This window comes from Cupressus sempervirens, chromosome 10 (assembly GCF_028749045.1).
Source record: "Cupressus sempervirens isolate cs-2001-9-10 chromosome 10, ASM2874904v1, whole genome shotgun sequence".
Taxonomy (NCBI): domain Eukaryota; kingdom Viridiplantae; phylum Streptophyta; class Pinopsida; order Cupressales; family Cupressaceae; genus Cupressus; species Cupressus sempervirens.
Genome location: NC_143127.1, coordinates 458,935,367 through 459,079,545, shown reverse-complemented (window position 1 = coordinate 459,079,545; position 144,179 = coordinate 458,935,367). Strand labels below are relative to the sequence as shown.

Below are 144,179 nucleotides of genomic sequence, written 5' to 3'. Positions count from 1 at the left end.
TAATAATTGTATCAGTCTAGGGTAAATCCTTTGGATTACGGTTGACCTAAAAGTCATTAGTAAATCCTTTAACTGGGTGACTTCCATTTGAATGGTCTAAAGTCCTCTAACAAGGTTCACTCCTAATAGGTTGATTGAAATCCTTTAACAAGGTCACATTTAACAATGTGTATTGTAACCTTTAACAGGGTTGGCCTTTCATAGGGCATCACTTTAGAAGAGTGAAAAAGAGTAGCATTGTACTGGTGATTTTTTTAAAATTGGGTTTCTACATAAATAATTATGTCAAGTGTGTTGATGAATCTGTTATGTTTCATGTTTACATTTCTGCAAAGTTTATTTAATAGTAACCTACAAGATTTAAGTGATTGCATAATCTTATGGATGCATGAATGAAGATTAATTTTTTATGGGTTCACTAAGCTATGAAAAGTTTTATTTATATATCTAGATCATGGATAACTAATTCAACCCCCCCCCCCCCCCTCGCCTGCCCCCCCAACCCCCGCTCAATTATTCTAAAGTATTTCAACACTAGGTCAATGATGTTTATTAGAAAAAGGATGAGAAGTTCATACCTTACAAATGAATGGTGGATGATTTGAAATACCTTTCTCATGTCACTTTTTAACAAATTCCTTGGGTAAACAACAAAGTGGTTGATGCAATGGCTACTCTCACTTCCATGCTACAGATTCCTGAGAATAATTTTTGACACTAACTCTTGGTGGAGATGTTACTCTACCTTGTTTATAAATCACCTAAATCCTAGATGATTTTTTATATTGTAGGAAATGATTCATCCCACTATCATCATATCTATTCTTACCTACATGACCAAGTAATTTTGGACAATCTAACCTAAAACAAAAAAATCCCCTTATCCACGGTGCATCATGGTATGTTATTATTGTTGATGATTTCTTTAGGAGAGTTCTTGACAGAACACTCCTTAAGTGTCTAGAACTTGATGAGTCCAAAAACTTATTAATTAATACACATGAGGAAATTTTTGGATCTCACTCTAATGGCTTGACACTAGCTCATAAACTTATTAGAGTTGGTTACTATTGAACAAGCATAAGAAATTCAATAGGAACAACACTTTTTTGTGCTTCCTATTGAGGTTCAGATTCCTACTTTGAGAATCTCTATGAAAGGTGTCATTACAAATAATGATTACAGAATGTCTCAGCTTCAAGATCAAGAATTTATAGATGAATGCTAACAAGTGTTGTGTGATCATCTTCGAGCTTAAAAATAGTATATGTCTAAAAGATACAACAAGAAATTCAAGCCATGTGACTTCCAGGTGTTGAAATATGATTGAAAAGATAATTGTTGAGAGAGATTATTGAAAGAAGGAGATTGGTGAAGAAGATTATGTGTTTCAATCATTGTTTTTTTAGTAATGTCAAACTTGCTATTTTTTAGTAAGACAACTGCTTATAAGATTCAAGTACTATCACTTAGTTGATTGATGAAAAGAATTTGATCAATTAGAAGTAACAATAGCACCTAGAGGAAAGGTTGAGTTATGATTATGTAATGAATTACAAGGATCAATTAAGATAGTGATGATATGATGAATTGATAATCTACTTAAGGTTACAAATACTGGCTACACTTAGAAAGTTTAGAAGAATAAGTTACACAAAGTTTTTTTGCCAAGCTTGACTAAATGAACATTAGGTATCGAGAAAATTTAGTGCAAGCCGAGCAAAAAGTCACTTGGAGTCAAGTAAGAGAAAATTTGAGTGGATGTTGAGCAAGATAGTTGATGCTGAGTAAAGTGTAGTTAATGCTGAGCATTAGTAAACTTTAGTTGATACCAAGTGATTTTACATTTGATGTTGAGCAACTCAGTATGTGTTGAGCATCAAAAGATTGATAATGTTGAGCCGTTGCATTATGTCAAAGATCAAAGATTTACTAAATCTAAGCCATCAAGTTTGTTTTCTTGAAACTTTTGAACTAGGAGGAAGATAACATTGATGAGTTGGTGGCATAGAAATTGATGTAAACCATTTTTAGCCAAATTCAAATGGATTCTAGGATGTGTCTAGAAGAGATACAAGATATGGGGTAGATACATTATATCCCACCTAATCCATTTGAACCCTCAATTGGACGATGAAAAATGAGCAGGAAAATATCCTAATTTCCTATTTATAGGAATATTTGGTCATGAAGAAAAAGTTATCATGTGTGAGAACCTAAGGAGGAGAAGGAGTTAAGGGTTTTGCTTCATCAATTGACCCAAGAGAAGAGTCTACAATAGCATGTTAATCAAGAAGGCTTAAGAACATGAATGTTTGAAGGGTGAACAAGCTATCAGAGCTGCAACATATGAAGGCAAAGTAGAATTAAGGACTAAACATAGATCTATAATCTACAAGAGAAGTTGTAAGTTTTATTAGATCAAAGCTCTATTGTTACTCTCTAACAATTGTATTCGTCTAGGGTAAATCCTTTGGATTAAGGTTGACCTGATAGTCATTTGTAAATCCTTTAACTAGGTGGCATTCTAAGTGAATGGCCTAGAGTCCTCTAAAAAGGCTCACTTATAATAGGGTGAGTGAAATCCCTTAACTAGGTCACATTTAATAATGTGTATTGTAACCTTTAACAGGGTTGGCCTTTCACATGGCATCACTTCAAAAAGAGTGAAAAGGAGTAGCATGTTACTAGTGGTTTTTCCCAAATTGGGTTTCCACATAAATTAGTGTGTCAAGTGTGCTGATGAATCTATTATGTTTCATGTTTTATGTTTTTGCAAGTTGATTTGACAGTAACATGCAAGTTTTAGTGATTTCATAATGGATGCATGCATGGGTATGAATGTTTTATGGGTTCACTAAGAAATAAAAGTTTTATTTATACATCTAGACCTTAGATAACTAATTCACCTCCCCTTCTTAGTTATTCTAATGTATTCCAACAATTGGTATCAGAGCCAAGTTACTTAAGAGGACTAGTTTCAAGGTACTAGAAGCATAAAGATCAAGATTTCTAAACGGGAAGTGCCCAAGCTCAATAGAGATAACTTTCCTGTATGGAAATTTTTTATGAAGCTACATCTTGGAGGACTTGGAGATCATGCACAATCTACCATTTCAATGGAATATGTTGATCCAGTTGGAGCCCTAACTACTGAAGATATGAAGAAGAAGAAAGAACACAATCATACAATGTTAAATATTGCCTCTTCCCTAAACTATGTCAAATTTGATGATATCAAAGGATTTGACACTGCAAAGTAAATGTGGGATGCCCTACACACCATCTATGGAGGAGACAAAAATGTTCAAAGAGCCAAATTTGAAAGCCTTAGAGGTAAGTTTGATGATATGAGAATGGAAGAAGGTGAGAATATTGCTAAATATGATGCTAGAATAAAATAAGTTTTTAGTGCAATAAGAGGAGCTATTGGTCATATAGATGATGATACTATGCTAAGTAAATTCTTGAGAACATTACTGCCTATTTATGCTGTTAGAGTTTCTGCAATTCAAGAATTGAGATGTATTCGAGGAAATGATTTTACCCTTAAAGATCTAGTAGGTAGACTCACTACTTTTGAGCTATCTAACTTTGATAATGACAAACCTGAAAGTCTTGAATCTGCTTTCAAAGCTAAGCTATTATTGAAGGACTCTGATGAAGTGAAGTAAAAGAAGAAGAGGAAGATAAAATATGTATCCAGTGATATCGATATAGATGAGGAAGATGTTGAACAATTGGAAGCACTATTAGCAAGAAGATTCCATAGAGGTAAAGGCAAGTTCAAAGTTAAGTTACTCATCATTTGTTTCAATTGCAATGAGGTTGGTCATATTGCTACAAGATGTACATAGAAGAAGAACTACATAGATGATTACAAGTACAAGAACATAAGAGAAGATGACAACAAAGATTACAAAGACAAAGGGAAGAAGTCATGCTATATTGGTGAAGAAGAAACTAGGGATGATTTTGATAAACATGATGATGAAGTGGTGTATGTTGTAATGAATGATGAATCCAATGAAGATGAGACAACTACACTTGTGACTTTTGTGAACAAAAATGATACATGGATCATTGACAGTGGATTCTCACATCACATGACTAGAGACAAAAGTAAGTTTATTACCTTGAATTGTTATGATGAAAATAGTGTAAGATTTGGTAATGATGCACCATGTTTGATAAAAGGAAAAGGTTCTATCAAATTCATACACAAGATTTCATGTGATAATGCTTATATGTTGAAGGACTAAACTATAACTTGTTGAGTGTGTTACAATTGAAAAATTTGGGATGCAAAGTTGAATTTGGAAACAAGATTGCTAAGATATATGATACAAATGGGAAATTGATTGGAGAAGGTGATCAAACTAGAAGTAATATATTCTATCTTGATCTAGAGGATGCTACTTATCTTGTTACAAAATTTGATAATGTATGGCTTTGGCACAAGAGGTTATGTCATGTTAACTTTGATAACTTTGGTTAGTATCAATAACATGAAGAAAGTTAGAGGTTTTTCTAAGTTGAAGAAACCTGATAATTTAGTGTGCAAACAATGCTAGCTTGGAAAAATGACAAAGTCAAGCTTTAAGAATAAATTTTATACCTCTAGAGAAATATTAGAGATTGTTCATACTGACTTGTGTGGACCAATTGAGGCGCAAAGCTAGAGAGGAGATAAGTACATAATGTTATTTGTTGATAATTATTCTAGGATGATGACAGTTGTATTTTTGAAATAGAAATCTAAAGCTTTTCAAATATTTAAGTGGTACTTGGCAAGAGTTGAGAAAGAAACAAGTAAAAGTTTGAAATGCTTGAGATTTGATAGAGGAGGAGAATTCACATCAGATGAGTTTGAGATGTTCTATAACAATAGAGGAATCAAAAGATAGACATCTTCTCCTAGGACCCCTCCACAAAATGGAATTTCTGAAAGAAGAAAAAAGTCTATAATGAACTGTGCCAAAACACTTATCATGGACAAGAATGTTTCTCTAAAATACTGGAGAGAAGTTGTTAGTAATGTTTTATATACCCTAAACTGTGTGTAAATCAAGAAAGGTACTCATTCAATGCCTTTTGAACTATGGTATCAATATCCAGCCAATGTAAAATACTTTAAAGTATTTGGAAGTAAGTGTTACATTCTTAAGGATGTTAGGAATGAAAAGCTTGATGCAAACAGTGAAGAAGGTATATTCCTTGGATACTCCACAAGAAACAAAGCTTATAAGTGTTTGGATACTAACACTAACAAAATTGTGGAAAGTACAAATGTGAATTTTGATGAATTTACAGAAGTACATGAGGTTGAACCCATGAAAGAACTAGAAGAATACAAATCATTTGTATACTTCTATGAAGGAATCCCTATTGAAGAAGATGATGTAGATCAAGTTACAAACCAACAACAAGTTTTAGTGATTGCTAAGTCACATCCTATGAATGCCAAGTTATATTCAGGAGCTGAGTTGCATTTTGAGGCTAAGTTATAGAATGAAGAAGATGCACATTTTGATTCTAAGATTAGTACAAATGAAAGAGATATTGAGATACCTAATAGATATGTACACAGTGATTCTTAAGCTAAAAGAAAAAATGAAGAACCAAGAGTTTAGCCAAGATTGTTTAAATATGTCAAAAGAGATCATCCTATTGATCAAATCATTAGAGATAAAAATACTAGGCCAGTGATGAGAAATAGATTAAGAAGTGAATTATGTTTGCTAAGCATAAAGGGGCCCAAAATAGTGAAAGATGCATTAGAAGATATGGACTAGTAGAAAGCCATGAAAGAAGAGATTGAACAAATAGAGAAGAAAAAAAACATGGAGTTTAGTTCCTAGACTAGAAGACAAAAATGTGATTGGCACCAAGTGGTTATTCAGAAACAAGCTAGATAAAAATGGTGAAGTCACAAGAACTAAAGCAAGATTAATTTGCAAAGGATATGCACAAGAAGAAGGAATTGACTATAGGGAGACATATGCTCCTATTGCTAGAATGGAAGGAGTAAGAACTCTACTTGCTTATGCTACATACAAAGGCTTCAAAGTTTATCAGATGGATGTTAAATCTACATTTATGAATGGCATACTAGAGGAAGAAATTTACATAGAATAACCAAAAGGTTTTGTTGATGATAACAATAAGAACATGGTATATAGATTGCACAAAGCTCTATATGGTTTGAAACAAGCACCAAGAGCATGGTATGGGAGACTTCATCCTTATCTTGTGAAGATTGGATTTGAAAGGATTGATGATAACAACAATCTGTACATAAAGATAGATAAAGGAAAAGGTATTTTGCTATCTAAAATATTTGTTGATGATATCATATTTTGAGGACAAGATGCTTTATGTAAGGATTTTACAAATTAGATGAAGCAAGAATTTGAAATGTCATGTTTGGAGAAATCAAAATTTTTGTGGGTTTGCAAGTTTATTAGATGAATTATGTTATATACATAACTTAGTCAAATTATGTCAAAGAAATATTGAAGACTTTTGGATTAGAAGATTATAAACCAATAAGTACACCTATGGTGATAGGACACAAGTTGTAAAGGAATGATGATTCTACTGAGGTGAATCAAACATTATACAAGTTTATGATTGGAAAATTGCAATATGTAGTACATAATAGACTAGATATTACATTATCTATAGGGATACTTGCAAGATTCTATGCTAATCACAGGGAGAATCATTTAATTGCTATGAAGAGAATAATGAGATATCTGAAAGGAACATAAGAGTTTGGTCTATACTATAAGAAGACTAAAAATCTTGAGTTGAGAGCTTGCACTAATGCTGATTGGGTTCAAAACATTGGTGACAGAAAGAGCACTAGTGGAGGAGCATTTTTCTTAGGCAAGAGATTAGTTACATCGACTAGCAAGAAACAAAGTTGTACTTCACAATCTACTACTAAAGCTGAATATGTTGTTGTTGTTGTAAACTACACAAATATTGAATGGATTAAATAACTACTCAAAGGAATGAAGGAAGAAATCACAGCACCAGTGATACTTTATTGTGATAATACAAGCACTATCAATATATTGAAGAATCCAATGATGCACACAAAGAGAAAGCACATTACAATCAAGTATCATTACTTGAGAGAGTTAGTTCAAGATAAAGAGGTGAAGATGGAGTATGTTAACTCAAAGCAAAAAATTGTTGATATCTTCACAAAACCATTACCTAAGGACGCTCATGAGTATCTAAGAGGTAAACTAGGGGTGATACCACTATCAAAGGCTATCAAAGTAACAAGGGGAGTGCCCTGCATCAAACAAGCTGATGTTCATATAATACAACTAATGTAGTGGATCTTACTTTTGGAGTTGCGTAAAGTAATCACAAAGCTAAAACTTCAAAATAGTCACAAGCAAGATGAAATAGGGAGAAAATAAAGAAACTGCAAAATCTTATATCTGCATGTTTTAATATGATAAGTTTTTTGGTATGTCTTTGGCATTGTTGTCAAAGAGGGAGAAAGTACATTAAACTAATCATCATCAAAAAGGGAGATCTACTAATCAAAAAGAGAGAAAGTACATCAAACAAAGAATGTATAATCATAGAGGGAGATATTCTTTATAAATGTTGAGGGAGAAAATGCAAGAGATTATTGTCAAATAAGCTAGAGAAGCTACTGATCTTGGAGGGAGATCAAATAATTGCTGATAATTACTGATGTTTTTTATTAGAAGAAGAAACATGTATGTAAGAAAGAGGGAGAAATCTTAATCCACCTAGTAAGAGGGAGATACAAGAACAAACTTAGAGGGAGTTATTAGAAAGAGTTTTGTAACCTAATTAGAAGATGAAAGTTGCTGATAGAAGGAGAAATTTTGATACAAATTTTCTTTTTGGTATTGTCCTACTATTTTAACCTAGTCATTTTGCTTGAACAAGATGTTCATCATTTGATTGACTTGGTTGATCAGTTTGGTTTGCCATCAATTCCAAAGAGGGATTATTTTGAAATATGATTGAAAAGATCATTGTTGAGAGAGATTATTGAAAGAAGGAGATTGTTCAAGAAGACTATGTATTTCAATCATTGTTTTGTCACTGATATCAAACCTACTATTTTCTAGTAAGAAAAATGCTTATAAGATTCAAGTACTATCACTTAGTTGATTGATGAAGAGGATTTGATTAATAAGAGGTAACAATAGCACCTAGAGGAAAGGTTGAGTTATGATTATGTAATGAAGTACAAGCATTAGTTAAGACAATGATGATATGATGAATTGATAATCTACTTAAGGTTACAAATGTTGGCTACACTTAGAAAGTTTAGAAGAAAAAGTTACACAAATTTTGTCTACCAAGCTTGACCAAGTGAATAGTAGGTGCCGAGCAATGTCAATGCAAGCCAAGCATAAAGTTATTTGGAGTTGAGTAAGAGAAAATTCTAGTGGATGTCAAGTAAAGTGTAGTTGATGCTGAGCATCAATAAACTTTAGTTATGTTGAGTGATTTTATAGTTGATGCCAAGCAATGCAATATGTGTCGAGCATCAAAAGATTGATAATGTTGAGCTGTTGCATTATGTTAAAGATCAAAGATTCACCAAATGTAAGTTGACAAGTCTTTTTTCTTGAATTGTGAACGAGGAGGAAGATAAGGTTGATGAGCTGGTGGCATAGAAATTAATGTAAACCATTTTGAGGTGAATTCAAATGGATTATAGGAGAAGTTTCTAGAAGAGATACATTGTTTCCTACCTAATCCATTTGAACCCTAAATTGGATGATGAAAAATGAGTGGGAAAATATCCTAATTTCCTATTTATTGGAATATCTAGTCATGAAGCAAAAGTTATCATGTTTGAGAACCTAAGGAGGAGAAGGAGTTAAGGGTTTTGCTTCATCAATTAACCAAGAGAAGAGTCTTCAATGGCATGTTAAGCAAGAAGGTTTAAGAAGATGAATGCTTGAAGGGTGAACAAGTTGTCAGAGATACAATGTATGAAGGCCAAGAAGAATTGAGGACTGAACATAGATCTATAATCCACAAGAGAAGTTGTAAGTTGTAATAGATAAAAGCTCTACTATTACTCTCTAAAAATTGTATTAGTCTAGGGAAAATCCTTTTAATTAAGGTTGACCTAACAATCATTTGTAAATCCTTTAACTAGGTGGCATTCCAAGTGGCATTCCAAGTGAATGGCCTAAAGTCCTCTAACAAGGCTCACTTCTAATAGGATGATTGAAATCCCTTACCTGGTTCACATTTAACAGTGTGTATTGTAACCTTTAATAGGGTTGGCCTTTCACAGGGCATCACTTCAGAAGAGTGAAAAGGAGTAGCATGTTACTGATGGTTTTTCCCAAATTGGGTTTCCACATAAATTAGTGTGTCAAGTGTGCTAATGAATCTATTATGTTTCATGTTTTACATTTATGCAAGTTGATTTGATAGTAGCATACAAGTTTTAGTGTTTGCATAATGGATGCATGCATGGGTATGAATATTTTATGGGTTCACTAAGATGTGAAAAGTTTTATTTATACATTTGGACCTTGGATAACTGATTCACACCCCCGCCCCCCTCCCTGAGTAATTCTAAAGTATTCCAACACAAAGTGGGTGACCTCATTCTTAGGAAAAACCCTAAGAATCAATAACAACAGATATACAAATAGAAGTTTGAACCCAACTAGCTTGGTCCATACATAGTTACTAAAGTATTTTGATATGATTCTTATCAACTTTCAACAGCTAAGGGAGAATCACTCAAAGAGCCAATCAACACTCTTCATCTGAAGTGGTTCTAGAATTGAAATGGTTTCAAAAGATCTTTTGTACATACTTAAAAGTCTGAAAAAATTATTATCTTGGTGAAAATCTAGCAATAGACACTTTGGTAATACCAAAAAAATTCAAAAATAAAAAAAAATCCAAAAAAAGTGAAAAATCAAAAAATACAAAAAAAATAAAAAGAACAAAAAAATTGAAAAAAAAAGTACCATGGATGAAAACCTAGCAAACAAGCATCATGGTGGCAAAAAAGAGTCTTTTCCAAGAAGGTGAAAACCTAGTAAACAAGTGCCTCTTGTTTCAAATGCTACATCTTGCAACACATCTTCTAGCTCTTGTATAGTTGCTTTCCTTCTTTAGTTTGGCACTTTCACTCATGCATCAATGGATTGAATCTTGTCATAGTCTCAAGGGAAACACCCTGTAGTGTCATATAAGATCTTCAAAGTGTTAGTCACTAGTTGTTCTAACTGCATCTACCTACTCTCACTTGCTTCATTACAGAGATTCTTCTTGAATAAGATCTCTTTTGCATTAGTCACTAGTTGTTCAAATTGTATCTGCCTACTATCACTTGTTTCACTATTGAGATTTCTCTCGAAGATCTCTTTCACATTAGTCACCAGTTGTCCTAACTAAGTCTATGTACTATCATCCTCCTATTGAAGAGATTTCTTTCACATATGCTCTGAACATCGACACTTGACATCAACCCTGTAAAGCTGACACTAAAATGGAAACATTGACATGATTTGTGTTATGTTGAGCTTTTCTTTTCTTATTATTATTATTATTATTTTTGATTTATCATTTCACTTTAAGCAACTTGAGGATGTCTCTTTTGACTAGAGATGTGAGGACTAGGGGCATCATCTTTTCTTTTCCTTCTATTTGATGGTTTAGTTCTTATGATCTAGAGCATTCATATAAAAGGGTTGTCCACTATAGGAGTGTCTATCTTATATTAGAAGGTTGTGTGTACCTTGACTCATTTTATATGGATATGGTAAAGAGGTTGGTTCTTTTCCTTGCTTGTTTGAGTGAATTCTCAATGCTACAGTAAATACTGATACTTGTCACTACTAAGTGAACATACGATCACTACGAGTATACTTAATACAGTTATGTCTCAGGTTATAAACACAAGGATCATTGAAGACATAATCTTTACTAAATACTTAGCATAAGAAGGATTTCTCATGTGTCTAGTGTGTTTTCATGCAAGAAACATTCTAGTCATCCTAGTATTTATGCTCTAATGCTTATGTTAGCTTGCTACATTAAAAGGGACAATGTCCTGGTCATTCTAGCTTCTTGTGCCTTAATGCTTACACTTAATCTCAAAAAAACTAAGAAACATGTCATATTCATATTCTCATGACTGCAATGTTAGTGTGAATTGTATGACATTTATGGGTCTAGCTAAACACTCAGCGATGATAATTTTATGAGTTCAGTAACCAAACCTAAGGTTGTATCTATCATAGGGTTGCATTGTATACTCCACTTGTATAAGAGAACAATTTGATCACTTCTTTACTTACATATTTAGACATGAGAGTTTGTAAGTTTATTCAAAGTACCATGTTTCTTCATGACTGCACAAGCATTCAACTCCTTGGTTTGTACTGTTGACTTACACGAGATACTGTCATTGATAACAAAATTAAAATCTGCATGAGATGTTAGTTCATTCACATTTTACATTTCATAAACACATTTTCATATTCATCACACATACACTACATTCATACATCATATCAATTTGCATTTCATCACAATCATATCATTAACATCTCATGTATGACAAACTATAAGAGAAAAAAGTGACACATGCAGAGATGCTCGAATCAAAAGATCTCATAAATAAATCTCTCCAATGGAGTCAATTCTACATTGATACAAAAAATAAGTGCTACCCAAGCATTATCAATCTCAAAATGATACAAAATGGTGCTGGCACACCAATTGATACATAACTAGAGAAAAATCAAAAGAGAACAACTAACTTTGTGCCTCTTCTCCATCCTTGGGTGGAGGAGGAGAAGGAGGAACATTTTCTCTAGTTAGAGGATATGGACCTCCTACTCTCTCACATACTCTAAGAATCACAGTACCTACTCTGATGGATCAAGAACTACTCCAGTATAAGATATATAATAGTATGCTACTACCACTTATTGTAGCTAAGCCTCATCCTAATGTCACTCCATCTACTATCACAACTCGTGGTTCTCCCCCTCCTACTCTAGTAAATGAGTATCTCTCACTGCAATCTAGATTTGAAGGTCTCCCATTTTTTGGTATTCTAATTAGACTCAATCTCTCGCTCTCCTCAGGGCATCCTAGGCCTATGCCAAAATGTCTCTACCCTATGGCTCAGGAGAAGGCTAATCCTACATCTCCTCATCAACCCACTCTGAGCTTGACCTACTGAGCTATCTGCTCCTCTACACATTGTCTCTACATGTCACCACCAATGGCACTCAAGGTACCCATCTTGCCTCAAGCACATCTATGCCCAGTCCTAGTCCCACCAACATTTGGACTTGTATCATTTATAGCCTCAGACCCTACTACTATGGTGCCTAAATAGGCTATATGGGCACTACCATCCCCATTACATCGATGAATTAAGGGAAGGGATGACTCACAAAATTCTCCTTGTATGTCAGAGTCATCCCCCCATCTACAATTATTGGCATATAATCCCAACATGTCAGGGTGAGGGAGCACACATCAATCATAAACCTCCTAGGGTCTAATTGGAAAGACCATCCCTTCTCCACCTCCATGGTGAAGTGGGCATAGGTGCAATACTCCTAAGATATGTCATGTGGTCTACCATACTATTGCCACATGCATGTCAGTGGGAATCTCTCAATCACCTAGATCGAGTGACCAATTAGTGGTTGAGAGGCAAACATATGTCCAAGATCCACTCGTGCATCATCCCATGCCTCCATCTCTCTCCATGGCCACCATACTACTGTTATCAAATCATCTAGCTAACCTTACCACTGCTCAGTCTTACCCAGATCTATCTAGGTCATCTCTCCTCAGTATTTGTAGATGTATGGCTCATGATGCTACCTCATGTCAGCACAAATTGACCTCATCATGGGTAAGTGCCCCTATGCCCATACCTGAAGAACATAAACTCTTGCTACCATGCTTTTCTTCTCCCAATATACCACCTCATGCATCTCATGATACATGTGAGCCATAATATATTGACCCCATCTAAAACATATTGGCTCCTCTAGCATCCTTTGCAACATCTACCATCAACCACACTCTAATCTATGTTGGCCTCTATCTAGCACTAGAAAGTAGTTGAGGAATATACCAAGTACCACTACCAATTTGTGGGTGGGATCATATGTCTGCACCAATGCCTCCCATGTGATGGCTCTACTCATAATGAGGACCTCCTGAAAGATGGCCCTTGTTGCCAATGTACCCAACCGTGGATGTATGTCATACTCAACCCATGGCTGTGGAAAGGTATCCATAAAATCTGATAGATGTCCTCTAGTGTGATGGTCATCTTTCCCAATGGTAAGTGAATTTTTTTTGTCTCCAAATGGAAACACTCAAAAAGTGTTGTCAGTAACCCATGATTGACCTTTAGATTAGGGATATCACAAAGGTGTGAGAGGCCAAGGGAATCAATATGTGCCATCTCTATGGCATCTAACTATCGAATCAACACCCTGATGGGGGGATAGTGAGATTTGAATGCAAAATCTGGAAAGATAATCTACAAACATGAAAACTACATGAACATGACTAGTATCTACCATCTAAAACATTGTACTATCTCTACATATGCTACAAACTACTGAATGCATGCAACACCAACTAACGAATATACGAAAGAATGACTAAAAAAAAGTTTTTGACAAATTCAACATTAAAACAACACCATATTTTTGCACAAGATTTCACATTCTCACACAAGTTTTCACTTTTTCATGTGAGATTTCACTTCCTCGTGTGAGAAACCCCACTGAAGCAAGCAAGAAATATGTGGGATTTAGGGTGTCACACATGAGAGATGGTTACCTCCTGCATGAGGAAACCCAACACCCTACATGGAAAACCCCACTAAATCAAGTAAAAAATCCATTGGATTTAGGTCCTCACACATGAGAGATGGGTACCTCCTACATGAGGAAACCCAACACTCTATGCGAGAAAGTACCCTAGTGGTACTTCCTTGCACAAGCTTTCCTATAGGCTCATGCAAAAAATTGGGTTTCCGTATGAGACCCAATGGCATCAAATTCAAAACATTCAAAAAACATGCAAAAATCAATGAAAAAGAGTAAAATCTTTAAGGACAAGGTGGATAATCGACTACTCACTGGAGGTTTGTAATCTGTTGGCCAACTATGTCACCTTGAATGCTCAAATCAATGAGTATGCATTGGGACCACCATTTTTGCGTCAAAGCTCTTTCTTCACAAAAGAAAAAATGCATAAATGAATTTAAAATGACCCTTTGAGCCCTTATATAGGTTTCTGCCTAATTTTTCAAAGTGCTCTGATTGATGTGAAAATTACCCCGTTAGCTAACTTGGCTGCTCTGAACTCATTTTTGAGATTGAATTTGAAATCTGACACACTTAAACAACTCAAAAATACACTTTAAATTTTTGGGACTAATGCGATTGAATGCTTGTGTAGTCCATTTTACTACTATTTTGTGAATCTTTGAATATTTTCAAATCACATATTGCTTCAAAATTTCTAATTTTTTGGAAAAGTCAACTTAGGTCAACCCCAATCAACCTTGGTCTTTTGGACCTCAAATTCACTCTGAATCAACTTGAAATTTTCTTCATGATCTTTTGATCTATTCTACATTCTTCTAAATCTATGATCACACACATGTCTTCCAATATATGGCTCCACATCATTGTTCTAGTGTGTCATCTTTTGATTTCACTCCTAAGGGGGTAGAATGATTACATCATTGAATATTTCAAAATTGGCTTCAACTCAATTTGAACATTATGTCCTAATCGCTAGGGGCATCTCATCACTTGGGGCATCTTTGTTCCCTCAATCTAGCATCATATGTCATCTATCTCATCTTTTGATTAGCTGATCACACTTATAATAGTCCATATCATAGTTCGATGGACAGGTATCAAGGCATTCTAACCCTAACTCCTAAGGATTAAGCCTCATTTTAGGGATCATTCTACAACTCATTATTAGGTATTGTTAGCTTTTTATGGACCAATATTTAGGTGTTCTATCTAGACTCTAGAGGATTAAGCTCTATTCTAGAGATAATCCTAATTTTTGCTAAGAATTAAGCTCCATTCTAGAAATAACTATAAACTCTTGCTTTCAATCACTATTTAATGGATAGCTATTGGGGCAATCTAACCTTGAATCCTAAGGATTAAGTCCCATTTTGGGGATAATTCTATAAATCATGATTAACCTTGTCATCTTCTAATTAATAGGTATTGAGGCAATCTATATCGAGGCAATCTAACCTTTCCTCCTGAGAATTGAGTCTCATTCTAGGAACAATTCTATGAAGTTTGATAACCTTTCTTCTATCATATCAGTATCTAGGTGCTCTATCTAGATTTCTTAAGGCTAAGCTTCATTCTGGAGATAACCTTAAAAATCTCATAAATCGATCTTTGTGTCTTCAATCTTGGAACCAATCTCACTTCTTGGTCTATATTCTCAGACTTTTGATTTCTTTGAATCAACATATTGCTCACACATTTATTCAAAGAGGGGCAAATGTAATACCCCTAAATTGGCACATTGGCATGTTGAACCAATTTCGGTCTATCAATCTTACTTAAAGTCCTATTGTACTAGGCAATTCTAATTTTGATAATCTCTATTCGAACTAAGTGTCAAATAGAAAAAAACATTGATTTACATTAATTAAATAATTTATTTAATTCCTAAATACTAATTGAATTAGCTAAATTACACCTATCAATTGAGTTTAATTTAATTATAAGTCTTAGTACTTTCATTAAATTAAAATCACCCCTTTAGCTAATATTCATGAGGAATTAAATATTTTTGATTTAATTAATAGACCCTCATTCTAATTATTCAGTTAATTAGATTATTAAATTATGAGGTCATATTTAACATTTTAAATCAAATATCTTCTATTATATTCTCTCTTTAGTTCAGAATTGGAAACACTAAGTGGACTGAAATCAGAAAATGACTCCTTATTACACTCAGAAGTGATTAGTTAACTTCCTTTTCATAAGGGAATTTTCTATTCCAATTGAATCTCATCTTCAATGTCAACTATTTGTTTAGTTTGATTTAAACTATTGATCAAATTCTAAGATTTTATATAAGAAACCTTCAACCTCTCATTTCAAAGGATGCACATTAAAAGTATCAAATTAATACCAATTTATTTACTCAAGTATTTGCATTCACAATTCCATGCTTTTACATTGCTTTCTCATATAGATTACAATGCATCCATTTAGATTAATTTGTTTTATCTTATTGTTAGATTGATATGTTCATGATTTAGCTTAATCTTGCATTCATCTAGATTAAATCCTTCATACTAGTGGTCTAGTTGTTGATCTCTCAATTCTAAGAGTGAATAGAAAAATCCATCTAGTTAGAAGGCAACATATCACTTTGTTGGATCATACCACATGCACAATCCCATGTTCATTTTAGGATGTTTCTAGCATGTAAAGATCATGTTGAAGTGTGTGTGGATTTAGAAGCCCATAATTAGCACATACAGATACTAGATCTGCAACCCTTGTGAAATGATGAATTGGGAAAATGATTCTTGCATCTCAAAATATTTACACTTCCATATGAATTAAAGACTCAATGACCAAGTTAACTAACCTTTTCTACTAATGGAATGGTTTTGCATCCAATTTTAGACATATTTTATGGGTGGTAACTTTTGGATGTAAGTTTGTAAATCCTCATAGATCCATGCTATACCATCTTTGTATTTAGTTAACAATCGAGTCATATCCTTTCTCTACTACTCAATGCAAACCTTACCAATTTTCACCATCTTTGGGTCTTCTTAGGTATCTAGATTATACATTTCACAATCATCAGTACCTTCCTCATGAGGTGGCCTTTTCTCTTATACAAATTCATCTTTATCTAAAATCCTTTCTAGTTATACCATACCCTTCAGAATAATATTTATTTTCATGTTGACTACTGCATCCTCAACCTCCAATTTTGACTTAACATATCTTTTTGGTTCATCATCTACTAGTTGTTTTTGAAACATTCCACTACACATTATTAATTATAGAATATATTTATCATCTTTAAAAATACTTAAAAGCTCATGATATTATCAAGGATAGATAGAGAAAAAAAAACTCCGTGCAAAAAATATTTTATTTTTTGTTCTTTCCATAGGTTGTAACACACTATCCAATATTGCCAACACATTAGTTACAAAATTACTTCTTCTGGGAATTGACCCTATATTTAAACCTTAAAAGTCATCAATCAAATCCAAAACTCTCTTTTGGTAATAAAGAAATATTTTATCATTGCATCAGTACAACTCCATCATTTGTTTGTTTACCAACTGTAAGTATCCCTTGATAACCAAAAATTTGACATTTTCTTGAAGCTTCATATTTTGCATCTTTGTTTGTGCATATGAATTGTTATCTACAAGCAACTTAAAAGACTTACCTTTTGGGTTAATCAATTTGATACTAGGTTTAGCTCCTTCCTTGAACTTGGAACTATCAAACCTCAATGCCCATGCTCCAAAATTCTTAGTAGGCTAATATTTAAAATTTAATTTATGCTTAGTCATGGATTTGGCTCTAGGGGGTTCCCTTTTGATAACTAGTGGAGAAACATCATCTAAAGAAATATTTACTTTACATGAAGAAACTTTTTCCTTCTCCTTTTTAAAATCATCCTCAAGGTTTCTAGAAAATATTTTTGCATGTTCTTCTTGTTTTGACTATATTTCTTCAACCAATTTGTCAAGCTAAGATATATCTTGTTCTTTATAAACTACCATAGAAACCCAATCTTTAACTTCAATGTAATGTCTCCATCTATACCTAGATACAAAATCATCAATTTGATTATAACATGGAAATCCTCTTCTATGAGTAGATATATCATTGTAGTAAGCATCAAGATCTTCGATTAGAGTCATTGAGTCAAAAATTTCAATAGTCAAGTTTTTTTCTCAATTTTGGATGTCCAATTTTTTGGAGGGCTAAAAATGACTATTACTTGATAATTTTATGTAGTTTCTACCATTTTTACATAACTTGATACTTTATTTTCTGGACATCTAAAAATGTCATGGACTTGAACAAAAATTTCTCCAGCAGAATTTACAAATGTGCCAATATTTTCAACAAACTAGTGAATTTAAGTTGGCTATCTCATTTTTGCTAAAACCCTTGATGTGACATCTTTGCAACTAGTACATTCACACTCATAATGTCCTTCATGATGGAAAAGAAAAATTTGGAAGTAGTTAGATATTTGTGTTTGCAACTTCTCCAAGATATTTTAGTTTTTAAACCAAATTATCTATAAAATCTTGGAAGATTTCACTTTCAATAGGGAACTCTTGTAGACCAACAATTGGACTATCATTTTATATCTCTATCTCTTTTTCATTGAATGTCATTACATTATAGGAACCTAAATCTAATTGTGAGAATAAGACCTTGTTTGGAGTGTTATATTCGATAATCATTTTCTTAAGTTTTGGCTCTGCATCAATCTTGTTCTGATTATTTAATCCCTTCCAAGGTAACCATAGATGTGTAAAATTAGGTGAGAACCAACCCTTTAATATTTTTCTCATTCTCTACTTAGTAGCATACCACGAGTCTTGAGATTCCCACCACATGGATATCTATAATGTCTTGTATGTGTGGATCAATGGCTAGCTGAATACACATCCTAGAGCACACTAATCACTTATACTTAAGTTTTATATAATTAAATCACAACTCTACTAGTGGAATGTGATGTAAAACCTAATCTTTAACAAATAGATAGTGGCGTGATGTTGCAAGAGAATCCCAAATCTATCAAAAAGTTTTATATATTTTTACTAAAGATTATGAGACTCATCAAGAAGTTATTACCTCCACTTTGTCTTTAAATATTGTGTGCATTGCTTCTATTGCATTGAAATTTGACATGGATACCTAAGAAAGTCTTATAGACACAAATGGCCTAAAGTGATCTAGAGATTTCAGATTAGCTTCCCTTTGGTTGGGACAACTTTGTAACATATAAAACATTGAGATGTTTTCCTTAGTATTCTTCAACTCTTCAACTACGCTTTTTTTCTTTGGAAGACCATATTGGATTTCTCAATATCATTGACGCATTCAAGAATATTGGGGCTTCACTAATTTGGGCCTTAGGAGGAATTGGATTATTGGTTTCCCTAGGATCCAAAGGAGTGGGTTGTGCTCCATGAGATATACCTTGAGTCAAAGGTTCTCTCTTGCTTTGTAAATTGTAAGTGTTCTTTTTATCACTATGAAATGCATATTTTTTAGAATATTCAGGCTCAACATCCTTATTAAATGAGAACCCAAACTCCTCTTAAGTATTTATTACACCATCTCTCCCCATAGGTTCATCATATGATTTGAAGCATTAAAATGTTCAAGAGATTAATCTACATCTTGGGGATGCTGATTTGATTATTATTATTTTGGTACTCATTATCATCCATCTTTCCTATACCTTCCATACCTACATGATTTGCATTACAAAACTCAAAATCATTAGCGTTTTCAATAGGTGTACTGCTATATCAGGCCTTATGTTCCATATTTAGGTCTTCTTGGGCACTCCAGATGTCCTCTCTTGTGAGATGTTATTGTTATTATTCCTACTTCTAATTTTATTTTTATTGTTGTTATAAGAATTGTAGTTGCAATTTTTGTTCCATAAGTGGGTATTTGGGGCAATAGACTATCATTGATAGCTTTGGTTCACAAATGGATTTTACTTTATTCAACTGAGTTTTTTTTACAATTGCAATAAAGTTTTCATCATGACTTCAAAACCACTAGCCAATTGACTTTTTGTTTCAACTAGGGAAACCAATTTTTCCTCAAAAAAGAAACTTTATGAGGCCCATAACTAGGGGAAGTGATAGTTGATGGAGGAAAAATAGTTTGTGTGATATGTACATGGTTTAACACATGAATTTTATTGCTCATTGGTTGATTCTTTAATGATTACTATTTCAAAAGTGCAACATTACCTAAGGCATATGGGGTTTTAAAGTTACCTCCACCATGGGGATCCATTTATTGTGTAAACATAAAAACCTCATTTCAGACCTTTTATAATATATCAATGTCTCTCAAGGGTTATCTACTCAAACATATGGATTTGAGAGGATCAAGAGTCTTTTGGTAAACATGAATACTGGCTTCCTTTGATAAGGTGTAAGAGGTCTGAATCTTTTGGTGTAGCTTGTAAAACTAGTGTTTGAACATCATGATGGACTCATAAAACTCCTTATTAGCACTATTGGTGTAAATAAGTATTTACTATTTACACTTTACTCAAGTTTACTTAGGTTAATGCATATTCATATTATTTATCATGTAGACACCTAGGAGTTTTGATATTCATATAAGTTGTCATGTTGACAACACAATAGTTTACACTCCAATTGAACACATGTTTTCTACTACATCTCTTTATGAAATAAACCTTTACATTATTATCCTCTCATTGTTGCACATACATTTGTGAACATTATAAGATAATCCACTCTTGGTGGAAATGTACTTGGTTATTATGCTTATCTCTTTGCATGACTCCTAGTCATCCTAATTGCCTTTATATACAAGGAAATTCTATGTTGTATTCATCCAATTATTTGATTGATCCATTCTCATTTGATCATATCTTGTCTCTCTTGTGCTATCTCTTGAGCTTATAGATCTTGGAATTTTATTCTTGCCTTAGGAAAATTCTTACATTGTATGAAAGCTTTAGGTAGATTATTACATGGTATCATAGCTATACCAAATTCTTACATGATATTAGAACAATACCAAATTATTAAAAGCACCAATAAAATAGTGGTGCAATATGGAGAGATCTACATAAAGCTTGAGTTGGCTCATAATTATTTTTTAAGTCTTTCCAAGTGGAGATAGACCATTGTAATAAGTTTGTGTGGTAGATGTATGTGAATTCTCCCTATGTGTATAGAAACAACCAACATACCACATCTTGATGTGCATTATCCTTATGATAGTAGATTTCTTTAAAAGTATAGATGTTCTTTTTCTCTATTCTTAATTCTATGCACATGGAGTGATGACATACTTTCTTAAAAAATTTGGACATTTCATGGACTTGTCCAATGAGGGTCAATGGTGAACTTTGGTCATTTATAAAGAAGGTCATTGGAAATGGTAGGGGTGGTGGATAGATTTGGTTAGCCAAGATGTTGGTAGTAGAAGATGATGGGTGGTCCCCTTGTGTTGCAAATTCAACAAAATTGAGTAAGCTTGAGAAACTTGCCCTTATTTTATGAATATTTCAGTACTCAATTAGAAGCATGTAGAGGGTATAACTTAGATTTTTCCAACAATAAAAATTTCAAAATTTATGAATTTGGACCCTCCTTCTAGTGCAACTCCTATTGAGTGTCACTTTTATGCAATGATAATGACAAAAATATGACAAAATATTTTTCTCTTGAAAAGATGATGAAATCAAGTCCAAGTTTTCTTTAGGCTATTTTTCAACTGTTTGGGTAGCTCAATAGGAGATACATATGCTTCTAGTTCAAGGAAAATGAAATTGTGAAATTTTTTAAATTATAAGAAGATAGTAATTTCCAAATTTTTTTTATTTTCTATTTTTTATGAATGTAGATTTTAATTAATGCAACTACAATTAATTTCCTAATTAGTTAGATTGTGTAAATAAAAGACACAGAGAGTAGAGTAATGAGAGATCAAGCAAATTGATAGAAAATCAAAACTTATATAACCACTACAAAACTCTACAAATTAAATCTTCAAGGAAATGAAAGGAAACCTACATATCCTAAGAGAAACAAACCATGACCTCACTGATATAATCATTGAAGGTTTTTTTTAAGATGATTGATATTTCATAACTCATCAAATTATGTAACCACTCAAACGTCTGCAGATAGGAGATAAATTACTATAAACACACCAGTAGAAATTATTTTTCTAATTTAGCACAATAGAGGAATTCATAGAAAATATGACAAACTCTAGAAATCTAAAAATTGATAAACATCAAATGCAATAACCAACTAGTTTAATCATCATTTATAAATATGAAACACACATTCATGAAGATGTAGTACTCTAGCATGAATAACCACGCCTAGAATAAGAGAACTAATTGCATATCTTTATTTCATTAGGCATTGACCTTTAATATTACAATGTGTAATTATGGTTATATAGAGATCCAAGATCTAATTTGGGATTTTTGAAGCTAGGGATTCTCCCATGCATAAACTATTAAAAATAATGCACTTTAATATATTTATATATAAAAGTACATCTTAAGTTGTTGCTAAAAATATTGCACTTATTTTTATACATTTATTATCTGTATGGGGTCATTATACGAGAAAAAGACATGAGAAGAGAAGAAAGAAAGAAAGAAATAAGAAGGAACTTTGGCTAGAATTGGTCCTCAAAGTGTTGTTTGAACTTTTTTTCCTAAAATATAGTTGCTTTCTATATTAAAAAACATTATCTCCTAATGAGGATCTCATAGTTAACTCCAATGCACCTTATCTCCTCCTAAAACTCATAAGGAAACCTTCTAAAATAAGCAATAGTGGTAAAAAATGTGTAAATGAACTACTAGCTAAAATTGTTGGAACCCAAGCCCGAGTCTAAAATCTAAGATGCAAAAATTCTCCAAATGTTAAATATAGATGTCCAAAATTTTAGAGGTTCAAAAATCTACAAAACAACAAAAAATGCAAAATTCCAAATCTATAAAACTATTTATGTTCTTTCTTCTTCATTGTTCTTGGAGCACCCCTAGATGTTCTTTTTGAATATTTTGATGATATCAATGACTTCGAAGGGATCCAACATGGCCAAAACACTAAGAATATTGAACTATTTCTTGAAAAAAATTCTTTCTTTCTTCTCTACATCTTCTATTGCTTCAATGCTCAAGGTCATCTTTCTAAATATTCATTTACTCTTAAAGAGGCATTGTCGATCATCTTCTTGCAATATGGCTTTAGATAAAAATTTGAATTTTTTAACCACCATACTCATAGGGAATAAGTGGTTCATCTAATTATCTTCAAATGTTTCAAGACTTATTTTATTTAAGAGGTGTTATATCTGAGCTACCCTTTTTAAACCCTCATACACATTTTGTATCTCTATGATCATCTCTTTGAGATCTTTGGCTCCACTTCTGATGGTATTTATCTATCCATCAAAATTATCCAATTTTTCACTACTATATACCTTTAGAATCCATTGGAAACTTTAATTTTTTATGATCTTAATATTGTACCTCATAGCATCCCAATCATGTGTGAGATCGATGTTGATATTCTTATCTTCCACCAAAGATCAAAGCTCAGCCTTATTCTTAAAAATGTAATGAATAAGACTAAAAATATCTTCTATACACTCAAATATATAAATTTTTGTCACCATTGTACACATATTTTCAAGAAAGAATCAAAATGAATATGGCTTTCAACATACTTTTTGAGCACAACCTTGAGTGATGCCTTTGGATTTGTCAAATCAATGGGACCTATGATCTTTCATACAAAATATTTGAGAGCCTAATTTTTATCTAGAAGGGCCTTGATCTCCATTTAATCTAGATCCATATACTTGAACTCATTTTTAACTCCTATGGCTTCCAAGGCCTTGTATCCTTCTCAATTTGGTTGACTCGGGTCAGTTTATTCTACTCTAATGTCCTCTAGTGTAAAATTATTGGTACTACCCTACAATATGTTTCATCTAGCTACTAGATTGATCTAATGTGATGTAGGATATCCATTGAGACTTTATGCTAGAATTTGGTAACTATAAGGATTGTCCCACCATTTTCATATTAGTATCCTCCATGGTCATTTATGTGTCTCTCCTTAAATTAATAGCCTTAGAAATCCATGTAGGCTTATCTAACTAGGATGACTCCTCTAGTTGGGATATGTATTTCCCTCTTATAGAGTTAGACTCTTCATGCTTATTTTTCCTTTGTTCCTCTAATTTTACCTCTATATAATATACTTCCAAGGGTTTATTTATTTTTTATGCTTCCATTGTTGGCATGGAATAAATTTGAGGCATCCTAGGAACTTGTTTCTCTTTTATTGCAACTTCATTTTCTATATCTTCCTCTCTCTTAGGATGTGATGGGATTTATTCTTCTTCTTGGGATGGAGGAGGTGGAGGAGTGTAAACTTCTTAGGAAGGTTGATATTCTACCATAGTTTGTGAATCATCACCCTTAGGCTCCTCCATTGTAACATCTTTATCCTTTATTATTTCCCCTTACTCTGAAATATCCTCCTTCTACCACTCTTTGGGAACCTCTTCCATATCCACCTTCTATGCCCATACATATATCTTCTCTAAAATTCTTAGAGGGGTAATTTCAAGAATCATCACCTCAGGAACCCATTCAGTAGGTATATATTTGGTGGTCTCAATAGTAGGTATTTGAGTTTCATAAGCCTCTTGCTCTTATGGCTTCTCCAAGGTAAAATTTAAAAAAATAGATATCAAATTCATCCAAACTCCACTCTTCTCCAGTGCTCTCTTTCTCCTTATTTATGAACTCTTCCACTTGAATTGGTTCCATATAGGATTGGGGAGGTGTTTGTGTTTTAATATTCATCATTTTCTCCTCTATGATAGTTTTACTCTACCAAGTTCTCCACATTACGAGATTATGGTCTTTAGGATCATTTCCTCCCTCACTAATAAGTCTCATTAGAGGTGAGGGTTTTCCATTAGAATTATTCCTTCCATATACCTAACTTCCTCCTGAAGGTACTAAAAGAGAATTCAAGGTAAGGGTTATCTTCTATTTAGAAGGCGGTTATTCAGGGACCTCTTCCTCTAGCTCAATTTCTTCTTCCTGTACTTAGGCCTTCCTCTTCTTACGCTTTATCTTCTCATGAATGAACAAATATACATCCTCCCTTGCATGTCTATAAAAAATCTATGGCCACTCTATAGGTACATGTGCCCATGTTAGGATAGTCATCTTCTTTCCCTTTCCTTTATTGAGATTATACATAGCAGCCAATTGGGGTGTTGAAGACACTAGATCAAGATTGAAGGGGTTTATGATCCACCTTAGTATGAGGTCTATAACATGTCTTTCCTTATGGATGATGTATTCATTCTCCATCTTATCCACTTTATCATTGAGAATCAAGTTCTCATAAATATTGTTCCTATTGTACAATGGGTCAAATACATCCTCTAAATCTTTCTCCAATTCCCTCAGTAGGATAACCAAATTTAGTGAAAACTTAGGGGATTATATGTTCAACTATTAATAGTCCCTGATAAAAACTTCATAATCATCAACATAGTTGATCCAATGATATTTGAGGTAAATCTTATGCACATATTATCTTCCTTTAACCTTGTTGAAATACCTAATAGGATTAAACATCAAATGGATCAAAGGGTACTCTTCTAGTAGAGGTTAATCCCATTCCACAAAGAACATTCTAAGAGTCTTCATCTCAATCATGGTGCATACACCAATGAGATGGGGAAGTCTAATTATTTTTTATGCTTGGTCTTCAAACACTCATAAGAGCTCTCCAACTATCTTCCAATCTCCAACAAAATAAGCTTATTAGATGGATATCTAGGAAGCATCTCCATGCATATGGTACTCACCAAGACCTTGATATATGTAAAGGTATTATATTGTATTCGATATGCTCCCAATTGATTCACTTGGTAAAATAATTCAATTAAAAACCTCTTGTCAAAAATTCCCTCAATATGATGAATTATAGAAAACACAAATACATCATTGACAATTTGGAACTTCAGGCTCTCATCTAATAATGTAAAACCATACTACTACATCATTTCTAAACACCCTCTTTGACAACCCAGGGTAATTTTCCCTTACAATAAGTAGGTAAATTATGTATGAATTCATATATAATTTTGGGTTTTTCTTGACCACTACTAGTCGATCATGTATGTTATCGCTTATCAATGTTGTCTAGTCAATCTTATTTCTTTTTATTTTGATCTTCTTAATGAAATGAGCACATCATGGTTTAAGTAGTTTAGTGGGGGAAATCAAGTACTCTACTTAGAAGGATAATTTTATATTTGAAGTCACTTATCATGTTTTCCCTAGACATATCCACTTTCTCAATTCTTCATGTAGGAAGTGGCCTAATAGAATTCTTCTCTATAATCAACTTGTTGGCAACAACAACATTGTTTTTATAATATCAACCTATTCTTCATAGGGTGATCCTATAGAAGGTATATTCCTATGGTATATAGAATAATTTCTCGATGGTGTCATACCTTAGGTCCAAGACAAGCCTTCACATGTATTCTTCACTACCTTCTCATCTGAGGCATAATAATGTGCAAGTGTCATTATCAACATAAAAGATAAGATTTCTAGAGGGTGGGTTTTTGTAGGAACTAATATGACCTAAACCATTACTATACACATTTTAGAAATCCTTAGAGGCATCTTTCACTATTCTAGGAATTCATTAAACTAGATGAATACAATACTAATATAACTAAAGAATCTATGTCAAGGGTGAATTTATGACTCTATGATGCCATGACACAATTGATTGATTGATGATAGCACTAAAACATACTAGGAAGAAGGAAATTTAGAGATTCAAAGATGTTAAGTTCACCAGTATGTAACATGTGAGAAAATTAAAATAGTTCCACTTTTAAATTTCCCTTTAAAAGAATATTTTAAACCCTTTAGGGTTGTCAGAGGTTTTATAGAGAAAAACTTTAACATAGCTGGTAGTTTAGTGGAGTTGGTGCATTTCAGAGAATGGAATCTTAGGTTGTGGAGGTCTTAGAATTCTCAGGGTTATCATACTTGCAAATGTCTAACATCTTTGAAGGAACTTGGGACTCAAACCCAAAATTCTATGAAAATTTAGTGATTAGAGGTATCATAGGTGTCAAAGGTGTGAATCTCCAACATGTTCTAAGCTCTAAAGATTCTTAGGAATTTTCAATTTAAATCTTGAGGTGCATTGGATGTGAGGATATCATGATTTCAAAGGTGGGAACATCTAATGTCCTCAAGCTTTGATGGTGAACCTTCCTTGGATGAAAAATATAAGTAGACAACTTGGAGATCATGGTTATCAATTTTGTCAAACTTGCAAAGGTTTGACAACTCTGATTCTCTAATTGAACATGGGACTTAGATGGTAAAGAAAAATTCTAAAAATGAAGACAAATTCCCTAAATCAAAAATAAATATTTTGAGGTCATAATAGAAGAAAAACAAACTAGAATACATCAATAAAAAAATAATGAACTAGATTTAATGATGAAGACTAAGAAACCCTAGGATGACTAAGTAAACATGGAAAACACAAGACACAAAAAAAAAATTAATGGTGTCAAAAAAGAGAGAGCTATGGAACAAAGCTTCATCCAAAAGGCCATGACAATAGTGCAAGATAAACATACTAAATATAAACACACAACATGAAGCTTAAAATAGTTGTGCCAAAGCCCCTCCTACAAACAAGACTCATAAATGAAGAATCCTAGATATCCTAATTTCTCAAAGACATGAACTCTTGATAAATTTGAAATCAATGTGCACAAAATGAGAAAAATGGCAAAGAAAAAACCCCTTTATATCCTCAAATAATACTAAATTCATCTTAAAAAATAGTCCCCTAGAGCTCAGACTTGCCAAATTTGTTAGACCAGTTACCATATGACAAGTATGAAGATTAAAATAAACTTGACTTGAACAAGACCACCAAGGAAAAAATCTAGGACCTATTACAAGTGTTTGAGATTGGACCTTTGACATCTTTGACTTGCCCAAGAGTGCAAAATGAAAAATAAATATTAGAACTTTAAAAGATTTAATTTTTTTTGCAGTACTAGAGGTGTGACACCTCTAATAAATTTTATTCTTAGACTAACACTTAAAAAAATAAAGGGGAAAGACTCTAGAGTTTTTAAGGGTGTCAATTTGTGAAACTCAAACATATTTGGAGGAACACAAGATAAAACAAAAGGGAAAAGGCTAAGGAAATCAAATCTTTGAAGGTATTAGAGGTGCAAACCTATGACATCTTTGACATCTCTGAAGAATCAAAGGACTTAGGGGGGGGAAAAAGGCTAAATTAGGAAACCAAAAAAAGGGGAAAAGGGTAAGGTTAAAAACACCTTGTTGGGTAACTTGAGACTTCACTCAACTATAGAGATCACTCAAAAGTAAACACCATATGACATACTAAGAAAGAAAAAATCACAAAACAAGAAAACTACAGAAATATAAAAAAATAAAAAGGGGGTCCGCATTCCCACAAGTGTGTGAAATAGGATGTGTGTTGTCAAACCATAACACATAGTAATATGTTGCTCCCATTTTGACAAAGTAGTCATATAATGAAAGAAATTTTGATGCAACAATAATAATGATGAGAATAATGAAAATTGTGGTTGTCAAAAATAAGACATGAGACTCCAATTTTAAGAAAAATTGGGATAGACTGGATGAGCAAGATTGATTAAGGACTAAAAAAAAGAAACAAACTAAATTAAGTGAGAGCACAAGCTAAGTGATGAAAATTTGGAAATGACATTTTTAGGTGGAGGTAAAACAATTATAAGATAAAGTATTCTAATAAAAAAATCAGCACAAATTGACAAGAGACAAGTTGAGTTCAATTTTGGAGTGGAGTTTAATAATAATAAATGATTAATTCTCCCACATCTAGAAAATTAGGCAAGTAAATATATTTGATCTATTTAATTGTGGGAAAAGGGGACATGGGGTAAATATAAAATATATTTATTTACCAAAGGGATAACATTATTGAAAGAGGGTTAAATATATAGTTATTTTCTCTAAGAAAAATATTTACGTAACAATCAACATTATTTAATTAGATTAGTGATTAGAGACAAATTGATACAATGTGATCAAATTAGAGAAGAAAAAATAATAATTTATTAAATAAGTATCATCATTTAATTAATAAAAGAATGACACTATATCGACGAATGATGAAGATCAAATACAAAATATAGATGACACAAGTTTTGAGCATTTTTTTAGTGTCTGCGGTCATCACCAATTATAAAAAAGGGCTCACCTTAAGAGATGTGGAAGGAAGACCTCACAAGGTAATAATACTATCAAAAATATTGATTTAGGATTAGATGAGGAAAACCATTTTGGTTTAGTTGAGGAAGAAGACAATTACAGAGAAGAGGACTAGTTTCCAAAATGAATACACCAATGCCAAATTGAAAGTTGGGGAAAACTAGTCAAGAAGAAGAAAATCCAAGAAATTACATATGGAATATATAGGTAGTGCTAGCAATGAGAGGAAGCTAAGATATGATAAGGATAGTTCCCTTACAAGGAAAACATTAAAACATTAATATATTATGTCAAGAGCTAAAATTCCATTAACAAAAGGAAATTGATTAAAAAGGATTTGAATTAGAATTACCCAAAGAATGTGATGCTACAAGAGACCAAGCTTGGAAAAAGATAAAATATAACACTTACTTAACTTGAGACATGACTGGGGTGGATTTATTATGAATTTTGAGGGTATTTTAGTTGGTTGGGTTTCTTATGAAAACAAAAAGTGCCAATGAAGAGGATATTTCTCACAAAAAATATTGGTTTTTGGTAAAGGTATGGCCAACATCATGAAAGAGGCATAATAATTTTCCTAATTAAATAAATGTAATGCCAAGATATAGAACCTCAAGGGATGGTACAAGAGAGACAAAATAATGATCAAATGAGACTCTCACTAATGATCAAATTTTAATGGATGAATACATTATACATGTGCCTGAATAGGCAATGCATGATAACTAGGGGTGATGATAGAGTTAAACTATCAACTACGAAAGGTGTAAGCACATATTCACCAAAGGTGGATCATCCTCCATTGTGAAACACAATATTTTTGATAATGAGAGGATGATAATTTAATAAGAATAAAATGGTGGAGCTCACAAACAATGAGGTGTGAGAAAACAACCATGTGTAAGTATATTTATCCCACACCATGTGCTTAAAGAGAAAGAAAACTCCTAGGAGTCTTTATAAAAACTAATATGAAAATGGATTAGTCTAAGTAAGCTTAAGTAAAGTGTAATTAGTAAATACTTAATAACAACAACAAACCCCCTTAAGTGCAATTTATGGGAATGTACTTAAGCTTACACAAGCTAGATGATGATCCAAGATGGGTTTTGGATGCTAGGTTATGTTAGATACCCATGTACAAATTTAAAGTGCAAAAGGTGTACAATAAAATCTCTCATAAAGTGGGGAAAAAGATCATATTGTTAGATAACTAAGGGGGGGCAGGGGGAGGGGGGTGAATCAAATATAGCTAGTTATCCTACAATCATTAATTTTTTTTTCACCAACTCAAACACTTCAATATTTTAGATTATAATATCAATAACCACATCTAACATCATAATATAAACTGATATAAACTTTGTAATAAATTATCAACTTATTATATACCAAGTATCAGAGTTATCTTCTAGTTTACATCACGTTCTAGCAAGAAAAAATATACATGAAATAAACTTACAACATCATAATCATTCATACAATTTGACATAAATATTTAACATGGAAACCCTATAAAGGGGGGGAAAATTTTTTGGAACCAACAACCCAAAATTTTTACTCTTCTGAAGTGAGTTCTATTAAGAGCCAACTTGTTAAAGATTACATACACATTGCAAATGTGACCTTGTTAGAGAATTTTCACCAAAGATAATCTAAGCCTTGTTTATTCTTTGAAACTTCTAAAGAACAATCTTTTCTAAAGGACTTGAAAAACACTCAAAATATTTTTACAATATAGGATTTCAAAAGACTATTAAGCCCACTCAGTTATAAGATTTGTTTGCTACAATGATTAGAAAATAACAATGAAATGATCTATTTGGTTTAGCACTACCTTACTTGTTTAGGTCTTTGTGTCACTCTATCTCTTTATGATCCCTTTATATCTAACTTACACAACATCAACTTAGAACTTTCCTTGCTTGATCTTCATAATGCAGCCTTCCTTATTTCACCTTGTGTTTTTCACTTGTTCTTTAATAACATCAGCATAATCACCAACTTGGTCAACAAAAATACACATTTTTTCATCCTTTAAATAGAAAAATTGTATCATCCCTTTAGAATCTTCCAAGTTTTTCTACTTAATCACAACCATAAAATATTCATTAGGTTCATGTTCACTAAATCTAGACACTCAAGAAATATACATCCACCTTGAACTTTATGCTATATTTCCAATTGTTAAATCTCCTTCATTAGATCTTCTTTGCATTTCTTCAATCATTAATCTCATAAATAACTAAATTCTTATCTTTGAAAATTCTCAAACAATATTTATTTTCATCAAGCATTGACCTTAGATAAAATCTTTTCTAATTTTTTCTTCCTTTTTGTGAGGCCTCATCCTGATCCATCATATCAAATCTCATACATTATATTTTGAAACATTATGATTGGATATGTCAAGACATTATTTGATGGACTTGACATTATCTATATTATTTATGTCATGTGATATTTTACTTTAAAAATGTGTAATCATGTTATTTGATGTTTAATGTGTAGATATGCATTATGAATATTTCAATAAATGATTTAAAATTATGAATATGTTAAATACTTTAATGATGCAATTAGTGATGATTAAATATGTGTGCAAAAATGAGAAAGGTTATGAAGTTTTTAATGTTTTGATCAATATGATTATGAAAATTTGGTTTAAATATATGAATGTGATTTTATCAAACTAGCAATATTCGAATTGAGTGTGCAAGATAATTAACCATGGAATTAATCAGAGAATAAAAAATTGACCCTATGTAACTATAAGACTAAGGTTGAATCTAATAAAGTGATTTGAACCTCATTGTCAAGTGTTTAATTTGTATCATAATCTGAATGTGTGTATCATTTTGTATTTTGTGACATGTCAAATGTTATGTAAAATTAAATCTTATGGTGTCACTTGACACTCTTTATATGCATATGTGTGCCAACATGTAAATTTAGGGCTAGCAAAGTTACCCATTAATCTAAGACTGATTAGTTAGTAACCTAAATTAATTTCCCTTAATTAGGGTTTAGTGGAAATGTTACATTGTTAGGGTTTTTGAAGATCAAATATTTCAAGCCACTTTTATAGGTCCTCAAATTATCCTAGAGGCCAAATTTAATGTAATTCAAGTGCCCAAGTGGTATGTGTATGGATTAGGAACCTTTTCCACCCTTCTATAACTTCCTAGCAACATTTATGACCCCTGAAATATCCCAATTTTCCTTTTGTGCGAAAATGAATCATCACCATGAGGTTACCCAAGTTCTCACTCCTTCTAAAAGGTTTTCTTCATGATAGGGGCAAGTGGAAAGACCATAAGAGGCTTATTTAAGTCAAGTTTGGAGTTATAGATATTTTGGGTGTGTGAGCTTAGAGGCTACTTAGACTCCCTTTGAAGAGTTGAAGGTTGTTCACCCATTCTCTACATTTAGAGTAGTCCTAGTTTGGAGTTTCCAGAAGAAGAGGATTTATCTCATCTCAAATTTGATATCCATAACCTTTGTGAAGGTTGGTTCTCCATTGCCATGGTCATGTTCCTTGTTTCATTGCTTGTATGTGTTAAATTCTTGCATATTGTAGTATATGTGTGTTTGTATCATGCAAGGGATGGGTATTGTGTATTTTAATTGCTTACTTTTCATGTTTATTTTCCTTGTTTTATTGGGGAAACTATGAAGCGAGTGTTGGCATTACTAAACCTTAGGGAAAAAGTGGCCATTTAGAGGGGAAGGGTTTTAGTTGGACTCTAGGTCAATGCAGAGTCTCTTCTCATGTTGAGGAGAGGGAGAAAGTAAGGTTTTATGGGCCCTTGCTTGTCAATACAAAATTGATTTTTTTTTTGGGGAAATAAGGAGAGAAAGAAATGAAAGTTTATGTGATTTAGTAGCCTTGGAAGAGGCATATGATTTGTGTTCATGATTGACATCTCCTACCTAGAAAAATCCACCTTCTCCCTAGTCATACATTCATTATGAAACCTATTGTACATACCTTGGATGGGAATTATATGCTGAGTTGTATCATTGTGTTTCTTTCTGAATGTCACCCGGTCAGTTACTAGTTCTCCTAACTTGGAGTGTGGCCTCACATTGAGTCCTAGGTTGGGAGGTGAGCTCTCCATGGTTGTTCTTTGTGATTTACAGATTGTCTAGATATGATCTCATGATGGAGTAAACTTGGTTATCTTGAGGTACTTATAGTGTTCTTGGTGTCATGTTATTGAAGATTTCTCTATTGTAATACCACTTATTATATTGTATATTCGTGTTGAAAATGAATATGAAAGGAATTGATTAAATGTTGGAATTTGAATATTAATAAATAAAATATTCAGTTATTGTATGGAATTAGCAAGTTATGTGATCAAGTGTTCTTAAGTTGTAAATCATACCTTACTTTTAATTAGATTTCTTTACAAAAGTTTGAGTTGATAACTCTCTACATTTCTCCATGAAATCTTTGTTTTAATGCACTGTATTCGAAAGGTCTTATTATTGAACATGGATAAATGAGTTATTTAATTGATAGATGCAATATCACATCTTTAAAATCATGTGGATAAAATCAGTGTTTGATTTAGATACATATATCTTACTTTCATTTTGAAACCTTGGTTCGTATAAATTTTATTAATTCAATGAGTGTTACCTTATATCACATTATTTATAAACTATCTAAAATTACTCCCAATTTGAATATAAAATTTAACATGAAAATTTTACCTATAATCCACTCTATAAAATGACCAAACAATAATACACTATGTCGCTATAAAATATTCTAATGGGAAAACCTAGTACTTGAAGGAGAAAATAGAACTTATAAATTTCATCTATTTAAGAGAGCCAAAATGCTCTCTAGAAAATGTATGGGGGAGATTTTAATTCTATATAAGTAATAGAAATATTCTCTATAAGATTCTCCTTAAAATCCTTTTTGACATGACCTTATTAAATAATAAATATATATTTATCAAATAAAAATCAAAGGAAAAAAATCTATTTCTATACCACCCTTACCTTATCCTAATTTCACCTATAAAACTTTAACTCTTAACTTCCTTCCTTTCTCCCTGCATTCAAAGTGTTGATATCACCCCACTTGACTCCTAATTCCAACACAAGTCTTCCATATTCATTACCTTGGGAGTAGCGCACTACTCCCCATGTAAATCTTCTTGGGCTGGTATGATTGACTTGGACGTTGGGTGTAAAAAGGGGAAATGATTGTATAGTCTATTTAAAAACTACCTTTTTCCTTACCCTTCCCATGTGTACCCTTCTTGGGGGTGGGGGAGGGACAAGACTTGTCTTGGGAAACACACGTAAGGCATGGGGTAGCGCATAGGGAAGGTGGAAGGTGGGAATGGGTGAGGCCACTTGACATGTGGATGCAAATTATGTTAGGGATAGGCTAGTAGTTAAGCATAAGGGTTAGGTGTTAGGTTATTTAGTTAGTTTAGTAATTAGTTATTATATTTATGATTTAGTTCAATTTCTTATTTATTATTTGGCTTAATAGGATTGTTGGCAATTATACAAGTAAATTGTCCATTGATTTATAGGTTGATGGGTTTATGGTTAGTAGGTAAGTGGGCTTAGGAGATAGTTAGGAATGGTTGGTTTAGGTGTAAGTATGGTTGTGTTTAAATATGTTTTTTTTTTTTTTTTTAATAGAATTTTATGGATTTAATTAGAGTTTGAAAATGGTTAGGGGATATTAATCTTAAGTGTAATGTTAGAGATAAATCAGGATAGTAACACAGTGAGGCAAACTAAGGTTACTTTTGATGTATAGGTATAAATAGATTTAACTCAATGAATGAATCCAAATGTTCACTATTTTATTAAATATCTAATTATTTTTAATTTTAATGTTTATTAATGGTTGGGTTAGGAAGAGTTATCGACTCTATAACATTCCTGCAATGTTCAAAAGTGTTGTAAGTCAAGTTGACTAGACATTTTGATTTAGTAAATTGGATTGTGTTTTAAAATGAAATGAATGTAGAAGGTAATTAAATAATGAATAATAATGACTTAATAAATTAAATTAAAGTATGATTTTAAACAAGATCAAGTATTAAGGTATTAGATAAACCATTGAAGTTGCAAAACTTATTCACCTAGGGGATTGAGTTGGCACACTAAACGAATAATAGATGACATAATAATCAATGTCAAAAAATGAAATTATATGAGTCTAACTTACTCAACTAAACATATTTAATTCAACAATAACCCAAGAACTATGTAACCCTAATTTTTTTCTCAAATATATGATGTCACACTTGAACTGAGATGTCAACACTGCATCATTTTGAATCACAATTGAAACTCGCTTCTATCCCATTTAAACCAAGGTTTTTTTTAGTGGCTAATATTAGTCAATTGGCTAATTTTAGATCTTTTTGGCTAGTAATTTGGCTAATAATTTAAGATTTAATGCAATCTAAATCGCCATATTTTTTATAAATTTTAGCTCTAAAATATTTAAAATCACTCAATAATTTATTTTATTAAAAAATTTATATTCAAGTAGTTGCCATAATATTTGATACATGATTAGCTTTGATTCACCTAAATATTATATTATTGAAGAAATTAAAATTAATTCACCAATAATTATTAGTTACTTTAGAGATATATCACCAATATTTAGTTTTCACTATTGATTTAAAATATAACGTAATGATCTTCATAATATTCCATAAGTTAAAAAATATTTAATTTTTATTTGTAATATTCTATGGCGATTAATGAAATTTCTATTATTATTGAGATTCACCAATATTTTTTATAAAAAAATATGATTCTAAAATAATTGCCAATATAAATAATACTTAAAATAAAAAAATTGAAAGATTCTATTGGAATTCTTTAGAATAACTGAAAGTGGGTGGGGGGGGCTGAGGGGGGGCGAGGGGTGTGATTCATTTATCCAAGGTCCAGATGTACAATTAAAACTTTTCACAACTTAGTGAATCCATATCCATAAAACATTTTCATCATGCATGCATCCATTAGAATATGCAATCACTTAAGCTTGTAGGTTACTATCAAATCAATTTGCAGAAATGTAAACATGAAAAATAATAGATTCAATAACACATTTGACACAATGATTTAACATGGAAACCCAATTTGGAAAAAACTACCAGTGACATGCTACTCATTCTCACTCTTCTGAAGTGATGCCTTGTTAAAGGCCAATCCTATTAAAGGTTACAATATACATTGTTAAATGTGACCTAGTTAAAGGATTTCAATCACTCTATTAAGAGTGAGCCTTGTTAGAGAACTTTAGATCATTCATTTGGAATGTCACCCAGTTAAAGGATTTACAAATGGCTGTTAGGTCAACCTTAATCCAAAGAATTTGTCCTAGACTAATACAATGATTAGAGAGTAATAGTAAGGCTTGATCTGATAACAACTTACAACTTCATTTGCGGATTAAAAATATTTGTTTTAGTCCTCCATTCTGCTTAGCTTTCAGACTCTTTAGCTTTGATAGCTTGTTAACCCTTCACGCATCCATACCCTTAAGCCCTTTTGCTTTGTTTACTAATGCAGTCTCTTCTCTTAGGTCACTGAATGAAGCAAATACCCTAGACTCCCTATCTTGATTAAGTTCTCACACATCCACTCTTGCTTCTGACCAACCATCTCTATAAATAGAGAATTAAGATATTGTATCATTCATCCTCCATCATCCATTTTAGGGTTAGGTTGGATTAGGTAGGATTCAATGAATCTGCCACTCATTTCATTTCATTCTCTTCTAGAAACTTATCCCCTAATCCTCTTTGAATTCACCTCAAAATGGTTTATCTTGAATTTTTTGCTACTAGGTCATTAATCTTATCTTCCACATAGTTCACACAATCTAAGAAATCATACTTGTCAGCTTACATCCATCGAATTCTTGATTTTTCTCATAATGCTAACACTCAACATTAACTAGCTTCTGATGCTCGACACACATATTGCATTGCTCGACATCCACTATCAAAACACTTAATACGAACTAAATTTAATTGGTGCTCAAAATCAAATGAAATTTACTCAACTTACGCTATTTCACTTACCTTACACTAAAATTGACTTTTCTCAGCTCCAACTGATTTTTTGCCCGACTTCCACTAACTTTTCTCGGTACCTACTATCCAATCAGTCAAGCTTGGTAGACAAACTTTGTTTAACTTATTCTTCTAAACTTACTCAATATAACCAACCTTTACAACCTTAAGTAGATTATCAATGCATTATAATATCATTATCTTAACTAATCCTTGTACTCTTTTTCATATCATAACTCAGTCTTTCCTCTAGGTACTATTTTTACCTCATTTTCTCAAATCCTCTTCGTCAATCATACAAATGATAGTACTTAAATCATATAAGCAATTTTCTTACCAACAAGTAGTAGGTTTGAAATCGGTGACAAAACAATGATTGAAACATATTTATCATACTTGTATCAACCTATTTTCAACAATCTCCCTTTTTGGCATTGATGGAAAACTAAACTAACCAAACTTAATCGGTATGACCAATCAAAATACCAAAAAGGAAATAATTCCTTGTATTGAAATCTTGCCCTCTATCAACAACTTTCATTTTCTCAATAGGTCACAAAAATTATGTTATGATCAATAAACAATCAACTCATCCTTATGACTCCCTCTTGATCACTTCTTATATCTTCCTTAACATTATCTTCCTCTTACTAGGTAGATGTAATTAGTAGGTACACTATCTCCCTTAGGAAAATTACTCCCTTAGTAGTATCTTAGTACTTCTTAATATACTTTCTCCCTCTTTGACAATAATGCCAAAGATTTGTCATCTTAATATGCAGATATATATTTTCAATTTCTCCCTCTATCACCTTTCTTGTGAATGATTTGTAGTTCCATATCTTTGATTACTTTAGGTAGCTCCTAAAGTAAGATCCATGACATCAATGTGTAACATGTGTCTTTCAACTTGTTTCATGCAAGGTACTCCTCATGCTTCTTATATAGTGTTTGATAGGTGTATCACCCCTAGTTTACCTCTTTGGTATTCATGAGCATCCTTAGGTAATACTTTTGTGAAGATATTAGCAATTTGTTCTATGGTGTTGACATATTCCATCTTCACCTCTTTATCTTGAATTAATTCTCTCAAGTAATGATACTTGATTGCAATGTTCTTAGTCTTTGTATGCATCATTGGTTCAATGATTTCCTCCTTCATACCTTTGAGTATTTATTTGATCCATACAATTTTTGTACAATTTACCATGGTACCAACATATTTACCTTCAACAATAGATTGAGAAATGTAGTTTTATTTCTTACTAGTCCATGTAACTAGCCTTTTGCTTAAGAAAAATGCTCCTCCATTGGTGCTCTTTCTACCATCAACATTTCTAGCCCAATCAGCACCAGTATAGGCTCTCAATTCAAATTTCTCATTCTTTTTGTAGTATAGACCATAATCCTCCATTTCTTTCAGATATCTCATTGTTCTCTTTATTGCCATCAAGTGATTCTCCCTGGGATTAGCAAAGAATCTTGTAACTATCCCTACAGATAATGTAATATTAGGTCTACTATGTACTACATATTTTAATTAACCAATCATAGACCTATATGATGTTTGATTTACCCTCAGCTGAATCATCATTCTTTGACAATTTATGTCCTATCACCATAGGTGTGCTTACTAGCTTTGAATCTTCCAATCCAAAAGTTTTTAGTATCTCCTTAACATATTTTGACTAAGTGATGTATATATCATATTTCATCTAATGTACTTGCAAACCCACAAAGAACTTGATCTCTCCAAACATAGACATCTCAAATTCTTATTTCATTTCATTTGCAAAAGCATTAAATAAAGTATCTTGATCTCCAAATATGATAGCACCAACAAATTTTTTAGAGTAACAAAATACCTTTTCCTTTCTCTATCTTTAAGTATAGATTATTGTTATCATTAGTCCTCTGAAATCTAATCTTTACAAGATAATGATGAAGTCTCTCATACCATGCTCTTGGTGCTTACTTCAAACCATAAAGAGCTTTGTGTAGTCTACATACCATATTTTTGTTGTTAGCATCAGAAAATCATTCTGGTTGTTCTATGTAAACCTCTTCCTCTAATATACCATTCAAAAATGTAGACTTAACATCCAATTGATAAAATTTGAAACCTTTGTAAATAGAGTTCTTACTCCTTCCATTCTTGCAATAGGAGTGAATTTTTCTCTATAATTTATCCCTTCTTCTTGTGAATATCCTTTACAGACTAATCTTTCCTTGTTCCCTGTGACTTCACCATTTTTATCTAACTTGTTTTTGTATATCTACTTGGTACCAATCACATTTTTGTCTTCTGGTCTAGGAACTAGAGTCCATGTCTTATTTTCTCAATTTTTTCAATCTCTTCTTCCATGGCTTTACTCTAGTCCACATCTTCTAAGAAATCTTTCATTGACTTGGGTTCTTGCATGCTCAACAAACATGTATCATTTCTCAACTTGTTCCTTGTCATTGGTCTACATCTTTATCACCAATGATTTGTGCAACAGGATGATGTCTCTTGACATACTTAGACAAACTTGGTTCAAATATGGTTTCTACATTTGGTCTCTCAACTTCTAAATCACTATGTACCTCTTTGTTAGGTAGTTCAACATCTCTTTCATGTACACTAATTTCAGAATCAGAATGTTCCTCAACTTTATTCTGTAACTCAACACCTGAATGTAGCTTAGTTCTTGAATGCAACTCGGTATTCATAGAATGTGATTTGGTAGTCACTAAAACTTCTTGTTGGTTTGGAACATGATTTACAACATCTTCTTCAATAGGCATTCCCTCGTTAAAGTATACAAATTATTTGTAGTCTTCTAGTTCCTTCATAGGTTCAACCTTATATACTTTTGTATATTCATCAAATTTCACATTTTTCAATTTCCACAACTTTGTTACTGTTAGTATTTAAACACTTATAACTAGCTTACCATTCCTAAAATATTTGAGAATATAACACTTGCTTCCAAATACCTTAAAGTATTTTGCATTTGGTGAGTATCCATACCATAATTTAAAAGGTGTTGAATGAGTACCTTTCTTGACTTGTACATAGTTCAAGGTATAGATAGCTATACTTACAACTTCTCTCTAGTATTTTAAAGCAACATTTTTCTCCATCATGAGTGTCCTAGCATAGTTCATTATAGATCTATTCCTCCTTTTAGCAATTCCATTTTGTGGAGGAGTTCTAGGAGAAGATGTCTACCTTTTGATTCCTCTATCATTACAAAACATTTTAGACTCATTTGATGTAAATTCTCCTCCTCTATTAGATCTCAAACATTTCATACTTTTACCTATTTCTTTCTCAACTCTTGCTAAGTACCACTTAAACATTTGGAAAGCATCATATTTTTGTTTCAAAAACATAACTGTCATCATTCTAGAATAATCATCAAGCAGCATAATGTAATTATTTCTTTTTTATCTTTTCACTTCAATTGGTCCACACAAGTTAGTATGAACAATCTCTAATATCCCTTTAGATTTATGAGTCTTACTCTTAAAACTTGACTTTATCATTTTGCCTAACTGACATTGTTTGCAAATTATATCATTGAGCTTTTTCAACTTAGGAAAATCTCTAACTCTTCTCGTGTTACTGATACTAATCAAGTTATCAAAATTAACATGACATAACATCTTGTACCATAGCCACACATCATAAAATTGTTCAACTAAACAAGTAGCATCCTCTATATCATGATAGAATAGATTACCTCTAGTTTGATCACCTTTTCCAATTAGTTTTCCATCAGTATCATATATCTTAGCAATTTTATTCTCAAACTCAACCTTACAACCCAAATTATTTAGTTGTGACATACTCAACAAATTATAGTTAAGTCCTTCGACATAGTAATCATTGTCACATAAAATCTTTTATGTGAGCTTGATAGAACATTTTCCTTTTATTTGACATGGTGCATCATTACCAAACCTAATGTAGGAGCATCTTGGATTTACTTGGTGACTACTTTGGAGTTCATGGGGGGAGGCTCAGTAGTTTCTTTGGAGGGTGTTTGGACTGGTACTCAGTCAAAGAAGGATTGGAGCTTGGCATGGTCTAGAGAGCTCCACATGGTCTAGGGAGAGCGACATGGTCTATGGAGCTCGGCATGGTCTAGGGAGCTCAGCATGGTCTATGTAGCTTGGTATGGTCTTGGGATCTTGGCATTTTCCTTGGTTTCTTAGCATGGTCTATGCAACTAGGCATGGTCTTGGGAGCTTGGCATGGTCTTTGGTTGCTCGGCATGGTCTAAGAATTTGGTATCTATTTTAGGCTATATAACTAATTTTCCACAATGATTTAAAGGATGAGACTTTCAAATATTAAAAAGGGCCTAGACTTATACCTATGGTTCAAAGCTTGAGTTCTAATTCATTTGGAGCTTAGAGATATCACAATTTTTCTAAGACATCAATTTTGGGAATTTAATTGTTGTAGGAGGCTAACTTTGGCATTTAATTTATGTATTTGCATTTAATTTGTGTTTTGGGCTGACTTGTGGCTTAGATTGGTATAAGTAGGGTTTGTGGGGAAGTCTTTAGTCATTTTTCATTCACTCAAAAGAGGAGTGAGTGTGGGAAGTTGTTGAAGAGCGAGTTTTCCTAAGTTTGTGAATAGAGCACTGAATGTGAGGCAGTTTACAGTAGGATTGTGATAGAGTTGTGAATGTGTGGATAGAGTGCCAAATGTGAGGCAATTTACACTTGGATGAATTTGGAGCAAAGCTAGTAGCTATGGCTTGGAAAATAAGGAGATAGCTTGGTGGGCTTGCGAGCACAAGTTGAGATCTTCCTTGTGGGTTTCTACTAGAGTGTGGATCTGGACTAGCTAGGGTTTTGGATTAGATCTTGAGGGATCTTTCAGAACTATTACTTGCTTTGTATTTGGCCATAACTAGGAAGGCCTTACAGCCTGGCACATTGCATGTAATTAGTTATATTTTATGAACATATTATTATGATTTGGTATTAGATTTTTCATTATTTTGCCTTATTCTTGTGTTTCTATTGTGTGGTTGTATTGCACTACGTCAGGTGGTATCAGAGTGAAGGTTATTCCTAAGTGTGTAGATAGATTTCTGAAGTTGAGATAGTTTACACTAGGACCTTGGGAGGACATGCAAATTGATCGATGGATATGAAGATGGAAGTTTGATCTTGTTGAGGCATGATCATAGAGAGTTTGTGGATTACAGATCTATGGTCCTAGACTTGTGATGTGGTTCCTAATTGTTCATGCAAGGTGGTAGGTTGTGATCTAACTTTCAAACAATTCAAGGTTTTCACAAGGAGTGTGGGAAGGATTTGTTGCAAAGGGTTTTTGAAGACCTTGGGAGATGGCTTTGAGAGGATTCGACCCTGAGATGCTTGCAAATCTCCGTGATGTGGTGGAGAGGAAGTTTTCTGAGATGACTACTTGATTTGAAACTAGCTTGGCTGATCATGTTAAGGATGAGGTAAGGAAGGAATTCTATAGCTTTTTGTAGAGCTAGAGTCTACTGATCTGAAAGAGAGTCATTTGGCCAGTTAAGAGACTTGTTTGTGAGAGAAGATGGCATAACAAGGTCAAGGTGGAAGAGTTTGGTTTTGTTGATCAGTTTGTAGAGTCTGATATAGGACCTATAGAATAGCTGGAAGTTGTTGCTAAAGATATTTCTAACCTTGTTGATGTTGGGATAGAGGTTGGTTTTCATGATTAGTTGGTTGAGTTTGACATGGAAATTGCAGAGTGCATGGTTGTGGATGAGCTGGTTGCTATTGGTGGTGAGTTGTGTGTTGCAGAGCATCTTGTTGTGAGCAATGAGATGGTTGGTGTTGAGAGTTTGGTCATGTGTTGATGGAGATCTTCATATTGTCACTGATGTGGAGTTGGTTGCTGTTGGTATGGATTCACTAGTTGTTGATATGGATGGGGGTTTATTGATGAAGCATTAAGTTCAATTTGTTCCTAGGAGTGAGCATGATGATTGGTTGGATGAGATTCTAGTGTTTGACAAAATGATGTGGATGTGGAGGATGTGCAGATTGGTTTTCTTATCCCTATTGGAGTGGAAGCCTTTGGTGAAGATGAATTTGTTTGTTGCTCTTTCTTTGGGCATCAAAGTGTGGGACACACTTTTTTATTTACCTATGGAGTCTGATGCAGGAGCATCTTGGATTTACTTGGTGACTACTTGGAGTTCATGGGAGGAGGCTCAGTAGTTGCTTTGGAGGGTGTTTGGACTAGTACTCAGTCAAAGAAGGATTGGAGCTCGACATGGTCTAGGGAGCTCGGCATGGTCTATGGAGCTTGGCATGGTCTAAGGAGCTCGGCATGGTCTATGGAGGTCGACATAGTCTAGGGAGCTTGGCATGGTCTATGTAGCTTAGCATGGTCTTGGGAGCTCAGCATGGTCCTTGGTTGCTTGGCATGGTTATGCAGCTCGACATGGTCTTGGGAGCTCAGCATGGTCTTTGGTTGCTTGACATGGTTTGAGAATTTGGTGTCTATTTTAGGCCATATAACTAATTTTTCATAATTAGTTAAAGGATGAAACTTTTAGAGATTGAAGAGGGTCTAGACTTCTACCAATGGTTTGAAGCTTGCATTCTAATTCATTCAGATCTTGGAGATATCACAATTTTACTAAGACATCAATTTTGGGAATTTAATTGTTGTAGGAGGCCAACTTTGGCATTTAATTTATGTATTTGCATTTAATTTGTGTTTTGGGCCAACTTATGGCTTAGATTGCTATAAGTAGGGGTTGTGGGGAAGTGTTTAGTCATTTTTTATTCACTCAAAAGAGGAGTGGGTGTGGGAAGTTGTTGAAGAGCGAGTTTTCTTGAGTTTTTGAATATAGAGTGCCAAATGTGAGGTAGTTTACAGTAGGATTGTGATGGATTTTTGAATGTGTGGATAGAGTGCCGAATGTGAGGTAGTTTACACTTGGATGAAGTTGGAGTAGAGCTAGTAGTTGTGGCTTGGAAAATAAGGAGATAGCTTGGTGGGCTTGCGAGCACAAGTTGAGATCTTCCTTGTGGGTTTCTACCAAAGTGTGGATTTGGACTAGCTAGGGTTTGGGATTGGATCTTGAGGGATCTTGCAAAACTATTACTTTCTTTTTATTTTTTCGTAACCGGGAAGGCCTTACAGCTTGGCACATTGCATGTAATCAGTTATATTTTATGAATATATTATTGTGATTTGGTATCAAATTTTACATTATTTCTCTTTGTTCTTGTGTTTTTGCTCTATGGATGTATTGCACTATGTCAAAACCTTACACTATTTCCATCATAATAATTCAAGATAATGAACTTACTTTTATCTCCAATCATATGATGTGAAAACCCACTATCAATGATCCATCTATCATTTTTGTTCACACAAGAAACTAGTGGAGTTTCCCCATCTTCATTAGATTCATCCTTCATTGCATAAACCACTTCATCGTCATGATCTTTAGATCCATCTTTTATTTCCTCTTCAACAATGTAGCAAGACTTCTTACTTTTGTCTTTGTATTCTTTTCTGTCTTCATCTCTTCTACTTTTGTACTTGTCACCACCTCTATAATTTTTCTTCTCTAGACATCTTGTAGCATTATGACCAACCTCATTACAATTGAAACACATGATAGGTAACTTACTTTTAAACTTGCCTTTATGTCTGTGAAATCTCCTTGCCAATAGTGCTTCAAGTTGATCTACATCTTCCTCATCTGTATCACTATCACTAGACACATATTTTAACTTTTTCTTCTTCTTTTCATTGGGTTCCTTCAATGAAAACTTAGCTTTGAAAGTAGATTCAATATATTTAGGTTTGTAATTATCAAAATTAGATAGCTCAAAAGTAGTGAGCCTACCTACTAGACCTTTAAGAGTTAGATCATTCCCTAGTATACATCTTCATTCTTGTATTGTAGAAACTCTAATAGCATAGATAGGTAACAATGTTCTCAAAACTTTTCTTAGTACAATATCATCATCTATTTTACCAATAGCTCCTATTATTGCATTAACAAAATCTTTTATCCTAGAACAATATTGAAAAACATTCTCACTTTCTTGCATTCTCATATCATCAAATTTACTTCTAAGACTTTTAGCTTTGGCTCTTAGCAAATTTTTGTCACCTTCATAGATAGTGTGTAGAGCATCCCAAATTTTCTTTACACTATCACAACCCTTGATATCATCAAACTTGACATAGCTTAGGGAAGAGACAATCTCCAACATTGCCTAGTTGTTTTCTTTCCTCTTTTTCAGATCTTCAGTAGTTAGGGCTTTAGCAAAATCAATATGCTCAACAAAAATGGTAGATAGTGCATGATCTCCAAGAACTCCTAGGTATAGCTTCATCATACTTTTTCATGTAGGAAAGTTATTTCTATTAAACTTGGGTACTTCTCTTTTTGACATCTTGATCTTTGTGCTTCTAGTACCTTCAAACTAGTCCTCTTAAGCAGACGGCTCTGATACCAATTGTTTGAATTCTTTAGAATAACTTGATGGGGTGAATTAGTTATCCAAGGTCTAGATGTACAATTGAAACTTTTCACAACTTAGTGAACCCATATCCATAAAATATTTTCATCATGCATGCATCCATTAGATTATGCAATCACTTAAACTTGTAGTTTACTATCAAATATTTTTTGCAAAAATTTAAACATGAAACATAAGAGATTCAATAACACATTTGACACAATGATTTAATGTGGAAACCCAATTTGGGGAAAACCACTAGTAACATGCTACTCATTCTCACTCTTCTGAAGTGATGCCCTGTGAAAGGCCAACCCTATTGAAGGTTACAATACACACTATTAAATGTGACCCAATTAAAAGATTTCAATCACCCTATTAGTAGTGAGCCTTGTTAGAGGACTTTAGATCATTCACTTGGAATGTCACTCGGTTAAAGGATTTACAAATGATTGTTAGTTCAACCTTAATCCAAAGGATTTACCCTAGATTGATACAATGATTAGAGAGTAATAGTAAGGCTTGATCTGATAACAATTTACAACTTCATTTGTAGATTATAGATCTCTATTTTATTCCTCCATTCTACTTGGCTTTCATGCTCTTCAACTTTGATAGCTTATTCACCCTTCAAGAATCCATACCCTTAAGCCTTCTTTCTTTGTTTGCCAATGCAATATCTTCTCTTAAGTTACTGAATGAAGCATATACCCTACACTCCTTGTCTTCCTTAGGTTCTCGCATATCAACTTTTGCTTCTAACCAACAACCTTTATAAATTAAGAATTAACATATTTTTTTGTTTATCCTCCATCATCCATTTTAGGTTTAGGTTGGATTAGGCAAGATTCAATGAATCTACCGCTCATTTCATTTCATTCTCTTCTAGAAACTTCTCCTACAATCCTCTTTGGATTCACCTCAAAATAGTTCATCTTAAATTTTGTGCTACCAACTCATCAATCTTATCTTCCACATGGTTCACACAATCCAAGAAATCAAACTTTTTGGATTAGATTCATCAAATTCTTGATCTTTCTCATAATTTTGACACTCGACATTAATTGACTTCTGATGCTTGGCAAATATTCTATTGCTTAGCATCCACTGTCAAAATACTCAGCAAGAAGTAAAGTTTACTGGTCCTTGACATCAACTAAACTATATTCAGCTTACACTAAAATTGACTTTTCTTGGCTCGAAATAATTTTCTACTTAGGTTGCACTAAATTTTTTCCGCACCTACTATCCACTCAATCAAGCTTGGCAGACAAACTTCATTTAACTTGTTCTTCTAAACATACTCAGTATAACCAACCTTTGCAACCTTAAGTAGATTATCAATGCACTATAATATCATTGTCTTAATTGATCCTTGTACTCTTTTTCATATCATAACTCATCCTTTCCTCTAGGTGCTATTGTTACCTCATTTGATCAAATCCTCTTCATCAATCAAACAAATAATAGTACTTAAATCATATAAGAAATTTTCTTACTAGCAAGTAGCAGGTTTGACATTAGTGACAAAACAATGATTGAAGCATAATTATCATAACTTGTATCAATCTGTTTTCAATAGATTTTTGAATAGAAATATTTTTTAAAAAAATAATAATGAAATATTTGCTAATATTTTATATCTTTTTTGGAGGGAGGTTTCTTAAAGATTACCCTGGGATTCTAAACTTTTCATAACTTATTTAAATTAGTATGTGTTAAACATGGCATTATTAAATTTTGTGTAATATAAAAAACCATGTGTTTTTGACCCGATATTTTGGGTGTTGGTGTAAATAAGTATTTACTTATTACACTTACTTAAGTTTACTTAGGTTAATGCATTAGTTAATTATTTTGCATTATTTTATTATTTTTATTTGTGAGACACTTTGGAGTTTGCACACCTTTTGAGTTGTCATGTTGACAACACAGGAGTACGCAACTCTATTTAAGCACATGGTGTCTACAACACTATTTTGCATGTCACACCCTTGTAGGCTTATCCTCTCATCACCGCACTTACTTCCATGCTTAATGGAGGATAACCCATATCTAGTGGACATGTGCTTGGTTGTATGACACATCATGATGCTAACTTCTATGCATTCTAGAAGCTCTCCTGAGGCCTTTATATTCAAGCACTCCTAATGTACTCTAAAATGAACTAGTTATTGAATACATTGTTATTTTGATCATATTCTGTCTACTTTGGTCTACTGTGTGCTTGTGTTTGAGTTCTTAGTTCTAGGAAAGCCATCAAAGTACTTAGAGTGGACAATGAGAACAAATATGTTGACAAAAGACTTAATAAATTTTGCAAAATTGAGGGAATTGATCTTTAGAACTCACTAGCATTCAGTCTGTACAAGACAGATGTTGCAACTATTAGGATTAGGACTCTCAAGACCATGGCAAGTTGCATGATAAAGGCCAAGTCTCTTGATCCTACACTTGAATTTGAAGCCATTAGTAGTGCTACTCACATACTTAATAGATCTCCTCATCCAGCCTTAGATGGCAAGACTCCTTTTGAGGCATGGTGCGGCAGAAAACTAGTTGTGAGTCACCTCAGAGTCTTCGGTTGTCTAGCATGGGAAAACCTATCTTCTAGGAGTTGCAATGCACTAGCATCTAGGCCTTGTACCTTTATTGCCTATGAAGACAATGTGAAGGCTTACAGACTTATGGATCCAAAGACTCATGAGATTTTTGTGGAGAAGGATGTTCATTTTGAGGAAAGTTCATCGAGCTTATCCTCTACTCCTCTTCGCACATCATACATAGTGTAAAATGATAGTGACACTAGCGATAGTGCTTCAACAGGTTTAGACACGTGGGGTTCTATCGACAGTTTTAGTGAGAGGTCACATCAGTCCATTCCACATGCTTATAGTGCCACACTAAAAGTTCCATCACATCATGGTACATCTCGTCTTCCAGCTCCAGCTTCACTTGACTTGGGAGACAGACTTGAGGACTTATATCTTCTCATTGATGATGATTCTTCTATAGTTGTTGTGAGGGCTCACTCTGACCCTCATGTCCATTCTCTACATGATCAATCTAAATAGGTTGGTGTGATTGTGGATCCTTATGAATAGCAATGAGTGGAGGTCTCTTTGTCAGTTGAGGAGACAGATGGTTCAGCAGACATCCTTGCCAGATCTGCATTCATTCTTTTCAGCATATTTGGAAGGGGTGAACTTCAGCATCAGTACAGGAATACTTGAGCAGGTTTTAGGGCCACCATACATCTTTAGGACTGTACCTTTAGAATTGTTTCTTCCTAAGGGGAGGAACACTATTCTGCATTCTTGGACCAGCTTCTTCATCAGAGTGGCTTTCACTTGTTGGCATTCTTCTTTTTTTTTGGGGGGGGGAGCCTATTTTGTCTCTCTTCCTTCTCTTATTCTCTTTTGTATATATTGGATGTATGTCATAATGGGGGGGTCCTGATTACTCCATCCATCCATGCATCCTTACTTATTTCTCTTTTTGGGGGAGGGTTTTTCCCATGAGGTTTTCCCTACTTCCCCACTTTATGGGAGATTGCATTATGTACTTGGGTACCTAATATGGCCTAGTAGTCGGGACCCATTATGCATCTTCATCCTAGTTCGTAAGCTTAAGGGCATTCCCCTAGTTGCACTTAAGGGGGGGTGTTGGTGTAAATAAGTATTTACTTATTACACTTACTTAAGTTTACTTAGGTTAATGCATTAGTTAATTATTTTGCATTATTTTATTATTTTTATTTGTGAGACACTTAGGAGTTTGCACACCTTTTGAGTTGTCATGTTGACAACACAGGAGTATGCAACTCTATTTAAGCACATGGTGTCTACAACATTATTTTGCATGTCACACCCTTGTAGGCTTATCCTCTCATCACTGCACTTGCTTCTGTGCTTAATGGAGGATAACGCATATCTGGTGGACATGTGCTTGGTTGTATGACACATCATGATGCTAACTTCTATGCATTCTAGAAGCTCTCCTGAGGCCTTTATATTCAGGCACTCCTAGTGTACTCTGAAATGAACCAGTTATTGAATACATTGTTATTCTAATCATCCTCTATCTACTTTGGTCTACTATGTGCTTGTGTTTGAGTTCTTAGTTCCTAGGTGAATTTTTCCCTTAGGAAAATTCTTACATTGGGCATGACACTTTTCATACTTAGTTAACATTACATCTATCTCAATCAACACTAGACCCAGTTAACACTATAGTTACTCAGTTGACGCTACACTTGCTTCATTGCTTTATCGAGTGCTTAGTGACAATTGTAGTAGCTCAATTAATATTTTAGTTCTTTATTCACTAACCAAACCATCTTACTTATACATGATCTCAACACTTAATCAAATTATGTAAAATAGTCAAACCAACATTACACTATTAGAGTCTAACTTATTCAATCACCCACTTAATACTATAATTATCAATTTTTACATATCATACTTTCTTCAAATCTTCTTCATCAATCAAATCCTTTTCATCAATCAAATGATATGAAAATCTACTGAATTATCATAATATATAACCATATAAGGCTTGAAATCAATGACAACATAACAATTGATATGACTCTTTCACATGCATTAACAACATTATCAGTTGGGGCTGACAATCTCCCCCTTTATCATTGATGACAACACATAAATATAAAATATATTTATATTACATTATGAAATATCAAATTTCAACACATCTTCAGTTCTTTGACTTCATTCAGGTTCTTTTCAATAGGTTCAACATCAGGTTCTTCAGCTCATTCCACTTTGACACTTCCACCCCTTTTGGCATACTCTATTGTTCAGAATCATCTTCAATATTTTTGGTTTAATATGCAATGAACTCCCCCTTTGACAATACAACACTTCATTGTATCATACATATTTTCTCCCATTCTAGTTCTCTTTCTTTTTTTGATGTTCTTTCATTCTAATTCTCTCCCCCTTCCACAAAAATGTCAAAGGTGACTATAAGTTTCAATGAGAAATCGATAAAAGCTTCTAGTAATACTTTGTACCTTGCTATGTACTAATTTCATTAGCTTCATAAATTCAAGAAACAATCCCTAAAGAGTGAACTCTTGCATCAACCCCACAAAGATATTCAAATAATCCATGAATTGATGCATCATGCATCTTCTCCTAGTAAATATTGGATATGAGAAGGAACCCTAATTTAACTGTTAGATACTCAAGAGCATCCTTAGGTAATGGCTTTGTGAATATGTAGATGCAATTTTCTCCTTAGACTTCACATACTCCATTATTATTTGTTTCTTTTGAATTTACTCCCTTAATTAATGATACATGGTAGATATGTTCTTAGTTTTTTTATGTATCATAGGATTATTTGATATGTTAATAGCACTTGTGTTCACTAGTACATTTGAGACCATTTTTTAACCATTATTGGTTGAAAATTTGATCCAATTTTTGACCAAACTTCGACCAACTTCGACCAACCCATTGGTCGGAATTTTTTTGGTCAAAATTTTGACCAACCTTCTGGTTGGTCAAAATTTTGACCAATACATTGGTCGAAAAACCTCCATAGCCATGGTGCAAGTTCTGCCAGGAATTGGTCAAAATTTTGACCAATAAAGGTAGAAATTTTGACCAATGAAGGTCAAAAATTTTGACCAATGAAGGTAGAAATTTTGACCAATGAAGGTCAAAAATTTTGACCAATGAAGGTAGAAATTTCTACCAATAGGTAGGTGTAAATTTTTTTTCAGGCATTCTATAAAATAGTCACATGCCTTGCATATGATATGACATTTTGCATGCATCCTGCACTCTCTCATCCGGCTGATGATGGATTACGGAGAGTGATCTGAAACCATGATGCTAAAAAACACACACAATCAAATCCAAAACAAACTTGCATTACAAATGGATTGTGGAAATCTGATATTGTTAATTTTGCATGCATGTCTACTAGGACAAATATATGTTTAAGTTGTGATTGTCCTGGTAGACATACATGCAATTTTACCAATATCAGATTTCCACAATCCATTTGTAGTGCAAGTTCATTTTGGATTTGATTGTGTGTTTTTTAGCATCATGGTTTCAGATCACTCTACGTAATCCATCATTAGCCAGATGAGAGAGAGTGCAAGATGCATGCAAAATGTCATATCATACGCAAGGCATGTGAACTATTTTATAGAATGCCTGAAAAACATTGACAGTAACTAATATGAAAAATATATAATTAGTTATATGATATAGACAAATCATGTACCAGTGAGTTGGTCAAAATTTTGACTAGATAAATTTTGACCAATGGGTTGGTCAAATTTGGTCAAAATTTGGGTCAAAAATTTGATCAATGAAGGTCAAAAAATGAACCCAAATGCACTAGTGCAAGTATGCTCACCAAGTTGACTCTTTGAGTTTGGTCATCAAGTCACCCCACCAAAGTGCCTCATCAAGGTCAGTCTTTAGGTCTGCTCATCGAGCTTACTCACCAAGTCAGCTCGCCATGTCATGTCTCTAAGTAGCCTCGCTAAGTCGACTCGCCAACTTGCCCCACCAAGTTGCCACTTTAAGCCCACTCACCATGTTAGATCGCCAGGCCGACTCCCCAAGATAGCTCGCCAAGCTAACAATTGAAGTATGCTCACCAAGTCGACTCTCTAAGTTCGCTCACCAAGTCTGCCCCCTAGGCCAACTCTCCAGGTTAGCTCACCAAGTCACCCCCACCCAGTCACCTCAACGAGTTGACTCATTAAGTCAACTCACGAAGTCAACTCACCCAGTGGTTTTACCACCTTGCCCCAGCAAGTGGGCTCAATCAGTGTGCTTATGAAGTTGCTCCATAGAGTTTCTTCTCTAAGCTCGCTCACCATGTAAACTCACTTGGTTGGCACACCAAGTTGACACTTTAAGTTTTCTCATCAAGTCACCCAACCAAAGCGCCTCATCAAGGTCTAGTCTTTAAGTACACTTAGTAGGTTAGTTCACCAAGTGGCCTCGATAAGTTAGCTCACTAAATTGCACCACCAAGTCGCCACTTTAAGTCGACTCACCATATCAGCTTTCCAGGCCGACTCCCATAGTCAGCTCGCCAAGCTGACAATTCAAGTACGCTCACCAAGTCAACTCTTTAAGTTTGCTCACCAAGTCTACCCCCTAGGTCAACTCTCCAGGTTAGCCCACCAAGTCAACCCCACTGAGTCACCTCAATGAGTTGACTCTTTAAGTCAGCTCACCAAGTCTACTGTTCAAGTATGCACGCCAGGTCGGCTCGCCAAGCCCACCAAGTCATGTCACCAAGTTGATTGTTCGAGTACACTCACAAAGTTGACTCTTTAAGGTCGACTCACCAAGCTAGCCCACCAATTCATGTCACCAAGTCACCTCACCAAGTCGGCTTGCCCACATGTCCCACCAAGTCCCCAAGTCTGCTCGCCAAGCTGACAATTCAAGTGCACTCACCAAGTCGACTCTTTAATTTTTCTCACCAAGCCCATCCCCTAGGTCAACTCTCTAGGTCAGCTCACCAAGTCACTCTCACCCAGTCACCTCAATGAGTTGACTCTTTCAGTCAGCTCACCAAGTCTACTGTTCAAGTATGCATGCCAAGTCGGCTCGCCAAGCCAGCCCACCAAGTCATGTCACTAAGTCAATTGTTTGAGTACGCTCACAAAGTTGACTCTTTAAGTTCACTCATCAAGTCACCCCACCAAAGCACCTCATCAAGGTCAGTCTTTAAGTCCTCTCACCAAGTCAACTCACCAAGTCGCCGCACCAAGTTGACTCACCTCTCACCTCACCAAGTGGACTCACTAAGTCGGCTCACCAACTTGCCCACCAAGTCGACTATTCAAGTATGCTTGCTAAGTTGACTCTTTAAGTTTGGTCATCAAGTCACCCCACCAAAGTGCCTCATCAAGGTCAGTCTTTAGGTCCACTCATCGAGCTTGCTCACCAAGTCAGCTCGCCATGTCGCATCTCTAAGTGGCCTTGCTAAGTCGGCTCGCCAACTTGCCCCACAAAGTTGCCACTTTAAGCTCACTTACCATGTTAGATCACCAGGCCAGATCCCCAAGTCAGCTCGCCAAGCTGACAATTGAAGTACGCTCACCAAGTCTATTTTTGATTTGTTTTCTATAGCTTAAAATAGGAATACATCTACTAAACAAAATACAAATCACTCAACAAATTTGAATTTGGTAGAAGAGTGATCAACAACACAGTGAATCGAGTCTATAGGTTTGTGGCATTGACGACACTTGCTGGTTTGAGAAGAGATTCAAAAGGAGGCTTGGTTGAGGATGCATTTCAACAGCAAGCAAGAGCGAAGACATGATGCATGCATCACTCTGATGAAAAGACTGGCAATGAATAACATGCAAACATATGCTTATTTTATAAACTTCAATGAAATCTATTTTCTCCTGATCAGATCAAAAGACTGCAAGACATCACTCAAGGCATTCACATCATGATCTTAGCCAAATTATAGGAAGTCATTGTAATCAAATTACTTTCTTTCAATATAATGGGAGGAATCTCCTTTCACAGCAATTCACCAAAAACAAAAAACTCAAAACATGTAGAAAACAAAAAGTAGAGAATGCCATTTAAAGAACTTTTTTAGTGTGCTGAAGAAAGCTGGTAGGCAATACGGTACAGAACTAGATTAAACATATACCCACCATTTTAATCTGAAACAAGACATCCACTGAATTTTTATCCTATTTTAAAACAAAATCAAGATTCATGAAACTACCAATTTAAAAGGTTTATAGTGCATTCTATCCATTAAGCAAAGTGCAACTTGAGATAAAATTGTTTGAAAAGTAACCTTCCAAAACACGTGTAAAATGAAACATACACTTTCTGCCAAGTTTGGATTAGGGATGTTCTACTTCTAGATGAAGAGTTTTTGCAAGTCTAAAATAAAACTACAACTCCAAAATCAATGACAATTTTTCTATTTATAGTGTTACTGCTGCCACAAACATAGGAAAGATACATAAGAATATGCCCACTATTAAGAAACATCAGATAGTAAGACACGAGATCTTGAAGGGAAAAGAAGAGGAGGTTCGTAGAATTAAAATTACAATTAACTAAAAAAAATCATTTTGGCATATATGTGAAAAAGGAAAACTCGCACAATCTAAGCCAAGGATAAATTCCATTTTAATTTCAGGCTGGGCATAAAATGCATTCACCAAGCACAAATGATTAAATAATATCTGGAGCAAGTCTTGATCTATTTCTCTAAATTTAATAAAATTTGATAAAATTTGAACCCATCATCCAAAGAAGAGTCTTGCTTATCAACATGATGTACTTGGAGATTACCATTATCTCTACTTGTCTGATAAAAATATCTGGCAAGCTTCAGACCCAATAAGAAATAATCATCCCAGGCCTCAGCAATTCTACCAAAAAGATCTCTGTGCGCACACAACAAAGCTGACAAGATAGAAAAGTTCTTTCCAAACACTTTATGGCATAATGTAACAAGGGAAGGAAAGTTTTCCACTATTTCCTTTGGCATTGCAAATACTATGGAGGATGCAAATGCAGTTGTTGCACCAGATTTCCTCTCACAATCTATATTCTCTACAAGTGACAGCACTTGGGAAAGAGATCATTGAACAGTAGGATTGCCTTTTCCCAAAAAGTGAGTATCTATTGATTCCAAACTGGATCTCACTTGCTCTTTGGATAATATGCCTTGGGAAAAATGAAGCAAACTTCTCAATGGACTCCATTCACAAAGAAAATCTTCTGAACCATGATTGGATTGATATACTTGATTGATTTTTGGAAGCAAAGTAGTCACAATTGTGAAAGATAATGACCTTGAATTAGCTTGTGAGAGGAAATATCCACTTGTCAACATAAGGATCTGACTTCAAACTCAGAATGAACTATATGAGGAAGAACAGATACACACCTGAGCCTGCAAAAGAAAGTTCGTCACACTGGCCACATAGAATGAAATCATTGTCCGGTGAGCAAGCTTCTAACTTTTGGAACTTGACTCGACAACTCGAAGGCACTTTTGCAAGACACAGATCACAAGAGGGCTAAAATGTGGAGGTGAAAGATCTGCATAATTTTTAATGAGTAAGTTATTAATCAAAAATAAAAGAGTAAATGAACAGACAAGAAACTTTATTATACAGGCCCAACTAATAATTTTCACTTTTCAGAATGAAATTGTGGTTGGTGTCAGACATCTGTTTTCCATAATTCATTGTGCATTAGCAACTACTCATCAAAGGCTAAGAAAACCATGTAGTTTTTGGAACTAGGTTGTTATTTTCTTCAAGTCAAAGGGATGAAATCATTTGAAAGAAAAAAAAAAAATTTAATAAAAATATAATTAGTGCTATAGTTAAACCCAAGACAGACAAGTCATTCTATGATTCTAGATATTTTCCAATAAAAGAAACGGATAGACATGAAATGGACTGTCCACTCTAATTTGTGGAAGCTCCCCTGATAGTGCATTTGAAATATCTGTAGGTAACTCCAAAATTAAGTTGTGGGATCATATCAATGGTTATTAGTCAAAATTTTCTCTTGAATAGGGTTGTGAGGATATTTTGTCAACATTTGGTTCCTAATTTACTCAAGAATTGGGGTATGATAATATTGTCTTACAAATTGTTCATTTTACAATGGAGTTGTATCTTCTATTTTATTCCTGACTAATAGAAGTTTATCTGACCGTGAGATGATCAAATCCACTTGATAAATGTTAATCTCTCTTTAAGTTTTCCACTATTTTCTATATTAGGAATAAGTCAATTCTTGAACTATCTACAACTATTGATTGCCTTGTGTTTCTTTTTATTCTTGTTAGAGCCTTCATTCAACTCTATCTACCCTGCTTGTCATTCCAAAACATAAGGATTTATAATTTTTTCTCTATAAACATTATCTGCCATCAAACTAGTATGTTTAATGTCCATTTTCCCATTCTCAATTTCCGTAATCTCCCTTTTTATTGATATTGGTAGAATCATGGTTGAGCCCCATGGTGCTATTGATATCATATCAAGTGGTTGTGGATTCCCTTCAGGAGTAGTAATTCCATTTATTGGTACCAGAGGTTGTGATGGTAAAAATGGTGCCAAATGCTTCTTTACTCCTATAGGCCCCATACCAGAATGTAGAATGTAGAATGTCTTCTAAAGATTGAGATGGCATACATCCACTCCAATTCAACTTGAGCTAGTTAGTCCAACCTGCACATTCATGTTTGCACCATCCATGTACACTTGACTATCATTGTCATGAATGATTTAACATATCTTATTTAATACCCTCCTTATACATACCATGCATTGAAGGATAGGTAATCATAAGTGCCACAAGGTTTCCTTATTTTCCTCTACATCCTTCATTTTCTTTAGCAACAGTTCAAACAACAACAATTTTCATTCCACACATTGTAGCACTTGCAGGATTCATTCCATGAGTTGAGACAATAATGATAGAAGTTTTGATGCCCATCTCCCCTTGCTTAACGATAAGAATATAACCTTTACAATATCAAGGAATGGAGCATCCTCAACATTAATAGTGCCTAATTTCTTTAATCCATTAATAAATGCTCCCGCCAAACCATGTACACATTCTACATTTTTTTTCAATCCTGCCAGACCATGATAGATTGCATACATAGAAGATATATTGTAATTAATGCCTATATCATGTAGATATTTCTAGTGGCATTATCTTGCCTGATGTGTTGCTCCCTTGTCTACATTTCCATCCTTAGCACAGGATTCCTATGGGAATCCACATTAACTCCAATAATCCTACCAGGCATCATTCTTTTTTACTCTTAAGATGTAACCAAGCAATATAAATGAGGGGCCCCCATAGTCCAGGGGGACACCAAATCTTTGAGAAGACCCAAAGATGATATCCACCCCAAATTCCTCAGGAGGCTTCAGTATTGTTAGTGTAGAAAAATCAGAGGCCATGACAACCTTCACACCATTAGCATGAACATTCTTAACAAAATAAGAGTAATCAATAACTTCCCTCTCTATCCTAGGGTGTTGAACAAGCACCCCAGAAACATCCTTGGAACTATAATCAAAGTACTTTAGATCAGATTTCATGACATTCAACCCCAACCAAGCTACCCTTATATGGCACACATCAAATGTCTAAGGATGAGAGTTACTAAAAATGATAGAAGTCTTCTTATTATCTTTGGTTATATCATTACATATCACAATAGCCTCAAAACTAGTAGTGGCCTCGTCCAAAAGAAAATCATTTGACACGGGAGCCCAGTAAGATCTAATATCATGTTCTAGTGATTCAAAAAAGATTCTAGTATATCATGGAAACCATGTTAGGAGGGGACAAGGGATGATGATGGGGCTGAAACCTACGATAAATTATACTCTATTAAAAGTATTAACTTATTACAAATAGGGATGCACTTGCATTTAGGCACAATGCCTAGAGCTCACTGCTCAATTAAAAAAATGTCTTACTGCCTTACATATATGGACAACAATGCATAGTTCACAAAGTGCTTGATATCATCCTCTTCATGCATGTTCAATTTCATTGAAGCTCATTGGATTCCACTCATTCCTATTTACAAGATCATCGATGTATGGCTTGCATCCACACACACACCACACACACTTCAGTCATAAAAGATTATATTCATTCATATAATTCATCAACCATGTAGAAGAAATCAAGGAAATGATTAGAAATATGAAAACATCAGGCAAATAAATAAATTACAACCTTTATCTAATGGCTTCAGTAGAGACTTGAAGCAGGTCATCTCCAAACCAATCTAAGTTCTCTTTATAGAATTCAATTGGGAGACTATCTACTGCTGGGGTCTTTTCATCATTCAGCTTTTGAATTGCATTTACTGTTTCTTATTCTGATATAGTTTAAATATTAATTATTTTGGCAATATCATCTGTAATCTTACTGTGAATTATATTTTTTCTTAGATCTCTTGCACTATGTCCTTGAAATGAGAAAAATATCTTATAGAACAGCAAAAGTTATTCTCTATCTCTTTAAGATCACTTAGCAATTTATTATCAGCTCATATATAGTCAACTTGTTCTTAGACATTCTTAACTTTCATACATCTGAAGAAGAGTTTTGAACTCTTATCGCCATTGTTAAGTCAATTATTGTTAACTTCCTATATATTTGTCCTCCCTACTCTTAGCCATGTTAAAGTTAGCTCCTACAATCCAAGGGATGTACTGAAGCCCATATATCCATTTTCACAACTCATTTCTCTCGTAATGTGCAATGGGAGCATAAATTGAGCACCACACAAACTTTTTATTGTATTCTTCAATAACAATCTAGACAACCCTATTGTATGGAGAGATTTAATGTCCAATTGCAAATGGTACCCATTTGTTTGATGTTTTCATATTGCAAAGGTGTGAGTGGTGGTGTAGGTAAGATTTGAACCTCATAATTATAATTTACACATTTAAAATCAGCACACTAAAAGAATATTAAATTAACTACTACCAAAGTAATATACGGATTTTTCAAGATAAGGTGAAACAAAATGTACCTGATAGGAAGGTCCCTCAGCTTCAGTAAGTGAACCATGTGTGAGTGCTTCTACTAAAAGACATCGATTAACAAAGTGGTAATTTAGGTACGATTCCAATTCATCCAAATTTGTGTCCAAGACACTCGGATAGTTGAAAGAGCGTTGGGATGCAATGTCTACTGATTTGACTTCAATGCCAACTTCCATATTCATCCATTGCATTAACTCAATAGCTGCATTTACACCACCTCCCACCAGATGTGCTCCAATCAGAGCCTCCAAATAGAGCCTCTTAAAAACAAAAGAGAAAGAAACTATGTCAATTTCCATACATAAGAAAAACATGGACACTTGTAGAAACCAAATCAGTATTTACTTGAAAGATTGAAGGTTGTTCTTCATTAACATGTTCCCCATTTTCTTCAACTGGATCTTTTAAAAAAAGTGGTCCTCTTAGATTATACAAGTAAGCAAACAAGAAACAAACCAATTTTGGAGGAAAGCCAACTCAAGCAAAGTTCAACTAGAATGTGGATTAGTTGCACAAATTTGTGTCTACAATATTAATCATATCCACATTTTTTACCACAGTGGAAAAATAAATAAAAGGATTAGGAAGAGGTTGAATACAATTAAATGCTAAAATCCATTGAATCAAATATAATGGCACATTTAATGAAATGGCTGAAGGGTGTATAAGAGAAGTTGAAAGAAGTGCTAAGTATGCACTTTTATCCTCTACAACACTACAGTAACCTAGGACAATGCCTCCAACCGGATAGAAAATAAATCAATGTTTGATAATGGCTGCATGGACCATAGTGGACAACAATCACAAGTGCATGAGCTCAGATAGGAAGTTCAAATGGGTCAATCATTGAGTTGGATTGTATCAGGTAGAATGAGTACTCTAGTATGCAGATCAGTTATCAAAGGAGAAATTTTTAGACTTTTCCTTAGCTTCCATGGCTAATCGTACCTCGTCCAGGGTGGCATCACTCCATTCTAGGGTTTGCATTAGGTTTGGAGGACACATTCAGAATGTATTAGAACTACAGGGTGGACTAGAATATTTATAATCATTTAGCAATATCAGCTTAGGCACATAGAAGTTAATTTGTATGCAGCTTAAATTAAAACTTTGTGAACATGGACAGTCAATGATGCAGATTCTTTTTGCTGTCTCTTTATCCCCTGGGCCTTTTGTGGTGATCCCTATGGTGGATTCTTTCTAGCATAAGCTCTTCTCTTTGTATTGAACTTTTGGCAAATTAGTCTTTTAACTGTTGAATTGGCCTAGTGGGTCATCATATATTGTAACCTGGTCTTTTAATAATGTATTTCCATTTTTCCTTGTCTTTTTTTCTACAAAAAAAGCATCAAAGCTTAGTTACAAGACTCGGGCTTGGCACTCAAACTCAAAATATTGATAAAACAATGAAATAAAAATATTTTATAAGAAATTGAATCTTTTACTATGCAACCCTCATTTAACCAACTTTAAAGACATAATAAAATAATCAAATAGAAGCTACATTGAATCAGTACCAAAGAAGATATGAGTTTCGGGAAGCAACATTTTCCTATATATACTCTCGCGAGTGTTCAGGTATAAAAGCTTGTGGAGTATAAAATCCATGGCATTAAAACAAAAAGCATAAGTATCCTTAAATGGCAGATTAGAGTTATAAAGGTGCCTTTTAGTGTCTTAGCCTTTTGGCTTTAGTTTTTAAATTTTTTTCCTGTCTCCTGCTCATTTTTCCTAGCTGAATCTTACTATCAAGACTCAGAAAGTCTGCTCATAACCCAAACTCCAATATAATTGCATCAGAGTTATGATTACCATAATACCTACTTGGTGTGCCACCAGCAATATTTGCTCTTCCCTTCAACATGGAAACTTGGATATATTTTTCTGTATGACCTGAGAATGTCACGTACTGCATTAGTTGAGTACTTATAGGCTTTGAAATGCCCATTGCTGACTTTGTTAGAGTCCACATGATTATTACAAGGGCTACTGGTGGCCATGTGTATTTAGCTTTTCCCCACTCCTTTAACTTGTCACTTTTGAACACCACCCATGAAATCCAAGTAAAGGAACCTCCCAAAATTAGTGTGAGGAGAGAGGGAAAGAAAATTTCAATCCACAAAGCATTTTTATTCTTAGAGAAATCATTGGCCCAAGCACTGACTGAGGATTCAAGTGTTACGCAAAAGAAAACAATCCAGAAGAAAACCCTTACACAGCTCTAGCTCCTTCGCACACTCAAACATCAATGAAATCAAAAATGTTTTTTCATATTGAAGTTAAGCCTATGTTGGTCAAAATTTTGACCAACACGGGCTTAGATTTTTAAAAAGAGGATTTTTTCCTTCTCCAATCCGACCAATGTAAACCTTTTTAATTGATGGTCAAAAAATAAGGTCAAATGTAGTAGTGAGCCAAACAAGGAGGGGTTGTCAAACTATTCATGCAGCTCATCTACTTTGCATTGTGTGGGCTATAGCTCCAATTCCACCTCACATGGCCAAGGATGCATGGTAGCATATGCCATATACACATTTCAAGGAAGATGGCTCAACATCAAAGTTTATTTTTGAAGCACAATGGCCAAGGATTAAAGATGAATGAATAATGCTGATGAAACCTAATGTTGAGTACTGGGAAAAAGTCCTTGAGATGAGAACAGAAGTAAACAAAGTCTTGGAGATGGCTAGAGGTGCAAGGCTAATAGGTGCAAGTTTAGATGCTAAGGTTTATTTATGTAGCTCTAATGTAAACCTGCTTCAAAGATTCCATGAGATGTCTATGCGAGGTGATGACACAGACAAGTTACATAGGATTTTTATAACTTCTCAGGTTGAAGTTCTAGCTTCAATTGAACACGCATCTAGTACTGGTGTAGCTTACACTAGAATCTATTCTTCACCAAGAGTTGGTGAATTGTGGACTGAGGTATCTCATGCAGATGGTGCCAAATGCAAAAGATGTTGGATCTACTCTCAGGTAGTTGGCTCATTTGTGGATCATCCCACACTTTGTGAGCGATGTTACAAAGTGATCTCAAATATTGATTCAGCAAGTCCTAAAGTAGCTATGGTAGCCTAACAGTAATTTTATTATCTCAATCATTCATCTTCTGAAAATCTAAATCTTGCAACCGTCAATTTTAATAGCTCTATTTTCATTTTCAGATGTGCTAGCTTTTTATAACGTTCATTTTTTCTATACAATTTGCAACACCTTGCAACCTTCATGTGCTAATCTTGTAGTCTTTTGGTCTTTCTTCTTCTTCAAAAAGGTCTAAAAGACTCCATTCTATTGTTGACTAGGTGGATTCAGATTGATTGGGTTTCTTGATATAGAGAATCCAGAGGGAGGAGCTCAAATTCACCACTTTTGGCTGATACCCACATGCTGATCTGATCTATTCAAAGTGTACAGAGTTGAGAAAACTAAAACTTTGTAGGTAGTCATCAAGATTTATAAGTAGATTTCATGTTTTGTGGAGTTGAGATGTTTGTATTTGTAGGGGTTGGGTTTGGGTTTAAGTGTTGATTAGATATGAGCCTAAATTTGGGGTTAGTGGAATTGGTTTTGATATTAATTTGTAGGATCAGAAACATGGGCATGGAATTATGTAGAAGAAAGATTCAAACTTGTATAATTCTGTGTTTGGGAATTGATTTTAGTTTTTCATCTTCAAGCCACATGGTTGTGTTTCTTTGAGTAGCCAATTTTTGTATAACACATGCTCCAGGGTCTTCATGTTGGCTTGGAAGAGGCTTGTCCTTCTGGGGACTGCTTTAGAACTATAAGCTTATCATGCAATCAAGCTCTGTTTGCTTGATGTATCATTATTTTGTCTTTCTAAAAAGATTGTAGTAGTTTCTTTCCTCTTCCAAGAAGAAAACATATAACAGAGTGTAGAGTTTGCTATTGCTATATATATGTATTATGTTACAACATCCTAGTGTGTCTGGTGGTCTACTAGTATGTGAGCTACCTAACTCTTGTAGTAGAGCTGGGTGTAGGCACCACCAAACATAGTAGACCCTAATATGACATTTTTACTATCCATGATAACTTCAATTGGTCTATATATTTAGATAATTCCTCAGAATATTGAGGATTTTGGATCATATTTCATGATATTTAGAATATATTTCAATATCTTTTGGATTATATTTCATGATACTTTTGATATCTTGAATTATATTTCAAGATATTTTGTATCATACTCCATCAGACCAAGATAAGCAAGATGAATTTATATTTTTCATTTCAAAATAGTTCTGAGAAAAAAAAAAATTCATTGTAGGACTTTTGAAAAAAGAACACTAAGTAGTTTGAGAAGATGATATATATGTTCTTCTGCCGTTTGAATGGACTTATTGATTCTTCTCTTTTCCTTCTTGGTATTGCTAATTGTTATGACTCTTGGAGGCGAAATAAAGTGTATGATTGATGCACATATGTATGTTTTCTTGTACTACAAGGATGGGTTTATCAACAATGGGCAATCCTCATGCATACCACTAGGGTTCAGGTTTCATCCAATGAATGAAGAACTTTTACACTATTATTTGAAGAAAAATGTGTCCTATGAGATCATTGACCTTGATGTTGATCTTAACGAGCTTGAACCTTGGGACCTCCATGGTATGGATTGATTTCTTCTTAATAGAATTTTCTTTAAGACTTGTTATCTTTGTGACTTTTTCCCCTAATTGTTATTTTAAAATGAACCAGAGAGATGCAAGATAGGTTCTTCTCCACAAAATGAGTGGTACTTTTTCAGTCATAAAGACAAGAAGTACCCAATAGGCACTTGCACAAATAGAGAAACAACTATAGGGTTTTGGAAGGCAACTGGCCATGATAAGGCCATTTATATGAACTTCAAGAGGATTGGAATGAGAAAGACCTTAGTCTTCTACACTGGGAGAGCCCCTCATGGCCAGAAAGTAGAATGGATTATGCATGAATATTGCCTTGAAGATTATGAGAATACCCAAATAAATGTACGTTGTATGATCTACACTCGGTTATCACTTCAATCAACACTTTTCTTATGATTATTGATTCACATTGACTCAAAATTTATGAGGAAGAATTTACACTATGTCTTCTTGATAAGCACGTCACTATTCATATTTGCACATAATGTATTGAAACTAAGCAACACTATGATCCAGCTATTGTGACACCTCTCTCAGGCAGCCGACAGAAATTAATCTATTAAGTTATAACTATTTTTTTCCTTAAAAGTTTATACAATGCTATGGTACACAATGCGGAAGCAATATGAAACATACACATTAAGCAATGCAAATATAGTTTTGATTACTGAAAGCTTCCTTACTGTTCCAATGGAGGTTGCACTGAAGTTGTCAAATGTTGTTGGCACTGGCAGTAAAACACTGTTGGCACGTAATCTTCAAACCCTTCCTCTACTGGCACCACAAAATGCAATAAACGATAAATATTAACCGCACATCCACAACCTTTCTTCCGATCGTGCGGCAATATTGAAATTAGGGCGCGGCAAAGAGCTTTTTTTGGATTTTGACATAGTGTAAGTTTGTGTTGGTCAAAATTTCGACCAGCACGAGCTTCTAGTTAAAAAAATTATATACGTTGCCTTGCATAAAACGACCAATTTGACCCCATTCTATTAGATGGTCAAAAATTTTGGTCTAAAAATGGGATCAAACGTACTAGTGGTTATTACAAGAGATAGTAATAAGTTCAGCGACATCTTCTTGCATACCTACCAATAGTTTCTTGATCCATATAATATTTGAATAGTTAATAGCAATAATAACATACTCAGCTTCAGTGATAGACTATGATATGGGTAAAAGCACAAACCTATGTCACCTTTTATAAAAGAAAGTGATATCAGAATTTAAACTCTTCAACTTTAACGACATAAAAGTGGCATTTTTGTTTAGAATTTGAAGATAATTTTAACTAATGAAATGTGTAAAATTGGATAAAGTTTATGTCTATAATTATTTTTTAAAAATTTGAGTGAAAATTTTATTTATTTTTGAATTTTTAAAGTCTATTTTTGAATTTGTTAAAAATACTGAAAATATAGAGTTTTTTTCCCATCAAACAAATATATGCAAATGATCATATTTTGGTCTGATTATGGAATATGTTAGATTTGACATGTATACCTAGTGCACCAAAAAATTTAAATTTAAATTCGGCTAATATTTTTCAAATTATAATTGGTCAAAGTCAAAGTTATAGAAATTGATAATTTTTTCTCCTGTCAAACTTTTTCCATCAAATCTACATTTTTTTTTTTTAAATTACATATTCTTGAAGAAAACTCTCTTCTCTAGTACATCATTAAAAATAATAAACTTTTAACATGATTTACTATTTTTTTCCTATTTTTGAATAGACATCTTCCTGAATCTTAAAATACCTACTTGTAATATTTTCAAATTATAACATATTATCCATAATTAAAAATAAATAAAAAATTATATGATCATAATCTTGACTCCGAGACCTATAGAAGCATATTTTTAGTTTTTTTTTAAAACTTCATTTTAGTAAGTCAAATTGGCCTTCAAAGTGAGATGTTTACAAAAGTTCTTATTTTTCCTTGTGTAGCTACCAGTTAGGATGTCACATAGACAGTTACAACCAGAACACTTTCGGTCAAAAGGGTTTCAGTCATAACCCCTATCGGCCTATCAAACTACCAATGGTTAATTTGGGGGTTTCATATAAAATAAAATTTTATTTTCCTTTTTTTTAATAAATATAGAAAATAATGAAAAATAAAAGAGCATTTTCAGAAGACAATGATTTTGAAGCCATTTTCAGCAACTATTTTGTGGATTTAATCAAAACTGCAAAGGATCAAATATTTTAAAGGTGTGTTTTCCCATCTACTTATTTTTATGCATTCTATATTGAAGCATTAACTGGTATTCAGTGAAATCTAAATTAAATTTTTTGTTTCTATAGATTAAAGTATTCAATGGGTGGTAAAAGGAAAAGATCAAGAAAATATGATAGAATAAGAGACGAGAAAATGAAAGGTCGTACAAAATGTAACTAAAACCAATCTACTAAAATTCTTGAAGAGGATGAGATTCATGAAGAGAATGAAAGTAATGAAGAGGAAGAAATTGGCACTTCTAATGATAGAGACAAATTAGAAGGCATAGCAAATTTGATGGATTTGGATGAGGAACTAATTTTTAACCAAATTCCATTCTAAAGATATATGATAAATGATAACACTATTAGAAACAATTGTCAAAACATACAGGATGAATATTTCAAAGATAAAAGTATACTTGGGCAGGCACAATTATTTGTCAAGTTATTTAGGACAAAAGATATGAGACCTGTTTTGGAGTTGTTGGGTGTTGATATAGGAAAAACCATGTGCATAATATTAATAAAATAATAGTTGAAAACTTGAAAAATGCTTATAAAAAAATTGAAAACACAACTCGAGGAGGTGATTTGAGTAATGCATGTAGAGCATTGATGACTACTATATCTAGTAGAAAATTGACACAAAAAACTAGTACGTGCAATTTTTGATGTACTACATATATCTAGAAGAATTGTTTAGAGATACATCAAGAGGAAAACTATGTTAGATGATAACATTGAGAATAATTGGGTGAATATTTGTAGAGTTCCTTGAAAAGATAGAATATCTAAAGATGTAAAAAGATAAATTATTGAATTTTGGACCACACATTCTTGTGTTTCTTCCAACAGACATGATACTATACAAATTAAAGATCAAGAGAGAAGGGCCAAAATTGAACATCCAAATCATTTCATAGATATAACTCAAAGTGAATTATTTCAAACATTCAAGCAAGAATTTTCAAATGTCAAAATATGTCAGAGAATGTTTGAGAGTTTGTGTCCTTCCTTTGTATGCATAAATAAGATATGTGAAACTTGTTGTTATCGAAATCATGTTGAATTTGGTTTGCATTTGCAATCATATAAAAAATTTATGGTAGTTGTTGATCCTAATTTTGTCATACCTAGCAATACAACAGAATTTTTGAAGTCCATATTATGTGATAAATTAGAAGATTTAGATGAGTTCAAAGTGCAATGCATCAAAAATTAGTGTCAATATTGTGGAGATTTATGTAAATTTTCAATGCAAATTGAGAATAGTAATGAATCGACACTAGTTTCATGGATGAGATATGAATATGAGACATACCAAAATAAGACAGGAGATGAATCCAAAAAAATTGTATTGAAGGAGGGTGAATTGCGTTATGATGAGTTTATGACCAAGTTCCATCTATTGATATATCCACATATCCAACATTGTCATGGTGTACGATGGCAAGCTAAATAGTTTTGTGATTCAAAAATTATTTTCCACTTGGTTGTATACTTTCAATTGTAGATTTTTTTGAGAATTATACATTTGCACCTCAAACAGAGCGTCAAGGGAAATATTTTCATTCTAAACAAGTTGTAATATTTGTGCAAGTGACCTATAGACATGCACAATTTGAGGTGGATGAGATAGAAAGGTTGGATGAAAATGAATGCATCATCATCAAAGAGGTTCATTTCTATATTAGTGATGATAAAGTTCATGATAGGAGTTATGTGGCTCATTATTTTGCAATGTTCTCTGAAGATCTTAGAAATCATGGAATAAATGTTTCAAAGCACTGGATTTGGTCTGATGTTTGTGTAGGTTAGTATACATTAACTTGCACATTTATTTAACTTTATTTTAACTTATATTTATTTGTACATGCCTATTTCATATTTGATACATGTACGCAGATAATTGTTTCTACTTATCATTTCATGTTCACAGGAAAATTCAAATCTACAAAAGCATTTAATTGGTTAGCAATGCAACATGCTAGAACCAATGTTAGGTTTTTATAGAATTTCTTTGAAAGTGGACATGCAAAAGGGGAGCATGATGGAGCAAGAGCATGTATAAAGTGTGCACTTTGACAACATAAACTTATAGGTAAATATGCATTTAATGTGCATGTTTAATACTAGTAGCATATATATATATATATATATATATATATATATATATATTCTCTAGACATAGACATATATATGATATATATTTCAAATTATATATGCATGTTGTATGTACATATAGGGAATAGGATAGAGAGTGCAAATCAAATTGTTGAATGGTGCAAAGTTCATTTTGCTACTCGAGATGCTGAATACAATAAGTATTACTATTGGGAAGTGAAAGGTGAAATTTATATTTATTTTTAATGTATTTTTCAAATTCAAGTTTTTTATTAAATATTTATTTTGAAATATACCAATTACTTTTTGCATTTGTAACAGATATAGATCGATCTAATCCTTACAATTGTCAAATGATTCTTAGCATTAGAAGTTTACATCAAGTGAGACTACAGGAAACCATAAACCTCTAGTAAATAAAGTAAGAGAGAAAACATGTTTTTGTGATGACTGCATTAAGGACAATCTAGTGAATGTATGTGAAAATTTGCAAATGTATATATTTCACATTAGAATTTGAAGGAGATAGTTAGAAAGCCTCCTTTTGAAGATGTTGACATTGACATTGACATTCATGATCCCGTATATTCAGCTGATTATGAGCACATTTCTGATTTAGTTATGGAAGGTTTGTGTGCATATACATACATACATACATATAAATATACATGTATATTTATTTTAAAATTAATTTATATTTATCTATTTTTATATACATGCAGGAGATATTTTTGCAGTTCAAGCCTTACCAGATAATGCAAAAAATGTGGAATATTATCTTTTAAGATGCACAAAAGCAAAACACAAGTTGCTAGAAGGAACTATAGATGCTGATAAACAATCATATCCAATTGGATCAATTTTTATTGAAGGAACATATTATCAAAAAAACAAGGGTAACTGATAGTGGTATTGAATTTATTAAATACAAGCCTAGAGGAAAAGTTTTACATTACAGTAACCATGTTATAGCAACAAAGTTACAATTTGAAGTAATACAAAGAAGAGGACGTCATGGAAATCAAAAGTGGAAACTTTCTATTGAAGAACATGAAAAACTTCTAGAGATAATAAAAATTAGAGAGGATCCTAACAATACAATGTTTATGGAGCTCTAGTTCAGCTATGTCTATATAGCTCTTATACTTGGTCACATTTAATGTTGATAGGATATTTATTTTATAAATTTGTATACATTGGATCATTTATCTTGGATATGCAAAATTAGACATGTTTTTTTACTTTTATTTAAATTAAACATGGATATATCATTTAAGACAACATCTTAGGACCTCCCCTAAGACAACCTCTTAAGACCTCCCCTTAGGACTATCTATTACCTAACCTTCCCTTAAGACCACCTATTACCTGACCTCTCCTTAAGACAACCCCTTTACTATTTGTATGTATTTATATACATTGTTTAAGTTTTCTAATGATTGTTAATGCTCTTATATATTTATATATAATCTTTATGTTCTTATATGTATTAAATTTTATTAATTAAATGTTGTAACATGTATTCTTTAGGTCATACTCATTATATGTTCTTATGTACATGTATATGTTATATTCTTTAGGTCATACATTTAGTGTCATGCCCAAAATTCAAGAAAAAGCACACCAATAAGTTAAATAATCAATGAGTATTAGTAGATTGTTAAATTTGAATATTTTTTATTTAACTGATTTCGACATTACTTTCATTATACATAAATTTTTAATCAATATAATATTTTTCATATACTTTTCAACAACTCATACATAAACCAACTATCTATTAAATCCACTCGAAACACAATTTGCAACTACCTTAAAGTAGCATGAATATCAATTTCATAACATTATTTGATCCAAAGACTGCTTACAAAATAATTCAATTATTTAATGACCATATAAGCAATTATAACTCTAATTCTTTGAGACATTTGATATTAAAAGAAACTGTCTAAGTAAAGTAACATTTAACATCCAATATCTTGACTTGATTTGTATACTGACGTAATAATACCATCATTACTTTAACCAAGGCTAAATAATAATTCAATAATACAACTCAACTAATACTCAAATCACTATCTAATTAATTAAAATTAATTCAAAATATATACCATTCTCTTAACAAGATATTAAATAATAATGAAACTAACTTATCTAAAAAAATCTAATCATCAAATTTTCCTAACTAAAATATACCAAATTTAGAACTTAAATCTCAACATTAAACTACACTATTAAATCAAACTAAAACTAAGAGAATCTATAATTAACACAAACCTAAACTAAAACTAATTAAGATAATAAAATAATCTAATCCACCTACCAAATTAACCCCAACATAATATCATTTATCACTTACAATAATTAAATTTTAGTACTTTAGTATTCAACATGAAACACTATATACCATTTAAATAGGTTTAAACAACTCGAAACAAAACAATAGCCATTAAATCTCTAAACTTAATCTAATAACAATCATATCTTAAACATGTACCAAAATGACTAAGAAACCCAACTTTAATTCTTGCTATGTATGTATTTATTTAAAGAAACTAATTTCAAACCTGACAATCGATTATATCCGTGAAGCTTCCACTTAAAATTTGAAACAATAATAATTTTATATAGTTATTGTCTATTTGCTTTAAACTTCAATTAAATTCTAACATTTACATTTAAATATGAAATTCCATAAAAATAAAATAAAAATTAACATCTAATATTAATAAAATCTATCATTTTATTACTACTAAAATTATCCTAACCTAACATCTAACACAACCTACTTAACATCATACTATAATACTAATCTTAAAAAGTAATACTAATGCAAAAATAATAATTATTATCTAAAATTAACACTAGATATTACTATACTAACATCTAGCTTTAGAAACTTATTCCTAAACTAACCTAAACCCATACTAACCACTAACACACATAACATAGAACCCCAAAACCCCCTACTCTTCAACCTAACCGCTCACTTCCCTCCTGTACTAGCCACCTCCAAGTGGGGGCTCTCTTTCATAGGTGCAAGATTAAGAGGGGAAAGGTGGCTACATGTGACCCAAGAGTCTAACTTGATTTGCCCACCAATAAAAAAGAGATTTGACTTAAGCATATGGAACCTCCCAAAGTACTTGTTGTGCCCAAAGTAATGTGATAGGGAGGGTGACATCAGCCACCATTGACCATAGTTTGTATTAAAAAAACCTTTCCATTTCAATGCCTAGAAAAGAGGAGAGGAAAAAAGGTAAGATAAAAGAAGGGCATGGTAAGATGTTCTTTATTACAAACCTGCTCCTTAATGGATTCACCTCCATCCCAATCAATGTGACAAACACTTACAGCCCACTTGCTAGGTTGCCTAGGAAGTAATGATTATAGCTTGGGCAACACATTAAGGGGATAGGATAGATAGTTATTCCATAAAGATTAGTTGGTGGGACTAGGGATAGGCTTAGGAGGATATATTAGATTTAAGTATTTATTTATTTGGTTCCAAATCTTTTCTTTTTTTTTGAACTAAATTTAGAAAACAATATTTTTTAAAAGGAATCAATTTAGAATATTCTATGTTCCTAACAAGGGACTTTATTTGCTTTCCATACAAAATCCAAAGAACAATATTACTCCTGGAGATTTTTTTTTTTTCTAAGTGAGAAATTTTTTCTAACCTGCATAACTTTCCAAGAGGCATATTTTCTCCTACCACATAACTAAACCTGAAAATTACATAATTGATCATCACCATTTTATCCACTTTTCCATGTGCACATACATAGCTAAATATTATAAAATTCAAATGCAAGATTTGTTACTCAATCTTTTCTCTTCTAGTAATCAACCTAGTTCAAGGATCCATCGAGAAAGAACCAGTAAGAAAACTCGACGTCTTTGCCAAATACATCAAAATTCAAAATACATTTTTACAAATATTACAATTCAATTGAATTATCTTCAAGGGCTTTCACAAGAGATCTTTTCCAATGTCACCAATGCATCAAGGGAACCATGGGAAAGACAAGAACCGACATGGAGGTAAACAACATAATAAGATGAACAATTCAAGCATGCATTCCCAACCTGATTTTGCACAATAGGTTCAACAATGAACCAAAATAGGGGGAAGGTGGATTTTCTCAATAGGAGATGTCAATCACCATACCATAACATAGCCTTTTTGGGGCTAAAATTCAAGAACTTCCATTCTTCCACAATGCCCTTTCAGGGCCAATATCACAAGGGTATTCATTCCTTCCCTTCTTCAAGAATTCAAATTTTCATACAAGGTATGGGATGACAAGTAGGGGCTCATACACCCTACCCTCTTTCCCTCCTCTCACCATGAGAGGAGACTCTACACTATTGAGGTCCAACTATGGCCCTTGCCCCATACATGGCCGCTTCTTCCCTATCCAAGGTGAGTGATGCCAAAACAATCCCCATGAAATCCCCTCAAAACAAAACATCATGGCAAGCATGAGAATAACATCAAAAGAAAAACAAGTTAAGACCCCCCCCAATTCAACCCCAACACACAAGAAATCAATACAAAAACAACACAATGTCTTATGCATGATTCAAGCAAGATTCAAGCATGAAAAACATGAAGAAACAATTCAAGAAGAGTGAAGAACTCCTACCTGCACAAAAAGTTATGGCAAAAATGGTGGGTTGAGAAGAGCTTTTCCCTTTTCTTCCTTCAATCTTTCAACTTTCTCCAAAACTAGAGATTGGGTAACAACCCAAAACTTCTCCCAAAATGCATCTAAGTATCAACCTACCTCAACAAGACTTTAGGTAACCCCCAAGGTGGAGTTTGGGTCACCAACTCATGAAGGATACAATCAATTTTCGCAATCAACCAAAAGTAGGGTTTTTGAGTGACCCTAAAAGTCAACCAAAGGGGCTAAGGGAGTGGAAAGTACTCCCAACCCATACCCTTACCCCTAGGGTACTTAAATTTAATGTTTTTAGGCCTTAAGGACTTAATAGGAACCAAATCAAAAGCTAGGATAATTTTAAGACAATATAACAACCTTCAAAGAAAGACAATGCAAATTAGCAGAAATAGCAAAGGGTTCAGTTTCATCTTTCCGTTAGGTTTCCTGACTAAACATCTTGCACACTCATTGCACACATTAGTAGTTCAAGAAATCATGTGCATTATGTAAATTGAGTATCAAAAAAATCATATAAATTACAACCATCCATCTTTCTACTAATTAATTGTTTATCTCATTCTAGTCATATTTTCGAACATTAAAATTGCATAATCAAAGTGTTAGTTCTACATTCATTTACTTCATCAATATACATGTTCAAAAAGAATTAAATGATGAAATCAAATATTTGAAGGTAAGGCATCACACATCATAAAATAGCATAATAATGTTCGGTGCATCAAATAATGTCCTAACATATCGAGTGATGAGTATCAAAATAATAGTGTATCAACTATGCTACGATGAGTCAGGGCGAGGCCTCACATTGCACACATCGATACATACAAAATCAATATAACATAGCTTATTCATTAAGTCAGATTAGCATTCTAGAATAATCATTTTTAGGCATGCATAAACCTAACATCACAACATCACCAATTAAGAAATGTTGAACTATCTAAAAGCATAAAACTAAATCATCGAGGTACCAAAATCAACACCCTTATTATTAGGTGAAAGATGCCTCATATCATCATTAGTACAATTATATTTTTAAAATATTTAAACATTCAAGATATTGTAGTGGTTCTCGGATCACTGATCATTAAAACATGGGTGAGTTAATTGATCTTAATTTCATTAGGACATTCGCAACATGAAACATTACTTCATATTCATTTCAATCTCCTATCATGGTTTTAATAGAGAATTCATATTGATGATTACATATGAGGAGGGTCCTTACATTTAGATCAAGAAATTAAGATCAATAACATATACATAAAAATGTGAATATTGAAAACATACATGTCTACTTTTAACATGAATATATATACATACATCTATGAAATAAAAAATACATTTTAATCTACATTCTTATGTATAATTTAGGATCTCCCTTAAGACATGTCATTTAATTACACTTAGATTAAGATATTAAGATGAATAACATATACATAGACATGAATATTAAAAACATACATGTCTACATTTAACATGAACATATATACGTATATTTATGAAATAAAATATGTACATTTTAATCTACATTCTTATGTATAATTTAGGATCTTCCCTTAAGACATGTCATTAAATATAGTTAATTACACTTAGATTAAGGCATTAAGATGAATAACATGAATAACACATACATAAACATAAAATATTAATCTTGACATTAAAAGATCAATAACATGTACATAAACATTAATACAAATATGAATATTGAAAACATGCATGTACATTCAACATAAACATATGTACATATACATCTATGAGATAACATCTAAGACATGTACATATATATAATAAAATATATCTGGAGAATAATGTACCCACATCAAATGTATAAAAATATCATGTATCAAATGTCTCAAAATATCATATCAAGCATGTATCCAGATAAACATGTATCCAAACAACCTATAAAACATCAAAGTCTCCACATAAACATGTATCCAAATAACATATAAAACATCAAAGTCTCCATATAAACCTATATCCAAATAACATACAAAACATCAAAGTTTCCATATTAACATGTACATCCAAAATACTATATCAAATGTCTCCAAAATAACATATAAAATAAAAGGCCATCTTATCAGCTACATACCCCTCTTGATCCATGTACCCAAAAGGGTCTATTAGTTGTGTCTGAACCCTATGTCAAATGATAGTGCCAAATTATGTACATACAAATTATATCATACATATAAATCAAATACATATTTAAATCGTAACATACCTAAGAATCAAAATGTGTAGGATATATTAGTGTTTGCAGATCACCAAAGCATAACATACTATCACTCAAACCCTATAACACACATACACAAACACACAAGTTAGATTGTATCAAGAATATATATATATTTTCCTATATGTTTAAGTGTAAATCTTACCATAATTAAAATAAATTTGAACATATAGACATATTTACCATAGCATCATGTAATGCTCTATCGATCTAACTGATATTTGAATCATGCAATGATAAAACATTATCTGCATCCAAGTTGATAGTGTCATCTAAAAGCATCTTTGTAAATAGACAAGGTTGTCTAGCAGTGAAATCCTAAGTAGGGGGTGTTGTAGGGTCTTGAGTAGCTAGGAATGGTGCTACAGGGTCCTCGGTAGCTAAGGTTGGTGTTGTAGGGGCCTCTATAGTAGCAGATGTAGTAGAAGGTGTAGGAATGTCCTCCTACCTCTGTGAACCCTATGATCATGTTGTATATGATAGAATATGATTGATCTGAGTGTCAATTTCACAAAGTGGAATCCTTGTGACTACAGATAATGCTCAATATGAATCCAAAAGATCAGATACTAAATAGGATCCCAAAAAATGCAATGCGTCCACATTTGAGACTATAGAAACCTCTAGTAGAGAAGGTAAGTCTACTACCACATATGCATCATCAACACCTATGCTAGATGATGTAGCTGTGGGAATGGAACCTTGAGACTATAACATATATCTACCACACTGATCAGAAGAAGTCTCTTGCAACTATGTAGCGACAATGGCAATGCTTGAATAAATCTATATCCTGATTGTGTCATTAGGAACACTCTAGCCTAAAACAACCATCTCTAGACCTCTTGACATAACCAAAAGGTTTGGACCTATCATTACCCATTTATTAATGGGCACAAGAGTGTCCATGGGTATGAATCTCTCTGAAAGTCTACCCAGACCCTAACCAACATGACCTAGATAATTTGTGTAATCAACATCATTCTATAAATAAAATTGTACAAAAAATTGTTTACAAAAATATAGAGGGAACTCATCCTTCTGTGGCCATCTATGATGAGTAGCCAACTAGCAAGGATATATAAATGGTGTAATGAGCTCATCAATACACTTTGTCAACTTGTCTATACTTCATAGTGCAAGTGACACTGTGAGATAGATAAGAGTAAAATGTCTCAGTACTGATATCATCAAAAGGGTTGTATGATTCAATGGTTTGAATCATATTTAACAACTCCTCTTACATTGATATAATCTTCTCCCTATTAGGGAGGGTGGTAGAAGAGGAAAGTGAGGAGTTTAGAACCTCTATAACATGAGATAATCTAGCAAGTGTATCTCTAAATAACTACTCTCTATCCTCAGTGGAGGATGTGGATCTTTGTGTTGTGTTGGACTTAGCACTTTGACCCTCTCTATGGACACTAGCATCCCCTAAGGATGCAGAAGCACAATCCCTAGAACCAGATGCCATAATGTATATATGTATATAATGTATGACGATATGCTTGTGTGAAGCTACAAGAGACAAAGTCTGATAAATATCTAGAGATCTACACATGCATATATATTGGTGTAAATACGTTTTTACTATTTACACTTTACTTAAGTTTACTTAGGTTAATGCATTATTTTAATATTTATTAGTTAGTCACCTAGGAGTATGTGTACTCTTATGAGTTGTCATGTTGACAACATAAGAGTTCACACCTCTTTTATGCACATGGTGTCTACAACACAGGAGTTAGAACACTAATTAAGCACATGGTGTCTACAACATCTCTACTTGAGAAACACCTTGTCATTCTTATCCTTTCATCTAGAATGATGGATAAGACATATGCTTAGTTGTTATGCTTATCTTATCTCCTGGTTCTTTCTAGAGACATTCTAGGTGCTTCCTAAGAGGCCTTTATATACAGGCTCTCCTAGTGTGTACACTCATCACATACAATACAGAGCAATGTATGAGGACATGCTCTAATATATTGATCATACTCCTTTTTGGTCTATAGTTGTGCTTGTGTTAGAGTTCTATAATTTTGGGTGAATATTTCCCTAAGGAAAATTCGAACATGGTATTAGAGCTATACCAAATTCTTATAGGGTATCAGAGCTCTTGGAGAATCTCTCTTTACATAGCTGTTCAAGACCATCTTCTTGCTTCAACACTTCAGCCAAAATTTGGAGTATTGCAGTCATTGGGAGTGTCTAGAGCCAAATTTGACCTTTCCATTGTGTTTGGAATGTCAATTTGGTGAAAATCAACTATAAAGTTGCCTACCCTAGGCATAGTCAAAATTGAGGCAATTTTTTTGCAAACCGGCACCTGAAGGACTGATTTGCAGAATCGGTATGATCATTTCAGATCTGTACATTTAATTTTAGATCTACATTTTTTTCATCTGCATCTCTACTCTTTTTTTCGGATTTGCATTATTTTTTAGAAATTTTTTGGCTATCGGGCCATAGGAGAGATTTTTTGTAAGTGATGATTGGTGCTTGCTGGTGCAAATCAGATATTTGCATCACATTTAGAAGGTCCAAAAACCCCTAGATTAGATTTTGTTTCATCCAAATCAGACATCTAAGGCAAAATCTAGAGCCATTTGATTTTTGAAGGCACGATGGTGGCGATTCAGAAAAAATAACAGTAGCAACGATTTTCAAACAATGATATCTCCCTCATACGGACTCCTTTTTGTGAGCAATTTTTTTTTGTTTTGGGGTAGAATTTCATGATCTACACATTGGTGTAGGTGATTTTAGATCTCTATTCCTGAATTTTTTTTAACTCACAAATCCTAATTTTTGCCACTTCAAATGCTTTGTACAGGCTCATCTGGACACAAAATTAGGTTTTGGTTTTTTTGAAAGTGCATTTTTTTTTGTATTTTCTAGATTTGTAATCAAATTATAGGTTCTATGGAAAAAAATACTACTTTCAAAAATAGGTCCTAAATGATACATTATGGGTGTTTCTTTGATTCTCTCTTGCATTTTGGGGGGTGCATACAATTATTGATCTCATGGAGTTTTGTTTCACATGTTGCAATAGAGTTAAACCTAGGTTGACAAAAAGAAACTATAAAAAATGGAGTGATACACTCCTTGATCATCTAAGAAGAAAGCATAAGGAAGTATTTCTTTATTTATGTTCCAACGAATCGATCTCTAACATTAAAGAACAGCCATCTGTTAACAGACTTTTATATCATTTATTATTGTCTCTCTTCTTTTGATTTTTATAAGGTCATTGCAAAGTTATGGTATCCATATGATCTTTGGATCTATCTTTGGGAGCTATATGGAGACCCACACATTCCTCCATTCCTAAAAGATCTTTTACCTCCCATTGCTATTGCATCCTCTTTAGATGAGATCACACCTCTAGATGTTGCTATTGCTCCTAGTGATCCTATTTCAGCCATAGATGCTTCAGATTTAGTGTAGTAGGACCCTTTATGTCTTCCTACTTTACCTTCATGCAACAACTTCCTTCCAACCATTGCAGCTCTATTCATGGAGTCTCACACTGAAGATGTGGGAGACATCCTCGATGATATTCATCATTTCTTCAAGACAAATTCTTCATTCATTACACAATAAACAATTCATGTACTTCACCACAATAAGGTACATGTTGTCTTTCGGTTCCAACCTTAGGTGATGACTTCTTGACTGATATTTTAGGTTTGTTCATGGAGTCACATATCATAGACTTGGGAGACTTCTTTGATGATATACTACTTCTCTTTGATGAGGATGATCCTTCTATAGTTGTTGCAAGGGCTCACTCTAACCCTCATGTCCATTCTCTACATGATCAGACTTTATAAGCTAATGTGATTGTGGATCCTTATGTATAGCAATTGCAGGAGGTCTTTTTATCATTTGAGGAGACTGTTGGTTCTTTGAAATAGGTTCTACAACAATCCTTGCTAGATTTGCACTTCTTCTTAGCAATTTTGGAAGGAGCCATCATCAGTATCGACACAGGGACACTTGAGCAAGTTTCAAAGACACCTTTCATCATTGAAATTCTTTCTACACAAAGGGGAAGCATCTCACCAGTACCTCTGCCACTGTTTCTTCCAAGGGGAGGAACATCATTTAATGGTCATGGATCAGTTTCTACATTAGAGCATTTCTCACTGGTCAACACCTTACTTTTAGGGGGGGAGGACTACCTTGTCTCTCTTCCTCTTATTTCTTATGGGGGAGACTTTTTCCTCTTATGAGGTCTTCTTCTCCTCATTCTTCACTATTGTATATACTTGATATATGTCATAATGGGGGGTTCTTGATTACTCCATCCATCCATGCATCCTTTTTTCATCTCTCTTTTTGGAGGAGGGTTTTTTCCATGAGGTTTTCCCTCTTTCTCTTCTCTATGAGATATTGCATTGCATTATGTACATGGGTACCTAGCATGGCCTAGTAGCTAGAACCCATCATGCATTTCATCCTAGTTTTCATAAGCTTAAGGGAATTCCTCTAAGTTGCACTTAAGGGGGGGTGTTGGTGTAAATATGTATTTACTATTTACACATTACTTAAGTTTACTTGGGTTAATGCATTATTTTAATATTTATTAGTTAGTCACCTAGGAGTATGTGTACTCTTGTGAGTTGTCATGTTGACAACACATGAGTTCGCACCTCTTTTATGCACATGGTGTCTACAACACATGAGTTAGAACACTAATTAAGCACATGGTATCTACAAAATCTCTACTTGATAAACACCTTATCATTCTTATCCTTTCATCTAGAATGATGGATAAGATGTGTGCTTAGTTGTCATGCTTATCTTATCTCTTGGCTCTTTCAAGAGACATTCTAGGTGCTTCCTAAGAGGCCTTTATATATAGGCTCTCCTAGTGTGTACACTCATCACATACAATACAAAGCAATGTATGAGGATATACTCTAATATATTGATCATACTCCTTTTTGGTCTATAGTTGTGCTTGTGTTCGAGTTCTACGATGTTGGGTGAATCTTGCCCTAATGAAAAATTTTACATGGTATTAGAGCTATACCAAATTCTTACACTACACACACACACACACAAATATACAAGTGTATAAATTAAAATAATTAAAAGCTAAATTTAATTTAAAACACATGTATATAAATACACAACATTAAATGTATGGTGCTATTCAATCATGTACATGTATTTTAAAACAAATTATCCTAGAGTTGATATCTAATGTATTTTAATGTGCTCATGCAAATGTGAAAAATAAATGTTCGTAATGTTCGTACATGTACATGTATATGCGATAAAATAAAATAAAATTCTTGACTAAATTATAACTAAGTGTACACATGTAACTTAAGTTTTTTACTAAATTAGATTTTGATTTAGCTACAGGGTTAAACAATTTTTCCAAGTTTCATATAAATACATACAAGTGTTTCTAAGTTTCATATAAATGTACAAGTGTTTCTAAGTTTCATATAAATGTACAAGTGTTGTATAATTTTTTAGAAATTAGTGATAGGTTTTAAATTCAAATTTGTATATAGAAAAGTTAATTTTGTTTATTTCTACCTAATGTTTTTCTACATTTTACACAATGTTTGACTACATTCTTGATTATGTTTTAAATAATTTACTAACAAATCTAAAAAAAATAATTTAAATATATGAAAAAATTAACAAATCTAAATAATTCACTAGTAAAACACTTTAAAAACAAATAATTTGACTTCTATTAACATTTACCAATCAAAAAATACTTTCTTTCTTTTTTAAATACAAAAAAAAACCCACTAACCCCTTACGATTGAAACACCTTAACTGCTCTCCAACAATTTCAGAATTACTATAGTGCAAATGGTAGTTGCAAAGTGATTGACGATAGTTTTATAAAGCATGGGGGGTTACAGTCATAACCCTTTCAGCCGAAAGGGTTTTGGTTGTAAACCCCCATGCAACGTTGAAGGGGAAATCCACCACGTCTGTATGGCCAGAATATTTTTGGCCAAAACCCTTATAGCTGAAACTGTTTTAGCCGTAACCTTGCCAGATATCACAAATGGTGACACAGCTTTGTGCTTTCACTCATATACATCTTTATTTCATGCTCAACCATGTAATCAACCTTTCTCCTAAAAATATAACTCCACCACTATTTATCTTTCTATCATCAACATTTCTAGCCTAGTCAACATTAATATAAACTCTATGCTCAAAATTACCCTTTTTTTGCACTATAGTCCATAGTCTTATGTTCCTTTCAAGTTGAATCTCAATTGTAGTCATATGTGTCTCCTTAGGACTAGATGAAAATCTTGTAACTAGTCCAATTGCATGTGCAATATTAGGTCATCTATGCACAACGTATTGCAACTTTCTAGTCATTGACATGTATTGTGTCTCATTCACTTTAGTAGCCTAAAAGGAAAGTTCTACCACTATTTCTCTTTCTGTCATCAATATTTTTAGCCTAGTCAGCATTAGTATAATTCTAAGTTCAAAATCACCTTTTTTTTGAACCATAGTCAATAGTCTTTTGTTCCTTTCAAGTATTTGAAAATTCTCTCAATTATAGTCATATGTATCTCCTTAGGATTAGATGAAAATCATGCAACTAGTCCAACTACATGTGTAATATCAAGTCTTCTATGTATAACATATTGCAGCTTCCCAATCATTGATCTGTATTATGTCTCATTCACTTTAACGATGTTATCTTCCTTAGATAATTTGCATCCAGTGACCATAGGTGTTCCAACAGATTTTGACTCATCCATACCAAATGTCTTCAATATCTCCTTTGTGTACTTAGATTGGGTCACATATATACCATCATTTGTTTGATGAACTTTTAGACCAAGGAAATATTTATTTCTCCAAACATAGATATTTTAAATTCTTTGTTCATCTAATTAGGAAATGACTTGCACAAAAAAATATTACCACCAAATATTATATCATCAACAAATATCTTAGCTATTAGAACCTTATTTTCAAGTTCACTTCACCAGTATAATTTACTATTCTCACTTGTTCTAACTATTGTGGTTTCACAACACACACCCCATTTCTCCTAAAAATGGGGACCCCCTAGTAAAATTTTGCTTTTCCAAACCCCTTGGTCTAGGGCCTAAGTCTTTTTTGGGACTCTACCTGGAGTTTGGGTCCTAGGTAGTCCTCTAACTGAGAAACCCAAGTGCTAGAAGGTAGAAATTTGGAGAAAAAGTGTGTTTTAAGTGCTTAAGAACACACATGTGTGCCTATCCAAGGTGCACAAGTGTACTAGATCTACATATGTGCACTTATCTCCCTTTGGAGATGTGCACTTGTGCACATGCATAGGTATGCACCTCCAAAGTGTGTGTACTATCTCAAGCCTATAAATACCTGGGACCCCCCTCCCTTCTTCTCATTATCTTCTTCGAGCTCCTTGTGACCACACCTCCACACCCTCAAAGGTGTGACTCTAATCCTATGAACACAAGAAAAAAAAGACATAAGTCATTAAAGATGTGCACATGTGCACCTTGGATAGGTGTACAAGTGCACACCTTTTTTCATACCTTTATTTGTGCTAATAAACCTAAAAAGAGAAATCTTAAACTAATGCTAAAAGACCTAAGTGAAAGGTGTGCACATGTACACCTATCCAAGGAGCATATGTGCACACCTTTCAAACTCAACCTAGCATAAAGGCTCCCAAGGTAATGGTGAGCAGATGCACACCTTTTCAAGGTGCACAGCTGTGCACCATTTTCTACTCTTAACACAAATACCTAAGTATAAGGGTGTGCACATGTGCGTTGGAATTTTTTAGAATAACTAGTGGGGGTGAATCAGTTATCCAAGGTCTAGATGTACAAATAAAACTTTTCACAACTTAGTGAACCTATACTTATAAAACATATTCATGAATGCATCCATTAGATCATACAATCACTTAAACTTGGTAGGTCACTATCAAACTAACTTTGCAGAAATGTAAGCATGAAACACAACAGATTCAATAACACATTTGATATAAGGATTTTACGTGGAAACCCTATTTGAAAAAAACCACCACTAACATGCTACTCATTCTCACTCTTATGAAGTAATGCCCTATAAAAGGCCAACCATATTAAAGGTTACAATACACACTGTTAAATGTGATCTAGTTAGAGGACTTCAATCATCCTATTAGGAGTGAGCCTTATTAGAGGACTTTAGATCATTCATTTGGAATGTCACCCAGTTATTAAAAATTACTATTAGGTCAACCTTAACCCAAAGGATTTACCCTAGACTAGTACAATGATTAGAAAGTAATAGTAAGGCTTGATCTGATAAAAAATGACAACTCACTTGTAGATTATAGATCTCTATTTCAGTCCTCCATTCTACTTGGCTTTCTGACTTTTCTTTCCAATAACAATCTCTTCTATTTGGTCTCTAAATGAAGCAATACCTTAGACCTCTTATCTAACTTAGGTTCTCGAACATTGATTGACCTTGCATCTAACCAACCATCTTTATAAATAGAAAATTAAGATTTTTTGTCATTCATCCTCTATCGTCCATTTTAGGATTAGGTAGAATTCAATGAGTCTACCCACCTTTTCATTTAAGTCCCTTCTAGAAACTTCTCCTTCAATCCTCTTTGAATTTGACTCAAAACAGTTTACCATGAACTCTATGCCACCAACTCATCATAGTTATCTTCCATACACTTCAAAAAAATCAAGAAAAAAAATAGTTGGCTCAGATTTGTCAAATATAAAATTTAAAATGAATATTGGCACTTGACATCAATATGTTGTCACTTAGTTTCCATATTGTTCTTCTACTCATCTTCAACTAGATCACTTGGCAAACACTAAAGTTCACTAGTGCTCGACATCAACTAAACTTTACTTAGCTTATACTATATCACTTAGCATACACTGAACTTTTTCTTTTCTTGGATCCAATTGATTTTTTTCTTGGCTTGCACTAACTTTTCTCAGCACTTACTATCCACTCACTCAAGCTTGGCAGACTGAATTCTTCTTACTTGTTCTTCTAGACTTAGTTAGTGTATCCAACCTTTGCAACCTTAAGTGGATAATCAATGCACTATATCATCACTATCTTAAATAATCTTTGTACTTTATTTTCATACCATAACTTAACCTTTTCTCTAGGTTCTTTCGTTATCTCATTTGATCAAATCCTCTTCATCAATCAAAAAAATAATAGTACTCAAATAAACTAAGTAGTTGTCTTACTAGCTAGTAGCAAGTTTGACAACAGTGATAAAAACAATGATTGAAATACATTCTCATACTTGTATCAATCTATTTTCAAAAATGCAATCCCTATCAAGGTGCACATTTGTGCACCTTTAGTATTTTGAAAGCTAACTTGGTCCCCCTTCATGCATATTGCAATGAATGTGTGTAGTTCCACCCTTGCTTCTATTGAGTTGTCATTTTCCATGATACTTAACGACATGAATCCTTTTGAATTCGTATCTTGAAAATATAATCTAGGATCAACTCCAAGGTTTTCAACAATCTTGCAACCTACTAAAATTTTCTCAGTTGAAGATAAATGTATTTGTTTGTAGGAAGGCCTTTGCTGGTTTTGACCAATTTTGGATAAGATGTTCAATCTACTTGCTATTTCAAAATTAATCACAAAAGAGATTTTTTTTTGGTATTTTCTATTTTTAAATGAATGAAATCTAACAATGCAACTATATGAATTTCTAATTCAACCAATTTTTAGTAAAGAAAATAATGAAGATAAGGTAACGAGAGATGAAAGCAAATGGCATGAAAAAGAAATTCCTAACGGACATAAACCATAGTAATAACACATCTAGGAGTTAAATTGTCAAAAACATTGGCTAGGAAACCAATGAAAATAGGAGCAATACTTCCCCAAATCCATTGATGCAATCGTCGATGGAAACTTAGTAAAAAACCAAAAGATGTTTCACTACTCATCAAATTGCAAGGCCACAAAAAGTGTGCTCATGTGAGACAAGAAGCTATGTAGGAACAATAGGGTGATCTCTCAATTTAACACAACAAAATCATTGGCTCCACTATAATCATGAACAAGAATTCACAAAAATAACACACTCTGCCAACAATAACTACACTCAGAATGAGAACACTAATAACATATATTATTGCATCAAAATAATGACCTAGAATACATGTTACATTTCTAACTTCATTAGAAATCAATTCCTCAATTTGTGTTGAGAGTGAGAGATACCTTAATGAAAATATATTCTTCTAAACTAATAAAAAATAATAATTATATACAAAATAACTCTCTAAATGGTGCTAAGTAGGACTCCACCCTTGTTTATATCAACTAATGTGTGCATGAGCCTTTACATGTCTTAAAATAGAGAAAGAAGAGTAGATAAGAAGAAGGAAGTTGTAAGAGGATCTAAGAGTCAGTAGAGGCTCTAAAAATAGAAGCTTGACCTTCTCTAATTGTTTGTAGGAGTTAAACTATTGTTAGAATGTGTTTCTGGTGCATGGAAAGCTTTAAATTTGCAACTGACAGTTAATTTTTAGCACACTATCACTTCTTCAAAATTTCCAATGCACCTCTAGAATAGCACAACTTGTGCACCTTACGCACCTTGGTGGCAAGTTCAAAAAATCCAAAATTTCCCAAGTGTTAAAACTGAAATTTTAGCTTTTAGATTTTCTTTCCCTTTAAGCCAGAGCTATGTTTGGATGTTTTCTCTTGAATTTCTCTATAATCTTCACCACTTGGGTAAAATTCAAAAAATCTAAAGCCTCATATTTATGGTTGAACATTTGTCAATAATTAATGACATCCATTCAAGTCTTCACAAAATCATCAATTCTAGTGTCCATTTGTAACAATACCTCTTTAGTCTTAAATGCTTGCCTAATATCTTCATCAGATTGCTCGACTATTGATTGCACTGACTTGAGATTTATTTTCAACTCATCTTCAAAAATCTCAATGGATATAGTATCATAATACCTCTTTGCTTCCAAAATTGTGTCTTGAGTATGGTCTTTTAACTTCTAAATATTTTCATGAAGTCCTTTCATGACCTTATTTCCCATATATATCTTCTCAATTCAATCTTCTAGTTTATCCAACTCTTCCATAGTATATACATCCATGAGAGTGTGATATCTTTGACCCTTTATTTCTATCAAAACTTTCAGGTCCTTGGCCCAGGTCTCCACTTCATCCATCAAAACAAAATCCTGGTTCACTATAGACAATAGCTTCTCTACACTAGACTAAATGTAATGTAATAGGTTCAAATTACCCTATATTATCTGTACATCTTTCTACTCAAAGCTAACATGCTCCCAAAAATGAATCAACCTACACATTCCCTTTATCTTTCTTTTCCAATGTCATAGAAAGAGTAAATTTTGGGTGATCTTGGTCCAAAGGGCCTACAATTTCATGCAGATAGCCTCTTGGAATTTCATTATGTTTGCACAAAATCACCAATATAGACTCATTTCTCTAATTTCTTGAACATCTCCTTGATTCTTGTAGTGATCATTACTTTAGCTATGTCTACTGTGGGCTTTCCTAATAGGAGTTCTTTAATTTGATAGTCCTTAGGAGTCAAATCTTTGGTATCCACATGTGGAGGATGGATGGCTATATGGACAAGTAAGTCTTGGTCTTTATTCTTCATTATGAGGGCCAATTATTGTGCATCACCCGTAGGTGGCTCGAGATTCTTGATTGCTTTTACCAACTCATCCATACCCTCCTCAAAAGTCATATCCAATTGTCTCTTTTGCCCAATCATAACCTCCCTCTTCAACCATATTGGTGTAGTGCCCATGGGAGACATATATTTATCTAAAGCGGAGGTTTGTACTACTGGCCCTTTACCCTTATCACTCATGTCCGAAGTCTTCTACTTCTAAGAGAGATCTACATCGGGAGTTCATGTATCTATTGTAGCCAAAGTCCTTGCCTCTATATCTTGAGAAGTTTGTTGAGGTTATTTAGGTATATGTCCCTCCTTTTATACTTCATTGGTTGGCCTCTATTCTAACTCTTCTTCAAGTGCTACTTGTTCTTATCCTTTGGTGACAGGAGGAAGAGGAGTGACTGAGACTTTGTCTAAGAAAGACAAGTCTTGAAATGATGGTGGTGATGTACCTAGAGATCCTTGTGGGAGAGGTGGCATTTGGTTCCAATACTCTCCCAAATTTTGGTTTGTGGGTGTATCTTGTATCTTGTCACCCATCATTTCAATTCCCACAAGCATAAAATTGAAATTGAAAATATTGAAAATATATGTTTCTTTCCCTTCATGAGCATCAATCTACTGCAACTGCCCATCTTTAGAGATTGTAACCTGAATAGGTTCCTTAGGAATGGATGGTTACATCAATTTGGAGCTTCTTCTTTTCTCTTCTTGAGCAGCCCTAGCTAAATGAGTCCTCTAAATTAGGGGGAGATTATCTTCTTCATATTCTTCACCGTCCACCTTAGGGATGGTTTCAGGAACTGGAAGAATGGGAATAACTTTTGTTTGTAATCTCCCCTTCATGTTCTCTTCAAAGTAGGTCCAACCTTAGCCCTCTTAGTATCTAAAGGAGTAGCCTCTTCCTCTTGTGTAGGTGGTGACACATCTTGTGCTTCCTACTCTAGTTCTTGCTCTTGTTCCTATTCCCGTAGGGGCACTTGTGCAGTATCTTGGGCCTAAGACACCTCTTTATCTTGAGGTTCTTCAACTTTGGGCTCATCTTCCTTTGGGGGATCTCTTTTCCTCTTATTCTTGCCTTTATATATTCTAAAGTACCCAACATCATTTTCATATTGATATACCATTTCCAACCTGATTGGAGATTGAGCAGGGAAAGTTAGTACTGTAACTTTTGCACCTTTACCCTTAATTGGGCATGTTGTTGTTTGAAAAGTAACAGTCTGTAGAACTAGGTCAAGGTTAAATGGCTTCTTAACCATTCTCTTGTCAACTAAATTATGTGCCTTTACCTATGATTAAAATCTGCATTCTCATCCTTGTCAATCTCTATATTCATAATCAACCTATCATATATATTGTCTTTGTTATACAAGGGATCCAAGAAATCTCGAGTGTCTTGTTGAAAAACCTTGAGTGGGACCTTTATCTTTAATGTGCTCCCTACCAAATATAGAGTCATTCTACAATAATCCCTTATTTGGATATCATAGTCATCTATCACATTCATCCAATGATCTTTTATGGCATCTTCATGCACAAACTGCTTTCCTACCAAATGCTAAACTCTGCCTGCCAATATTGTCAAAATAAGGACGAGGGGAATTGTAATCTGTCAAGGGATATTGATCTCACTCTAAATTAAAATTCATAATTTCCTACTTCTTCTTTTCCTCAAATTCACTTATAGTAATAGGCCATACCCATGTCTTCTTATGATGTTATCTCACTCTGTCATATGCAGATGTGAGTTGTCTTGCAATCTCCAATAAGATGAGCCTATCTGATGGATATCTCGAGAGTTTCTTCAAATTCACTATCGTACTAGCTACCCTTAGGTAAGTGAATTTTTTAAAATGGAAGTAATCAATGTTGATCTCTACGATCCTTGTTGTTGCCTCTACTGACATCCTTTTAGCATAATCACCCTGTATGAATCAAATGATTGCAAATATGGAAGCATCATTCATTATCTAGAATTCCTTGCTCTGATTTGTGAGCTTCTTCTTTACCAAGGATATACCACATAGGGCCAAGCATTGGCATCTTGCATACTTCCCTTCTTGTATAGTCATGGATAGTTAGTTGTCCTTGCCACCAATAAGTACACCAAATATGATGTCATGTAAAACTTGGTGTTAGCTTTAAATCCTACCAGTTGTTAATCTAAGTTTTCACTTAGTATTGTTGCCCAATCAATTGGCATTTTGGTTGTTATGAGGTCTCTATGAATGGACCATCTAGATGTGAAGATGCATAGATGATGTTATCTTTCATATATCCCCTAGTCATGTCTACCTTTTTGTCTTTTTGTCCCAATGGTGTTCTATCAATAAAAAAGGATGATTTTATGATCTCTATGGCCTTCTCATTCTCCCTATACCATCATTCTTCTTGATGATAAGTTATCTTCACATATTTATCAGCTCTTGGGAGATGGAAAAGTTTCTCAATGTTCCTGAGTCTTAGGTCTAGGACTATCTCCCCTGTAACACTTTTGAAAACTCTTTCTTCCGACACATAGTTCTTAGCTAGAGTCATAATGAGCTCAGAAGAGTACATGGATGTGGGATGTGATGCAATATTCACCAACCCTAGTCTAATAAGTGTTGACACCATTGAGGACCTCTCTTTAGGATTATTACAAAGTATAAGGAATGTTTTCCAGTCTATGTGTCCCAACTCAATATCTTTGATCTCCAAATGATTATCTTGAAAATGTGATTTCTTTGGTGCACCTTTAAACTTGAAGACAATAGGTTTTAGAGCAATGTTTTCAGCAAGTGAGGATGATGAGGAAGCCATTTTATCTACACAAAATAGAATATCATTAGTCTAGAGAAATGAAAATTAAACCCTAAACAAATCCTAATTGCCAAAAATTCAAACCCAGAATAACAAAAATTAAGAAAAAATACTTAAATCACCCTTAAAATCTCTGGAAAGTAATTTAGCACAACTTTCACACCTTCATAGGTTCTCTTAATGACTCTAGAATAGTCATTTTGTGTGCAATTGCACACTTGTGTAAGTGTGCACCCTTATAGAGTGTGCACATGTGCATGTGTGCTATTGCACACATTCATTGCAATGTGCATGAAGGGGGGCCAAGTTAGTTTTCAAAATACTAAGGGTGCACACATGCACATCTTGACATGTCCACCCTTACACTTAAATCTTTGTGTTAAGGGTAGAAAATGGTGCACAGATGCGCACCTTGATAAGGTGTGCAGCTGCGTACATTGAGTTTGAAAGGTGTGTGCATGTGCACACCTTTCACTTAGGTGTTCTAGCATTAGTTTAGGATTTTTTTTTTTTTAAGGTTTATAAGCATAAATAAAGGTGTGACCAAAGGTGCACACTTGCTCACCTTGAATAGGTGTGCATGCGTGCACCTTTAATGACTTATGTCTTTTTTGTTTTTTGCCTCATGTTTGCAAGATTGGATGAACACCTTTGAGGGTGTAGAGGTGCAATCATAAGGAGCCCATAGAATATATTGAGAAGAAGGGAGGGGGGTTCAGGGTATTTATAGACCCAAGATAGTGCACATCCTTTGGAGGTGCGCACCTATGCATGTGTGCAGGTGTACATTTCCAAAGGGATACAAGTGTATATATGTAAATTTAGTGCACTTGAACACCTTGGATAGGTGTCCATGTGCACTAGGTGTGCATGTGCATTCTTAATCACTTAAAACACACTTTTCCTCCAAATTTCTCAATTTTGGCATTTGGGTTTCTCAATTAGAGGACTAGGCAAGGCCTAGACTCTAGGTAGAGTACCAAAAAAGACTTAGGCCCTGGACTAGGGGTCTAGAAAAAAAAAAATTACTAGGGGGTCCTCATTTCTAGGAGAAATGGGGTGTGCATTATGAAACCACAACAAATAGCCCCAACAAAAAGGAAAGAAATGACAAAGGTATTTCTTCATCGGCAAGCATTCTCCTAACATGTGTCAAATACCAATTGAATCCCAAACACTTCAAGCATATTTCAAGTTGCTTCATAGTCAAAAGCTTTAGAATCTTGAATCTTCAAGCTCAGTGTGTTCATTTCCTTCAACATCTTAGATGTAGTCAATCATGAGCTTCAAGCAACTTGGAGAAAATATTTCATCCCACTGGTCCATTCATTAGGAATCCTCACAAAACATGTTTATAAATCATTTATCTAACTAGATGAGAGGATCCATTCTAAGGGCTCTTTACAAGTTATCACTTTATTTTCATTTGAGGTGCTGGGTAATCTTCTGAATTTTGCTTCATAGAGCTCACATATTTCCATTTGATTCTTCTCTGAAGCAATTTGTATAGATAATGGATAGCCATTTGGGAGTGCATATCCTTACTATCAAATTACCTTTCTCAAACCATTTGGAATCTTTCATTCTTAACACCACTTTTCCCTTTTTATTTTCTTTATGTACCCTTATAATTCTTAGACTGTGTGATGAAGGCATTGGTTTCATTTCATATATTCTTTCTTTAGTTGATAAACTCTATGTTCCTCTTTTAAAAATTTTATGGAAACTCTCATGCCAAATAGTGACCTTAGCAATTCTCTAAAAAGACCTTTTGTCTAAACTAGTACGCTTCAGACTATCCCTTGCTGCCATCAACGTTGCTTCAAAAACACCAAGATAGTCAACCTTTTAAATTTACAAAGTGTTGAGAACTTTTGATCTACAATTTTGATTTTAAGACTGAAAGTCCTCTATTACTACAAGTGACATTTTTTCTTCAGTTGGTACAAGAAACAAAATTATCTGAATGCTTTGGAAAAAAATAGCTCTTCCCAAAAGTTGAAACAAGAAAGAGTGGTTTATGAAATGCACCAAGATAGAATCTTAATTGCACCTAACCCCCAAACTAGTGCAACTTTGAAAGAAAACACACAACTGAAATTAAACACACAACTAAAAGAAAACACACTTGCAAAAAGTAAACACACTTACAAAAATTATTATTTTTTGAGATGTTTTCCACTTGTAGGCCTCAAAAGAATGTTTTAGGAATTTCTCATTGACTAGAAATGGAACCAATTCCCCCTATAAGGAACTCAACCTAAAATTATTTTCTCCTAGAATTTTTGCAGTTTAATAAGGGCTAATCCATAAGCATTGAAACTTAGTTTGGCTGCCCAAATTTTCTTTTGCCTTGTCCCACAGAAGAATAAGGTTGGATATTCTAAAAGACTTGATTGTGGCCCACTTTTCAAACCACCTTTTAATGACAACCTAATGTTTTTCCATATGCTCTAAAGTGGTTGTCCATTGTTGAGATAATGGGTGTTGCACACATTGCATAATATTGTTATATTGTATTATTTTATTTTATTATGTAATGTTGTACCTAGATGGATGTGCAACATGGAAATATTTTCATGGGATATACTTGATGAGTTGTATTATAACATTGTGATAATATTTGATGCAATTATTTAATATTGGGGAAAAGAATTAAATGCCCAATATTAAATGTGGGGTCAATGTGTTAGGTAGCACATGGTTTTAGCACATGGTTTATGTAATACCACTTAGTGGTTTTGTGGGACTTGCTACTATATAAGTAACCACAAGGATAGTTGTTGGTGAGTGACAAAGAAAAGACAAAAGGCAAGATTCGAGTGGGACAAGGTTTGACAGGTTAGCCAAGGGAGCATTTGTGAAGGTTGGAAGGATGGGATGTGAAGTGTGGATTCATGCTTGTTCACATGGATTGCTCGATGGTGGCTATGGCTTTGGAGGCTTCCATGGTTGTATTGCAATGGTATTTTTTGTTGAATAATACATGGTGATGGATGCTTTTGGAGGTTGCGTTTTTCCCTCAATGAGAGTTTCCCAAGGTATATCTTGTGTCACATTTTTGTGGGTATGTTGTCTATTCTCTTACATGTGGATTTTAATTCCATGTTTATTTTAGATATATTATGGGTTATGTGAAAATGGATATATTCTTTATTGAAAGTTTCCTTACATCCATTTCTCATCCATTTCCAAGAGATTCATTAATCTAATCTAAATCCTGTCAGCATCTTCAACATACCCACTCATGAATTTCAAAATAGGAATCCTAAGGTTAAGTGGGAACACTAGCTCTTGTCCATAGATGAGTAGATATGGAGATGTTCCCAAAGAATCCTTGACCTTGACTCAGTCTATCCATAATCCATATTTGAGTTGAGTATGTTAGTCTTTAGGATTTTCCTTCAGCAAATGTTTTATCACTGTGATCAAGTTCTTATTTGTAGATTTAGCCACAACATTTCCTTGGGGATAGTAATTTGAAGAGAACTTGATTATAACATGATTGTCCAATGCCCCTTGGATAAGGAATATTGACGCAAAGGTTGATCCATTATCACAAACTAGGAAGAACAACATACCAAACCTAGTAACAATAGGTTCTTTCAAGACATCTATAACCACCTTTGTCATGAAATTTCTAAATTTTTTAACTTTTATCCAGTGATTGCAATAGTCTTTAGTTGTGAGAATGAATGTATTTCCTATCAATGACAGTGGGTTCATTGGACCAATAAAGTCTATTCCCCACTTTGCAAAGAGGCATACCTCAAATACTAGCTATAATGTCATCATCAGATGTCTCTCTCTATTAGCATTAGTCTAACAAATGTGGCAAATATGCACATGTTCAAAAGTATCCTTGAAGATTGTAGGCCAAAAATAACCTGATCTTAAAATCATATGGGTCATAGCCTCTACTAATCCATGTCTTTTGTCATACTTATCATGAAACTCCTCCAGAACCTCTTTTACTTCTTCCCATCCCAAAAAATTTAGGTATATTCCTTCATAGTTCCTTTTAAACAATTTCCTATTTTGCAGCATGTAAGATTCACACTTCATCTTGAGACCTCTACACTGGGAACTATTCATCCAATTAGGGTATTGATTTTGTATAAGATAGTAAACAATATCCTTGCCACACATAAGTACACAAAATATGATGTCAGGTGAAACTTGGGGTCAACTTTAACTCCTACCAGTTGTTCATCTAAGTTTTCACTTAGTATTGTTGCCCAATCAATTGGCATTTTGGTTGTTCTGAGGTCTCTACGAAATGGACCTTCTAGATATGAAGATGCCTACCTGTTGATAGATCCATAATTCTACTCAAAAGTTAAATGGCACATCCGATGTCATCTTTCATATATTCCCTAGTCATTTCTACCTTTTCATCTCTGCATCCCTTTGGTATTCTATCAATAAAAAATGATGATTGTATGATCTTTTTGGCCTTCTTCTCATTCTCCCTATGCCATCTTTCTTCTTGATGATAAGTTATCTTCACATATTGATCAGCTCTTGGGAGATGGAGAACTTTTTGAATGTCCCTCAACCTTAGGTCCAGGACTATCTCTCCTGTGACACTTTTGACAACTCTTTCTTCAGACACATAGTTCTCGGCCAGAGCCATAATGATCTTAGAAGACTACATAGATGTGGGATTTGATGCAGCATTCACCAACCCTAATCTGATAAGTGTCAACACCCTCAGGGACCTCTTTTTAGGTTTATTACATAGTATAAGAAGTGTGTTCCAATCTATGTGTCCCAACTTAGTATCTCTAATCTTTGAATGATTATCTTGAAAACATAATTTATTTGGTGCACCTAGAAACATGAAGAAAATCAGTTTTAGAGAAATCTTTTTAGCAAGTGAGGATGATGAGGAAGCTATTTTATTTGCACAAAACAAAAAATCATTAGTCTAGAGAAGTGAAAATTAAACCCTAAAAAAACCCTAATTGCCAAAAAATCAAACCCAAAACATGAAAACTTAAGAAAACCCACTTAAATCCCCCGTAACAGCTCTGGAAAGTAATTTAGCACACATTGTGCACCTTGATAAGTGCACTAGGTGCACTTAATGACTCTAAAATAGTCATTTTGTGTGTAGTTGTGCACCTTATGGAGTGAGGACATGTGCATGTGTGCTATTGTGCACATTCATTGCAATGTGCATGAAGGTAGGACCAAGTTAGTTTTCAAAATGCTAAGGATGCACACATGCACACCTTAATAAGGTGTGCATGTGTGCACCCTTATACTTAGGTCTTTGTGTTAAGGGTATAAAATGGTGTGCAGGTGCACACCTTGACAAGGTTCACATTTGCACACCATTACCTTAGGAGCCTTTGTGCTAGGTTGAGTTTCAAAGGTTCCAAAACTAATGCTAAAACACTTAAGTGAAAGGTGCACATGTGTGCACCTTTCACTTAGGTGTTTTAGCATTAGTTTAGGATTTATGTTTTTTAGGTTTATCAACACAAATGAAGGTGTGAGAAAAAATGTGCACCTACATACTTTGAACACGTGCACATGTGCTCACCTTTAATGACTTATGTCTTTTTTGTTGTTCTGCTCAAATTCACAGAATAGGAGGCACACCTTTGAGGGTGTGGAGGTGTGGTCACAAGTTGCTCGAAGAAGATAATGAAAAGAAGGGATGGGGATCATGGGTATTTATAAACCCAGGATAGTGTGCACCAAAGTTGTGCTCCTCTACATGTGCACAGGTGCGCATCTCCAAAGGGAGATAAGTGAGCATATGTAGATCTAGTGCACTTGCACACCTTGATAGGTGTGCATGTTCATTATTAAGCACTTACAATGCACTTTTTCTTCAAATTTCTCAATTATGGCACCTTGGTTTCTTAGTTAGAGGACTAGGAAAAACCCAGACTCTAGGTAGAGTCCCAAAAAAGACTCAAGCCCTGGACTAGGGGTTTGGAAAAATGAAATTTTACTAGATGGTTCCCATTTCTAGGAGAAATGGGACATGTGTTGTGAAACCACAACACTAACAAATCTAATTCTTATCAAATATGAATTCAATCTTTCATACTATGCTTTTGGTGCTTGCCTCAATCCATAGAGTGTTTTGTTTAGTTTGCATACCAGGATCTTTTGATTTGGTTCCATAAACCCTTTAGGTTGTTCATGATGATAACAATTATTCAATTGTATATTTTCATTTATGTTACACAAATTTTATACTCTAACTGAGCACTATCGTTGGAACTAAGCTTAGAAGACTCCTATATCAGTCAAGTAGAAGACTAACTTTAATGATCCAGTTGAAGCTAAGCTAGGTTAGTCACCAAAGGAGTTCAATTGTAACTAAGTTAGAAGTTCAATGTAAATTGAGTCAGGTTAGTTACCAAAGCACTCAGTGGTAACCGAGTTACTCAATTTAAGTTCAAGCCAACCTACATCAAAATAATTTCAATTAGACTTAATGGATGTTAATTTTTTTACTTCTAAGGATATTCAAGTCGACTTGAAATTGTATTTCATATATATGAAAGTTCAAGTTGTGGGATGAAAATAGAGTAGTTGTGAAAGAAGATAAGATGAAAATTAAGAAGGATATCTGATTAAGGGCATAATATCCAAGGAGTTACAAAGAATATTTTCATCAAGAAACATCAAGAGGATAAACTAGAACAATGATCTGAATCCACAATCTAGTTTCTTCGTTAATCAGGTCAATCATTGTTACTCTCTAACAATTGTAGTAATGAAGAAATCTCTTAAACAGAGTTGACTTAACAATAATTTTGTAAATCCTTTAGAAAGGTGGCATTTCTAGATTGAAGTGTGTTAAGACCTCTAACAAGGTCACTCCTAATAGGGTGATTTAAATCCTTTAATAGGGTGACACCTAATAGTGTGTTTTGTAACCTTTAATAGGTTTGGCTCCTAATAGGGCTCACTTCAAAAGAGTTAAAAGTTGTAACTAGTTGCATTGGTGGTTTTCCTAAATTGGGTTTCCACATTAAATCTTGGTGTTTCATGTGTTCATTTTATTTTCTTATTTCTTTTTCTTTCTTCAACTAAGTTACTAAAGGTTAATCCACATTAATATACCAAGATTGCTTTGTTAACCGAGTTACAGTGAATATCTTGTTCTAACCAATGTGTGAGTTATAAGAGAGTTTATATTGACATCTAAGAAATTTGGAATTGTTTTAGTGGTAACTGATTCACCCCTCCCCTCTCATTTACTTCTCTTATATTTCCAAAATTTCAATATAGACCTCTTCTTCTAGTATTCCATTTAGAAATTCGGACTTAACATCCATTTGATAGACTTTGAATATCTTGCATGTTACATAAGAAAACTATGTTCTAACTCCTTCCAATCTAGCTACACATGAAAAGGTCTCACCATAATCAATTCCTTCTTCTTTGGCACAACCATTACAAAGTAATCTAGCCTTGGTTCTCAAAAATTCTCCTTTTCTCATTCAATTTCTTCCTAAATATCCCCTTGTTTCAAATTACAATTGTGTCTTTGGTTCTTGGTACTAGTGTATATGTATTGTCATGATTCCAACACTCTTGTCTCCAATTATTTGATCTTGTGAATTATTCCTTCTCATATAATTTGCTAAGATAGGTTTTTCTCTATGATTATCTTCACTCGGTTGGGGCTCAACATTCTTCATAGGTTTTTTCTTGGTATCTCTATACTATTTCTTGGTGTAACATTATAATAAATTAGCTTGGTGCTTAGGTACAGTAGCAAGTGTATCATCATAGGCATACAAAAAGTTGAATTAATCCTTAGATTATGTATTTCTCTCCTCATTGTTCTTACCTACAAACTCATCAATTATAATATTTACACTTTCAATCATTGTGTCAATCACCTTGATCAAACATGTATAAGTCTTCCTCCTAGTAGAGTAACCTAGGAATATATCTTAATCACCTTTTGAATCAAACTTCTCATTCCTTGCATCTTTATGAATATAAAACCTACTTTGAAATATTTTGAAATAACTTACATTTAGTGTGTGACTATACTAGAGTTCCTATGGTGTATTTTTTGTACTTTTCTTCAACTAAACTTGGTTGAGTGTGTAAATAGTAGTGCTTACATCCTCTCTCTAGAACATTCATGAAACTCTTTTTTCAAGTAGTAGTGTTCTATTAAAATCATAAATGGATCCATTTCTTTTGTCTACAATCCCATTTTTCTATGGTGTCCTCGATGCAGCTATTTGTCTCTTAATTCCATGCTCAACACAAAAGTTAGTGAATAAACTAGACATTAGCTCACCATATCTATCAAATCTTAGGAATTTCAATTTTTTACCAATTTCTTTTTCAACTTTAGCCTTATACCACTTGCACACTTGAAAAGAATCATATTTCAACTTTAAAAATAGATGCGAAAAAAAACTAGAGTTGACAAAAAGTGACAAAAATTAGAGGAAAAATAATTTAAAAATAAAAAATGGGAAAAAGAGGGGTAAAAGGTATTTCATTTATCAAGGTGCATGGATGGCATAAAATAGAAAAATAAATTAAAATGGTTGTCATTTGATTTATCGAGGTGTGTAGGTGGCATTTTAGAAGTTTGTAGAAAGTTCCTTAAATCATGCATTTAATAGGTGTTGTGATCCACAAAAGAAATGTAATTTTCTAATTGGACCACATGGTGGTGCTTAGTTGTATTTGGATGGGAATTAAATATTTTGTGTAAGGTAGTTGTATTTACCTTTTATCCCACATTGGTTATGTTTGTAACATCTTGAATGGTAAATGCCTATTTAAGCAAGGCATATGAGCATTTGTAATCAAGCTCTCATGGTGTAATCTCTTGTGAGCAATCTTTGGAGATGAAAGATCTTAGTGTGTAAAGATCTTATTTGGGAAGCTCATCTTGGTGAATCTCTTTGAGTTCAAGTTCTTTGGTTGTAAGATCTTCTTTATGGAATTTCTTAGTTTGGAAGCTCTTATTTGGGAGTTCTGTCATTTTGAATAATTTGTAAGTTTCTTTTGGAAGAATTCATATCTATGACATCATCTTATGGATGTTGTAAGGACTTTCAAGTATAATAAAAGAAGCCTTTGTGAAGCATTTTTTCTTCTCTTGATCTTCATGTTGTTGAATATTTTAGTTATGAGTTGGTAAGGGACCAGGGTGGTGTGGCCCTACATCAATGGTATTAGAGAAGGAGTTCCTGAGTATGTGGATAGATCACTGACTATGAGGCAATTTGCACCAAGACCTTAGGTTGGGTAAAGTTTGTCAAGAAGAATTTCTTGAGTGTGTAAATAGATCACTAAATGTGAGGCATTTTGTATGATGGTCATGATTTCAGCCAAGCATGTGGATAGATTGCCAATTGTGAAGTAGTTTGCATGAGGCTCTTTTTTGCATGAAGTTTGTCTTAAAAAGACTTGAGAATGGAGAAGAGAAAGAAGAAGATAACTTTTGTGATTGGATGGATTTTGAGGATTCCTAGACTTGAAAAAATTAGAGCAAGAAATCAATAGGCATTATGAGTTGAATTATTTGATTTATAGAAGCAAGTGAATGAATTAGAAGTAGAAATGTTGACAATTCTTTGGATGCAGAAAAGAAAGAAGATGACAATGAAGGGAAAAATAATGAAGATGACAAGATTTGTGAGCCATAAGTATATGAAGATTATTTGAAGACTGCAATAATGGAGGAAGAGTACAGTGCCTTGGTTGGAGGTCAAACATATAAAGTAGTTTTGTGCCTTGTTGATGACATAAAAGTAACAAATAGAGATGGAGTGAAAGATGTAAATGTTTATGAACCATGGGATATTGAATATGAAATGAATTTGAAAGATATTGATGATGGTTTACATGAGGATCTTGTTAGTGATGTGTGCTATGCAAAGGAAGATTGGTATGGAATTGTTGAGTTTATTAGAGGTATATTTAATTCAATAAGATTAAGGAGGATGAGAGTTATACTTGGACATATTTAATTGTAGAGGAGTATTTTTAGCAACAAATATTTGTTTCAGCTAGGTTTTGGAAAAGAAAAAAGAAGGGAACATATCAATAGAAGATACTTGTTCCCACGACATGTTGGAAGAGAACAAAAAAATAAATGTCATTGTTAGCTGCTTCATTTTGTGAATTCATATCCACAAAAATTTTCTTGCCATGGGTGTCTAATGCAAGAGCATCTTGCATCACAAAAAATAAAGGGGGCATGATAAAATTTATTATAAAAGATTAAATAAATAAATCTAGAGGAGAGAGAAAGTGAAAAAAATTAGAGGAAAAATAAAAAAGGGAAAATGAAGGGAAAAAGGTATTTCATTTACCAAGGTGCATAGGTGGCATAAAATAGAAAAATAAATTAAAATGGTTATCATTTCATTTATCGAGGTGTGTAGGTGGCATTTTAAAAGTTTGTGCAAAGTTCCTTAAATCATGCATTTAATATTTGTTGTGATCCACAAAAGAAATGTAATTTTCTAATTGGACCACATGGTGGTGCTTAGTTGTATTTGGTTGGGAATGAAATATTTTTTGTAAGGTAGTTGTATTTACCTTTTATCCCACATTGGTAATGTCTGTAACATCTTGGATGGTAAGTGCCTATTTAAGCAAGGCATATGAGCATTTGTAATCAAGCTCTCACGATGTAATATCTTGTAAGCAAGCTTTGGATGTGAAATATCTTAGTTGGGAAGTTCTTCTTGGTGAAGCTCTTTGAGTTCATGATCCTTGGTTGTAAGCTCTTCTTTGTGGAAGTTCTTAGTTTTGAAGCTCTTATTTGGGAGTTCTATCATTTTGAATAATTTGTAAGCTTCTTTTGGAAGAAGTCATATCTATGACATCATCTTGTTGATGTTGTAAGGATTTTCAATTATAATAAAACAAGACTTTGTGAAGTATTTTGTCTTCTATTGGTCTCCATGTTGTTGAGTATTTTAGTTATGAGTTGGTAAGGTGTTGCCCTACATCAGTGGTATTAGAGTGTGCCTTCATCAAAAACATAACTATCATCATTCTTTAATAATTATCGACAAATAGAATGAAATATCTATCTCCATGGTAGCTCTCAACTTTCATAGGTCCACATAAATTAGTATATACCTACTTTAGAATATCATTATATGAATGTGTCTTACTAGAAAAACTATATTTCATCATCTTATCAAGTTGACATTGCTTGCACATAACATTATCAAGTTTATGTAGATTTGGTAAGCCTCTCACTTTCTTCTTTCAACTCACTTTGACTATATTCTCAAAATTTACATGACACATTCCTTATGTCAAAACCATACATCTTCAATTGTGGAAAATAGGCATGTACTAATTGTATGATCTAGGTAAAATAAGTTACCACTTGTTTACTCTCTAGTACCAATCAAGTTTCCACCATCATCATAAATCTTTACCTTCTTATTTTGAAATTGCAATTTGTGACTTGTATTATTCAGCTATGCAATACTCAAAAAATTGCACTTTAGTCCTTGAACCCAATAGGAATTATCACATCTAATTTTATTATTTAGCATCAATGGTCTTTTACCTTTCACTAGACATGGAATATCATTTCCAAGTTTAATAGTTTCATCATCATATTCTTCTAGCTTATCAGTCTTACTAATATCATCAGTCATGTATTATGAACATCCACTATAAATAATCCATGTATCACTCTTACTAACATGAGAAATAAGAGCTTTTCTTTCCTCACACCTTTCCTTGTCTAGATCTTATTTAACAATGAAATATACCACTTCCTCACATTCATTCTCATCATTAGAATCCAACTTAGTGTGCTCCTCCTTGTCATTATAACAATACTTCTTTCATTTGTCCTTATAGTCCTTGTAATCCTTTTTCTTGCTATATTTTTTCTCTTCATCTTTCTTTTCATTCCTATTCTTTTCAGGATATCTAGCGACACTATCACCATCTTCATTCTATTTAAAACATATCAAAGGTAGTTTACCTTTAAACCTTCCTTTACCTCTAGGTATTCTTATTGCCAATAGTGCTTTAGTCACACCCATCTCTTTATCATCTAAATCTTAATCATTCACATCTTTTCTATTCTTTTCTTCTTTTAAGTTCCAATGGTTAGTGATGACTTAAAAGCATTCTCAACTTTAGGTGCACTATTATCAAAGTTAATTAAACTCAAATTTAATCATTTACCAACCAAACCATCAAGAGTAAGATCATTGCTAGGCATAGCTCTGAATTCTTGAATGGAAGATACTCTTATAGCATAAATAATCAATAATGTTCTCAATGATCTACTTGCAATGTCTTCATTATTGATGACTCCCCCAGTAGCTTTGATGACACTCATAACTTCTCTTATTTGGTTAACATATTGAACAATATTTTCTCCTTCTTTCATATTCATTTCATTATACTTACCTCTTAGACTTTATGCTTCAGCTCTCAATCTATTGTCTCCACCATGTACAAGTATTGGCTTCTCCCACATCTCTTTAGTAGTAGCATAGTCTTTTACATCATCAAACTCTAGATCATTTAGTGTAGAAGAAATCTCAATCATTAAACTATTGTTTTCTTTCTTCTAGTTTACCTCATCAACTATCATAGAAGGGTTAGGAGGGATGTACTAGTTGTCTAGATAGTACAATCTATTGTCTCCAATCCCTAATAGATACAACCTCATCATACTTTTCCATGAAGAGAAGTTCTCCTTATTCAATTTCAATAACTCTCTCTTATACATCTTCAGATCTTTAGCTTAAGTCCTTTTAAAATTTTCCTTCAAGCACTCAGCTTTGATACCAATTGTTAGATAACTAATAGGAGGGTGAATCAGTTATAACTAGTTATCCTACATGCCTTAAAACAATTTTTCACCAACTCAAACGCTTCAATTTTCAAATTCTAAGCTTGGTAACCACATCTAACATCATAATATACATCAAAATAAAATTTTCAATAAACTTTCAACTTAATATATACCAAGTATCAGATTTATACCCATTTGCATCAATAAACAATATACATGAAATAAATTTTCAACATCATAAACATTCACAAATTTGACTCAAGTATTTAATGTCGAAACCTTGTAAAGGGAAAAAACACCTAGGAACTAGCAACCCAAAATTTTCACTCTTTTCAAGTGAGCTCTATTAAGAATCAACCTTGTTAAATGTTACATACACATTATTAATGTGACCTTGTTAGAGTATTTTTTGTCAAAGATCATTCAAACCTTTTTTATTCATTGAAACTTCTAAATAATGGCCTACTCTAAATGACTTAGAAAACACTAAAATAATGTTACCATATAGGATTTCACAAGACTATTAGGTCCACTCAATTAAGATATTTTTCTACTAAAATGAATAGTGAGTAAAAGTGAAATGATTTGTTTGGCTTAGCACTACCTTGCTTGTCTAGATCTCTATGTCACTCAATCTCTCTTTGATCCCTTTTTGGTTGATTCACACACTCCACATGTCAACTTGGCACATTCCTTGATTGATCTTCACAATGCATCTCTAATTAGTTCACCTTCTATTTTTTACCTCTTCTTCAACAATATCAGCATAATCACCAACTTGATTAACACAAATAAACATTATGCTCATCCTTTAAAAAGAAAACTTTGTAATTTTCCTAGAATCTTCCAAGTTTTTCTGCTTAATCACAATCATTAAATCTTCAGCAAGTTCATGTTCATTGAATCAGGACACTAAAGAAATATACATACACCTTGAACTTTGTGCTCCATTTTGAATTATTAAATCTCCTTCATTAGATCTTCTTTAAATTTCTTCAATTGTTGATCTCATAACTAAGTTCATCCTTATTTTTTAAACTTCTTGAACAATCTTTATTTTCATCAAAGATCAGCCTCAAATTAAATATTTTTTAACCTATTCTTGTTAGAAAGTAAAGTCCTCCAAGATAACTAGGGGGGGGAGGGGGTATTGAATTAGTTATCATATCAATATAACTTTTATCAACCTAATTAAACCTTAAACTAATATATAAGTTCCTTGTAAGAGGATGGACCTTGTTAGGAGTCAATGAAACACATTCAATACATATCAATCCCTATAAGGAGATTCCATGCCTGTTAGGACTTGTAGAAGGCAAATGGACCCACTGCCCAAATAGCTTCAGAGGTAAGGGCACTGAACTCACCATCCAATTGGCCTTCGTATTATTCCTTTCAAAATAATAGAAATGCAACTGATCTCAATAACTCAAATTCTTTCTCTGTTCTCTTATTATTCCAATACCACACAAAATAATTCATAGATCTCAATATTAGATCTTCAACTTCACATCACAATGATCCCTTTGACCACTTACTCATATTTACCAACTTCACATATTACTTTCACAAATCTCACTTACATGCATTACACTAGAAGGAAAATAACTTTCCTTTATACCTTGCCTTGAAAATAATTCATTGAGTTAGCCTTGGGGCTTTTCCAATTAATTATAATAGTACCTCATTAAGATAACACAATTCATTTCATCTTTTCATAATCACAAAATATTTCCAGCTCATAGTCTTCACAATTTTTCACATGTGGAACTGCAAAACTCACACACTCACTGACATCATCATCAGCTATCTAATATCACTATGTAACTTTTCTCATTTTTTTCTATCCCTATTAGGATATCCAATCCAAACACTAGAAATTGCTTCTCAGGGACTTTGTCTTTACACTGTCTTCTATAAATCACAAGTAATTCTCACATGTCTTTGACTTCCTACACACACACTTGGCCATGTCATTAGGACATATTGTAGAACATATCCTCAAATGTACTTGACCTCATTATCAATACTTAATCAATACAACCTTGTCAATTTGTACAAAAACAATACTATGTTGACATAAATGATAAATACACTCATGAATGCAACATGTTAATCTCCCAAATATTTCAAAAATGCTTAGGATACTCCCCCAAAGGAATACGATTAGCATTCATGCTAAAAATATCCCCCTTTGGAAATGATGGCAATATAGATGAAAAACTTTTAAGTTTCAATAATACCAAATTCAACTTTTTTGTTGTTGTTGCTCTCATTTTTTCAAATCCTCTTCATCAATAAAATCTAAAGCTCTTAGGAACAATTCTTCAGTAGTGCTTTCTCACACTTACATAGATGGGCATCAATTGTTCACACTTCTCCCCCATTGATAACTCAATGTACTAGAAGATGTTATTCTCATCTCCCTCATTCTTATGTGCTCATCATCTTCCTTTAGTACATCTCTCCCCATTATTACACATCTCCCCCATAGTATCATAAGATGTTTTCATGTGATCATCTCCCCCATTAAAATCAATGAAAAAGGTATCATTATGTCAAAATGCAACTCAATGTCTTCAACCAGCTCAAGTGTCCAAAGACATTGTTTCATAATAACTACCAAGATTCCTTGATGACTCTTCTCTACCATAGATACTCCCCTATATATGAAGTATTAGCATTCAATCTAGATAAACAATAGTGTTATGTGCCACTAGATTGATGCAATCTCTACATCATCTACTCTGATGTAGGCAGGGGCATAACCCTAAACATACCTTGCAAATACTCAAATAAAGGCTTCATAAAAATATATGTAATCTACTCCTTTGTATTAACATACTTTGATATGATATATTTCTCTCTCAGAACATGATATTTAATCGATATATGTTTTGTCTTAGAATTTAATAGAGGGTTCTTAGACATACTCAATGTACTTGTGTTATCATAATATATGATAAAGGGTTCTAAAAATTCTATCATAATATCCTTCTATATATGTTTCATCCACATGATCTGATTACAATTTTTTGATGCTACTACATATTATGCTTCTGCTATACTCAGTGAAATATAATCTTTTTTCTTTCTCAACCAAGAAACCAATCTTTCTCTGAGGAAAAATGCTCCGGCACTTGTACTTTTTTCTATCATTTATACTATCTTCCTAGCCTGCATTAGTATATGCACATAAGGTAAAGTCATTTGATCTATCTTACCACAACCCAAAATCAGATGCAGCCTTTAAATATCTAAATATTCTTTTTACTATTTCATAGTGTGATTCCTTAGAGTCTTCTTGAAATATTTCTACCATACCAACTGCATTTTCTATATTTGGTCTTGTGTGATTTAGATATTGCAAACTTCCAATCATGGATCTATACTTCTTCTCAATTGTAAGTGTAGGTATCTCATATTTGCTAGTTAAGTTGTGACCTATTAGCATAGGTGTACCAAAAAACTTACAACTTTTCAATCCAAACCTCTTCAACAAGTCTTTCAAATACTTAGTCTATGATAGGAAAATACCATCAGTGTTCCACACAATCTGTAAACCTAAGAAATATTTCATCTCACCAATCATGCTCATCTCAAATTTATTATTCATTTTATCAACAAACTTGTCACTCACTTCATCATTAGCTCCAAAAATTATGTCATCCAAAAATGTCATAATAATAAACAATCCATTCTTAATTTACTTCAAAGATAAGTTACTATCTATAGTACATTTAGAAAAATCCCATTTTTTCAAATAATTGTCCAACCTTGCATACCAAGTTCTAGGTGCTTAGTTTAGTCCATACAACACTTTCTTTAACTTGCATACCATATCTCCTCCTTCTGTCAAAGGAAATCCTTCAGAATTTTCAATGTAGACTTCTTCAAGTTCTCCATTTAGAGATGTTGACTTTACATCCATCTGATACACTTTGAACTTCTTATTTGTTGCATAAGCCCAAGAACATCCTTGCTTCTTTAATTCTGATGACAGGTGCAAATATCTTTTCATAGTCTATACCTTCTTGCTATGAATATCCTTTACATACCAATCTTGATTTTTTTTCTCACAACTTCACCTTGTTCATTCATCTTGTTTCTAAAAATCCACTTAGTTCCTATAACATTCTTATCTTTAAGTCTAGGGACCAATTCCCATGTTTCATCCTTCATAATTTGATCTAGTTCTTCCTTCATTTCTTGAATCCAATGATCATCCTTGCATGCTTCATTTTCACTCTTTGGTTCAACTTGAGAAATCAAACATACTTCTTCATGAACTTAGTTTCTTGCCATAACTCTTATGTCTTTTCTTTCAATAATATGATTGGCAAGGTGATTCTTTGTCAAATTTTTGTTTGGTATAGGTATTACTAACTCAATTCTTGTTTCTTCTCTAGATTCAGATATTGGTTCCTCTCTCTATTCCACAACTTGAATTTCATTCTAAAAATTATTGTTAGTCTCATCGAAAGTCTCAATATTTTCTTGGATAGGCTTAGGTTTAGCTTCTTATTCATTAAAATTGTGATCAAGCATTCTTTCTTAACTCCAAACTTCTCATCCACTTTTACATTTGCACTCTCAACAATAGCATTAATTCTCTAATTTAAATGTCTATAAGCTTTTATTTTTAGTGAATAACCAAGGAACATACCTTCATCACTTCTTATATCAAAATTACCAATATCATCATCTCTCTTGATATAACATTTACTTCCAAAAATTCTAAAATACTTCACTAATGGTGCATCTCCAAACCATAGTTCATAAAGTGTTTTATTTGTACCTTTTCTAATATACACAATATTCATTATATATATATATATATATATATATATATATATATATTTATTTATTTATTTATTTATTTATTTATTTATTTATTTATATTTGTATTAATTGCTTCTCTCTAAAATTTCATTGATACATCATTCCCAAACAACATAGCTCTTGTTACTTTTGTTACAGACCTATTTATTATCTTAGCAATTACATTCTACTTAGGAGTGTAAGGAACTGATAGTTGCCTCTTAATCTCATTCACCTCACAAAAAGTGTTAAACTCATTCGAGGTAAATTCTCCACCTCTATTAGATCTTAAATATTTAATCTTCAATATATACTCATTCTCAACTCTATTTAAAAAAATTAAACTTCTTAAATGCTTCAGATTTTGGTTTAAGGAATGCTACACACATCATCCTAATAAAGTCATCAACAATAATCATGAAGTAACTTTCACTGTAGAATCCTCTCATCTTTCTGGGACCACTTAGATTTGTATGAACAATCTCCAATTTCATTGTTGTAGTGATTTTCTATCTAGGAGAAGAGATTTTCTTGTACTTAGCCATAACACATTCCTTGCTCATAACATTAGTAGGCTTCAAAAAAATTTGGTAAATCTCTAACAGTGAATGTACTATTTTCCTTCACAATATTATCAAAACTTATATGAAAAAACCTTTTACACCACAACCATTTTTTATCAACATTAACAACCAAACATGTCATCTTTGTACTGTTCAACTGAAAAAAAATACCTTTAGATCTTGTACTGGTGTCAATCAACTTACCATCTTTGTTGTAGTCCCCTCTCCCTAGTCCACCCTAGAGAACTTATTTAAGATATGTCCTGGGATATTAGGTTCTTATGAATTATGAATATGGTAGGAGGTTGGACAATACTTTACATCTTGTGTTTCAATATACAATTCCTATGATACGTTTCATATGATTTCAAATAAGGATTATAGATTTATATGAATCTCCAACCCCACTAACCCATCTAACACATATATCACTATTGATATGATATTAATGCAATTTTATTTATAGAATTGTATGGTGATTGGTTAGTGATGTAGGTGTTTTTAGGAACATGTACTATAAGTCTCTACATTATCTATTGATTTGGAGATCGAACCATGATCCATATAGCTACCTTGATCCTAGAAGCCCTAGTAGGAGAATCGACTACATGTTTGGGGACTTGGAGATTTTTATTCACATCTGGTTTAATGATGTTTTACTTATACCTTTATTTTAATTTTACCCTCATTGTGTGTGTGTATATATATATATATATATAGGTCTAACAAGGTATATTATAATTATTTAATTAATAATAATTAAATTAGAGTTGCATTTAAACAATGAGCTTTGATTATTATTATTAATTTAAATAATAAACTATGCTCTCTCTTTTTTAAATCAATAAACGACCGAAGCCTTGATTATATTAATTAAGATAAATAACATACAACATAATGTCTCTGTTCAAATGGGCACTGGTAGGAAAGATCGGAGAAGAAAACCTCCAGTCTTGCCTAGGACCATGGTCCTTTATTATTACAACATGAAAGGGGCATACCCCAATGGAATAATTACATAGTTGTTATTGTTACAACATCATGGACATAATCTATGATATCATTATATCTATTGCATCTTATGTCATATAGCAACTTGTTGCTTGAGGACCATACCAACCAATACTGCATGCCCCATCCATTGCTAAGTGCTATATTCACAGATTCCTTACTGATATGATCAACAAAATAGTTAGTAGTAACATATACAATCGCTTCCTGATTAGATAGACAATCAGAAACCTAGGGGAGATCAAATAGATTGTTTCTTCTTTATCCAACCAAAATTTTTCAAAACCATCCCCCTCATTCATTTAAAAAAAATTTTGCCATGTCTTACTTAATAGATTTATAAAGCATACTGTCAACATAAAACAACATTGACATTTATGGAATTCAAACCTTGTATGGCTAAATCAATACATTAAACCATTATTAAATTCAAAACTAGTAAAATTCTAACAATGAAAACTAAGTTGTTCTAATATTCCTTTTAATACATTTAACTCTACTGCCATTCAAGAACAAAATTAAACAAACAACTCTACACTTAAAGAGAACCATATGCTGCTAACAACCTCCATTGAAACTACAAAGACTAAAGTTAAATTTAGTAGGCACAATTTCTAAAAGGCCCATCTGAGCATGCTGAAATTAAAATTAGTATCAGTAGAACATAGTAATACTTAAATGTATACTCTATAATAAATTTCACTAAAAAAATCAATCTGAGTATTACCCATACATACTTAAGAGACTAGCCAGATCTAATACTCTTAAACTCATGAAAATCAATCAATCTGTGAAAACTAAACTAGGTTTACATAGCTAACTAACTTGGGAACAAAGTTCCTTGCTAAGCCACCCATGAATGTTAAGATATTTGAATCAACTAATTTAACTAATCTACTATAATATCAAGTGATGCTCTTAAGTTTTCAATACAAATCCAATCATAAATTCTTGAGTGTCTTCCCATACTTCATTCGGCAAGAAATAGACCACATGAAGACCATAAAATTAACTATGAATAGATGCAAAAACCTTGCCGTACAGCAGTAACTCGAGGATGCCACAAATATTAATAACATCCACTTGTATATTAAGATAAGAGTTATATACACATTTGTACAATCTTCTATATGAAAAAATGCCACTAATTTAACCCTCCTCTTTTTAGAGTACAAGAACATACTATAGAATACTACTATTGAAACAAAATGCCTAATAGGTAGGTAGAAAACTAAAAGAAACTATATAAACTACTAACCAAACTAAAAGATAAAACCTAAGATAATAACAGGATACCATCAAAATTTCCTATCTGAGAAACATCATTAGGCCAGCATTCGACCACCATCATGATACAGAGAAAATAGATTAACCCACCCAAAAACCAAAACTATCTTACTATAGACTAGACACACCTTATTTCTTCCAAAACACCATAGTGACTTCTACAACATCATTAGGGTTTTCTGACTTAAAATAGGAGGGGAAATTCAAAGGTGGACTTCTCCTTGCTGGACTTCTCAATATTGGCTGTATAAAAGTCCAATGCCTCCAGGTTACCAAACCCAACCCCTAGATGGATGTATGCATTAAAAAAACCAAGATAATTGCTAAGCCATTCAATTTTGTTATCCATCCTAATTTTTCTCCGTCTAAGAAGGAAATGAAAGCAAGATTCCATTTTTGGCTATACCTCATTGAAGACTACCCAGTTCCTTACTACCAGTGCAAGCCACCTCAGGATATTTTGCATGATAAGGCTCCTTGGTGGGTGATTCATGTACATTTCAAGAAGGGGCACTCTTAACATTTTGTCTAGGCTCATAACTGCTTCTATCAAGCCATGGCACCAGATGGGATCAAAGATATTCAAACATAATTTCACTATGTCCCATTTGTTTATCCTAGCTCTCACCATACACCCAATGAAGGTCCTGATGGTGTTTTTATTCATCCTCCATGTGAAGTTGTATTTGAAGACACCCTCTCCAATTTCCTTGCTGACTACAATACGCGTCATCTCGTCAACTGGCCTCAACACTCTATTCCATCTTTCTAGTTTGATATTGCCTCAAAAGGCCATGGTGTGGACTTATAAGGTATGGAAGACACATATGAATGTATCCATCTTATGAAATCAACATAAACAATGAGAAAGACTTAGCAAGACCAAAACAAAAGAAACAAAACAAGAACCCTCAAAGCCTCTAGAAACACCTCGATACTTCCTCCTAAGTCTTAATGACTTGATGTCACTCAAATGAAATCATACCACAGACCACCCTATGAAAGAAATTATACCACCCAGAGTAATAAAGAGACCACTCTTGTATTATTAATGATGATGAGTCGATCTGAAAATAAAACATAACCTGCACTATGTAACCGGGATCGAATTAAGAGATCCTAAAATATAAGATAAGAGAATATATCTAAGGTCTTCAAAACTTAAGTTATATCTTCTAGCCTAACTAATCTACCATCGATAGTGACTAATTATGCTTGCTATATAATGCTACACTTCCCTTTGCTGCCTTTATTATTGGATTTATGCATTCCTACTAATTATCCATTATGAAAATTCCATTATTTTAAAAGACCAAAACTAGTGAAAAGAAACTTAAAATAAAAACTATAATTGGAGATGTTTAAACCATATCTCTAAAAACCAAGGAGTTAACACCATTTTCTCCCTCATTTGCTAAATAATCCACCTTCTAATTACCTTCTCAATAAATGTGACATATATGAATCTTTGCAAACTGATCTAGGAGCCCAAGAACTTCTTCTAACTTAGAGTTAAGGATCTAGTTGGGGGTTTCTCATTTCCTTATTGCATTTAAGACAATTTGCGAGTCACCTTCAATGATGATATTTGATGATCCTAACTTTTGACATAGCTGGAAGCCTTTTTCTAATGCTTTGAGTTCTACCAAGTTGTTGGAAGTAGGATGAATAGACATAGCTTTTTTGGCAATCCATTTACCTATATCATCATTATTGATGCAACCAATACCTGCTATCCTTGGGTTGCCTCTAGCTGCCCCATAAAAATTAACTTTTACTCATCCCTTCAGAGGGGGGGACCCTTTGCACCTTTCCCTTACCTCCTTGTTATTCTTAAAATAGACAAGTGGAGGATTAATCAGATTCGGCCAATTCTTCTTCATGTGACCATCCCAAATAGAGAATGAGCCCTCTTCTTTACTGGAATTTCTAAGCTGGGCATTAGCTATTTCAACTATGCTAGCTTCTATTTTTACTATTAACTCTATTGGCTTTAACTCTGAATCACCGAAAATTCTTCTAGTCCTTTCTTTCCAAACTTCCCATACCAAAAGAGAAGGACTAATATTCCAAAGTTTATTGTAAATAGCTTTACATAGGTTGGTGGTCATCTCTTGAGGAGATCAATAAATGATTTTGAAAAAGGTGAAGAGTAGCCTAACATATGCCTGAGCCACTCCCAACATGCTTGGGAAAATGGACTGTTGTATAATAGATTATCTGAGTCCTCGTTGTTCTGCTTACATAACACACATCTAGATGGGCCTTCAAAGCCTAATTTATGAAATTTTTCTGCCATTAGAATTATGTTTTGAAATGCCAACCATAAAAAAAATCCTACCTTTGGCAGGCAAGCAGAGTTCAAGTGGAATTTCCACTTCATCCCATCTTTGTGAATGTAACAATGCTTTGTATCCATTTTTCATGCTATACTTACGGTCATTCAAGGCTGCCCAAATAAGTTTTTCATTTCTCTCAAGCTACTTAACTTTCCTTTCTTGTGTTATCACTGTGTATGACATAATAGCAAGTGGATCCAATTATATACCCTCCAAAGGTTTCCAAATCCATTTGGAGATTCCTTCCAAAATGATCTTTGTCTTGTAGTTACTGACTTTACTTCCCCACAAATTCACTAATTTTTCTTTGAGATCCACGGAGAAGTGATTTGTCTATTGGTGGGTGCCCATCCCAAGAATCCTCCCATAATAGAGCATCATCACCCTTACCAACATCCTAAGTTAAGTACTTGCTGACGAGAGGACGACACTTAATCATGAAGTTCCAACTCTTTGACCCTTTAGGAAGGGTTTGTTAGCGCCCAAAATTGTAGCCCTAATTTTGACCACTGTTGAAAAAATCATGCCCTAAAGTGCCTTTCATGCATATTGGTTAGTTGTCAGTTTGAGGCCTAGATGGTGTTTAAGTGGCTTAACACCTTCCATTTGACATGTGCATGTGATCCACAATGTTATTTTGTCATCTCGAATCATTCTGTAAAGTTCCATTTTGAGCTAGTGTCAAAATTTGCAATTCTGCCTAAGTGTCAAATACTGACCAGAGGCCCAGTTTGCATTTGAATATCTTTTACCCAGGAATGTGTCATGACTAGCCACTTTGGAAGTGTTTATTTTCCATAACAAAGAATCTATCTTTCAGTTTTCAAGTCATTTTGAATTTGTTTGACTAGGTTTCGAACCCCTCAAAGTTGGTCATTTACTATTTTGTACATTTGTGTAATTGTTCACAATTTTGGGAAGCCCTGTTCGACCAATGATATCTTTGACCCAGTTCATCCAAATGAGGAAATTATTTTTGTATTGTGTTCTAGGGGTCAAACACTTCATATGTTCCAATTTTGAGATCATGACGAATCCATTTGATCAGTTTGCTAACATGATCAAAAACCTAGTTTACATTGTTTTGTTATGACTAAGGTATCCAGGTTGATTCGTACCCCTGTTCGGCACATTATAACTTTGAACCAATAGTTGGTAATCCTAAACTGATTGTACCATTGCACTGTGTCTTGAAATTCCTTCAAGTATGCCAATTCTCAAGTCATGACGAATCCATATGCATACTTTCTTATGTCTGTCCATTTACCAAAAACTACTTTTTGACATATTTGCTAGTTTAAAATTTTCAAGTGCCTGTTTTCGAAAATTCACCAAATGCGTCCTGTGATTCGTCATGAGCCCAAACTATAGAATTATATTCTCTTCATGGAAAAGAACTTATACCCTAGTTTTCAGAACCCCAAGTGATCAATAACTCAGTTTATAATGTCGAACTCCAGCCCAGTTTATGTTTTTTAACATTTTTTGCTTGCAGGGTAATTGAAGTATGGGTGTTCGACAATTAAAATCTTTTGATCGAGAATTCCTCATGGGTTGAAAATTTGCAGTATGGTAGAGCATGTAGGATTCAACACTCATGCCAATTTTCATGGCCTGGTTACTTAATTGAATTAGTTTTTAAGGCCAACTAGCGAGCCTCCAAACACAGATTCATAATTTGCAGATTTGATTAAAAGTGAGTTTCAGATAATGAATTGATGATTGAATTTGAATCCTGTCAGTTAGAGATGTCCAATGGGGTCAAGGTACAAATATGAGGATGCCAGTTGTTTGAAAGGCAAAAAAATTTTAGCCAGACCCACTTTGGGGTCCGACTAATTTCTCCAAGCATGGGTGTTTATGAATATTAAAAGAATATTATCATAATTCAAATTATGATAATGTATGATCAAAGTTCTCTAATGCAATGAAAGAGTTTCCACTTGATGAAAACGTGAAGACTAATAAAAAATGAATTTTATATTATGTGAGCATTCTCTACCTCAAATATTGCAATGTTAGAAAACATCGCCAGTAGAAGAAGAGCTACTTTGGAGTTTGTTCTGGGCAGAGGCAAAGCTGCATCAAATGATAAATCATGATATGTAAGAAGCCACTACATAAACACAGAACAAAGGCGCATGAGGAGATGTTTTACATATGCAAGAATGTTTTATACAAAAAAAAACAAATTGCATACAGGCAACATAAGTGGTGATGTTAATATATAATTACAACTAAAGAGCAATATGATGTAGCTTCCATTTCCATTTAAGTATGATGGTATTTATAGGTTTATCAAAGAAATTAAGTTAATAATTCTTCATTGAACAGTGATGGCTGCAGTTAATTTTTTGCAAACATTAAAAAGAAAGCCCACGCTAAGCAAACAAAAGTAGCTCATGCATCAATGCAAATGAGAAGGCAGTGGGTAGAAGAACAGAGCATATCAATTTTTTTTTTTAAAAGGTCATGCCTTTCAATAGGAATTCTACACATGTGAAAAGAGGAAGCCATCCACAAAGAAGAAGTTGTAGCTTGTAGCCTATAGATGGAGGTGTCCACTTCTTAGCAACATGTACCATCACATTACCTTCCTAAGCATCTTGGACTTGATCCTGAATGAATGCAGCAAATGAAGATATTATTTTGTCAAAAGACAAAGAAGCTGAAAACATTTCAATGCCAAGGAAATCAAGCTAAGTCATCTTGGGCCTTCTGACATTCTTCTAAAAACTCTAAGAATTAGAAAGGCAAATAGAAAAACTCTCATGCAACCTAAAAGGGAGCCCACAATTCTGAACAGGGGAGCTTGGAAAGTTTTAATAAAAGAAGAAGCTAATTGTAAGTAGCAGCCATAAGCATGTTTAAGAGAGAGATGCTTCAGCAAATAAGACGGCTCCATACTGAGTTCAAGCATGCCCAGCAACAAATCAACTCCACAGCATATAAAGTAGATTCACACAATAGGTGAAGCTAATAATCCCACATTGCATGTGGGAGAGGTTTTAAATGCTTTAAATATGATTCCAAGCGCTAAGCATTGTAAGTCAAGCACATGGCTTTTGTGAAAGCCAAGTCCATGCATGGGCCCATGGTCAGCCGGATGAACAGTTGAGGATGATGTCAATGTGATATAAAACAAATTTTAATCAAAATAGCTCATACGCTAATGTGGCGCCTAAATTGAAAATCACAGGAGATGCCGCCATGTGGTAGATCGAACAGCGCCCGCTTCCCCGCATTATCAAGATGCGAGGAGGATAGAAAATGTGGGAAAGTGGGTTGTTGACACATGGCGATGTGAGCTCCGGGTGCAGTGACGTGGCGGGGACATGCAGGTTCAAGCAGGCGCACAAGATCGCGCCACATGGCAGATCCAGTGGTATTCGCAATTTCGCATTATGAAGATGCAGGGTGGTTAAATAATGCGAGAATGCGGGAAGGTGACACATGGCACTGGGTCTCGGGAGTGATGAGGTGGAAAATCAGTCAATCAATCAGGGGTCGCCACGTGGCAGCCCGGGTGGCGTCCAGTGGGCCTAGAATAAAAAAAAAATTAGAGTTAAAAAATAATAATTTTAATTATTATTTTTAGGAAAATGGGTATGCTACGTGCAGTTGCTTTTTTAAAAAAATTTCAAAAGGGGATTTTCTTTCTAAAGTTTTGATTTTAAAAAATTTTAATTTTTTCAAAAATTAAAATTTTAATGAGTTGCAGACCTGATTTTTATAGCAGATGAGTCATTTTCTAAATGAGATTCAGGGGGTTTCCTGAAGGCCAGATAGGCAATGTGATATATCATCGAAATTGGGAGAAGACAAACTTTTTGATTTCGAAGTCAATTTTTGCACAGGTAGTAGTTGGTGCTGCAGTAGCAGAGCGGGAAATAAAATAAGAAATGTTTTATGTTTTCAATATTTAAATTTAATGTTTTTAATAAACGTCCTACATGTGGTGGCATACCTAGAGTAGCAATTCGATGAGCTCTCCAGATATAGCCACCTAGGACCAGGTATAGGTTTTTTTTAATTAGAATAGTTTTAATTCGTAGATAATGATTGTCAGATTCCAATAATAGGTAGTAGGCAGTTTCAGATTCTTATCCTTTTCTTGGATAGAAGACGAAAAAAATGTGGATATTTAAAATGTGGCCTACTGCATGATTGTCAGATTCCAATAATAGGTAGTAGGCAGTTTGGGATTCTTATCCTTTTCTTGGATAGAAGACAAAAAAATGTTTCTCATCCTTTTATTAGAAAAGGAGAGTCAGTTTTAAATAAGCCGGTTGGCTATGTAAGAGAGGCATTCGAATTTGGGTAATAGAGAAAGTTTTAGTTTTTGCCTTAGAAAGGATATAGATAATCGACTATGGAGTTTGGCAGCAATTTGATCTTGGTCTCTCTTGTAAAAGTGCAAATATATTTTCTTTGAGGACATTCCAGGTTAAAGATCTTGGTGTGCGGGTGAAGATAAACTATGGAGATTTATATATTCTGATTAATCCAATCTTGAGTTCGGTTCGAGTTCGATCCCGGTTGATTGATGTCGTGCCCCTTAAAGTAACTCAGTTGAGTGAGTATTCCTCCTGAGCTTTCCAAGGTGTGGCTTTGCATCATTTTTGGTATCAGAGCTTGAGAGTTGCAGGTTGTGAAGTTATATGTTGAACGCCCCTGATCAAGATTCTTCAGTAGGTTCAAGCAAGATGGTGACCAATGCAGAGTTAGCGAAGTAGGTCGAGGAGCAAGAAGAACTTCTCCAAAACGAGAATAGAGAGTTGAAGGGGATAGTGGTAGAACTAGCCAGTAAGTTGGAATATATGTAGAGTGTAGTTGAGAAGAAAGAAATGAAAGAAGAAATGGAAGAAGAGGAAGATGTACCTGACAGTGAAGAAGATAGAATAGCTAAGAACGAGAGGCCATTTTTTAAAGCTTTAAAGGCTTTGGGAGGAAAACCCGTTGATTTACCTATGTTTACAGGAAAGATGGACGCTGAATTAGTGTTGGAATGGATTGAAGCCTTAGAGAATCATTTTGAATGTGAGAAAGTTTTAGAATCGCAGCAAGTTAAATTGGCCAAATCCAGAATGAAGGGAGCAGCCCTTACATGGTGGAATTTCATGCAAGAAGAAAGGGTAAATGAAGATAAGAGGAAGATCTGTTCGTGGAAGAAGATGGTGTCAATGATAAGAGAGACGTATCTCCCTGAAGACTATGAGGTACAGTTGCATCAGAAGAGGCAGAATCTCAGACAAAGGGATATGGATGTCTGTACTTATACAGAAGAGTTTCAGAAGTTAAGTCTAAGGTCAAAATTTGCAGAACCTGAGAGTATCAAGGTAGCAAGATACCTAAATGGTTTGAGGATGAACATACAAGAAGAGTTGCAGTTGCTAAGTCCTAACATAGTAGCTAAATGCTATCAGCTGGCTTTGAAGGTGGAAGAGAAAATTAGAAGGAGACAAGAAAATAATAACAGAGGCAGAGGAAGACAACCATTCAGAGGAAGAGGTACATTTGCAGGAAGGAGTCCAAATTTTTAGCCACAAACGGAGATGCATAATGAAGTTAATAAGTTTGATAATTTCAGAGGAAGTTTCAGAGGTAGAAGGCCAAATTTCAGAGGAAGATCACCAGGAAGAACGAATGGACCAATAAGATGTTACAACTGTAATCAGGAAGGTCATATGGCACACAAATGTCCAGCAAAAGCAAGCTCTAGTACTCATGGCGAAAGAAGAATACATCTGGCACAAGAAGCGGATTTACAAGAAGATTCAGACAACCATGGTTATTTGGAAAAAGGGGAAGCACTTATGATGAGAAGAACACTGTTGAAAAGGCATGTCAGAGAAGAACCACCACAAAGGAAGTCCATTTTCAGAACTACCTGTAAATCTGGAGGAAAAGTTTGCAAGGTACTAGTAGATTCTGGTTCTACAAAAAAATTTGTGTCTCTAGAAATGGTGGAAAAGTTGAAGCTACCAAGAATACAACACCCATATCCTTACAGAATATCTTGGTTAAATAAAGGGCAGCATACTATAGTAGAAGAGAAAGCTTGGGTGGAATTTCAAATTGGAGCCTGTAAGGACAGATTATTGTTTGATATTGTTAACATGGATGCATGCCATTTACTTTTCGGCAGACCCTGGCAATATGATCTCAAGGCACATCATGATGGAGTGAAGAATACATATACCATTACAAAGAATGGAAAGGTCATTGAACTGATACCTTTAGTTGAGCCAAGTCAAGAAGAAACAAAAGCCGCAGAAGCCAAAGTTATGGTGATGGGTAAGAAAGAATTATTGAAAGAAGTGAAAGAAAAGAAGAGCCCACTCTTTGCACTAATTCCTATACTCAAGGACAAATTGCAGAATGATGCTAAAAATCAGACTGAGGAAGAAAATTCAGAGATGGAGTCTTCAAACTTGAAGGTGGAAGTGATAGAAAAGAACAAGGAAAAGGTACCTGACGAAGTGGAACCAATTCTAGACAAGTACAAAGAAATTATAGTTGATGGAATACCAAAAAGTCTCCCACCAGTGCGAGAAATCAGTCATTGCATTGATCTCATACCAGGATCAACATTACCCAACAAGGCGGCATATAAACTAACACCACAACAAAATGAAGAAATGGCAAGACAAATTGGAGAGTTGCTAGAGGCTGGTTTGATTGGTAAAAGTCTGAGCCCATGCGTCATACCTGCAGTCCTAGCACCAAAGAAAGAAGGAACATGGAGATTATGCACAGATTCAAGAGCACTAAACAAGATCACTATAAGGTACAGATTTCCAATGCCTAGAATAGAAGATTTATTAGATTGTTTAGGAAAAGCAAGATATTTTTCAAAGATTGATTTCAAAAGCGGATATCATCAGATAAGAATTAGGCCAGCAGATGAATGGAAAATAGCATTTAAGACAAATGAGGGATTGTATGAATGGAAGGTAATGCCATTTGGATTGTCTAATGCTCCTAGTACATTTATGAGGCTTATGAATGAAGTTTTGAAGGATTTTATAGGGAAGTTTGTGATAGTATATCTAGATGACATTTTGGTTTTCAGTGAAACAAAAGAGGAGCATCTGAAACACATAGATTTGGTGTTGAGAAGGTTACAAGAGGAAAAGCTAATGATCAATATTGAGAAGTGTAGTTTTATGCGAGAGGAACTGACATACCTTGGCTTTGTGATCTCAAAGGGAACACTCAAGATGGATCAAGATAAGGTAAGTGCAATTCTTTCTTGGCCAACTCCCAGAACTATTGCAGCAGTTAGAATTTTTCATGGTTTAGCCACTTTCTACAGAAATTTTATCAAAAATTTTAGCTTGATTTGTGCACCTATTTTGAACACCATAAAAGGAGGCCAAAAGTGTAAATTTGTTTGGATAGAAGAAGCCAATAAAGCCTTTGAACTTCTTAAGCAAAAAGTGGCCCGACAACCAGTCCTGGCATTTCCTGATTTCAATAAAGTCTTTCAGAGAGAATGTGATGCAAGCAACATAGCCATAGGAGGTGTTCTTAGTCAAGAGGACAGACCAGTAGCCTTTTTCAGCGAGAAGCTCAATGAAGCCAAACAGAGATATTCATCATACGATTTGGAAATGTATGCACTTGTTCAATCCCTGAAGAAATGGAGACGCTATTTGCTACCCAGGGAATTCATTGTATACACAGATAACCAGGCACTTAGTTTCATAAACAGTCAAGAGAAATTGAATCATAGGCACATGAGATGGGTGGAGACATTGCAAGCATTCACATTTTCTATCAAGCACAAGAAGGGAGTAAAAAATAAGGTTGTTGATGCATTAAGCAGAAGAACTTTGACTACGTCACAAATTCAGTTGGAACTACAGGCATTTCAAATTTGAAAGGTATGTATGTTGATGATGTTGATTTCAAAGACATTTATCAAGCATGTATTAATCTGGATGAAAGGTACAATAGGGAATATTCTAATTTTCTGGTTCAAGAAGGATTATTGTTCAAAGGAGGACAACTTTGCATCCCAAAGTGTTCAATGAGAGATAATATCATACAGGAGAAACATAGTGGGGCATTATCTGGTCATTTTGGACTGGATAAGACTTTAGAGCTGGTTCATAGACACTATTTTTGGCCAAAGTTACAAAAGGATGTGCAGAAGTTTGTGGAAGAATGCACCATTTGTCAGAAAGGTAAAGGTAAAAGTACCAATGCAGGATTGTATCAGCCCTTACCTATTCCTTCATGACCATGGGAAAGTATTAGTATGGATTTTGTTATGGGATTACCAAGAACTTAGAAGGGGTATGATAGCATTTTTGTTGTTGTGGATTGATTCAATAAAATGTCACATTTCTTACCATGTAAATCCACCAAAGATGCATCATACATTGCAAATTTATTTTTCAAGGAGATAGTGCGAATTCATGGACTACCACTAAATATTGTTTCAGACAGAGATGGCAGATTTGTGGGTCATTTTTGGAGGACTCTTTGGAAGAAAATAGGCACAAATTTATCATTTTCATCTGCATATCATCCACAGACCGATGGTCAAACAGAAGTTGTCAATAGATCTTTGGGAAATCTATTAAGATGCCTTACAAAACAACATGGAGAAAACTGGGATTCCATACTTGCTCAAGCTGAATTCTCATACAATGATACAGTGAATAGAAGTACAGGGAAATCTCCATTTCAGATTATGTATGGTACACATCCAAGAGGAATTCTCAAGCTGAGGGAACTTCCAAATACTTTTCCAAGTTGTTCACATGCTGAAGAATTTGCTGAAGCTATTAAAGAGGTCCAACATCAAGTCAAGTTGCAGCTACAGAATTCAAATCAAAAGTACAAAGAAGTTGTTGATCAGAAAAGAAAAGAAGTACAATTCAAAGTTGGTCATTTAGTATGGGCGTATCTGAAGAAAGAGAGGTTACCTCAAAGGAAGAATACAAAGTTACTACCTAAGAAAGTTGGCCCTTGTCAAATTCTGGAAAAATATGGACATAATGCTTACAAAATTCAGTTACCTACAGACATCGGTATTTCACCCATATTCAATGTTTGTGATCTCACACAATACAAAGGTTCTGAAACACAAGCCGTACATGAAGATTCAGTAATAGAAGATCTGCAACAACTACCTAAACCAGCACCACCTCAGTTGGAGAAAATCCTAGATACAAAAATAAAGAAAACTCGCAGACAACAATACACTCAGTATCTAGTCAAATGGAAGAACAAACCAGTGACAGAGGCTATTTGGATGGATGAGCAACAAATTAGCAAACATGGTTCATCAGTATACGATCTCATCTCAAGTGGACTTGAGATTCTTTCTACAGGGGAGTATGCTGCAGTAGCAGAGCGGGAAATAAAATAAGAAATGTTTTATGTTTTCAATATTTAAATTTAATGTTTTCAATAAACGTCCTACATGTGGTGGCATACCTAGAGTAGCAGTTCGATGACCTCTCTAGATATAGCCACCTAGGACTAGGTATAGGTTTTTTTAAATTAGAATAGTTTTAATTCGTAGATAATGATTGTCATATTCCAATAATAGGTAGTAGGCAGTTTCAGATTCTTATCCTTTTCTTGGATAGAAGACGAAAAAAATGTGGATATTTAAAATGTGGCCTACTGCATGATTGTCAGATTCCAATAATAGGTAGTAGGCAGTTTGGGATTCTTATCCTTTTCTTGGATAGAAGACAAAAAAATGTTTCTCATCCTTTTATTAGAAAAGGAGAGTCAGTTTTAAATAAGCCGATTGGCTATGTAAGAGAGGCATTCGAATTTGGGTAATAGAGAAAGTTTCAATTTTTGCCTTAGAAAGGATATAGATAATCGACTATGGAGTTTGGCAGCAATTCGATCTTGGTCTCTCTTGTAAAAGTGCAAATATATTTTCTTTGAGGACATTCCAGGTTAAAGATCTTGGTGTGCGGGTGAAGATAAACTATGGAGATTTATATATTCTGATTAATCCAATCTTGAGTTTGGTTCGAGTTCGATCCCGGATGATTGATGTCGTGCCCCTTGAAGTAACTTAATTGAGTGAGTATTCCTCCTGAGCTTTCCAAGGTGTGGCTCTGCATCAGCTGGTTCAAGCTACAGGAGGTTTTCTTTCAGAATTCCAGATTGCAACCAAATTCAAGTGTCAATATTCAATTTTGATTTCTGGCATGGTAATGAGCTAAACATGGATAAAACATAGTAAAAATGTAGTTGGGGATTTTTCAATTCAATTGAATCTCAATTTCATCAGCATTTCATTCAGTTCAGATTTTGGTAAGCAAAAGGATTTCATCATTTAGCAAAAGATATTTGTGAATCAGTTACAAGATAATGATGAAATCAAATCAACTCAAATGGAAGAAAGAGGTTAGAGAGAGTCTTTTTAGTTGCAGGAGATGGATTTCTAAGTCAATAGATGGTAGTTGCATGTGAGATCCGAGAATTCATCTATCCTATATTATTCTTTCTTTCTTCCATTGTAGGGGTTCTAGTTTTTCGTTACTAAGAAACCATTGTTGGTAGGAAATTTGCAGTCATTCTGTGAGACCATTTCTTTGGATCCAGAACTGTGATTCCACCTCCACCCTTCAGCATTTTTCTCTTATGTGAACAGTAGTAGTGCAGATAATACAGATAGTTCTGATATGTTAGGTTGTTTCATGTTTTGATTTCATGCATTTGATTGTATTGTTTCAAGGGAATGAATATATATGAGCAAGCATTTCATTAGTTTCATTCTGGTTCCCATCTCCTGTCTCAGTAATCTGTAGTCTTATGAGGTCTTGGAACAAAGAGCTCAGATCAATTTGCTTCCCCTTTTGGTTGTATGCCTGATATATTTTTTTGTTGGAACAAAGTGCCAAGTAAATGCTTAATGTGTTTGACAGGGTTACTGGTTATGTTGAGAAGGATATTTTGTGAGAATGAGATCTGAATGAACACTGATGTCTGAATCACAAGGTGATTAGATAGATCTGATGTCTGGGTATACAGAATATGTCCTGATGTCACAGATGTATGTTTTGAATTCATGGATTTGCCCAATGGATCAAGCACTGATCAGTTTTAAGATCACTTGTTATATTGCTGCATATTTGAGGTTTTGCTGAGATCAACATCAATAATCAAACGTTTTTCCCCTTTCATGTTGAAGAGTTATAATAGAATGCCCTCACTCAGCTCATGAGATTCCTAGATCTGAATTTAGCTACTGTAGATGGATGTCATTTCATGAGTTATCAGGAGAAATAAGGGTTTTATCTGCTTCATATTAGATTCAGTGTATGCTTTGATAACTAGTACCATATAAAGAATCTATAGGTCCACCTACCTAGGTTTTGCAGAGCCTGAAGAAGAAGAAGGGTCATGCCTTATAGTTGGCCTAGTGTCTGAATGGGCATGTTGAGAATGGGAGTTAGCTACCCCTAGATGTGTCATATTCCCATCAGGATAATTGAAAACCCTCCAACGTTTTCAAACACCAACAGGGTTTTCATTCTAAAACTTGATAGAGGATCATCAACATTGAGATATTTATTATACATAATCTTAGCCCACTGATGGTCTCTTTCCTTAAAGAGATGCCAAATCAATTAGCCCCTAGTGTTTCATTTTGCCATTGTAAATTCTTAATTCCTAACCCTCCCATTTCCTTAGGTTTGCAAATACTTTTCCCATTTCATGAGAACCATTTTTTTATATTCCTCGTACTCATTCCAAAGGAAATTTCTAAGTTTCACCTCAAATTTGTGAAGAAGGTGCTTGGAAAGAGGGTAGGTTGGAATAGCTAACAAAATAGATCTTATCTTGGTACTCTTACCAGCTTTTGAGAGCCATTTATCTTTCCAGCTACCTATCCTAGCATCCAATTTCTCCAGAGTGTAGGTCCAAACTTTATGGACTTCACACCTTTCTCTAGATCAATGCCCAGATACTTACATGGAAACAAACCTTTTTTTGTATCCCATGATATGACATATTTGATTTTCCACCTCTGGTTTCATATTCATAAAATAAATCTCAAATTTTAGGTCATTTACTTTCTGTCTGGAAGCTTTCATATATAAATCTATGATGGATTTTAGACCAAGTGCCTCTTTTACAGTGATTTTGCCTAGCAAAATTGTATCATCTACATATTGTTGATGAGTGATGTTAGGAATATTCCTAGTGATAGTGATACCCTTAATCTTCTGATTGTACTAAGCCTCAGTAATAGCTCTCCAAAAGGCTTTGGCCATAATTATAAAAAGGAAAGGAGATAGAGGATCTCCTTGTCTAATACCTCTAGAAGTTTCAAAAAAACCTTCAAGAGTCCCATTAATAAGGACATAAATTTTGGAAGATGATATGAATTTAAAAATAAGGTTAATCCATTGGTGAGAAAAATGGAAGGCTTCAAGGGTCTTGCAAAGGAAACACCAATCAACCATATCATAGGCTTTTGAATGTCTAGTTTCATGAACATGCACACCTCTTTGTTCTTGTAGGCAGAATGAATTGTTTCTTGGATTGTGAGAATACCATCAAGAATTGATCTACTTGGGCCAAAGCCTATCTGTTCCTTAGATATGATATTTGGGAGGATACCCTTTAATCTATTTGCTAATATCTTCAAAAAAATTTTATAAATAGTATTACATAATGCAATAGGTTTAAAATCTCCTGGAGTCTCGGGCTTCACCTTTTTAGGTATTAGAGTGAGAAAGGAATAGTTGATTTCTGATAGTAGAGGTCCATCATTCCTTGAAGCTTCAATGGCTTTCCAAAGATCTAGATCAATAATATCCCAGCACTTTTGAAAAAAGAAGGCATGGAAACCATCTGGACATGTAGATTTATCAGGATTCATATTAAAGACCACCGATCTAACCTCTTCCAAAGTAATGGGTCTATTTAAAGCTTTATTATCTCTGGTTGTGACAATTTTGGGAATAAATTTGAGTAAATTAGCTTGAGCTTCTTTTTTTGACCCCTCCAAATTATTTAATATTTTTTGGAAATAATCCACAAAAATTTCTACAATTTTGCTTGGTTTATCAATTGAGATACCCAGATGATTGTTAATACTAGATATTTTACTCTTAGCTCTGTTATAGAGGGTAGAGTTGTGGAAGAACTTTATGTTTTGATCCCCCTCATCTAACCATCTCTCTCTCAATTTTTGTCTCTAGAAAAATTCTTCTTTGGATAGTATATCCTCTTATTTAGCAAGTAATTCCTTTTCTAACAAATAGTTGACATTGTTCATACCTTTCTTGATTACATCTAAATTTAATTCCTTTAGTCTCTTTTCAATATCGATTTTTTCTTTAAAAATGTTATTGAAGTTTGCTTTATTCCATCTGAGAATCTTCTCCTTAAGCATCTTCATTTTAGAAACAAAAATAAACATCTTAGATCCTTCAAAATTTTCTTGCGTCCACCATTCTTTGATATTTCCTAGAAAGCTAGGATCTAAAAACCACATCTTTTTGCATTTAAACAGGTTCCTAGCAGGTTTATGGGGCTTAGAGAATTCTAATCTAACTAGGTAATGATCAGACTCAGAAATTGACAGAATAGAAGATTGAATATTCAAATTTTTAAGATCCAAATCTCCTTTAATGAAGAACCTATCTAATTTTTCAGCAATATAAGCAAAATCCTTTCATCTATTATTCCAAGTGAAATTCCCATTATTAAAGTTACACCATTCTTTGAAATCTTTAGATGATTGATAAATTTGTTGAATTCCACCTAATTTTTCATTTATATTTAGAATAGTATTAAAATCTCCACCTACTAAGATCAAACTATCCTTATAATCATTCATAAATACGCTAATTTCTTCCCAAACTACTTTTTTCTCTAGATTACTTATTGGACCATAAACATTAATTAGAATAAACTTGAGGTTGGATTTCAAACTTTGGATAAAGCCACTAATCCAGTTATTATTTTATTTAAAATTATCTACCGTTACTCTCCTAGGATTCCAAATAAATCCTATATCCCCTGAAGCACCTAAAGACTCTTGGAGGGAGATACTCCAAAAGCCTAACTTTTTGCCTAATTTAGTACCCTTAAGTATATTTAATTTTGTTTCCTATAATAGAATAATTTCATATTCAAATAATTTTAAGTTTTGTTTTAGTAGTCTTTTCTTGTTGGGGACGATTAAACCCCGAGCATTCCATGTTGTAATCTTCATGGATCCTTAGGAGGCACTTCCCCTACCCATTGTTAAATAACTGATCTATCTTTTGTTGTTCTCTATTATGACCATCCACTTCCCTAAGTTCCTTCAAAGATTTTCTTCCTCTTTTAACTTTCACTTTGTTGCACTTAGGTGAGTTTAAGCCTTCCTGATTCATCTAAATCCCAAGCTGCTCCATGTTTTTATGTGCATTTTGAGTAGTAGTTAGAATGCTACTATCTTTCCCTTTTATATCCTCATCTTTCAATTCTTTTAAAATTAGATTTATTAAGCTTGATTGAGTTTCCATCTCTGGATCTAAACCTTTTTTGTTTTCCATACCCATAGTCTTCTCCTTTTGTTCTGTATATGTTCCATTTTCACTCATCTGAGGTTGAGTTTTATCTTTATCCTCATTCTCAATATTCAACAAATCTCTTCTTATATCTTCACGTGTGTAATTATCTCCTCCTAATTTAAATACTTTTTGGATTAAATCTTCTCTTTGAGCTTCAGTGCTTTTATCAATATCCTCAAAGCTAAACACTTGGACTAATTCCTTAGTTAATAGATCAAGGCTTTCTCCTTCTGATTTTGATATGCACATGTTCTCCTGTTCTTCCTCCCTTACAGTATCCTTATTTAAGAAATCATGAAGTTCTTTTGAAAGAGGTTTTTTTGCTCTCTTTAAATAATTCTCCTTATCCTATTGATTGTTGTTTGGGGTAAATGGTGAACTAATTGAAGTTGAAGGAGTTTGCCAAAATTTGAATAACTTGTTAGATACCTCTTTGATGGGTGTTATTACTTTATCCTCTATTGCATTCAAATGGAGTTGTTCAAATTTAAACTCCTCCACTAGGGTTTTTGATTCCTCTAAACTACCCTTTTCAAAGCCAAGTAGTACCTCTATTAGCTATATTGTTGGGATATCACTATCATTGGTTTCTTCACATGATAGACTTAAATTTTTTCCCATGCTGTCTTTGCTGGAGATTATAATTGGACCCTGGTACTTAATATCAATGATGCTAGACTTTTGATTTCCCAAATCTTTGGATATCGACTATTCGTCAAAGTGATGTAAATTTGTGCCCCCACTGATCTCTAAACCTTTACCTTCTTCTGCAATCTTACTATGTTCTTTATTGCTATTTGAAACTCTTTCTATCTCTTTAGTGGACCTCTACTTTCCTATAGGCTTGTCTACCTTTTTATATCCTGGGTTCTTCATATGTCTTTGTACCTTTGAATTGTCTTCAATATGTTTAGACTTTTCATTAATAAAGTCTCCTCCATATAAAGATAAGTGCTCCATTTCATCAATATTTCTTAGTAAACTATTAGTGCTCTCATTACCTGCCATATTGGTTTTTGAATCCACATTATTTTGTTTGTTGACTGAATTTGTAAGACCTTTTCCCTCCTTGGCTTTTTATCTTTCCTTTTTTATTTTTCTAGAAACAATTTTGCTCTATAATTTGGGTCGTTTATCTGAATTGGAGGGTTTCTCAAAACTGAGATAGGGATCTCTCTGTACCATCATCTCAATTAAATTCACTTTATCTATGTTCTTATCTGTGCTTTTGGGTATTTCTGATTGGGAATTTCTTTTGTTGTTCTCTTGTGATGTAATGATTCTTTCCTTCTGATTCCCATTATTTTGGAATGTTGGACTATAGCTACTTTTTCCTTCAACCTTAATTGGCTTTCCTACTTTTTCATTATCTGATTTATTTCTTATGTCCTTTAGTTCATCTCCCTCAGCTGAGATCTCCTCTTGAATCATTCTCTGGTGCCTAATTCTAGGAAAGGAAACATAGAGGTCTGATGTGGTTTGAACTATTCTAAAGGAGATCTTCCTTTCATCATCAAGCCTGATTATCTCTGTAACTTTACCTTCATACCTATGAAAATTTAGATTATATATCGATCTATTGGTGATAATTTTAATTGGTTTGAGAGTCTTAATGTTTGCTTTACATCTGATAAGAAGTTTAATATTGTTACAACATACAAATGAAGCATCTAATCCAATCAAGTCTCCCCTTGATCGTCCTATCCTTTTTATGATATCTATCTGTTTTAACTCCAGGGGTATAAGCTTTATGGAAAACTAGGCTAGAATTGAGAAATTTAGAATGTCTTCACTCCAATTTGGAAACCAATTAAATTTTTTTACCACATAACCTTTGAAAAAACAATCAGAACTATGGAGGAGATCTTCTTTCACATCCTCCTCACTACAGTTTATAAAAACTAATCTATCAGAATAATGAGAAATACCAACCTAATAGTTGCAGAAATCCTCCAACTAGTCAATTAGATTATACAACTCCAATTTAGGGACATTCTAGAAAGAAAACAGTCTGACCTCCTAACATTCCTGCTAGCAATCTTTGATGTCATGGTCACTAATAATTAAAACCTCATCTTCTTACACTGATGTCGTGGGACTGCGGAGCTGAAGGGGAGAAGAAAAGGATAGAGAGAAGAGTTTGAAGGTGATGACCTACGATGAGGAGGAATGTAAGCTTTCAAGGATTGAGGAACTAGGGTTTCCTGTGCAGTAGAAGAGCGACCAAATGATGGTTTGAAGGTAAAATCTTGCAACTAGGAATAAATGGGGTTTAGGTTAGAGCTTGCATATTTGGTTAGATTAAAAAAATAAAGCTGTTTATCTAAACTAACAGTAGAATGGATCTGGTGAGAATCTTTGCCCAAAAACTAGTGTGATTGAGTTTAACTAAAACCAACTCTCCAATTCGGGATGGAATCTTGACCATCACTAGCCTCTGCATCCTGCAAACTTGCTAATGAGGTAAAGGAATTTGAGGTATTTATTGCAAAAGATGGTCATGCCTGAAGATTTTTGTCCCAATGGTCCGACGCTTGTTGAATTCTGGATATGAAATTGTTTGATCTGTTGACTGGAGGAAACTTAGGGCAAAGCTTTGAATGCCTTAGTTTTTTGGCATGTGCCAAAGAATGATTGTAAGGATTATTTGCTTTTGAGTTAGCCTTTTTCACATTTTTCACATTTCTGCTTTTCGTTCTACTCGCCATTATTTCGATGACAGATAAAGCATATTAATAATGCTCATAATAAATAATGCTTTAATTAGTGCTTGCACTAATTAATAAACTGGAAGAAAAGAAAATATAAAAGAATATTTTAATTAAAAAGTTCTTTAAATGTGCATGAAAGAATTAAATTTAAAAGATTTGATTAAAGTTATAATTTAGGCATATTTATATTTATTTAATTTAATAATAATTTATTTAGGAGTTTTATTTTTAATAAACTCTAAATAATATTATTAGTTAAATTAATAAATATTATATTAAAAATATCACATGATTTAATAAGGGAGAGAAAGGTTTAATTTAATAAAGTTTATTTTAATTAAATTGCATAAAGTGTGTGCATGAAAATTAAAATATAGTAATTAAAGACAAAGGGTTTTCGCATGATTGCATGATCAAAGCCTTGATTTGGGGAAAAACTCTTTATTAAGGAAATTAGAGCTCATTTCTAGAGATACGTAGGTTTTGGGGAGCAAAATTTAGAATTCGATCAAAAGAATTGTTGAAAGTTTTTAGAGGGTTTGGATTTGCATACATTCACAGATTGTCTTAGATTTTAGCTGTGATTTTGAGGTAGGGTTTGAAAACCCATTATAGAATTTTATTGAAAAATCTGTCTACTTCGTGTCTTCTTGGGTATTCACTTATTGCTTATTAATTTACTATAGTGATTGCTAAATAAGAAATTATGTTGAAGATTTTGAAAAAGGAAAACTTATTAATCAAGAAAACTTGACTACAGATTATTATAGAAAAAATTATAAAATTGTGACTGTATTCTTATAAACCCCTTTCTAATATAATAAAAATTTTGATTATTGAAAATTGGAAGAAAATAATAAATTGAATAGTTAGCATTTCAACTTGAAATTTGTTATTAGAACTATGTGATTATCATGAATTTTCTAAATATAGATGAATATTATTCTTATATCTAAAATAATTTAATTGCAATATTTATTTGGAAAGCACAAGATTAATTGAGAGGAAAGCAAGATTTAACAAAACTTATGCATGCATGTGAAAACAAATATTCTAAAAATAGAAATTAAGTATATATGGTTACATGCATGTGAAAACTAATATGCTAAAAATAGAAAGCTAAGTATAGTATGGTTGCATGCATGTGAAAACAAATATTCTAAAAATAGAAAATTAAGTGTAGTATGGTTGTATGATTTGAAAGATCAAAGACATGCAAAATAATTGCATGTGCATTTTTATTTTATATAATTTAATTTTTAGATTTATTTATTTTTTAAAAAATTAATTAATTAAAAATAAATAAATAAATAATTTATTAATTTCTAAAATTAAATAAATAATTTATTAATTTCTAAAATTAAATAAATATTATTCCTTTAGTTAAAGTGAATTTTATTATTAGTGATTCTTTAAGTTTAGTTAAACTCTTAGATGCATATAAATGATTTTATATTTATTAATGCAAGAGGGAGGTCAACAAATAAATATTTATAATTTAATTATATTTTAAGAGAAGTTGTCTTAGAGTTCACTTTGTAATCATTTAGTTAATGACTATTTGACTTTATGAGAGAAATTATAAATAATAAAATTAAATTCATAATTTTATCTCTAATTACATTATGAATTAAAAGAAAAATAAATATTAATATTAGACTTAAATAAAAGTTGTATTAATATTTTAGAAATTGAAATTAATATCAATATTTAAATATAATAATATACATTTATGTTATTAATTAAATTATTTAAGATTTAAGATTATATAAATTAATAACATGATAATATTGTATGATATTTTATATGCACAAAAAGATTGTATATTAAAATACTTATTATTTTAAATAAGTATATTAGCATAATAATTTATATTAACATATATATTCTTACTATATAACCAGTATCCAAATCAGGGCATGGAGAAGGTCCAGGATCAAATGGCAAATGAGCAGCAAAAGATAGTCGAGGCAGCTCAGACTATGCAGGAAATGGAGAAGATAACTAAAGACTTGGTCTTCTTGGCTTTTGGCTTTTCGACAGGCTTTCTGTAGTCTGTTTTAGTTTGTTTATTTTCTGGCCTTTCTATGGGCCTTTGTTTTGGGCTGGGCCTTCGGGCTTTTTTTTAGTTGTTGGACCTCTGTTTTGGCTGGGCTTCTTTGGCTTATTATCAGCCTTGTTTTTGTAAAACTTATGGGTTTCAGGATCCCTTAAAACCTGTTTATCTTATCAAAAACATATATATTCTTACTTTATTTCTAAACACATCTTTATGACCCAAACTAAATAAGAGAAATTGGTGGATTTAAATCATGCGGCTGAATACTATGTATTTTTTAATATTCTATTTATAGTCTTGTGATGTTTATTTTCATAATGATTTTTTTTTCTTTGTGGGTTGTTTAGTTGGCCAATTTAGGATGTGAACTAGAGGTAGTTTTTGAGATTTCTTTTATGATTATTTGATTGGATGTCATGATGAACTTTATGATTTGAATTGAGATTTATGTTTTATGGGCTTTATGCTATTGAGCATTTATGAGAACTTAGGTTTTGAGAACCAATGTTATTTTTGGGTTTCCTGTTAAGCAAACAAATTCGACCAATATTACTTTTTGTGGTATGGGACACTATTGTGGTTTGTGATTTTTGGGAAGGTAGTCTAGGTGCATGTCTATGAGAGTGGCTTGCAATAGGGGTCGGGGCACAAAGTGGTTGCTAGGGTAACTCATTGTAAGTTGTGTAACAAGTGATGACATAGTAATTAAAATATCTTGCATAGCCTTTTTCCTTGAGATACATTAAAAAGATAAGTTAGAGATTTTTCCTTGTCCATGCCTTGAGTGCTTGTATAAACTAAGGATGAGATAGAGATGATACCTTGAGAGGTATGTCTAGTTTCCTCATCATCATGAGAGGGTATTATGGTTCTGTATAGAGTCACTAGGGGGTCGGGGTCCTGAGAGACTGCCAGGGTAACTCTAGAGTTGACTTATGTGATGACATTCCATAGTATGTAGCCTAAGTCTCCTTCATGGTTTTTTTATATTTACTTCTAGTAGTGTACTTGTTGGATATTACTTTTGATGGTGTATTTCTTGTGAGTTGTTACTCATTGATTGGATGTCATTTATTGTTGACAGTTAACTTTTATTAATGAATAATCAATTATTCATTGGTGGTGTTTTTATTGCTGGAGTTAGTGATTGGTAGTTTACTTTTATTGGTGACAGTTGTTATCTATTGGTCATTGTGCTTATGACATTTGTCATTTTTGGTCTTGGTATTTGTATGTTGACTTGGTATGTGGTATTGGTATTGGGATGAGTGTCCTTTTGATTTTGATTATCCCTTCTTCTTGAGTAGTTTGTGTTACCCTTGAGGTAGTTTTGGCTATCAAAATTCCTTTCCTAGGATTATTTTATGATTTGATTATCTGTGTGTGGATTGTACATTATCTCTACTATATGGTGGGAGTGGGAGCTTGGTTAGGTGACCACACGGTTGGGAGGTAGTGTATTCTTACCATTTGGGTCCCCCTTAGATTGACAGATGTTGGATGCTCCTTGATATAGTGGTACCATTATCCTTCTTCCTCTTATCTTGAAGACCCCTATTCATTTGTTGTATTTATGTATCATGTGTTTTGAGATCCTACGTGATATTGTATTGTATATTGATGTACTTGTATCTATTTTCACATACCCTATGACATGTGTAGTGGATGTTATTCATTAGATGTGCTTTCATATTATTAGTTGTACTTATGCATTCCTTATATGACTATGTATGTGTTTATTCATTTTATGATTATGGACAGTGTAATTGAGACTTAAACTTATTAATAAAACTTTCTTAAATGTGACTCAACGTGAAGGAACCCTTGAGGAATTGAAACTATATTTGTAATTGATTACGTGTTCTTGATGTGTATGCATATATTGTTTCCACATTATTGTTACTTTGATTTTGTTTAAACTTTTTTTTTTTTAAAAGTTCATTGAACTTTGTAACATATTAGGTTTATTTCTTTTGGGTTCTTGAGTGGGGTGTTACAAAATTTTTGAAAGCATCATAGACGCATACTTTGATAACTTCAAGGATAAGATGCATAGTAAGCTTAGGATCCCTAAGTAACTGGGAGATGACTATGAACAAGATATAAACTGACTAGTTGACTATAAAAAAGCTCAAATTCAAGCATTTAGACCTAGGATTGCATGAGTAAAACCTTTGGCATATGAGGTAAATATTGATGAAACAAGAGACATTATTGAGGCTCTCGTCAATGAGCTTGTGGACCCCAAGGCTACATATTTTGGAACATATGAGGAAGCCAAGACAAGAATCTTACTTGAGATTTAGATTCCTCAAATCCTAGACAGGGGAAAGAAAAGGTTAGATAACCTTGAGCAGAAACTTGCCAAAATAGATTCACCTCTCATGCTCACTGAATGAAAGGGTGATGATGTAGAAGACAAAGATGAAGAGGGAGATGAAGAGGAAGGTGATAAAGAAGAAGAGGAAGAGGAACCTCCTAAGAAGAAGGTTAAGACCCCATTAGAGTAAACATCAAAGAAACCAACAAGGTCTACTCTTGTGATCACTGCTACCAAGCCTAGGAGGCTAAGAAATAAATAGAATCTTGAGGAAGAGGATGATGATTCAAATGAAGACAATAATCCTATCATCTCTCTCAAGAAGCCACCACATACCTTTGAACAAAGACTGAAAGCATTAAGGGAAGGAAGGGGAATGACAAATTTTAGATATATGAAACATAAAACTAGAAACAAAGATGAGCAGAGACAAATTGAAGATGCAATGGTTGAGAAGATGGCTAAGTGGAAGTATGACCCTAATGAACTCAAAGGTCAAGCTTTTGAAACTCTTCTAAAGGTTGTTTCTCACCATTAGGTTAATGCAGTAAAAATGGAGAAAGACATTAGAGGGAAGACTCTAAGAAAAATAATGCCAAACCTCTTTGACAAGGAAATCAAGGAGGCCATGTCCAAATATGAAAAAAAATAGACTCTTAGATTTAAAGATTTTCAAATTTTACCAAAAGGATAGAAGATGTTGTGCAGTCTACAAAAATATGTGGAAAACCATTTTTACATTAAAGAAGAGGGAGCCCTACCAAAGATTCAGACAATTGAAGAGTCTGTTCTTGAGAAGACTATTGCAGAGGTTGTTGGTCTAATTTTTCACATTTGCAGAAAATTATGAAAAATTTAGTGAAAAATCATTTGAGTCTTTAAATATTACTGATTAGGGTTTTGTTCCTTGTATTTTTCAAACCCTTAGATTGCCCTAGTTTTGGAAAACCCTCAAAGTATTTTCAGAAAAAAATGCTTTTTACCTAAGGAAGGGCTTACGCAAGCATGAGTTCATTTTAATTTTGTTTAAACCTTACATGGCCATGCTTGGCTTGAAAATTGCTTAATCATTTTATTAGGAAATACCTCTAATAATACAAAGTTTTTATAATCATTGATCTTGTTCAGATCAACGGGTATCACATGCCCGCAATTTTGAGATGCAAGGTTTTTAAATAATACAGGCATGTGACTTGGTGACATGTAGCCCTTACTTTTCTAAATTCTAGTAAATCGTAGAACTTTTGCAAGTTCTTCAGTACTTTTGTGCACGTTCTAGATTTCCCATGATATCATTGGTTGAGTCACCAACAGAGATGTGCCTTTATCACCAAGAAGCATCAACCATTGATTTCATTTGAATCAAGGGCTAGCGCTTTCCTACAAGAACGAGATGCTCGTTAGATAAATAATGCAAGGAAGCAAAAATTGGACAAGTGGCAAGGTCTGACAAGATGGGCCCACCGATCTCAGGGATGAATGTCTTCCGTGGCAAGTGTCAGACAAGTTGGAATGGTTGGAGAATTTTATTTGTCACTTTGCCCAATGTGGTGATAAGGATACTTGATTCTATAACCGTTGATCTATCAAGGATCAAAGGCCAATGCATGCTCGCAATTTGAAGCTACACGAGAGATAAATAATGTGGGCAAGCAATTTTTTGACATGTGGCAAGGTGGGGTTGGATAGTTTTGATTATATGTTGTAGTGTGCCACATGTACTACCAAATGTGCCATTGAAGAAGTTTGACTGCCGAATGGAAGTGAAGTCCTATCAGTCGTAGATCTTTCAAAGATCTACGGTTAGTGCAATCATGCATTATAAATTTGAAAGTCAGATAAGAAAAGCGGATGTGCCTTTGCGACGTGTGTCATAGTGGGGCCAAATTATGGAAGAATGTTGAGTCATGCCATGTGGTCTGCCACTTGTGCTTAGGTGGAAATACTTATGATGTGGGTGCAGAAAGTATCAAAAATTAATGCAATAGTCAGATGAGTCAGAACACACAGATTGAAAGCATTCATTTCATTGACCCAAGTGGATGATGTGAGTGTAGAATGCAGAGTTGTTTCTAATCATTGATCTTATCGTGATCAATGAAGGGCGCTTGCCCACAATTTGAACATGAGTGAAGTTTAAACAAATCAAGAATGCGCCATGTAGACACATGTCCATGGTGACATCTAAATTTTTAACTCAAAAACTCTGCAGGGTATAATCAATGTCGTCGTTGATCTTTTGAAGATTGACAACTAACGCAAGCCCACAATTTAAAAGTGCTCATTAGATAAGAAAAGTGAGAATGCACTAACACGACACATGTACTGAATGATGTCAAGTACCTACTCGCTTAGAAGAAGATATGGGATCTGCTGGCATGGAATGTTGTCAGAAGGCACAAACTCATATGAAGGTTTCCTAGTGGTCAGTATAGCTGACTGGATTTTATTAGAATGTGAATTGACTTGATCGTTGATCTTTTCTTGTTCAACGAATGGCACTTCCCCAAAATTCTAAGGTGCAAGGAATTTAAATAATGTGGGCAAGCGCTATTGTGACACGTAGCCTTGTTTTTAAAAGTCATAAAGCTTGTTGCTTTTTAAATCAAAGCCATCCAATTTGGTGAAAATCTACGGATAGGATTCAAATTTGGTTGCAATTTGGAGGTAACGGTTACTGAGAGTAAATATGATTCAGATTTCATGCGTGCAATTTCAATGTATGAAAAGAACCCACGATCTCACCATTAATGAATCACCAAAGCATAGAAAGAACATCAGGGCATACAAAGTTTTTAGAGCTAGGGCACGAAAATTCTTAGCTAGCACTCTAGTAAAATTGCAGAAGATATCACATAGTGTAGAAGTGTGAGTTCTAGCGGGTAAGTACTCTGTGACTTTCTAAGAAATTCAAAGTATCTGCTATTGTGAAATTTCTAGGATTTTATTCAAAATGCCTCCCCAAAAAGAGTTCACCGGGCAAGTAGATTATTTGAAATGTTCTATGCATGATGACCTTCTTGAACAATTCCCCTTATCGGTACATGAAATAACTAAGGGGAGGAAACTCATTCCAAAACATCCAAGAGTAGTTGTAGCAGAAGGTTTTTACGACAAAGCTAATTGGGTAAGAGATGCCCAAGTTTCCATTGGGGGTCTGGAGTTGTTTAAGAAATGGTTTTCAAAATGAAAATTGGACACTCCTATGAGTAATATATGGGAGTTCAATATTGGTAAATTAACAATCCCCACAATTTTCTTTGATAGTGATTTATTGATGGATCTGGCAAAGAAATATGATCCAATTATAGGGTGGGTAAAAAACCATGCTGGAGTGAATCTATTTAGGGTTTTTCCTAAATTATTTAGTGAGGTTTTCAACCCCAATCCTAACCATGTTGTACATGAAACTATTGACACAGATGAACTTCAAGCAAGGTATGATGCACAAAGAATTTACCTGAGAACAGGGCCACTGCAATAGCATGCTACTAAAATTGACACTTTGCTTGTAATTACAGCCAGTACCCCAGAGCCATTGTTGAGAAGACATTTCAACCTAAGAGCTCAAGCATTGTATTTTTCTCTTTGCAAGATTTTTGGGATAGATGAAGTTGATCAAATTCTAGGCTCTATTGTCCTTATCATGGCTCAAACTCTTCAATTTGGAATGAGTACTATTCTGGATTTTGCTACTTTTCTTGCAAAAGAAATTCACAATGGCTTGGTGGGGATAGTAAGGGTAAAAGTGGGCAAACCATTATGTTGGTATTCATTACTTATGCATGTATGCTTGTACAAGGGATTCACCTTTTTCTCCAAGGGTATGGAGCTGGAAACAACTAGGGATGGAGAAAGGAATCTAGTGTAGCTGTGGAGTGTAGATATGACTTCAGAAGCTATAGATGCCAGCTATGTGAGATTTGATAGATACTTTGCTTCAAAGCTTAGGTTTCTCTTGAAAGGTGACAACCCCCAAATTCCACAAGCATTATTGGAATTGGTTAGACCTAAGGACCATGCACAATGACTATTGGTTAGTCATAATTGGGGGGATATAATCCCTTATAATGTTTCAACTGTAATAAGAGTATATGGTTTTGTGGGAAAGCCACATGTGTTTCCCTTTCATGTGACCTTGAAGATAGGGATCGCTAAGCTCTTATGGTAGATATGCACTATAGATGAGAGGGAATTGTCTAAGAAGGGCACCTTCTTTCCAATTGTTACTGTAGTGCATGATTTTGTCTTTGTCAGGAAAGGGTGGAAGCACCTTAATTTGTTTTTGGACAGATATAACATGGCAGAGTCTCATGCTAGATTCATTGATCCTGAAGGATTCTATGACCTCTTAAGACAGAGGGTGAAAGCTTCTAGTATGGTACATCAAGTTTATTATCCAGAGGATATAATAAGAAATGTTTTCACATTGCAAGAACAAGAATTGAGGAAAGAGAAATGGATAGTATTCAGTAAGACCCTAGAATTCATTAATGCTTTTGACCCCCAGTATGACCCATTGAAAGATAAGAAATACTGGGGAGCTAAAATGCAAGCATTAATGAATAATTTTGCTGTAATAATTCAAACCATGAATGAGAAGAAAACCATATATGTTGAGACGTATCTAGACAAAGCTGCAAAGGTACAAAAAAGAATAAGCATAAAAAATGTGGTGGCTTCTAGCTAGTATACATTGCAGAGAAGGGCAGGTTATGTCATGATTCAGAATGTGCAATAGGTACCCCTTTGTTGGAAGCCAAGGTTAAGAAGTCCATCTGTAGCTAGCTCTCTAAAAAGGCAAAAATTAGAGTAGGGGTCTTCTTCTTCTAAAAAAGAACAATACTCCCCAAGCTAGTCCCCAATCTAGATAGATGATGAAGCATCTCTAAGGGAGCAGCTTAGACAAATGGGTGGAGAAGGGGATGTGATTGTTACTTCTACAGATTTGGATGTTGGAGAGCCATAAGAACCTCCTACACCTTCCTTGGACCTAACGATTATTGATTACCAAGGTAAGGAAATTGATCCAATAGTTGCCCAAGCTTCTGAAAGGTTTATTAATGATGAAAATTTTGTAAAGTCTAGGGCTTTTGCTCAGTTTTTGTGGTATGAGAAATTTTGAGAAGACCTGTGAGAAGATAAATGCAGAACAACCAGACAAACCTGATCTAGATATTAAGGAAGAGGTAAAATCTAAATTTTTGAATGATTTTGCCCAGTTTACTCTTGATGCTAGGAGAAAAATAGTTAGATATTCAGGAGTCCTCCTTCTATCGGAATGGGATATAGCAAATGCTATTGTTTTTGATTCAGTAAGAAAACAGAGGGATGTTTAACTAAGGACTGCTGAAGAAATACTATAGGCTCATAAAGGAGTCAAATTTAGTGATGACCACCAAGCCCTTGTTATATGGTCTATGGAAAAAAGGGAGAATACCAAAATGCATGAGATTCCCACTACATAGCATACTGGTGCATTGACAGTGTTCAGGGTTGGTGAGGTAGGTAGTAAACAAATAATTGGAATGGCATCAGAGATGCTAAAATTTGGTAGCATAGTGTTTGGCCAAGAGGAAGATAAATTTTCCCAACTCAATGCTAGGTTTGAAGAAGTTTTGAAAGCATATGAGGAAAGGGGTATGCAGATACGGTCACTGGAAAACAAAGTATCTCAAATGGAGAAGGTCCTTGGGAAAAGAAAAGTACGAGAATCTAGTAGACCCAGGATTGTATACCCTCCTAGGCCACCTATTGAACCCTTCAAGTCCACTCCAATTATTGAGATACCTGATACTCCAAAAAGGCCTCAATTCTATACTGCAGAGGATTTTGAAGAGGAGAAGAATAAGTTGTATGCAATGCATGTAGAGCTTAACAATCAACATGAAGAAAAATTAAGGCAGGGTATCATATATTTAATAGATATGATAGAATGGCCCACATTTTTTGATCAATTATCAATGATTTTAGCAATTAGGGATGAATTGAAGCAAAATTAAGCTATATTCAGACCCATTGTACAGAAGTGGACAGAGAGAAGTTCAGATATCACTACTATGTGTATATCTATTATTCATCTAGCATATCATCAGATAGAAGGAATTTTTGATTTACTAAATAAGTTGCAAGGTTTTGATGATAAGTAAGATTCTTTCTATAGAAGATTAACTAATTATTTTTCTAAGTATTTTGCGGAAAAATTTGATTTATTTCCTTGTGCTCTAAAGTTAGTTGATAAAATAAAGGAAAAGGAAGAATGGAAGAGGGAGCTAGATGAAGCCTTCTGTGAGAGAATAAATAAGGTTATAAATGAAATGGGCCATCTGTTGTGGGAAATGAAAAATGAGGAGTTGGTGAAAGTATAGTTATACTATAATATCATCAGAAAGGATTTTGTTGATTTAGAGGCAAATGAAAATTCTTTAGTAACTGTACAAAGAGAAATTCTAAATTTTGATTGGCCAGAGGACACTATTTACAATAAATGGAAGGAAGAATTTATGTCTATAGAATAGACAGAAGAAGATGATGAGGTGGAAGATGATGACAAAGAAGAGAGTACAAAAGTACAAGCCACCTGTCCTATTGATGATAAAGATAAAGAGGATCCTTAGCTAGTGGGCGATGACTCATCACTGTCACATTTGATGGCCACCTATCTCGAGGAACCAGAACAATAAAGGAATCTGATCAAAGTATTCTTGCCTTTCCAAAGGAAATAACAGAAGAAAACCCACAAAGGAGAGTTCAATGTATCAGTTTTTCTATTATTCACAGTTTTGTCCTTTTGTTATAGATGTATGTAAAAATCTTTTTGAAGGATACCTGTCAGTCACATTTTCCCTTTGCTTGTTGCAACTCATGCCTATATAAATGAGTTTTCAAGGCAATGTGACAGTCTGAATTTTGTACAATTTTAAGTCTTTAAGAGAATATAGTCGGTCCAATAGTGGGTAGCTATTCTGAGTTTATTTTCTAGTTGTACTTTCTAAAGTATATTGAAATGACAGAACTAGCAAGTTGTTCTAGGCTATTCTTTGAATTCTATTAGTCATTGTATTAGTCATCTAAAAGGATAATACAAAGGGCATTTACACTATATTTGTGTCATCAATTTTTGTCTCCTTTTATGGGTTTGTTTACTTTGAAGTCATTTTAAATAAAGTTTAATCTGGCTGAATGCAATTTGGATGGGTTGTATGCTGATATTACTGTTGCTTTTAATTCAAGGAATTATGGAAATGCTTCAATGAATCAGTAGGGTTTATGAGTTTATAGAAAGGATACTTCATAAGAATGGAAATGGGTGATTACAATTGATTAATTCATTTACAAGTTAATTGAATTAGATCTCCCACCAATAGTCAATTTTTTGCACAATGGATAAGGCACTGGTCATATAAGTCAGAAGTGAACAAGGATAAATTCTGTTGCTGCATATCATAACAATTATAAAATCAAAATAATTTTTCATTCAATTTTGTTCAAAGTTATAAATGCTGGTCAATACTTGTTTATATCTATTCTCTGAGTCTTAGATAGCTGCTATTATCAGGAATATTTGTAAATTCAAGGAGAATGACGACCAGATCTGCTGATAAGGGATGCATACAAGTCTGAGAACATTAAAAGAAGTGAATTAAATTGCTCTCATGTGTTAGTAGGTGATAGATGAGAATTAGAATGAAACTAAAAGAATCTTTACACAATAGTTTGCATTAGAATCATCCCTAGGTACACCCGCCTTGGTTTAGCAGAGCCAAAAGAGTAGGAAGCCATCCTTTGGTTTTGTTGAAGTTGGGTCAAAATGGTTTACTTATGTAATTGATGATAGGAATTAGCTAATCCTTAGGTTATATGAATGTAATCATTTTGGTATTGAACATTTTTTTGTTCAGTAGTTTTCAAACACCAATAGAGGTTATGGCATCTCTTCGTACCACTCCACCTAAGGCAACACCTAAGAAAAAATCCATTGAGTTGAACCTAGTTCAACTGAGCAATGGAGTGAAGATTGTTACATCTTCACCGACCTCTATCCCTGTGGTAACTCAGCAACAAGCTCTTATATAGTTTCAACTGAGCTACAACAAGAGAAGGACTCAAGTGACAAAGGCAAAGAGATCACACATTCATCAACTATTAAGAGAAAAGGTAAAGGGAAGATAGTTGATGACATAAACCTAGATGAAGAGATTGCAATCCCAAATTGGGACCAATGCAATCTATCTGCTTAGAAAATGAATATTTTGGGAGAATTGTGGAAGAAAAGGCCAAACAACAGATGCTAAGGTAAGAAAGAGATAGAAGCAAAGTTTTGGAGGACATCAAAGAGATATTTATGGATGCTTTATCTATATAGAGGTAAATGATAAAGCCCTTATCATTGATAAATTAATTCATATTATAAGTAATTTCAATGAGGAAACATATTGGCAGGACAAACTCCTTGAGAAAGCTGAAAGGAAGTTTGAGAATAAAGTGCTAGAGAATATAGCATAGAAAATAGCCATAGATTAGGTAGAATTATGTACTTTGATTTTTACTTTAGAAAATGTTGTGAATAATGTTGTATCTCTATTTGTAACGTTGAGTGATACAACAAATTTTACTAAGGAAATAAAAGATAAATTGGCAAAGATTGATGTGAAATTAAAGGCTAGTGCTAGTCAGTTAGCACTTAACCCAAGTTCTAGTTCAAATCATTTTGCAAAAACTAGATTTTTGACAAATCTTCAAGCAAAGCTACTAAGAGAAGAAGCTACAATTTAAGGGAAACATTAGTAGATATACAGAGTATGATGCTTCCACACATGGACATTATGTAGAAAAGAGTAGATCATGCAAAGATGCTAGTTAAGGACACAAACCTTTTAGTGGTAGATCACATGTTGGAGTTATCAACAGAGCTTCAGATTGATCTACACATACTAAAGGTACTTCAAGATAAATGGGATAAGACTATGTCTTTGATTTTGAAGGTACATCATGATTTTGTTTTTCATTTTGGCATAACCTTGTAAATTTTTGGCATTTGTTACAAAAACAAGGGGGAAAGTATGTAAGGGGAAACATATATGCATATAAAGGGGGAAAGTATGTATAGAATAAAGGAAATATATATATATATTATAGATATGTAAATAGAAGATACACAAAAACAATTTTGAAAAATTAAAAATAGAGTTATCAATTCAAAGAACCGAGTTGCAGAGTCTTCAGTGCAAATCGAGCTATAAAATAGAGGATACTTGAAGGGGGGGTTTAACTGAAGAATTTTGATTTTAGATTTTGTACATGATAAGTATTTTTGTCACTAATGCCAAAGGGGGAGATTGTTAATCTAATGGCTAGACATATTGTCAATTAGTGCCAAAACCCTTAGTCATTTGGGAAGTCAGTAGTGGCTGAGCTACTAGACAACAATGTTAACTGAGCTCATGAATGAATCAAGCTAACAATGTTAACCTAGTATGATTGAAGCTATGTCAACGGAGTTGTAGTGTCAACTGAGTTGATAGTATCTACCGAGCTCTAGTGTAAACTAAGTTAGCAGAGTATTATTGTTTCAAGACAATAACCAAGTAGGTGAAATAGTGTGAACTGAGCCAATAGTGTTTGTCAAGTGATCAATATGAACCAAGCATCTTGATGAGACTAGAATATGATCTATTTTATCATTTCATTTTTAGTTGAATTTGCAAACTTTCTAAAAACTTTGATGTTTATGATAATTTTCAAAAAATGTGTGCATAATTACTTCCCAGGACTAAAATGAATATGCTATGAAATAATATGTCATTTGATTACAAAATAGTGAGAATGATGTTTTCTTCCTTAGCTAGGTTGGGTAGTTCTCCTGAAACAATGTGACATAGGGTAAACTAATT

The 144,179-nt window shown here is 33.7% G+C and overlaps 2 pseudogenes; both read right to left on the bottom strand.

Moving 5' to 3' along the window:
- Positions 1–56,667: 56,667 nt before the first annotated feature.
- LOC149534681 (glycine dehydrogenase (decarboxylating), mitochondrial pseudogene) lies at positions 56,668–57,296 on the bottom strand (annotated as a pseudogene).
- A 19-nt stretch (positions 57,297–57,315) lies between these two features.
- On the bottom strand, positions 57,316–116,010 carry LOC149534680 (glycine dehydrogenase (decarboxylating), mitochondrial pseudogene; annotated as a pseudogene).
- Between the last annotated feature and the right edge of the window lie 28,169 nt (positions 116,011–144,179).